The 132,061-nt window shown below is 36.8% G+C and overlaps 12 protein-coding genes and 1 long non-coding RNA gene across 24 annotated transcripts; 10 read left to right on the forward strand and 3 right to left on the reverse strand.

The window, feature by feature from the left end:
• Positions 1 to 3,321: 3,321 nt before the first annotated feature.
• LOC149678575 (uncharacterized) lies at positions 3,322 to 9,327 on the reverse strand. The gene is made up of 6 exons (XM_089835888.1): positions 9,250 to 9,327; positions 8,502 to 8,699; positions 6,943 to 7,403; positions 6,063 to 6,424; positions 4,868 to 5,124; positions 3,322 to 4,787 (listed from the first exon to the last, which is right to left on the reverse strand). The coding sequence occupies exons 1-6, from the start codon at positions 9,325 to 9,327 to the stop codon at positions 3,816 to 3,818; spliced, it is 2,328 nt and encodes a 775-aa protein (XP_089692014.1). The 3' UTR covers positions 3,322 to 3,815.
• LOC149678576 (complement factor B-like) lies at positions 8,577 to 28,251 on the forward strand. 11 transcript variants are annotated; one of them, XM_089836525.1, is made up of 23 exons: positions 8,581 to 8,717; positions 8,787 to 8,812; positions 8,881 to 9,007; positions 9,270 to 10,866; positions 11,839 to 11,918; positions 12,001 to 12,213; positions 12,733 to 12,936; positions 14,346 to 14,522; positions 16,028 to 16,294; positions 20,444 to 20,644; positions 22,349 to 22,528; positions 22,878 to 23,054; positions 23,645 to 23,764; positions 23,825 to 23,994; positions 24,072 to 24,216; positions 24,704 to 24,817; positions 25,062 to 25,268; positions 25,616 to 25,752; positions 26,057 to 26,177; positions 26,246 to 26,425; positions 26,798 to 26,852; positions 26,931 to 27,016; positions 27,801 to 28,251. In XM_089836525.1, the coding sequence occupies exons 4-23, from the start codon at positions 10,715 to 10,717 to the stop codon at positions 27,998 to 28,000; spliced, it is 3,186 nt and encodes a 1,061-aa protein (XP_089692651.1). In that variant the 5' UTR covers positions 8,581 to 8,717; positions 8,787 to 8,812; positions 8,881 to 9,007; positions 9,270 to 10,714; the 3' UTR covers positions 28,001 to 28,251. The 11 variants fall into 11 exon arrangements, with proteins under 11 accessions (XP_089692647.1, XP_089692651.1, XP_089692644.1 ...); XM_089836518.1 differs by having other exon boundaries at positions 9,270 to 9,554; positions 9,637 to 10,866; positions 26,798 to 27,016; XM_089836524.1 differs by having other exon boundaries at positions 26,807 to 27,016.
• A 678-nt stretch (positions 28,252 to 28,929) lies between these two features.
• On the forward strand, positions 28,930 to 30,403 carry LOC149678577 (uncharacterized). The gene is made up of 4 exons (XM_089835889.1): positions 28,930 to 29,002; positions 29,151 to 29,363; positions 29,582 to 29,846; positions 30,334 to 30,403. Exons 1-4 carry the CDS (start codon positions 28,930 to 28,932, stop codon positions 30,401 to 30,403), a joined length of 621 nt encoding a protein of 206 aa, XP_089692015.1.
• Positions 30,404 to 32,836: 2,433 nt separating this feature from the next.
• Positions 32,837 to 50,030, forward strand: LOC149678578 (uncharacterized). The gene is made up of 25 exons (XM_089835890.1): positions 32,837 to 32,975; positions 33,085 to 33,303; positions 33,673 to 33,879; positions 34,447 to 34,659; positions 34,859 to 35,044; positions 35,121 to 35,318; positions 36,147 to 36,431; positions 36,963 to 37,160; positions 37,390 to 37,584; positions 38,136 to 38,321; positions 38,404 to 38,601; positions 39,220 to 39,438; positions 45,622 to 45,819; positions 46,000 to 46,191; positions 46,253 to 46,441; positions 47,159 to 47,313; positions 47,385 to 47,478; positions 47,546 to 47,735; positions 47,814 to 48,028; positions 48,260 to 48,472; positions 48,644 to 48,798; positions 48,870 to 48,963; positions 49,024 to 49,188; positions 49,314 to 49,514; positions 49,714 to 50,030. Exons 1-25 carry the CDS (start codon positions 32,837 to 32,839, stop codon positions 49,932 to 49,934), a joined length of 4,725 nt encoding a protein of 1,574 aa, XP_089692016.1. The 3' UTR covers positions 49,935 to 50,030.
• Positions 50,031 to 51,458: 1,428 nt separating this feature from the next.
• On the forward strand, positions 51,459 to 55,513 carry LOC149678579 (coagulation factor XIII B chain-like). The gene is made up of 6 exons (XM_089837179.1): positions 51,459 to 51,564; positions 52,874 to 53,035; positions 53,106 to 53,336; positions 53,866 to 54,060; positions 54,209 to 54,421; positions 55,086 to 55,513. Exons 1-6 carry the CDS (start codon positions 51,492 to 51,494, stop codon positions 55,346 to 55,348), a joined length of 1,137 nt encoding a protein of 378 aa, XP_089693305.1. The 5' UTR covers positions 51,459 to 51,491; the 3' UTR covers positions 55,349 to 55,513.
• A 2,403-nt stretch (positions 55,514 to 57,916) lies between these two features.
• LOC149678580 (complement C1r subcomponent-like) lies at positions 57,917 to 61,034 on the forward strand. The gene is made up of 4 exons (XM_089835891.1): positions 57,917 to 58,143; positions 58,207 to 58,386; positions 60,165 to 60,383; positions 60,799 to 61,034. Exons 1-4 carry the CDS (start codon positions 58,077 to 58,079, stop codon positions 61,032 to 61,034), a joined length of 702 nt encoding a protein of 233 aa, XP_089692017.1. The 5' UTR covers positions 57,917 to 58,076.
• Positions 61,035 to 61,303: 269 nt separating this feature from the next.
• Positions 61,304 to 64,037, forward strand: LOC149678581 (C4b-binding protein alpha chain-like). Its single transcript, XM_089837181.1, has 5 exons — positions 61,304 to 61,527; positions 62,290 to 62,475; positions 62,544 to 62,741; positions 63,034 to 63,246; positions 63,657 to 64,037. Exons 1-5 carry the CDS (start codon positions 61,416 to 61,418, stop codon positions 63,911 to 63,913), a joined length of 966 nt encoding a protein of 321 aa, XP_089693307.1. The 5' UTR covers positions 61,304 to 61,415; the 3' UTR covers positions 63,914 to 64,037.
• Positions 63,899 to 64,376, reverse strand: LOC149678582 (uncharacterized). The gene is made up of 3 exons (XR_016366275.1): positions 64,250 to 64,376; positions 64,043 to 64,178; positions 63,899 to 63,956 (listed from the first exon to the last, which is right to left on the reverse strand). It is a non-coding gene; the product is annotated as an uncharacterized LOC149678582 (long non-coding RNA).
• LOC149678583 (complement decay-accelerating factor-like) lies at positions 64,097 to 66,355 on the forward strand. Its single transcript, XM_089837180.1, has 6 exons — positions 64,097 to 64,352; positions 64,749 to 64,943; positions 65,312 to 65,506; positions 65,626 to 65,817; positions 65,879 to 66,067; positions 66,124 to 66,355. Exons 1-6 carry the CDS (start codon positions 64,112 to 64,114, stop codon positions 66,318 to 66,320), a joined length of 1,209 nt encoding a protein of 402 aa, XP_089693306.1. The 5' UTR covers positions 64,097 to 64,111; the 3' UTR covers positions 66,321 to 66,355.
• Positions 66,356 to 73,530: 7,175 nt separating this feature from the next.
• On the forward strand, positions 73,531 to 76,875 carry LOC149678584 (coagulation factor XIII B chain-like). The gene is made up of 4 exons (XM_089835892.1): positions 73,531 to 73,707; positions 74,926 to 75,087; positions 75,154 to 75,384; positions 76,661 to 76,875. Exons 1-4 carry the CDS (start codon positions 73,635 to 73,637, stop codon positions 76,873 to 76,875), a joined length of 681 nt encoding a protein of 226 aa, XP_089692018.1. The 5' UTR covers positions 73,531 to 73,634.
• Positions 76,876 to 76,915: 40 nt separating this feature from the next.
• LOC149678585 (protein lev-9-like) lies at positions 76,916 to 77,413 on the forward strand. The gene is made up of 2 exons (XM_089836532.1): positions 76,916 to 77,127; positions 77,181 to 77,413. The coding sequence occupies exons 1-2, from the start codon at positions 76,995 to 76,997 to the stop codon at positions 77,387 to 77,389; spliced, it is 342 nt and encodes a 113-aa protein (XP_089692658.1). The 5' UTR covers positions 76,916 to 76,994; the 3' UTR covers positions 77,390 to 77,413.
• A 142-nt stretch (positions 77,414 to 77,555) lies between these two features.
• LOC149678586 (complement factor B-like) lies at positions 77,556 to 91,473 on the forward strand. Its single transcript, XM_089836530.1, has 22 exons — positions 77,556 to 77,757; positions 78,129 to 78,323; positions 78,441 to 78,632; positions 78,694 to 78,882; positions 78,939 to 79,127; positions 79,276 to 79,470; positions 79,543 to 79,731; positions 81,999 to 82,190; positions 82,679 to 82,849; positions 83,292 to 83,480; positions 85,179 to 85,379; positions 85,774 to 85,959; positions 86,339 to 86,518; positions 87,210 to 87,380; positions 88,344 to 88,621; positions 89,145 to 89,277; positions 89,335 to 89,673; positions 90,119 to 90,273; positions 90,345 to 90,438; positions 90,505 to 90,666; positions 90,774 to 90,974; positions 91,156 to 91,473. Exons 1-22 carry the CDS (start codon positions 77,736 to 77,738, stop codon positions 91,374 to 91,376), a joined length of 4,044 nt encoding a protein of 1,347 aa, XP_089692656.1. The 5' UTR covers positions 77,556 to 77,735; the 3' UTR covers positions 91,377 to 91,473.
• On the reverse strand, positions 90,311 to 100,443 carry LOC149678587 (E2F-associated phosphoprotein-like). 2 transcript variants are annotated; one of them, XR_016366097.1, is made up of 5 exons: positions 100,104 to 100,443; positions 97,757 to 97,929; positions 94,829 to 95,075; positions 90,623 to 92,072; positions 90,311 to 90,561 (listed from the first exon to the last, which is right to left on the reverse strand). XR_016366097.1 is itself a non-coding variant. In XM_089836531.1 (4 exons), the coding sequence occupies exons 1-4, from the start codon at positions 100,142 to 100,144 to the stop codon at positions 91,826 to 91,828; spliced, it is 708 nt and encodes a 235-aa protein (XP_089692657.1). In that variant the 5' UTR covers positions 100,145 to 100,443; the 3' UTR covers positions 90,311 to 91,825. The 2 variants fall into 2 exon arrangements, 1 of the variants encoding a protein (XP_089692657.1); XM_089836531.1 differs by having other exon boundaries at positions 90,311 to 92,072.
• Between the last annotated feature and the right edge of the window lie 31,618 nt (positions 100,444 to 132,061).

Consider the following 132,061-nt stretch of genomic DNA (forward strand, 5'->3'; position numbering starts at 1 on the left):
TTAGAATTATATAAAAACCTTTTAGAATTATATAAAAACCTTTTAGAATTATATAAAAACCTTTTAGAATTATATAAAAACCTTTTAGAATTATATAAAAACCTTTCAGAATTATATGAAAACCTTTAAGAATTATATAAAAACCTTTTACAATTATATGAAAACCTTTTAGAATTATATGAAAGCATTTTAGAATTATATGAAAACATTTTAGAATTATATAAAAACCTTTTAGAATCATATGAAAACCTTTTAGAATTACATAAAAACCTTTATTTACGAATTATGTCTCGAACGCCGCCCCATAGTACAAGCTCTCATAAAACGTGTAATTTAAAAAAAAAAATACCTCAAAACAGAACGGAGCATGACAGCGAGATTTTTTTCAACCGTATAATTCAGCGCTCACATGCAAACCTTATTTTGGTCTGCGTAGCTACACGTACCCTGACTTTTACGAGTTCTCAAGCACCTTATCTAACGCATAATTTTTGCTGTAATATTTGCTACCTATACTTGAGCGCTTAAAAGCAAACCTTGATTTAAGGTTTATTATTGCTTTGTTAAACTAACCTTGCGTTTAGATCAAAGAGTGAATAGTATGATTTTTAATCAGATCACATAATACCATAAGTCCATAAGATATGTTCCATAAGTGTGACACTTCCTATAACTTAATAATGCTAGAGACTTACTGAGAGCTAGTTCGAGAACGACGCAAAATTGATTACACTCGGTTACTACTAAGCCTTTAACAGCGCCTCTCCAGGCGTCGCCTTAAGAGAATCTATCAGAGCTGTGCTAATTCGCTGGCAACTATGAACGAATTAATTAGCCAATTAGCAACTAGATAAATATTTTTGAACTAATTAACTTGCCCTATAGCAATTAGATAAATATTTATGAACTTATTAACTTGCCAATTAGCAATTAGATAAATATTTATGAACTAATTAACTTGCCAATTAGCAATTAGATAAATATTTACGAACTAATTAACTTGCCAATTAGCAATTAGATAAATATTTATGAACTAATTAACTTGCCAATTAGCAATTAGATAAATATTTATGAACTAATTAACTTGCCAATTAGCAATTAGATAAATATTTATGAACTAATTAACTTGCCAATTAGCAATTAGATAAATATTTATGAACTAATTAACTTGCCAATTAGCAATTAGATAAATATTTATGAACTAATTACTTGCCAATTAGCAATTAGATAAATATTTATGAACTAATTAACTTGTCAATTAGCAATCAGATAAATATTTATGAACTAATTATCTTGCCAATTAGCAATTAGATAAATATTTATGAACTAATTAACTTGCCAATTAGCAATTAGATAAATATTTACGAACTAATTAACTTGCCAATTAGCAATTAGATAAATATTTATGAACTAATTAACTTGCCAATTAGCAATTAGATAAATATTTATGAACTAATTAACTTGCCAATTAGCAATTAGATAAATATTTATGAACTAATTAACTTGCCAATTAGCAATTAGATAAATATTTATGAACTAATTAACTTGCCAATTAGCAATTAGATAAATATTTATGAACTAATTAACTTGCCAATTAGCAATTAGATAAATATTTATGAACTAATTAACTTGCCAATTAGCAATTAGATAAATATTTATGAACTAATTAACTTGCCAATTAGCAATTAGATAAATATTTATGAACTAATTAACTTGTCAATTAGCAATCAGATAAATATTTATGAACTAATTATCTTGCCAATTAGCAATTAGATAAATATTTATGAACTAATTAACTTGCCCTTTAGCAATTAGATAAATATTTATGAACTAATTAACTTGCCCTATAGCAATTAGATAAATATTTATGAACTAATTAACTTGCCAATTAGCAATTAGATAAATATTTATGAACTAATTAACTTGCCAATTAGCAATTAGATAAATATTTACGAACTAATTAACTTGCCAATTAGCAATTAGATAAATATTTATGAACTAATTAACTTGCCAATTAGCAATTAGATAAATATTTATGAACTAATTAACTTGTCAATTAGCAATCAGATAAATATTTATGAACTAATTATCTTGCCCTTTAGCAATTAGATAAATATTTATGAACTAATTAACTTGCCCTTTAGCAATTAGATAAATATTTATGAACTAATTAACTTGCCCTTTAGCAATTAGATAAATATTTATGAACAAAATTAACTTGTCCTTTGGCAATTAGATAAATATTTATGAACTAATTAACTTGCCCTATAGCAATTAGATAAATATTTATGAACTAATTAACTTGCCAATTAGCAATTAGATAAATATTTATGAACTAATTAACTTGCCAATTAGCAATTAGATAAATATTTACGAACTAATTAACTTGCCAATTAGCAATTAGATAAATATTTATGAACTAATTAACTTGCCAATTAGCAATTAGATAAATATTTATGAACTAATTAACTTGCCAATTAGCAATTAGATAAATATTTATGAACTAATTAACTTGCCAATTAGCAATTAGATAAATATTTATGAACTAATTAACTTGCCAATTAGCAATTAGATAAATATTTATGAACTAATTAACTTGCCAATTAGCAATTAGATAAATATTTATGAACTAATTAACTTGCCAATTAGCAATTAGATAAATATTTATGAACTAATTAACTTGCCAATTAGCAATTAGATAAATATTTATGAACTAATTAACTTGTCAATTAGCAATCAGATAAATATTTATGAACTAATTATCTTGCCCTTTAGCAATTAGATAAATATTTATGAACTAATTAACTTGCCCTTTAGCAATTAGATAAATATTTATGAACTAATTAACTTGCCCTTTAGCAATTAGATAAATATTTATGAACAAAATTAACTTGTCCTTTGGCAATTAGATAAATATTTATGAACTAATTAACTTGCCCTATAGCAATTAGATAAATATTTATGAACTAATTAACTTGCCAATTAGCAATTAGATAAATATTTATGAACTAATTAACTTGCCAATTAGCAATTAGATAAATATTTACGAACTAATTAACTTGCCAATTAGCAATTAGATAAATATTTATGAACTAATTAACTTGCCAATTAGCAATTAGATAAATATTTATGAACTAATTAACTTGCCAATTAGCAATTAGATAAATATTTATGAACTAATTAACTTGCCAATTAGCAATTAGATAAATATTTATGAACTAATTAACTTGCCAATTAGCAATTAGATAAATATTTATGAACTAATTATCTTGCCAATTAGCAATTAGATAAATATTTATGAACTAATTAACTTGCCCTTTAGCAATTAGATAAATATTTATGAACTAATTAACTTGCCCTTTAGCAATTAGATAAATATTTATGAACAAAATTAACTTGCCCTTTAGCAATTAGATAAATATTTATGAACTAATTAACTTGGCCTTTAGCAATTAGATAAATATTTACGAACTAATTAACTTGCCAATTAGCAATTACATAAATATTTATGATCTAATTATCTTGCCAATTAGCAATTAGACAGAAACTAATTAAGTTCAATTAGAAATTGGTCATTTATTTTTCAAACTAATTACAATTACGAATTTCAACTGCTGAAAGAAAATAAAAGAGCCATAGCGTGTTCGACTTTAGAAAATATCAGTGTAATTGTAGTTTTAACTATAGACCCTCCAACTGTTTCTGATAAGTCTGACATAACATTATAAGTTAATTCGGTGATAAAAATTTTAATTTGGTTAAAATATATAGTCTTCCAGCTGTAAAATTTATTACTATTAAAATCAGTTCAAATGTTACACTTTAGATATTCTGGAATTTTCTGTTTTAGAAATTTTAATTTTTCTCCTTTTGGACCTAACTTCGCAGCTTGAACTATTACTGTCAGAGAAAGATAAATTTAAAACGCGTCTCTTCAAATCCGCTAATTTAGTGAAAGCAAAGAATATAAAGGCGCCTTGTAATCCATTTAAAACTATAAACAGGTACCAAACCAGATTAATATTCGTTAAAGGAGCTATAAATCCGAAGACCCAAGTAAGCCCCATGATCAACGCTAACTTCGCATACAAATAAAACATAACGCGATCTTTAAGTCTCGTATTTTCACGAGCCATCTTGGTGTCCTTCGAAGCACGAAATATCGAGATTACTGTCAAAAGGAAGAACCCGATATTAACCAATAAAATAATGGCAAGGGGCAGGGCAAAAAGAACCATCAAAGCCCTTTTATTGGTTATCCAACACATTGTGTCCCCATAACGTGGGTTCAACACTTTGTACGAACTAAAGTTCAGCGATAGAGAAATAACGATGATTATCACCGGTGCCATCCAAGCGTAGCAAGAATATTTGAAAAATCTAGTGAAAGTCCCGGATGAAGGACTTGCACCTCGTGATCCTGAACGGTTAAAGGTTTGCCAAATGTCATAAGCAAGAACATTACACCAAAAGAAAGAAGCCATAAAGGAGTATTGAATTACAACGGCGATAACCACGCAAAATTCACCCAATTCTGGTCGGTCTATACCAGTCAGAAAGAGTAATTGTCCAACGAATAATGATATGGATAAACAAGCTATAGCTTTTGGTGCCAGTTTCTTGCGTTCAGGTAATACTACGTGTAGAACTATCTTGAATAAAAGGCATACAATAGAGATGGATAAGCAGACTACAGTCAATATGCCTTGAACTTCGTCAAATTTTTTCGTGAATCGTTTATCCATGCTAGGAAGGACACAGATCAATACAGTTTCGTTGTCCGAAATCTCAAAAACCAAAAAATTAAAATCAGTTCAGAATTACTGAGCATTCTTTGATAAAAAATAATTTCGAGGATCGTACTTACAAAATATTCTCCATAATTAATGGACAGATTTAGATTTAGTAATACGAGAGATTCGTTTTCTCCAATTTCGTAGGGTTCATCAATCTCGAACATGGGGCATGAAGGAGTTGGTGGCGATGAATTTTGTGATGCGTTGCTCGAATAATGTTGAGTGTCGTGCGTCAATTGTGGGTTATAACACTTCCCATTAACATATTCGTAATCGTCATTACAAACCACGTTACGACATTTATTAGAGAAGACATCGAAAATATGACCTATGGAAATTTTGAAGAAATAAGTTGTGATGGTTTCTCAACCTCACATAAAAAGTAGTGCATTTTTTCGTGATTAGCGCATTAAAAATCAGTGAGAGCGTAAACAACTTTTAACCAGGATAGTTTAACTCAGGGATGTCAATCAAATGTTTCATATAAGCCAGGCAGCCTAGACCCTCTTGATTTAGGCTGCGTTCAACAACCCTGAATGGGAAAACTAGGTTTTTTTTCTCTGTTGCGTTTATATTGGCAACGCTGCGTCATAAGTTGTTGCGTTGTTCCGTTTCCATTAAAATAGCGTCTGCTTCAGTATGTTTAAAAAAGTCGCGAAGTACCAAGGCTTACCAAATTTCATTAAAATTAAATGATTTCAGAACGTATTGGGCTAAACTATGAAATCAAATTCGATTAGTAATAATAATCCTCTCCAAATTTGGGCCATTTGTAAAATTTCCTTAATTATCTTACAGAAACCTTTTTACAGCTTGCGTACAAATGATAAGTCGCCATTACAAATGACGACAAGAATAATATCTTCTCCATAGCCCTCTGCTTAGTTGACGATTATCAATCAACTTGATGTCAAAACCGGAAGTTCAAAAAATTTGTTCAATGAAAAAAATAGAAAAAAATTACAATAATGTGCGCAGTGCTGTATCAGTCGTGTGTTGTTGAACGCAACCTTAATGTGCGTGTTGCAACCCACAAAGCGTACCATCATTTGCAGCCTTGCAGGTAGGAATAATCTATGCCAAGACAGGCATTTCTAAGTGCTACTATCTATAAATTCCAGTTACAAGTATTTAGGCCCAACATTTCAACGAACGATAAACTACGTTTTCTCAAACTGATTTTAATCCTGTACTGGAAGTCTCGCCATTTTGAACTAAATTTTTCATCCGCGGTTGCTGTTATCCGTACATAATCGGTTGGGTTACCTGGTGGACACTTAAGAGACGATCCAACCATTGTCCCACCGGACGTAAAATCTATATCAAGCACTATGGATAACGGCCCTGTCCTGGGTCTAATTGGATACTTGGAACGTTCAGAGTCAGAATCAAAATCCTCCAATGACGATCCTGTGGCGCATTCCAGACTTGAAGGGTCTTCACCTTGACAAAATGCGCAGAATTTATTTTTGTAATACCCATAGTTCGAGTGCACTGGAGCGAAAAAGCGAGCGCATTTTCTAGAGTAGAGATTCATGGTAGAGTTCGACTTTATGCTATGAGACGAGCATAATTGTTCGTTCCTACTTTGGCACTTGAACACCATCTTTGTAAAATAAGCCGGAATGCTGCAAACAGAAAAATTAACAGAAAAGGTTACGGAGGTGACCAAAAATGTTTTAGGAAAAAAGTATAGGATGATCTCAATGCAAGTAGTAAATCTTAGTTCAAGTTCATAGAATCGGGTCATAGGCCTATGAGGCTATGACCAAATGGTAGACCGTATCAATTGAGAAAAACATTTGAATTCTACTGGTGAACAGCTGCTCCGTGCTGAGACAGCCTTGAGATGTAAATTTTAAAAACCACACACCAATTAACTAATTTCTCTGTGATTAGTATTAATTTAAATACATTAACAGTCGCACTTAAGAGCGTCAAAATGTGTAAAATTTTGGGTCATACTGAGAGAAACGTGTCAAAGATCATGGTTTCTAAAACATTGGAGTAAGACATATCAGAGTGCTAATATTGTTTAAACAATTTCAATATCCTCCAATCTAAGAACATTAATGACCCTTATCTAGCAGAACTAAACCTGGGCTGGTAAATGGTAATGTAAAAGTAGTTCAAAGTGGAACCTTACTTAAATTCTACGGGACAGTATTTTGGAATAGACATTCCGTGGATGGTGGTGTTTCCTTCAACATCGAGTGGAATTCTTCTTGGGCGACAGCTCAGACTCGTTGTCCAAGGAGTCAGTTGTCTCTGGTTGTTGCAAACAGCGCAAAAAATATTTTTATACGTGATATTATTCTCTAACGATGAGACGGGCATAAGTAGTAGATAATCTGGTGTCTTGTCTTTCTTATATGACCGTCTGGCGCTACGTTCGCACTGATCTTTAACATTATCAATTGTCCAGTTCTTTGGACATCTAGACCACACGTAGAATGACTCGCGTATCGTCATCTCTTCGCACGAGTATGTTACCTCATCCGAATCATCCGAAATGGGTGCGTCCCAACAACAGTCCCCGTAAAATGCGCAGTCAGATGAGCAGGAGCAATAATTTAAAGAGTGACTTTCGAAAGGACCTTTCAAATTCTGTTTTCAGAAATATTCATGATTAATATATGACTAAACTTAAAGGGACTGTAAAGAATGCATCGGCCGGTGGGTAAAAGTTATTTGAAATACGTCAGAGTCACGTGACCAAGTAGAGGCGTGGTTCAAAGAAGCTTAGTTCGTTTTATTTCGAAAACAAGCGCTTCAGGGAATTGGCGCTGCAATCTCGCGAAATACAAGGACTAGATGTCCAGTCCCACACTATGTGGAGTCTTTGTATCTTGTTGTCACGTGGTGCCTGTGACGTATTTCAAATAATTTTTACCCGCCCGCCGATAGCTTCTTTGCTGTCTCTTTAAGTTCATATGGGCGAAGTACTTAGAAGGTGTATAGGGAGATAAACAATTTTATGTTTTATGCAGAAAATGTTGTGTGAAAATTAGGCTCTTGTATTTAAGATGTTAATTATGGTAAAATGAATGGAAGGGTGAAATAGAAAATTGAGTGATTTTCTCATTGATTCTTCTACTAATTATAACACGCTGTCTTCTTGTTAACAAAACTTCCGTGGCACACTCTAGGCTATATCTCGCACCACGATTCTTACATCACGAGTAATGTTTACCATATCTCTAGGTAAATATCATTTGACTTTCACGTGAATTTTGTTAACAAGAAGGTAGAACGTTACGCGACTTTTCGTAGGTACAAATTTCAAATTATTCACGAAATCCCAAACTAATTTGAATTCCCTAGGTACTCTCTAGATATTGCATTATGCAGATAAGTCTAAACAATAGAAGAATCGTTTAAATAAGCACTTGATTTTAGTTTTCACCCTCCCTTTAAATGGGCGTTTCAGAAGTGCAATATCATTTGTTTTTTCCAACTTTATTCGTGCTTTTATGAATTTCTGATTGAAGTTCTACAAGAAGCGACAAAGCAAAATGGCGTTTGCCTTGCCAGAAATCAATAATAACCTCCCCAATCACGTGTGTAGAGTAGGCATAACTAACGCCAGGTTTTTGGTGTGATAAATAATAACAAAATACCACATTCATTTGGGTCAAAAATAGTCCCTGGATAACATTGAGCGATATTGTTTTTGTTTGATTTTTATCTTTCTAATTATCTTACCTTATCTTTCAAATAAGAGATGTCTTTTTGAAGTGCTTCCTTGGAACAATATCTGTGTGTACTTAGGCACTCTAGTTTCGTTATATCAGTACTGTTGATTGGTACGTCTTCTTCCAAAATTTCATTTCGAAATGATGCTTCTTTCAGCGGTGGTTTCCATGTTGAAAATGATTTTGATTCTTGCCTAAAACGGTTTTCCTGCCATCAAAAATTAGAGTAAGATATAAAAATTGATTTAAAACGTCATTTCCTTGGTATATTTTAATTTGTTATTAAAACTGATAGAAAAATTTAAATCCAAATATGAAAAGGTATGTTTTTTATATATTTAGAAACGAATAAACAAAATTTTACGTCCCCCAAAAACTCATGTTCATAGATAGGTTCGAGTTATAATGTCAAAATGAAGACTCATTTAAAAAAAATAAATATAAAATTCTGTTGAAGTATAAAGCTAATGGAAAGTTATTGGGCAGTTTATTCAATAACAAAAAGGCTTAATTGTGGTTAGTATCATTTATCTCGTTACTTTAGGCTTAACGACTTAGTAAGTAGCTGGAATATTAAAATGAAAAAAATAATCTCTTTTGTAACATGAAATATTTGTAATTCTTAATTGAATTTTTTTTATAATTAAAATCGATTTTCCAAGCTATTTTTTTAAAATGATCTTCCAATTTAATGTGGATTTTATATAAAAAACCAGTGACGGTTTAAAATTAAAGAAAAAAAAAGTGTAATACATTACTTGATTTTCCTTTGTTTCAGCTACGACAATCAGTCCTCCACAAAATATGAATAGAACAATGGAACAGAACGACTTCATTTCCACGTTAATCTTCCGCCCATTCCCTACTGCTTGTACGCTTTAATACCAAATGCTGTCCGTAACGCGTATTACGTCCTATTAAAAATAATACTTATCTCCTACGAGGAAGCCGATAGTAACTTATTGATTGTTGTCAAATATTTTAATTAACAGTCTTATCGAACGATAGGGTATAAATTCGGAAGGAAACAACAATTAACAATCTTTATCGTTGAGTTGAAAGAGTAATACAGAAATCGTAAATTAAAACCACAGGCATAGGGATATGGTTTTCCGTTCTTAATATTAATTTTGACATAATTGTAGCGGGCAGCGGCGCCTTTCACAATCTAACACTATCACAATATACAAGAGGACATTCTCAATTGACAATGCCACTCTTTGTTTACTGTGACAACTGACAGTGGAATTAGACAGTTTGGCTTTCTCCCTCAAGTTGCTGGTTTTCGATCATTTCTCGGCGGTGCTTGCAGAGAGAATTTATCATAGGGAGTTGAAACTGAGGAACATTATGTAGCTCAAAAATCACGTGATCAACAAAACTGGCCAGGTCTATTTCCGGTATAATGTTTCGTGGCCCCTCCTTCTAGGGTGGGTCTAGAATGTTGCGGGAGGGTCTAGGGGAGATGGACACTACCTTTTTAGGGAAAGGGAAACGTCTGACTTAAAAAAACTCCAAATGGCGCCAGTCGCACTCGAAATCGCGAACCCTTATTGGGTAATTGCACAACCAACAGAGATTGAGGGCAAACTTTAAAATTAAAGGAGAGTCATGTGACCGGAAATGTACCTGACCAGTTTTAGCGTCTCAGCCTACTTGTTTGAGCTACATTGTATTTAGCACTGTCAAGAGCAAGAGCTTCTACTCCCTATTTTAAATTCTCTCTGGTGCTTGTGATTTTTCCGATGTAATTTCTTTACTCTTAACTATTTCTACGTCTCTATGATAAAATTATAATTGTGGGCTTACCACTTAAATTGTATTGGCCGAAATAATTATATGAACCACGTGACAATTTAGATAAAAATATGTTTAACCATAAGTTTATAAGATATGTTCAACGACCTAGCGTCTAACAGTCGCGTGTCTGCCCACGTTAGAGAAGTGATTCTATCTTGCTTATCTGCTATTTTAATCAAGCTAAAGGTTTTTCAAGACCAGAGACGTCACTATATCAAAAACATAATCTATCTTAAGTGAGGTTGCTACATTTCGTATTAAAATACTGGTGCCTTATTTCTGACTACTCTTTCGTAATGATAACCACTTACAAAACAATCATAAACAAGTCGTGCCCGGTTTTATCCTAGTTTCAGTTTAAACTCTAAAAGTAAACGTGTCTTATGGTTTGATGTACTGTACATTGCGGTTTTATTTAAATGCATGTCAGCGCATAGCACGCTCTGTATCTCGCACCAAAATTTGTCCTATTGCGCGCCATTTTTATCAAATCTCGCTCTAAATTTCATTCAACTTGGAGCGTACCACGGAACATTTTCTAACAAAAAGGCAGTGTGTTACTTGATTGGTCGAAGGTTGAAATTTAAAATTATCTATGAAATCTCAAACTAATCTGAATTTAAAATCATTCAGAGGTATTTCCCGGATGTTTCACTATGCATAATCTATCTATATATCTTTATAAATCAAAGTCCTGACTGACTGACAGACCAGTAGCATCGCTAGGGTTTGAAATTTGGGGGGGCTAAATCTGGGCAAACTATTTGAAAGTTATAAATTGCATAATGGGTTCATTGGAAAATGTGTAGACCTTTAAAACTATCCGTAAATTTGTGTCAACGTGAAATTATTCGTATTTTAAAGATATACAACCTTTTATTGATAAAGACTACGGCGCCGATTATGAAGGATTTTCACTCGTCTTAGGTTTATTTTTAGTTTTGGTAAGCTTTCAGTTCACACTATTGGGACTCCCTTCGAAAGAACACGAAACACTTTACTTGTCTCCATCTGTTTTTTCTACAAAATTTTACTGTTTGATATTGAAAATTTTTTAAATATCGCTACAGAATTTTAGGTTGCTAACGGAAATTTTTTGGTAGGGTTTACCGATTATTTTTGGGGGGCTAAGTTTGGAATTTGGGGGGGGATATATAAATATCTATGGGGATACTCCACCCCTCTGTCCTTCAAGACTACAGCTAGGAAACTCTTCACAATTTCTAGTTTCTTGAAACACCTGGGCAACGCGGTTTCGGTTGATGAAGCTCGTAATAGTTAGTTAAAAGAATTTAACCCTTGAAAGGAATCTAATGAACAGTCCTGATTTGAATGTACTCTGTACTGTACGAGTTTGCGCAATCGAATATCTCGACTATATTTATTTGTAGCTATCATTTATGCAATCAGTTCTGTAATATAAGCTTTCTTAGCCATATCGATTTCATACACTTTGATAACGTATCAGAGTGGACCTTCAATGATTTGATATTCAGTATTTTTGGAAGCCTAGGGTTTTTATTGCAATAAAGAAGACCTTTCTTTAGCTGCGTGTCTGTTAAAAACATGTTCAAAATACTCTTCATTTTTGGTATTGCATTCACCTGTCAAGCGCAAGAAAATAATGGTAAATTTTCTTTTCTACAATCTTGCTTACTTGTCAACGCCTATAATTGTGACTTACGTTAATATAATATAATTCCTCGCAGACTGTCTACTCCCTGAACCTCCAAAAAATGGATACTTGATAAGTGACCGATGGGCTAAAATTAATCATAGAGAATATGACCCGGATATTACGAAGTACGTAAGGGAAGATACATCAGTGGAATTTTACTGTGACGATAAATACGAAATCGAGGGCAAAAAATTGCTTTTCTGCGACCAAGGGTTGTTCCGAGATGAAGTACCTGTCTGTGTCAGTGAGTACCCAACATAAGATCGAGGTTTCGAAAGCCGTTGAAACAGTTTTATTTTTTGGGCCAAAAATTTGAGATTGAATTGTTTTAAAATAATAGAACTCAACGGCTATATGAAAAGTATTAAATTAAAAATATTACACAGAACTGATAAGAATTTTAAGCCAGTCTAGACCCACTTTGCAACGAAAATTTCTACTTCACAAAACCAAGAAGAGGTTTGTGGCGAAATGTGTCGAAGCGAAGGAGAGCTATCGATTTCGTGGCGTCAGAATTCTTTTACAAATTATGTTTTAAAAGAAATAATTATAAGATTATTGATCTTTACCAGTTCAAACCGATATCGATATCGGTTTAGCCAAATATCGGTACTCACTGGGCTAATAATTGCACAAAGTTTGAAAAGTGATGATTATTAACAAGTGAATTACGCCGTGAGCTGCGATTTAGTTTAGAAGCTTATATTCTTCAAATAGAATAAACTCTGAAAAGATGTCGTTACTTAAATCTCTAAAATTTCAGAAAAACGTTGTGACGAGCCACCTGCTATTGAAAACAGTTACTATTACCATAGGAGATATGCCAGGCCGGTGTTCAGGAAAGGAACTAGCTTGTACGTCAACTGTGCTGAAGGTTATCGGCGTAAGAGTGGATCACCTAGAATAGTTCAATGCATTAGGGTTGAAAATGAACTTAAATGGACACCGGATCTTCCCATATGCGAAAGTAAGTTGTAATTTTTCAATTAATCTGAATGCAATGAAAGTTAAAAACATTGTTTAGGTTTAAGCTTTGCGTCATAAAAAAAATAAAATTAGTTATCAGGAAGCAGCGTTAATTTCATCTTCAGTGCATTGCTTGTATTCTGTTCATCAGGGCTCTAAATTAGGGTATTTCTAGTAAGACTAATTCAGAAAATGTACGCCTAGGAGGTGAATTATTTATTATCGTGTAATTGACTTTTGCTGCGTCTAGCGGTGCTTCTGGACGCGAACGAAAATTTCTAAGTATGGCGGGATGCGCCTGTAGAGTTCTCTAAATTGTACTGTACAGCTCTTCTGATGAATCTTAGTCTTAAGACCGAAATTCGTACTCAATTTGCAGTCAGTCGACTACTTTAAAAGTTGGAAGAGGGTCACTATTCCCGTCTGCTATTTTAATAGTAACTTGATTAAAGATAAAAACAAAATACGAAATGCGAGCGAAATTTCAGTTTTCCATCAGTGCCACAGTCGGGGATTTTATTTTTCGTTTTCACTCTAAACGCAACATCTATCGTATTTCGTGCAAATTATTACTTTCAGCAGAAATAATATAAGAAACCTCCCTACGGGAGGGAAGTATACAAGGCGCCATAGGCATAACGTTAAAACACGCGAGACATCCTCGAACCGCCAAATACCATATTCAGACACTATTGCTCATGGACAAGGTACGGTAGATCTTAGTCCTTTGATATGGTCTTTGGAAAGGGAAAGAGCAAAAAGCACTTCAAACTAGTGTAGTCTGCTTAGCCGTCTGTCGTAAAGAAATAGAAGATTCCTGATTTTGCTAATAAATATTCACATACGGTAATTTCGGAACGAAAATCTAGGTTGATGTGAAGCCAAGTAGAAGATGAATATTGCGAATACAGGAACAAAATTTCGAGATAGATAATAGCACCATTTTAAAATCTATCTATGTATAGTGTTAGTCATATACCTTGGCAAGGTAAGGGTTTAATTCAAATTTTATGCAAAGACCTATGGAAATCCTATAATCGAGTCACTGCCTGTTTATTAATGATTGATTGTCATCAAAATCTAAAAATGCTGCATGAATTATTTCATTGGAAAAGTTTAAAATTAAAATGAGTCTGTGAAATTGACTTAACTTAAGCAGCCGACGCAATCGCGAGATCAGAGAATGTATTCCTACGCTCTACGCGGCGCGGCCCTATTTTTTAAACTTTGTTTACGGCTGCATAAGTGCGCGGGGACATTCGCGGTACGAGGATGTATCGGGAAAAATTCGCCTTTGTATCCCGAAAGTAGGTTTCTTATAATACTTTTGCTTTCAGTATGCCGTGATGCAATGCGCGTGTATTCGCGGGCGCAAAACCACCTCTTATACCATTCTGTTCTTGATTTCAGAAATTCCTAGCTGCGGAGATCCAGGAACACCCTTAAACGGTGAACGTGTCGGCAATAGTTTCTACGTTGGTGATACAGTAAGCTTTTCATGCGGTGGCGAGGACGTACTTGTTGGAAGTGAAGTATTGACTTGCAGCCATGATGGTGTATGGGATAATCCAAGACCCAGATGCCGGCGTTAGTATGAAATTATACAGAAAGTGCATTGCATCGATAAATTAAAAGTGGCACGCGAACGCTCAGCCTTTCAGCTAACCAAATTTTTCTTTTCAAACGCTATCTAGAGCAAATGTTTGGGGATGGGTGTATGATAAACATTGCTTTTAATGTGATAATCACGGTGGGCAAAAGTTCGTAGTGAAAATCCTATGAGCTGTAGGATCTAAATCTGGGAAAGTGGGGGTTGGAAAATAAACGAATTACCGCTTTGCACAGAAGCCATAATTGCTCTTCTTCTCACTCATTCTCTCGTCGTAGGGAAACGTGACTAGAAGCGTGCGCATAAAAACTGCGCAGAGACGATAAACCCCATTCCTCACGACATGAGGATAGGGGGACAATACTGATCCTTGTTAGCTTGAACACGGGGTTACGCGATTGGTTGAGGCTTGCGGGCGAGGTAGGTTTTCAAGAACTTAAGGCTATTCTGCCGTTCGCACGTATAGGCATAGAGGTCCCCTACAAGTCTCTGGTAGCTCCCTGTAACTTTGATATTTAAAACAAGTGGAGATATTTTTTAAATGTTTAATTACGCAGATATGTCTTATTAATAGTAGAAGAATCAATAAAAAAAGTCTTCGATTTTCACCTTTAACAGGTTTAGTCGTTTTTTTCAAACTTACTCCAGAAAGGTCCATTTTTACCAGTGGCGTGCGAGTACTCGTTAAGTTCGAGTACTCGGTTCGAGTATCGAGCCGAGTACTCAACTCGATACTCGATAGCAACACATTGAGATACTCGAGACAGATTCGAGTAGCTTTTTAACATCTTAAATACTCGACAAATACTCGAATCCCAGGCTTACAACTATAGCAGACGATTAGCTCATGAGCATTTATTTTGAAAATCACCTGTTCAATGTTTAATTGATCACTAACAATCTTTTTGAACTAGTTAGATATTAGATAATTGAACATATTCATTATTTTGAAGAAATTTACAAAATTGCTACTCGACAAGTCAATATTTGAGACTCGATAATTACGCGAAAGAACCAAAATTTGACCTATCTAAATACTCGATACTCGAAAGCATTTTCGAGACTCGGCTCGATACTCGATAAGAATTTAGTTTTGATACTCGGACTCGGCTCGAAACCGAAAAAACGGGACTCGCACACCACTGATTTTTACCCTTTCAGTATCTCCTGAACACATCCATGGCCAATAGGTTTTTAATTTTTTTTCAACAAATTTTTGCTTCATTAACGAGTAGTAGACCATGCTGCGAATAATCTTAAGAATGAAATATGAATGTGATTATCAAATCTTATAATGAAAGCAATAATGGTTTTTTTTTCTCTGAATACCGACTTTGTCACCGTTCAGCTTAACTGTTCGTAATCTTTCAGCTAGTTGAATTTGTGCTTTACCCCACAGACGACTCTACATGAACAAGCACAATTAATGCGTGTGGTTTTTTTTTCTAATTCAAGTCTTGTGTAACATGAGAAATTTTTCTAGCGCCTCTATCGTGTCCCGATCCACCGGTTCAGGATCATGTCCGATATGAAGCCGTTCATCAAACTCGCGACTATTTCATCCCCGGAGACGAAGTAAACGTTTTGTGCGACGAGGGATTCACCATTTACAAGGGAATTGACAGTAATTTGTGTACCAATAAAAAATACGATTACTATGAAGACGAAGAAAATGCTTTCGCATTAAGCGCAGAAGAGGGAAATGAACCTATTCCACCTTTTTGGAGCGAATCATTTCCGAAGTGCGAAGGTACAATCTAGAATTTCAATTAAAAGTTTCCAACTGATTTAATGAAGCATTTACAAGAAGAGGAATTATTTTGGTTCCCCAACTTGTTACAGTAATGAAAACATTTGACCAACACTAATATTTTTGAAAGACAAGTTGGGAAAACCAAAATATTACCTCTCCGAGTCAAGACGACTACTTACAAACTTATTTACCCAGATATGGAAATGTTTCTTAAGTTAAAATGTATGAAATATTAAAGCAGTATACAAAGCATAGCAAATATACTGTAAATCAGACGACATTTTACATCCAATAATGATATACTTGTACACATTAAAATCATCCGATGGGGGAGAAACGGGAAATGAAGAGATAAAACTTTGGAGGGATACTACCTTTACGTGTTTGTAAAGGCCCAATTTTCTACTCCTCAACTGTATGCCCTCTATGTTCAAAGCCATATTCACAACAGGGTTGCCATATAAACACTATCCTCTCGATTTTCTTAGTTTGTCAACATGACTGTTAACGTTACATAACACCAAAGCTTATTTGTGGCTACACACACTGAAAGTAAATGCGTACCATAAAAAGCATGAAAACACGAAGCTATTATCCGATTACGATCAGACCTTTCACTGGTCTGGGCTGCGTTCAGCAGACCTCACCAAAAAAGACAGCGGATTTTGGAAATGTTTACCGGTGAGCTCTGTCGTCATAGCTTCTCTCCGGTCATCGGCGTTTTATAAATGACGCTAGCGCAATAAAGCGTGCAAGGTACCAAGGCTTAACAAAAATTGTATGATAACATATTTATAGAGATAGATAACAACTTTTATAATTAAAATTAGAAACTAGCATATCTCTCAAAATTCTCGCGTGATCAACTGGTTTCACGCCAATTAAATAGCTATAGTCCCAAAGAGCTATTTGTATTAATTCATCCATAGTTTTTTCGCCAAGCTGAGAACTACACGTTTTACGTCACGTTATCCAAAAAGCCGACTATTTTCTTTGAGGACCGCGCTAGCTCAGCGCTAAGCACCGTGACGTCAAAATTCAAAAACAAAATCCCGTTATGTAGGACACTGTTAACAGCGCTGGGCTCTGCTGAACGCGGCCCAGATTTCCACCATGATTATAATATCTAAGCCTAAAGTGTACTTAACTTTCGGCTCACTCTGAACCGTTAACGTCTCTGCATTACAGAAACGAAATCCAAACCCAAGCTTTTACTTTTTGGTTCACTAGGCCTATTGACAAATCAAAGTTCATATGACCAACATAGTAGCATTGTACTTGAATTCACTTTAGAAAGGATTATGCTATAAACAGATGTAGTATAGCTTAGGTAATATATAAACATCCATTTTAAATAATAATATTAAAAAACTATTTTGGAATATCAAACTGAAATAGAGCTTTAAAGCTACAAAAGTACTAAATGCATCATAATTACGAAAAGTATTTCCACATATTCACTTTATATTAAGGATAAAGGGAATATTATGGTTCTGTAGGATTCCTTTACACATCAAAACAAAACGAACTTCTAACGCAGCGCACTACTGTAACAACGGACGGACACACACAGACAAAAACATAGACTGCTTTTTAACTCTTTCCGTATTAATTTTGAATTGAGAAACAAGATTATCTTAAATATTAAAATGAATATAATTAATATTTAATATTTTCTTCGCTAGTTATTCGCCTTATTGAACGTTACATCGTTTTAAAAAAGAACAATTAAACATTCTTGAGAGACTTGACTAATATTGGCGTTTGAAATGAAGCATACGCCGGTTGCTTCGCCTTATTCAAATAGGTAGTATATAAGGGTGTCGAACTACAGTTAAAAGCAAGAACAACCGCAATTGCGAAAACCTATCGTGGACAACCCACCCTAGGGAGGCTAGACGTTTCTCGTAACCCTAGCTGATCGCCGCGAATGTCTTAAACCAAACGATGACGATGGAGTAGAAGCCAGGTGTGCAGACTGGTGTCCATGTGGGATGGACAAAAACAAAGACCAGAAGATGGTGGTGTAGAAGCCAGGTGTACAGACTGGTGTCCATGTGGTATGGACAAAAACAAAGACCAGAAGATGGTGGTGTTAGAAGCCAGTGTGTACAGACTGGTGTCCATGTGGGATGGACAATGACCAGAAGATGGTGGTGTTAGAAGACAGTAAGTACAGACTGGTGTCCATGTGCGATGGACAAAAACGAAGACCAGAAGATGGTGGTGTTAGAATCCAGTGTGTACAGACTGGTGTCCATGTGGGATGGACAATGACCAGAAGATGGTGGTGTTAGAAGCCAGTGTGTACAGACTGGTGTCCATGTGGGATGGACGAAGGCCATAAGATGGTGGTGATCAGATGCCTGTAAGTACAGACTGGTGTCCGTGTGGGATGGACAAAGACCAGAAGATGGTGGTGTGAGAACTCGCCATAGAGTAGCCATTTCCGTGACTGTGAAAGCAGTTCGGAAATGGCGAACACGTTTGCTCCGATTTGGAAACTGCGAACGCGGTCACGTGGGTGTAACAACAGACACACACACACACAAACACACACACAGACAGACACACACGATCGTTACAGAACCTCTCCGTGACATACGTCACTCGGAGAGGTAAAAATTGTAATAATGCTTGCAAGAGAAATTAGTACACAAAACTAAAGAGTTATGAAACAAAATGGGAAATGAGAAATAGGCAAAAAAACCTTGATTTTTGCATATAGTTATCATTTAATTTATCATCTAAATGGAAATGAGAAATTACTGATTTTGAAAAGGAAGTAACATTAAATGAATCAGGTTTAAAAGTTTCAATATTGCCATGGGCCTGAACTTCGAAATTAAACTTTCAAGCGTTATTTCATCAGTGCTAATGTAATTACTGAAGGTGGAATGAAATGAAAGGAGTCTTGCTTATTGCAAATAGTAATTGCTCTTTCATAAGTTTGCAATTTGGTATAACAGTTTCTTCCAACGACAGTGTTACTATCTTCAGTCAAAATAATTGTTGGTCGCTTCCACAATGTATATTGTAAAAAGTCAAAGGAACGATTTTATTAACGGACTTTCTTCGCATTTAAGTCAGTGATTTAGATCATGAATGTAAACGTTTTAAAGAAAAGTGTCCCAGGGAATTTCATATCGGTTCGGTAGTTTTGTTATAGTTTGCATGGCCAATGTAATTTTAAAGCATGCTTTAGAAAAATGGGAAGGTCGGTTCAGGGGGAAACCCGTGATAGTCAGGGTATTTTGCAATGAATAATCTATGGCATCTCTATGAAATTAATCTTGACTTCCTCGCCATATCTGTTTGAAGTCGCCGCGATTCTCCCCCATTTCACCCAAAAACAGTTTCCATAATTCCCATTTCTCCCAAAACATTTTCCGCCAAAACAGAAACATTGGCTATTAATTTCCCTTACAATATCCTCTCGAACCGTACATTCCACTGCTTTAATAAACTCGGCGTGTATTTCACTATACATCTAAAGTAACGCAATAAAAACTGAATGATTACAACACAACCCAACCTATCCCAACCCAACCTAACCCAACCAAAACCAACCTAACCTAACCAAACCTAACCCAACCTAACCCAACCTAACCCAACCAAAACCAACCTAACCTAACCAAACCTAACCCAACCTAACCTAACCCGACCCAACCTAACCTAACCTGACCCAACCTAACCTAACCCGACCCAACCTAACCTAACCTGACCCAACCTAACCTAAAATAACCTGATCTAACCTAGTCTAACCCAACCAAAAATAACCTAACCCAACCCAACCCAAGCTGATCCAACCCAACCCAACCTAACGTAACCAAACCTAACCCAACCCAACCCAACCTAACCTAACCTTACCCAACCTAACCTAAAATTACCTGACCTAACCTAACCTAACCCAACCCAACAAGGCTAATTTTTTCTAGGTCTTTTTAATTTATATAGGCTAAAATTAGATCTCAACTTCCGGGCTTGGGCGAAACGGGAAAAAAAATTCTTTTTGGGCGAAAAATTTCTTTTGGGGATTATGGGATTGGGGAAAATGGGAACATACCGTCGCCGCGTTTGTTAGCAGACATTATTTTAGAAAAGGTTAAATACAAATGTTAATAATTTCCTTAATTAATTTCGTAGAAGTATTTTGCACTATGCCGTCGATTCCTAAACACGGATACATCAAAGAATTCGGTCAATTAAACCTAACTGATGATTCATTACTGTTCAAATATGGATATACCATTAGTTACGTCTGCAAGAAAGGTTACCAGGTTATTGGTGCTCATTTCAGAGAATGCACAGAGACTGGCTGGACATCCAAGAAGCCCTATTGTCGAAGTAAGTTTAAATTTTTATTTTTTTTAACCTATTTAACATGCTTATAAATGAATGAAATAGCGAAAGAATGTTTTATGCGAAGAAACGCGTAACCGGTGGAGCTTAGTCCCCCTCATGTTTGCCGTTCTTTTGCTTTTGTGCCAAACAATCAGGAATTCAAATGACGTGTCCGTCGGAGTTTAATACCCGTTCACAATGCGTTCCGTCATTTGAAGCTAGGAAACTGGCATTCTTATTTATTAATTTATGTTCAACCTGTTTTCGTCAGACAATGGAAACGGGGTTCACCGTTCTAGTCCTAAACCACCGCCTCCTATATGTAATATTATGTATATATTTAATATAGGAGGCGGTGCCTAAACTATAATTGGAGGCCAAAGTCAAGAGGGGAGGAAAGTTTTCGGGGTTATAGAATAGGGGATTGTAAAAAAGATTAGGAGGGGAAACAAATAGGGGGGAAGGCACTAAAAAGTGTTTCGTCACGTGGTGCAGCTGCTTTGAACCTCTGAGCAGACGCTCCTTTAGGTCAACTTTAAGAACCAAGGCTGGATTAAAAATATCGTTATGGATTCTTATAGTTGGACCTTTATTTATAAAAAATGAACATCAATGCAATGCAACGAACTTCATATTGAAAAGAAAAACTCACCTTCAGTTTTAAATTAAAACGTTTAATTATCTGCAGCGCCCAAATCCAAATCCACAAAAGTTAGGCCTTGTCCCACCAAAAAAAAAAAAAAAAAGATTATGGGCGGGGGACGGGGTGTAGTAGGAAGTTTTGAATATGTCCAGCCTTATTTTTAAAGTTATCTGGCAGTACTGAAAACACTTTCACGTGACCTCTTTCTTTTTTACAATCCCCTATTTGGGTTTTCACGTCTTTGTAGTAAAACGTTTCGGGGTTTTAGGAAAGCACTTGCTGCATTTCAACGTTCTATCTCACAGGGAATGGAGGATAAAACCATGCTTATGGTAAAAACCATTGGAGTGACTTATCCTCAGGGATAAGTCAAAAACTGCCTTGCCAGAAATATAAAAAACTAACATTTTGGACTAACCTATTTGGTTAATATTTAATATCCTGGTTCGGTATATCCCACAAAAGGGCTTATTTCTTTTCGGGTTGAACTTACCGTCATTTTTTTAAATGGCGTCCCGAAAAAAAAGAAACTAAATTATCGAGACGAGCTGACGACGGGCAACGCCGGCTCTCTATGCTGCTAGTGTTTACATCAGGCTTGGAAATAAGGTTTATTTCTGAACTAGTCCTCCGGACCAGTGACCCCTGATGTCTTAAATATGAAACTGGTCCCGGGACCCGTGACCCTTCCCCTATTTATTTTTCTACTGGTCCCAGGACTTGTGGTCGATCTCTCTTCTAAAAAAATCTCTCTCAGCTTAGGGTTGTATACACAACTGGACTCATGGAGTCGAAATTTATGTTAAAATGAAAATAATTAAATAGGTCCCCATATCAATTTTTAATAAAAGTAGGAATTAATAAACTAGTCATTTGGACCAGTGACCCTCACGTTTTGAATAAAAAAAGTGGTCCAAGCTATTAATAAACTGGTTATTGACCTGTAAACCTGTCTTATTTCCTAGCCTGGTTTACATAAATAGCAGCAAAATTTTAACGCATAACCTGATGACTGTATTGGAAGGTACTCAACGGTAATTTAAACTTTATTCATTATGGTTTAGAAATTACGTGTTCAATGCCACCTACTCCCGATGATGGTTGGAAAAATGTAAAAATGGGGACAGATATTGGCGATATCGTGCAATTTGGATGTTTCCCCGGTTTCACTCTGTCAGGAGCAGTTGAAAGAGAATGTTTAGAAAATGGACAATGGTCAGGGGATCCTGCAGTTTGTGTTTCTGGTAAGATCACACGTGATGGAAACGTTCGTCATAACTAGTCTTGATACTTGCCCTAACGCGTTGGTGCTATACTGGGAAAATTGCAAGTGATTTACATGCGTCCGTATCCCGTTGTATCATTAAACCTTTGTACTCCAATATTTGATAGAACATAAATTATTTGATAGCATTTGAATTGGAGGTAATGCGACTATTCAATTAATTATTTACAACTGCATGTAAATTCGTTTCACATTCTTCCTGCATCACATATTGCGTTTCGAAAAGTACCTAAGACTGTTCACCGGCGAAAGTTTCCTATCTGTATTTTCGACTTTACATTTATTTACTACTTTTAACCCTATTTTAGAATCTACTCATTGCCCAAATCCTGGAACACCGTTACATGGCTCAAAGTTTGGCAATAAATACAATTTAGGAGCAGAAGTATCCTTCACGTGTGACTTCGATTATACATTAATCGGTTCACCCGTTAGACAATGTATGCCCAATAGAGTTTGGAGCGGAGAAGAAGTGGTTTGTAAAAGTGAGGAAACGTTTTAAACTCAGCTTAATAAATGCATCCATCTTTTATTAAAGCTCTAAAAGCGTCTAGCTCTCAAAACTAACAGTAATTAGTTTTTGAAATACTTTATACCACCACTTCACCCACTAATCGATTATTATTAGAAATTTCCCCAATTTTACCTTTCATGCATACGCTCAATAGAAAAATATCGTTGAGAAATGTCTCTTGTAGACCAATCCAATAAATACTTGCAGAGATACCAACATACAGGCAAGAGGCCGCCCTCTTGGGCTATAGCCAACTCTGCTTCTTGACGTAAGGGAAGTAACGCAGGAACCAATGAGATAGAATATATATATTAAACCTAGAGTCACAACAAGTCCCCAATCCCAGGGGTTGTTGCTTTTCATCTTAAATTAATGAAATAGATCTCAAATCTTAAAAAGTTCAAAATATTATTTTTAAAACTGAAATATTTAAATCAAGGAATGGATTGGATCTAGGGCGTGATACACTGCGAATTCATTTTAAGGCTTAGTGTTAATGTCCATAATAATTCTGATGGCAAAATGACGTCTAGGAAATAATGAATTTTAAACATCATTTAGGAAACACCGATTTTGAACGCACTTCTGCACTACAGTATCGACTTTTGTCTAACATAAACTCGATGGTTCTTCTTCAAGATTCCAAAACTCAACCGTCGGTTGAATCTACTCCCTTTGGAGGTGCGCTTCATTTCATTTAATTTAAAATAGCCTAACCTATTTGTGAATTCTTTTTTGTAGAAGGACGATTACCGGAAGATAAAATCCCGAGACATTTTGGCCGCTCGTTAGATATTAATCCAGTAGAAGGTGAATCGCTTGTCTTATATTTCGTGTTCGATTCGTCAGGGAGTGTCGGAAGAAGGAACTTTTATAGAAGTATTGATTTCGTCAAAGCCTTAGTGAAACGTGTAAGACTAATGTCAAAATGATTAAATTAACAAGGCCTAGTTTCTCTATTTATATCGCTTTAATTTCTTAATATTAGATCGGCGTATCTGTTGGTGGAGTTAGAGTGGGAGCCTTGTCTTTTGGAAATGAAGTCAACATAAGGGAGAGTTTCCATCCAACAGAGAAACCCGATACAGCGGGTGTCTTAGAAAACCTTGAAAATTTGAAGAAAGCTTATAGCGGTTAGCAAGAGAAAATAGTAGAGAGTATAATACTTGGGTCAAAATTTAACTTTAGCCCTGCTTTCTACCGCGTTTGAGGGTTGGTCCTGTTTTTTATCGCCCTGAAACTTCAAGTAGCCAATCAGGAGGCAAGAGGTTTGATATTTTGTTTTAGGAAAGTAGCGCAGCTCTTGGAACTCTGGGAGAGGGAGCCTCTAGGTCTAAGCTTTGGGGGAACTATTTTTCGCTCTTTAAAAGCTGTGAGAAGGCCATCCTGGGAGAGGGGTCGCGATGCTAGAGCGTTAGAAATCTAGCCCCACAAACAAGGAGCAGCACGCCGAGGCAGAAATATTATACTCTCTTTTATTTTCTCTTGCGCTTAGTAATTAAGTTATATTTTCAAACTTTACCCAATTGGGATATTTAAAATCTCAATGCCGGGAATAAAAACCCGGTTTACGGACGATTGCAAATCATCGGTTTGAGACGTTTTACCGCATAATTGCAGGTGGAGGAACGAATATTTACAGGGCATTGAAGTTTATTGAAAGTGATGTACTTCCTACTGTAGCGATGAATATTAAAGACAAAATTAAGTATCATGTCTTTCTACTCAGCGATGGTAAATAATATTTTAGATTATTTTTCAAAAACATATTGCTAACAATTAAATCGCATTCATTTTTCTAATTTTCTTTTGCTATTAAATATTTGTGACCTTAAGATAAGCAAGTTACGGATGTTTTGAATTCGCAAATTTAGCGCGCTTTAACGATTGTGAAACCTATAATGTCACATGATTAGTGCATACGTTCGCTATTGATAAAGAAACTCTTTTATATACTAAAATGTTTTATCGTTCTAAGGTGCTTCCAATGTTGGAGGAGACCCCACGTTTTTGGCATACAAAATGAAGGATGCAGGAGTAAAATTTTCTTGCGTAGCTATTAGTGGTGAAAAGCTGAATCTAAAAGCTTTGTACGCCATTGCTTCTGATAGAAAGGAAGTCTACGAGCTTAAAGACAATGAAGAGTTAGAATGGATAGTTGACGTAGTCCTTAATGGCACTGTTGGTACGTGAAACAACAAGCATTACTTTCATCATAAGTTCGTCAGATATATGTTCCAAATGTTTGTCACTGGTTACTGAGAGCTTGCCATGAAGTAACATAGGTAAAACGTCATAGATTCTCGCAAAGCGACTCCTGGTGAGGCGCTGTCAAAAACGCAGTACACACTAAATAGGAAGATGGAAGTCCTGTAAAACCGAGTCTAGTTAATTCTCTCTTGTAGTTATCGAACTAGTCTCTAGTATTACGAAGCATGTGCCATACCCATCCAGGGAACACATCTTATAAACTTTGCTTTCACCATAAGCATGGCATATTTGAGAATTACGATCGAACTTTTTCCATATTAGATTATTCGAAATGTGGCCTACCAGTCCTCGAAGAAAAAACCCTAGGCGGCCGAGTCTTAGGTGAAGAAACGAAAACCTATTGGCCATGGATGGCTCTGCTAAGGCAGTTCAATAGGGATATAAATGAATTTACTGGAGTAAGTTTGAAACACTCGATTAGACAAAACCCTAGTCTACTAGACTAAAGTGTTGTTCCTAGCTGGTTGAAAAAAGAACGTTACGAGATTGCCTGGGAATGAAATTTTAGTCTTTTTTATTTTCTAAATCATTTGAACATATTTTGTGTGTTTCTGAGTGCATATAAATACATATTCATTTTACTTTTCATTCTCCCTTTAATAAGGATATAGGTCGTCTTTTTTATATTATTCTAAGCTTTTCCATTTAAAAATGAATAGAGGTATTGGCATTTAAAATGTGTTTTTTTTTCTGTCCTGTCAGCTTTGTGGCGGATCAATCATTGACCGAGATTGGATACTGACTTCAGCTCAATGCATGTATCACGGTCAAAAACCTATAGAGGGGAGCTTGAGAGATTCCGAAAACCTATTTGTTCGCTTGGGTATAAGTATTAGTTTTGGTTCTTCAATAAAAGGATGGCTTCTAAAGTTTTAATTAAAATTTTAACAGGCTACACGAAAGCTACAAACGATAACAATATTCAAGACATTAAATCCTCCAAAATATTCATTCACCCTGAATATTACAAGTTAGCAAAGTATGACTATGACGTTGCGCTCATAAAACTGTCTCACTCTGCCGATTATGAGAAACGAGTTAGACCCGTGTGTTTGAGTCCCGCAGCCAGAGGTGTGTACTGGTTGTGTATTTTTACAATCGAAATTTATATTTTAAAAGGCTGATCTGTTATCTAAGAGTATCCCCACTCTCTTTACCGCGTATAAAGTCACTCTTTTCTGCAAATTGAAATTACAGAAAGAGATAAGTACCCTCTCGTCTAACAGAAAAATATTTCCCGCCCATCCCTCGTGCGGTGCGTTCATGAAAACTTCGCTTATGAATACTAGCACATGTAAGCAGGCAAACCGAATTACCAAAGCTAGTCTAGGAACCCAGCTTTTACTCTTAATATTTTTGACAAAAATATTGGGCAGATCGGCCTTAGAATCACGCATAATGTATATCGCAAAGAAAGATTTTTCTGTAACAAGATCATTTTAGATATTCCAGATACGTCAAAATTGTACGCCGAAAAGACTCTAGGTTGGGCCATAGGGTACGGTAAATTCACGAACGAGCGGGTTAAAAAGCACGAAGTATTTAGTACCCTAAGAGAAGTTGCCTTAAAAATTAGAAGTGAAGAAGAATGCAGGAACGACTTGCTTGGTACCCCAGTCCAGAACTACACCGCAAGAATGTTTTGTGCTGGCGGTGAAAAAGGTACAGTTACATAAAAATAAATGACGTCAACTTTTTTTGAGAAAAATCTAACTTATAAAAACCGATTTGTCTTCGCAAGATTTCAGTCCGTCAGGTGTTATTAGTTGTTCAGTAGGGTTTTATAGACATTTGTGTTTGCTGAGAGGCCTAACATGTATCCGGCTTTTAGATCGGTTTATTGCTAGTAACTTTACAATAGAAACGAAAATTTTAGAACATTCATTATTTTAGCGGATATCGCTTTTGCCTCGCAGTAAGAGGGTCCTTAGTACGATCCCAGACTATGGCACCGGGTGAAAAACCTGCGAACAAAACCTTCCGCGTAGAGTTTGCATTGTTATCCGGTTTCTCCTTTCCATCAAAACTTGCTGAGGTTAACTGTAATGGTTAGTATATGGCGCTGTCGGTTAGCTGAGGGGCATAGGGGCTAGATACTACCTCTCTATGCTTTGTAAAGGGACCCACCTGTAAATAAGTTAAGACTTAGTGTGGACGTCCCATCATAGACATAGCTTAAATTATTACTATTATTCTTATGATCTCGAGAGCTCTAACCAACTTTTTTTCATTGCACAATAAACCACCAATTCAATTCAATTATTATTGTTGTTACAATTTTATATGCTATTTCGAATAAAAATATTTTTTGGTTTTTTAAGTGAAACTATTTACACTGTCAATGAGAGATTTCCCTCGAGCATCACATGAAGAAATTTCGATCTGTGTTGCGAAGCGTTAGTTTCTCTGTAACATATTTAAGCATTGAATCATTAAAATATTTCAGGCAAAGACACTTGCAACGGAGACGGTGGAGGTCCATTTATGAAATACCAGTACAACGCTGATGGTAAAGCGTATTGGATACAAACTGGCATTACTAGTTTCAGCCCAAGAAATGCATGCGGACTAGAAGGACATTACGGTTACTACACTAAAGTTGCCACCGTTAGGGACTGGATCGACAAAACCATTCAAAATAACTAGCATCAGCTTCGAAACTCTAATTGAGAATTTTTTTTCTGCTTTATTAATAAAGTTCATATAAAGTCAATTGTCTGATTTTGATCGTTTAATCTCAAGGAGACACCCTGACAACAAAGAGGGCCGCATTCAATACTATTACAATTTATACTATGACGTGTCTAAAATATAAATTTTTGTACTTCTGGTTGTTGTTTGAGAATATTTTATAAAACCACAGTTTCATAAATCAATAAAGAAAATATATCCTATACTGTATAATGATTTAATTATAAGTCTAAATATTCCGCAACGTTATACATTATCTTTCACAGTGTGGATGGGAAATGAACAACACTGCTCACAGGAAAAAGTCCTTATGCTAAAAATAAGCCTTTGATTTCAACAGTAAGTTTCAATTATTATCTTAATTATTGCTACGTATTTTGTAATATCTGTTATTGTGTCTTAATACTGGTACGTTCAGTTTCACAGATCTGCAGTTAAGTTTACCGATATCTTCGATATACCGATGTAGTGTTGCGATTTTCAGACAGTAAACGTGTTGCTCTAATCTTCCCCACACTGTATGTAAATGTTTCACGAAGAGTGATTGAATGACCCTGACTAGCGTCTTATATAGATACCGTTTAAAAGATGAAATTTCTTATCAATTTTATTCCTAATTCTGTAATTTGACTCCTTGCGTTTAAGCTGTTTTGCGCAATTGTAAGAAATCTTTACATCTCAAATATAATTTCAAAATTGTATGGAGCTTTTCGTATAAACGTTTTGTAGGGAAATGTAAGAGCAAATGTTTAAATATTACTTCTAAATTTTAAGTATAATTAGTTTTCCCATGGTTTTGTTTTTAAATATTTAGCACGTTTGAAAAGTACCCTTCCAAACAATGATATTTGATTTCTCCAGTAAAAACTTTAACATTTTAGAAAATGGCAACCAAAAATTTATACTTATTTGTGGTCGCTGCTCTCTACGCTCTTTTTCATCTATCACAACAAAACGGTTAGTATACTTTTATTTGAACAATAAGGACCGAAGTACAGTGCAGGGGCCTCATCAACGATTTTGAGCAGTAATTTTGATTAGTTTGGACAGCACGCATTTCAACTGTGAATAGTGACTAACGAGAATAAATTATAATTCCACGCAGATTGTCTACTCCCTCAACCTCCAAAAAATGGGTATATAATAAGCGAATTATTTGGTAAAATTGCGCATAGTGAATATGATCCAAAGATTATGAAATTCATACCGGAAGATGAATACGTGTCATTTTCCTGCGACAATAAATACAAAATTGAAGGAGAGGAAACGATTTACTGCGACGAAGGTTCACTGGAACACGAAGTACCTGTTTGTGTCAGTGAGTATAGTCAACATAACACACAGGTTTTAGATTAGATACGTATACTAATAATAAGCCATAATTAGGTATATTCACAATTAAGAGTTCCAAAAAAAAATTAAATTATAATATAATATAAAAATATAAAATGCTATTATTATGGTCCGTTTTTCATTTTAGGCATATATAGTTTTACCCTCAGAATAGCACATAATTGAAAACTTTTTGAATTTCAGAAAAATATTGTGACAGCCCACCTGCTGTTGAAAATGGTTACTACGCCAAAAGGAGATCTAAAAAGAGAGTATTCAAGAAATTAATGTACAAGGAAGGAACGAAGTTGTTCGTCAATTGTACAGAAGGGTATCGGCATAAGATTGGATCACCTAAAATAGTTCAATGTCTCAGGGTTAAAAACGATCTTTTATGGACTTCGGATAATCACATATGCGAAAGCAAGTTTTTATTTTTCAATTTACCTAAGTTCAATAAAAATTATAGGTAATTTGTTTCCGTTTGGTTATGTAATATTTAACGTAGCTATTGTGCTACTGGTCTGTGTCATGGATTAACGATCGCTAGGGATTGATCACTAACTGGGTTTCCCATGTATTGCTATCGCCAACTACATGTTCCGAATTATTCCTTGATTCCCCTCTTCACTCCCCCAATTTATTGGACCAAAACGGATGTAGATATGGCGCCATCTCTCGGCAAAATAAATCGTTTTTGCCCAATTTAGGCAGTATTTCAATTTTGACGTCATAGACCACGTGATATTTGGTCCAATTTTCCTATAACTTCCTGTTAGGGACAGTAGCTGCTGCTAGGGGGCGTTTGGAACATGCATGCGTTATCTTTTTGGGGGAACGAACTATCCCTAGCGTTAGTTAATCCATGTCTGTGTGTACGTGTATTTGTGGTGTTTGTGTGAGGAGCATTTCAACAAGATGCTAATCACAATTTTTTGTTGTAACTGTTGTTATAGTGGTCACGCGAGCTTTTCTCGCGGATCGTGGAGGTTAATTCTTTTGTGTTCCTTACTGCTCTTTTTATAAAAGTACACAGTTTGCTTACCAAAGATGAGCGTTAGGCTTAGCATTTTAACTTTTAAAACATCAAAATTTTTATATTTTAGAATGTTCGCAATGTGGCGTAGCCGTCGCCGAAGAAGTTAAAAACCCCGGCCGAGCCTTTGGTAATGAAACGAAAACCTATTGGCCATGGATGGCTATGCTAAGGCAATACAATAAAATTGAGAATACATTTTCTGGGGTAAATTTGACAGACTCCACTAAAATTGTTAAAATGAGATGGAAATGGATAATCAAGTGGTTCTTTATCGTTTTGTCTAATAATTATTCCAATAATCTGCATAGTGAAATATCTTCGAATGATTTGAAAAATTAAAACTATTAAATTAAAAGTTAGACCTCGCGTAACAACGAGTAAAACTCAGTGCAACATCTGAAAATATCGGCTAAAAATTGATAGTTGTAATGCTAACGTGATTGCATGGAAGTCGATGGATTTTGATTCCATTTTGATTATAAAAACCTTCAGATGTTTCGTTACCGAGAAAGGTGTCTCGATACGGGACCATAAAATGTAAAACGTCTGACCAGATAGCTTAAAGAATTATTTGAAAATCACTTAATTTTCCTTTTCACTCTCTCTTTAACGATATAGGTTCAAGTTCCCGATTCTTTAAATAAATCACAATTTAAACCTGTAAAGAAATTTAAAAATTGCATTTTAAAATATTTTCTAATGTCTTGGCAGTTTTGTGGCGGATCAATCATTGACCAAGATTGGATACTGACTGCAGCTCATTGCATGTATTATTATGGTGCAGAGCCAATAAAGTGGAATATGCGAAAACCTGAAAACGTCTATGTTCGCCTGGGTAGGTTTCAGTTTTGGTTCAGAAAAAGGAGTGGTTCTAAATTTTTAAATAAAAAAAAATTTAAACAGGCTACACAAAATCTCTAAACGATACCAATATTCAAGACATTAAATCGTCCAAAATATACATTCACCCTGAATATTACAAGTTGGAGAAATTTGACTATGACGTTGCACTTATAAAACTTGCGCACTCTATCGAATATGAGGAAAGAGTTAGACCTGTGTGTTTATGCCCACATGCCAAAGGTGTGTTCAAGTTTTTTAAAAACAAAAATTCATTTTACTTGGATACTGACAAGAAGGAATTTACTATAAGAAGGCCTAAAAAGACGTCCGGTGTGCGCGTGATAGTCGACATTCCCCCCTCATGGGTGGGGGGAGGCTGGAAACCAGGGCGGGACTAAATATTTTATCTTACTCTATATTTTCCACCCGAGGGGTCGGACATGGAGCGATTTTGTGTACGGGATTTCAAGATTTTGGGATTTTGACTTGGATTTTAGGATTTTGACCTGGATTTTAGGATTTTAGAATTTTGACATGGATTTTAGGATTTTGAGTGGGAATTTGGAACTTTGACCAGGATTTTAGAATTTTGACCTGGATTTTAGGATTTTGAGTGGGAATTTGGAACTTTGACCAGGATTTTAGGATTTTGATTGGGAATTTGGAATTTTGACCAGGATTTTGGGATTTTGAACGGTATTTTGGGAATTTGACCCTTATTTTAGGATTTTTAACGGTATTTTGGGAATCTGACCCTGATTTTAGTTTTCAACTTATTATTATAGTGTTCTGAGCGCTGAATTTTATGCCAGTGTCGGATTTCAATCCCAAGTATATTGTTTTCATTCAATTTACAATACTACCACTTAAGCGTAGTGTAAAAACCGAAATTTAAAGTTAAAAGTAGATCACCTATTCATCATATTTTGACACCATATTTAATGCATATCAGGGGAGTGGCGCTAGTTATGTTAACAAATAAGCCGACCGTCACAACAAATCCGTTTTAGAACCCTTAAAATTAAATTGATTTTTATTACTTTTAACACTCGGCCTATCTACTAGTTTTCATCGTAACATGTTGAAACAATTAAGAAGTAGAAACTTATCCGACAGTTATCTGTAGAGTAATAGAACAAGTTGCGAAACCAAAATAAACCTCTCCGAGGTCAGACGAGGGCTAACTACCAAATTAAGAGGTTTTTCTTAAATAAATATAGTTTATATTAATTATTTTAATCGTCAGAAATGTACCTTGACATTGATACGAGAGAGATAATACGAGGAGCTCCATCCCCCCATACGCAAAGGATTTGCGTCCTGAAATTAAACGTACCAAAAACTGTTTTCACTACTCCCCCCCCCCGCCGTATTTTCCCATTTTTCAGCGGATTTTATAAAGCGCGTTTCTATCTCCATTTTTCTCTCCTTTTCTCTCTCCTCTTTGATGTCGAAATCGCCATACCAAAACGTAGCCTCTGTCTGTATCCTCCGCGTTTTGGAAGTGTCATGCGGTACGGTAACATCGAGGATGGACCCTGTGTCTTAAAAAATAAGCTAGTTCTCATACAAATACAATGGCGCTACGAGGCAGCGAAAACAATCGGCTACCAAAGGGTGGGGGCATGCGCAAGGGACACTGGGAGACTTTCTTTGCGGCTCACGGCCCACGCCCATTCCGACTATATCCAACTCTCTCCTTCAAGCCCGCACTATGTAAATAAAACGCCTCTTTGAGAAAATTTCAATGGGACCCAAGCGCACCTCATATCCAGCTCCTCGTGTATTGCCAAGAAGTTTTTTCAGAAGTCATTAATGTTTTCAGATATTCCAGATGAGTCAAATTTGTACGCCGAAAAGACTAAAGGCTGGGCCATAGGATTCGGGATCTTCAGTCATGATCCAAAAGATAAACGCGAAACGTTTAAAACCCTAAGAGAAGTTGTCTTAGAAATTAGAAGTGACGAAGAATGCAGCAACGGATTCCTCGGAAGCAAATACAAAACATACACAACAAGAATGTTTTGTGCTGGCGGCGAAAAAGGTATAGTTACATTTACATATATCAACAACTCCACAACTTTGCTTTGAGGTGCTTGTATATCCCAATAATGGGGGTAATTGCCTTCGACTTTTTAACGTCTAATGGTCCAATAGCTTTTTTAACCATGTCGCCATCTTGGCAGTTAGGCTTAACGCATGTACGGCTCTTATTTGGTTTCATATGCTATGTGGATAAAATATAAAATATTCATTATTTTGAAAGTTCTGTCGATTAGAAAAATTCCGTGTAAAAATTTGTCTTAAAATATATGATGGAGGGATTTTTCTTGAGCCTCACATGAACACAAAATTACTGAATTACAGCGTCTCCCCCAAATCCTAAACCTATTGAATTTTAAAACGATTTCAGACAAAGACACTTGCAGTGGAGACAGCGGAGGTCCATTTATGAAAAAGCAGCATAATGCTGATGGTACAGTTTCCTGGGTACAAACTGGCATTACTAGTTTCAACCCAAGAAACACATGCGGAGAAAGAGGAGAATACGGGTATTACACTAATGTAGCCACCGTTAGGGATTGGATCGACAAAACCATTCAAGTCCATGGAAATAACAGTACATATTATTTTCATGCAGATCCTTTTTTTTCACTCACAGGAAAGTGTCCGTTATTGCCATCAGGTCACTTTTCTACGCTGTCAGTACGAAAACTGCTTTTTAATTGATTTTTAGCAACGTTTCATAACCAACGTACACGGTGACAAAGCCAGCTTCAGTAGCTATACAGAGGGTTTTTGCAAAATCCATCAAAAATTAAGGGGATGTTCTTTGGGCGATTTTGAGAAGAAAACGTGGTATGACATTTTTCCGTCCGGGTCACTGTATTTCACGGATGACCCCTTAATTTCACTAAGAAACTGAAAGACAATAATTTCTAATTTAACTAAGGGGTCATTCCTAAAAGACTGCAATCATAACTCAAAAACAGTGGCCCAGACGGCAACATGTCACAGAACATTTTCGAAACAAATTCATCCAAAGAAATTTTGATTGATTTTGCATCGCTTGGTAATTTCTATTATCGTCTTCCTGCGTCTCCTTTGCTGCAATTTCACCTAGTTTTTTCAGTTTATTGTCAAGGGGTAATTGTGACTTTCGTTTATATAATTTAATTCCTCGCAGACTGTCTACTCCCTGAACCTCCAGAAAATGGATACTTGATAAGCGACCATTGGGGCACAATTACCCATAGTGAATATGACCCTGAGATTATAAAATACGTAATGGAAAATACATCGGTATCATTTTCCTGCGACGATAAATACAAAATTGTTGGCAAGGACAAGATTTTCTGCCACGATGGTGAACTGGAACATGAAGTACCCCTGTGTGTCAGTAAGTACTCAACATCATATCTAGGCTATAGAAGAATTACTATAATAACTGAGGTCCCTGGCTTTATGAAAATTACAATACTAAACATATTACACAGAACTGATAAGAACTTTAAACTGACCTACAGTTTTAAGTTCAACAGCTCTTCAGCTAAGCCAACTTTGTTTTAAGAGTCTACCGATTAATATCGTTTGAGCAGCGATATCCTGTGAAACGCCACCGAACATTGAAAACGCAGTATACGAGAAATTATCAGACTCTGGTAGCACTTTTGTCTACGGAGATGAAATTCGTTTCGATTGCTTGAAGGATTTCGTTTTGGTTGGTGCAAAGACACTGTATTGTACTGCTAATGGTTGGTCTGACAAATTTCCATCGTGTCAAGGTATTGATAACTTTGTTCTACATTGGTATATACATAAATATTCATTCACACACACTTTTGCAACCTCATCTTGTAGCTTTCTATTGCGACAACGTTGACCTCTCGGAAGGAGTTGAAATTGAAAGTTCTACCAACCCTCTAAACAGCCAAAACAAGTATCCATATCAGACCAAAATTTCCTACAAATGCGTCTCTCTCAACTACGAGCTAAATGGTAGTTCATCTCAAACGTGCACTGAAAATGGATGGAACGGTGAAACACCGTCTTGTAAATGTACGTATGATACTCGTTAAAGCAAAGCTCGCGTCCACTGGATCCAAGTCTAAACTGGAGTAAGGAAAGTTACCTTGTAGGCGATCCACTGGACCCGCGGTTTGCTTTAATCATCGATTCACGCGAAGTCGATGACACAAAGCAATTTATCAGAATAATCCAAGAATATTTTCTTGAGGGATTTTCACAAATTTTTGAATTAAGCCTTTAGCTCTGTAGTTCTTCGAGAGGGAGTAATATTGTGAATATGCGGATTGGTTCGCTTCGTGGCTAAACTCATCTCTCTCCGGCGCTAGCCTAGTCACTCGCCGCGGTGTCCGCGCGCATGCGTCAAATTTAAAAATCGGCTTTGAACTGGAAGTGGGAGCTGGCGGTAGTGTGGGAACAGACAGCCACTCGCGCGTGCGCGTTTGCTAGAATCGAGGGAGAGAGATAAAAATTCCTACCCTCCCTTTTTCCCCCTTCCATTTATATTACTGCTTCTTTAACATTAGACTAACACACTCTCTCAAATCTCTCCTCCCTGGTTCTTCAAAACGTATTACAAAAGTTACAAGTATATTCTGCTTCACGACTGACTGTATTCATTAATCACGTGACAACTCTCTTCGCACAATTGAAGGTTTCGCAATTCAGAATCGAAACGAAAGCTTAAAGAGTATTGAGTTATTCAGAAGGCACGTGTTACGACGTATCCCTCTAAGACAATTGTTAAAGCGCGAAAAATTTCAAAATTATAGAAAAGCCTAACGAATATTAGCTGCAACAGGCTTTTCTATCAGTAATGAAGATTTAACCGTAATATATCGATAATAATTTATGTTTCAGTGACTGGCTGTCTGGATCCTGATATTCCGGAGAATGGTCGAATTTATCAAAGATATAAAAATAATCCCGAATCAAAGTATTACTCATTCGGTGATTTCGCCCTGTTTTCCTGCAATGAGGGATACAAAATCGAGCAAGAGTCCAACCAGACTGAAAATCAAGCGTCGAAGAGCCTCTGCACCTCTAAAGGAACGTGGACTAAAATTCCTCGGTGCAACGGTAGCGATTTTATTAACAATAATAGAACAGTCGGAGTTAAAAAAAAAGATGACCCAAAGGGCTGGGGCATAATAGTAGCCACGTCGTTATCTATTTAATTAACACATAAATAAAAAGAAAATAAATATAAATACCCCTAAGATACAAATACAGAAGTGTCCGACACCAAAAATACAAATTCAAAAGTATCCGACCACAAAAATACAAATTCAAAAGTATACGACCACAAAAATACAAATTCAGAAGTATCCGACGACACAAAAGTAAAGAGGGCTCCCCCCTCCCCATCACTTTAACTAAAGGAAGAAAACTCCAAGATTTTATGGAGTCTTTATGGTAAAGTGTCTTACTGTTGGTGAAGGAGACCGAACTGGGAGGTTTCAGAAAAAATAAAGTTGGATTGGAACGGGTTCCCATAAGTCTTTTTTTTTCTTATATAAAATCAATTTATTTTGATCACCCCAATTAAAAACCACAAAATTGGAGGCTCTTTTTGCTTCAAATTGCGTGGTTGTAAAATCTTTTACGCTCAATTTGATAAGTTTTTGACGCTTCTTTATTTCGATATCAAACAATTTTATATTTTTGTTGCTTAAGAGATCTACTGCTTGCGGCCAGAACATCCTGAAAACGGCAAATATCTAAACCTTCTACCAGAAGAAGGATCTCACTATCCAATGGACTACATTCTACCCTTTGAGTGTGATCCAGGCTACACCCTAGAGAACCCAAACAAAAAAAGCCGTAAATGTCTCTCAAATGGCAAGTGGACCAGTTACCAGCCCAAATGCATCGGTGAGAATTCATATACAGTGTGAATTAGGAGGCAATTTTTCCCTCCATCAAATTTAACTGAGGAGCAGAAATTTCCATTTAAAACAGGGTCGATAGAAACGTTGGTTTAAAGTGAAAATTCTATATACAACCTCAGTTCAGTTCGTGTAGATTGTAGCAGCTATTTTTCTTACACAAATAACGCGCTGAAGTTTGAAAGGTTCATTAATACACACGTGCTTTCCTTTAGAGGTTACATGTGACAGTCCACCCAAAATTCCAAATGCCAATTTACAAACTACTGCACTCGGGAGAATGACAGCTGGATTCAAAGTGGCTTACGACTGTAACGATGGACACCATATGGTGCCGAAGGGAGAAGATCCTCCGGGACTTAAATGCACTGAAACAGGCCAGTGGTCCGAACCGAACTTCGAATGTCAAAGTGAGTTTTTCTTTTCGTTAAAAATGCCAATGAATCACATATATATTGTATGTTTGTTCTTCCTGACACGCTCCAAATTCATAACAAAATTTGACCAAACTACATGCTTTGTTGATATCAGTAACATTTGGGGTAGGTTTTAAAAGTGGTTTTCGTTGAGTTGCACAAGGTTGAGACCGCGAACCTACAGCCATTAAGCCTATTAAGAACGACCTATTCTCAACCCGTATAACATTTGAGTTTTATGATTACCACCTCATAGTTAAATTGAAATTGAAAGTTGTAAAAAGTTCCTAAAAACAAAAAAAAATTGGTTGAGAAAATAATGCTACTATATGTATAATTAAAAATACTATAAGGCCTTCAACCTTGGCAAAACTTTTGAATTCCATAATGGAATCTAGGTGGTATTTTATATAACAACAGACACAATAAAATTAACAAACCTACTAACGAAAATTGTATTTTTTAATGTTATATTTCTGTACGAAAAACTTGGTTAGTGAAACAAATTTTATTAATAACTCTACCCACTAATAATGTTATAATAGCAATAACCTGTGAGAAGCCACCGAACATTGAAAACGCAGTATACGAGAAATTATCAGACTCTGGTAGCACGTTTGAATACGGAGATGAAATTCGTTTCGATTGCTTGAATAATTTGGTTTTGGTTGGTGCAAAAACACTGAATTGTACTGCTAATGGTTGGTCTGACGATTTTCCATCATGTCAAGGTATGGTTAACTTTGTTCTATATATGTATCTATATACATAAATATTCATCCACACACACACTTTTGCATACTTATCTTGAAGCTTTCTTTTGCGACAACGTTGACCTCTCGGAAGGAGTTGAAATTGAACGTTCTACCAACCCTCTAAACAGCCAAAACAAGTATCCATATAAGACGGTGGTTTTCTACAAATGCGTCTCTCTCAACTACGAGCTAATTGGTAGTTCATCTCAAACGTGCACTGAAAATGGATGGAACGGCCGAGAACCGTTTTGTAAATGTACGTATGATACTCGTTAAAGCAAAGCTCGCGTCCAGTGGATCCCCTACAATGTTACTTTCCTCCTGAACTCCTTGTTTAGCTTGGCGAAGGCTAGTGGGCGGCATTTATAAGTGCACTTATAAATCCCGCCCACAATACCTTCTGCCTTCGCCACGCCAAAATCGGAGTACGTCAGGAAAGTCACCTAGTAAGGGATCCACTGGATCCGCACTTTACTCTAATCTTAGATTCACGAGAAGTCGATGAGATACAGCAATTTACCAAAACAACATTGAGGGATTTTCACAAATTTTTGAATTAAGCCTTTAGCTCTGTACCTCTACAAAATGGAATACAGAAGTTTCAAATACGTTTTTCTTTATGATCGACTGATTCATTAATCACGTGACAATTCACTGCAATTGAAGAGCTCGCATTTCAGAATCGAAACGAAAGCTTAAAGAATATTGAGTTATTCAGAAGGCACGCGTTACGACGTAGTATCCCCCTAAGACAATTGATAAAGAATAAAAAATTCAAAATTAAAGAAAAGCCTAAGGAACATTAGCTGCAACAGGCTTTTCTATCAGTAATGAAGATTTAACCTTAATTTATCGTTAATACTTTATGTTTCAGTGACTGGCTGTCTGGATCCTGATATACCGGAGAATGGTCGAATTTATCAAAGACATAAAAATAATTCCTTATCAAGGTATTATTCATTCGGTGATTTCGCCCTGTTTTCCTGCAACTGGGGATACAAAATGGAGCATGATTCCAACCAGACTGAAAAACAAGCGTCGAAGAGTCTCTGCACCTCGGACGGAACGTGGACTAAAATTCCTCGGTGCATCGGTAGCGATTTGATTAATAACAGAAGTCCATTAAATTAGCTTAGGAAGTAAACAATTACAATAGCTGGTATAGCTCTGCTGGGATAAGAACTCATTATGTCGAGCTCCTCTCTAGGAAGTCTTTCTTCACGTGAGCGGGGCGTGACTTCTTCAGCCCATGAACGCTTGATCTCTAAAGGGACCGGAAAACGGGGTAGATATCGCAATATAGCACGTTTGCTTTATAAAAAAATAAAAAATTTAACGGCCACGGTCGTTAAATTGTTTTTTTGTCTTTTTTTTTCAATAGGTTTATGAAGAATCATAAAAAACCGAATGACCTTGGCTGTTCCCAAATTCATTGCCCCCATCTCTTCCCCCTATTCTATGCTAGAGAGGGCTCGGTTTTACAGTGGAAGGGGGCGTTTTCCTGTCCCTTCAGAGATCCAGCGTTCATTTTCAGCCAATAGCTGTTTCTCTCTCAATAAGGCAATTTTTAGCGTACGAGTCGGACCTAAACCGGAGATCTGAGAAAAGTTATCGCGAGGTGGCGAATGTGTTGCCCATCTTCAATATTGCTACACAAGAGAGGGGAGTCCCAAACCCCGCTTTTGGTTACTTCCTAGGCTAATTTAATGGACTTCTGTTAATAATAATAGAACAGTCGGAGATAAAAACAAGATTACCCAAAGGGCTGGGGCATAATAGTAGCCACGTCGTTATCAATTTAAATAACACATAAATCAAAAGAAAAGAAATATAAAGACCCCAAAGATACAAATTCAGAAGTATCCGACCCCAAAAATAAAAAATCAGAAGTATCCGACCCCAAAAATACAAAATCAGAAGTATCCGACCCCAAAACTACAAATTCAGAAGTATCAGACCTCAAAAATACAAATTCAGAAGCATCCGACCTCAAAAATACAAATTCAGAAGTATCCTACCCCAAAAATACAAATTCAGAAGTATCCGACCCCAAAAATACAAATTCAGAAGTATCCGACCCCAAAAATACAAATTCAGAAGTATCCGACCCCAAAAATACAAATTCAGAAGTATCCGACCCCAAAAATACAAATTCAGAAGTATCCGACCCCAAAAATACAAATTCAGAAGTATCCGACCCCAAAAATACAAATTCAGAAGTATCCGACCCCAAAACTACAAATTAAGAAGTATCCTACCACAAAATTAAAAAATCAGAAGTATCCGACCCCAAAAATACAAAATCAGAAGTATCCGACCCCAAAACTACAAATTCAGAAGTATCAGACCTCAAAAATACAAATTCAGAAGCATCCGACCTCAAAAATACAAATTCAGAAGTATCCGACCCCAAAAATACAAATTCAGAAGTATCCGACCCCAAAACTACAAATTAAGAAGTATCCGACCCCAAAAATAAAAAATCAGAAGTATCCGACCCCAAAAATACAAAATCAGAAGTATCCGACCCCAAAAATACAAAATCAGAAGTATCCGACCCCAAAACTACAAATTCAGAAGTATCAGACCTCAAAAATACAAATTCAGAAGTATCCGACCCCAAAAATACAAATTCAGAAGTATCAGACCTCAAAAATACAAAATCAGAAGTATCCGACCCCAAAACTACAAATTCAGAAGTATCAGACCTCAAAAATACAAATTCAGAAGCATCCGACCTCCAGTGGCGGCGCTACATTAAGGCTAAGTAGGCTATAGCCTACCTGACAATTAGACAGGGGCCCCAAAATTGAGGAGAAGGGGCCCAAAAAACCTCAAAAAAATGAAGAATGAAAGGGAAAAGTTCGGTATTAAAATATCTCCAAGGTTAATCTGCTGTGTTAAATAGTAAACATTGGTAAAATTCAGTTTCAAGAGGCGATCCATCGCCTCCCTCCCCACACGGCAAAGGCAGCTCCATCCACAGTCAGTCGATGAGTCGACATTAGAGGGGACGTTTTTATTAGCATTGACCAGCCATAGGGTAAATGTTCAAAGTTGTATATAAGAAAAGAATTTTATAGAATTTCAGTCTGAACAAGCATACTCTCTTACTCCTTGCAATGAAAGTCTCTCATAGTCTAAACGCTATGCCTGTCCAGTGAATAGAAGTATCAGAAAATAGTTATTTGGTGCTCAAACGAGTAAATAACAAGTTGGGAAAGCCAAAATATTACCTCTCCGAGTGGAGATGACTATCACTACCCCTTAAACAACCTAAATATATGCATCTATCGCTTTTTTTAATTCTTTGTAAGTGCAGGAATTGAATTTTAAAATAGTCTATTGTTCAAGCCTTTTCAATATCTCTCAATTGCTGTGGAAACTCTACTCTCTCGCTATACCTCAACCGCATTCTTAGTCTACCAGTATGATTTGTAACATTTGTCCATATCAAAGCTGAATCATACCTTGCCACACAAAAAGCAAATGTGCCCAAATCATGGAAGCCACAACCCAATCACACATAAGCTAGGCTCCCACTTAACCAAAATAATTATTAAACAGTTAAATACTCACAAAGGTTGGCAAAATCAATCTCCTTCAGTAATACGTAAGGCTTAATTATATTATTTGCCGAACAAAATTAATCGAGCAAATCTAACACTTAACTTCTTCCTTCGAAATTCTATCAAAGAATGATTCAACTGTTTAAAAAAAGGTTTTTTTCGCAAATAGGGCGCTATCATATCAACCGCAATTCCGTCATATTTAAAAAATATACATGGCCAACACTTTTTTAGACACAATAGTGGAAGTTTTAGTCTCATTTAAAACATGTAAAACAATTATCTCATCTACAAATAGCTTACACATGTCTTTTTTTACCAATATCTAGCCGTTTGGATTTTTCTAAACCAATCTTACCACCAAAATATTTTTTGATATAGAATAAATGTTCTATGTCCTTCATTTTTGAAAATATATTTTTTAGCGTTTGTAATGATTACTCTCTACACCTACACTAATCTAACAAGGAGTATAAATCCACTAGTGGAAGCGGTGTTTTTATTGAAAATATATTTTTTAAGCATTAAATCTAACTGGGAGTAATATGAAAGGAGTAGAAGCTTATCTGTCTTAGGAAATATGAAATTTTATCTTAACAGTTCGTTAAATCATAAGTTTATAACGAAAAAACGCGGAAGGGGAAAACGAGCAGACAACAACGATTTTTGGGGGTAGAAGTTTAAGAGCGCCATCTGTCGTCCGTGCCAAAGTTGAACTTCCACTCGAAGGCAATGGGAAAGTGGATAAAATAATGCCATCAGCTATTTAACTGCGTCGATATATTTAACGACTTGACCCATGACATGCCCTTAACACTGGCTTCTATGAATCCTATTTATTCTTGGATGCTAGGAAACTTGGTAGACGTAACAGTCTGTACCAAGTACCCAAGCATCCTTCAATAAACGCCTGGCAACATTGTGGTACGCATGGTACAACTAAAAAATAGGATGTGTATTTATCTTTCGACTCACTCCAAGCCTTTAAGCCCTCAATACAGAGGATTTGAAACACTATCGTAATTCCTAGTGTCTCGAATCTCTACGTTCCTGTCCATTATGAACAGTGCTGAGAGAATGATACATCAGAAAGAGCCATTCAAATCGAATTGCCGAAAATATTATCCATATTTTCATTTCATATAACTGAGAAAACAAATTATTATGGTTCTGAGAGGAGCTTCCCATTTTGGTTGTTGTTCTCAAAAATATATCGCAATGCACGGGCCTCGATAGATATTGGAGGCAATGAAGGAAATATATCACAATGCATGGGCCTTGATAGATACAGGAGGCAATGTAGGAAATATAACGCAATGCACGGGCCTTGATAGATATAGGAGGCAATGATTTAACGACTTCGGTACTTGGGTTTATCTTTAATATTTAAATAAATATAATTATTTTTAATTATTTTAATCGCCAGTAAATAACTTTAAAAATAGTTAAATCGTTTAAAATAAAGTTGTTCATAATATCTTTCGAATCTTTGCTAATATTGACGTTTAAAGTGAAGGGTACCCTTCTTGCCCGCTTTCTTCAAATTTTGGGGTATATATACGATCCGTTTCCATTATAATAATAGATAAAAACGCATTCGCGTGAACCTTTGGTGGAAGCCCTGCCATTGGGAGGCTAGACGTTTCTCGTAACCCTAGCTGATCGCCGCGTATATCTTAAAACCAAATAATAGATAAAAACGCATTCGCGTGAACCGATGGTGGAAGCCCTGCCATTGGGAGGCTAGACGTTTCTCGTAACCCTAGCCGCTCGCCGCGTATATCTTGAAACCAAACGATGACGGTGGAAAAGAAGCCAGAATGTACTGACCGGCGTCCATGTGGAATGGACAAAAGACCTGAAGATGGTGATGCATAGAAGCTGGTGTCAATGTGGAATTGACGAAGAACAGAAGATGGTGGTGCATAGAAGCTGGTGTCAATGTGTAATTGACGAAGAACAGAAGATGGTAGTGTTTAGAAGCTGGTGTCAATGTGGAATTGACGAAGAACAGAAGATGGTAGTGTTTAGAAGCTGGTGTCAATGTGGAATTGACGAAGAACAGAAGATGGTGGTGCATAGAAGCTGGAGTCAAAGTGAAATTGACGAAGAACAGAAGTTGGTGGTGCTTGGAAGCAAGCACGTACAGACTAGTGTCCATGTGGGATGGACAAAGACTAGCAGATTGTGGTCCTTAGAAGCCAGTTAGTAAAGACTGGTGTTGGTAGATAAATGACCAAATTTCCGTGAACCGCGAACGCGTTCCGGAAATCGGGTATTTGTTTGCTCCGATTTGTAAACTGCGAACGCGGTCACGTGGGGTCTGACAGACAGACACACAGACACACAGACACACAGACAGACAGACAGACACGGCCGGTGTATTACCTCTCCGTGACATACGTCACTCGGAGAGGTAAAAACGGACAAGACAATCAGACATTGAGAAACAAGAAAAAACAATGAGCAGTTTCTTTAAAAAAAGCAAAATTGATTTAAAACTATTAGGTAAACATTAAAAATTATATATTTTTTTTCAAATAAACTTGTGATAGAAGGGGGTGGAAAACTGAAAAACCCTGTTAGGGGCCCTAAAACTACCTTCAGCCTACACTGGAAAAAATTCAGGCGCCGCCACTGCCGACCTCAAAAATACAAATTCAGAAGTATCCTACCCCAAAAATACAAATTCAGAAGTATCCGACCCCAAAAATACAAATTCAGAAGTATCCGACCCCAAAAATACAAATTCAGAAGTATCCGACCCCAAAAATACAAATTCAGAAGTATCCGACCCCAAAAATACAAATTCAGAAGTATCCGACCCCAAAACTACAAATTCAGAAGTATCCGACCCCAAAAATACAAATTAAGAAGTATCCTACCCCAAAATTACAAATTCAGAAGTATCCGACCCCAAAAATACAAATTCAGAAGTATCCGACCCCAAAAATACAAATTCAGAAGTATCCGACCCCAAAAATACAAATTCAGAAGTATCCGACCCCAAAAATACAAATTCAGAAGTATCCGACCCCAAAAATTCAAATTCAGAAGTATCCGACGACACAAAAATAAAGAGGGTTCCCCCTCCCCCATCGCCGTCACTTTTTTATGCTGTCTTTATGGTAAAGTGGTAGGATATTATATGAAGTATTTGGCCTTGCTGAACTTGTTGAAAAGTAAGAAATCGTCATCACATTTGCTCGTGACGTTAGTCTGGCGATTTATTGTTGAGCCAAGGATAAAGAAGGCTCGTGAGGAAATTTGTTTTCACACTATCTAAAAGCATTAAAAGAAATTTTTTCACGCGCATTCTTTATCCATGATCTTACGAATTTGAGCGCGAGCATTATTTTTCCAGACTAGAAACGTCACTCGTGACGATTTGTTATATTTTTCAATTAGCTCCTCCTACTTTATATATTTACCTATTGTCTCATAGTCAATAACTCGGTTCCGTACTCTTTATCAATAAAAGTTTGTATATCTTTAAATTACGAATAATTTCACGTTGATACAAATTTTCGGATAGCTTTAAAGGTCTACACATGTTCCAATGAGATAATTATGGTAAATTTTGTTATTAATTTCCTATAACGACTTTCAAATAGTTTGCCCAGATTAAGCTCCACCCACTCCAAATTTCAGACCCTAGCAACGCTCCTGTTTTTCAATAGAAAATGTTTTTATTCTTTTGCGTTAAGAGATGTACTGCTTACGGCCAGAACATGCGGAAAACGGCAGATACCAAAACCTTCTACCAGAAGAAGGATCTCACTATCCAGTGGACTACGTTATAACCATTGAGTGTGATCCAGGCTACACCCTAGAGAACCCAAACAATAAAAGCCGTAAATGTCTCTCAAATGGCAAGTGGACCGGTTCCCATCCCAAATGCATCGGTGAGAAGTGTGGATTAGCAAACAATTTTTCCTCCATCCAGTTCAAAAATCTTTTAGGTTCAATTTGATAAGATTTTGACGCTTCTTTATTTCGATATCAAAGACTAGTTTGTCGCTTATTATAAGAGATCTACTGCTTACGACAAATTTCTTAATGATTTAAATGAATTACCTAATTAGGTTTGCAGTGTGAACCTCCGCCACGAATAAATGATGGAACTTTGCGGTATTATCAAAGAGATTATTATCCTGTTGGATCGCGAGCCGGTGTGCAATGCAACCGTGGATTTATCAAAAGAAAAGAAGAAGTTACTTGTCTTGAGAATGGAAAGTGGGATGTCGAGGATACGCTGTGCCAGGGAAGATTTAAAGGTTTTAATGATAGTTAATTTTCGGGAATTGTATTTTTATTACAAAATCAAGCATTTCTCAGCTCGCGGTTGTGGTCCTGTTCCTCGTATTGAAAATGGCGTCTTAGTAATTTACCCAAGTGATGAGTTATATTTTATTGGGGCCATGGCCGTTGTACGTTGTGATCGTGGCTACGATCAAAAGAATTTTTACGTTGTATGTCTGGAAAATGGAAATTGGAATATTACAGGAAGAGAATGTCAAATTAAAGGTTTGAGTTTTCAATTGTTTAAAAAAAATGTAAATGACTGACTTTACTCGGCTGTGGTTTAGTTTAAAAAAATGCCACTAGATACTCCCAAAATCGTGGGGTAGAGTTTAATGGCTAGTTTTACCTCCGCCCTCATAGACTAGTTCTGATTGGCTCCTGCCTTTGGCAAGGTAAAATTTATGTGTTGAAGATCAGCCAGAATATTAGGGGTGCCACAGAAGCCGACATTTTCTTTAAATCATTTATAAACGATTTAACTGCTGACACTAGCTCAATTTACCATTTTGGAACATTTATTAAAATGTTCGCCAGCCACCCTGCTACGGTACCTTTCTCATCGTCTTTGAGCGGATTAGAAACTTCCAACACTCGTATTGACATATCAGATTTTTGGATTAATTCGAGGTTGTTGCTAACACACGAGCTGCATTAAAGGCTAATTTTAAAATTAATGGAGCAATCGGAATCAGTACTTCTTACTCCTTCTCCCAGTTCTTGCACAATAATGCAAACGTTTATTCCGCAATATAACTAGTCTAAAATGTTTAATGGTCAAAAGGACGAAATATTTTCATATTCCATTAATTTTAACAAGACAACTAGTGCACTTTACAGTAATATTTCTAGCACGCTAGAAGAAAATACTGCTTAACCCGAACATTTCTCAGCGTTTCGAAAAAATATCAACCCTTAACTGGACCAATTCTTTTAATTTAGATCATTCAGTTTGTGGTAAAGGATTCGATAGTTCGACGGTGGTGAATGATTCGTCAAGCCGCAATATTTCTGACGCCGATCACTCGACGTTGCAAAGATGGCCTTGGACGGTGCAATTATTTACCAGAGAAAGTGGCAAAAGCTACGTACCAACCGTGGGTCTTTAGTTATCGAAATAATTTACACAGCTATTTCAATGTAGATATAAAATCATTATTTATTGCAGTGTCTAGGTTCTTTGATAGACAAAGAATGGGTCTTAACCTCCGGACTTTGTTTCGCAAAAAACACTGATCCTCGTCGTATTTTAACAAAAACAGGTATGGTGCGCATTAAATTGGTAACGCGAACAACTTCAATAAAATAAAAAATTTGGTATTCTGGTAGGCATCGATAAATATCATCTCTCAGTCGCCAAAAGAATAGTGCAAATTGAAAACAGAGCTGAAGATAAGAATATGTGGACCGCAAATGCTGCCTTAATTAAGCTTAAGAAACCAGTTACATTTTCGCAATTTGTTCATTCCGTCTGTTTACCCGAAGCACTAGAAGGTAAGAAACGTTCCTTTTCAAGAAGGCATTTTATGAGGACAGCGCTGATAAAATACATTCTCTAAATTTAGCAATTGCCCTAGGTCAAAATAAATTTTACTAGTTCTTTTTGGGTAGGTTTTTCAAAATCTCAGGGTCCTGAAAAGACTGTCTACAGTAGCTCGTGGTCGAAAGGTATACAGAACGGGAAACACGATAATATCGAGCGGATGCATATGGCGATTCAGACAAAAGAAGACTGCTCTAATAGCCTTAGTAAAGATTTGGCCAGTGAAAAAAAATTGGACACAAACATATTTTGCGCAGTCGACAACGCCGGTGAGTATTGATACTAAAGCGTTCGCGTCTTAGGGTATAATTTCGCATTTGAAACAAATTCGCTTACCTTATGCCAATGGTGGTTTCGTAACAATTAATAAAAACTAATACCAATAAACTCTCACATTACGAACAAAAACATGCCACATAGGCATTATCACAATCGCTTGTCGTAGGCGTATGGTAGTATTTTGAGGGAAATAATGTACCAAATGAACGTTTTTGTTTCAGGAGTTCTTGACGTGTGTGGACCAGATTTGGGTAGTCCCCTGTATCAGTACGTCGTAACTTCAGGAAATCAAGCGCGGTGGGTGCAAATGGGAATCGCCTCTGCCTTTGAGAATCATGTCAACGGAGAAATTAAGTGCTTAAACCCGAGTCGATTCTATGATCTGTTCCTTGACGTTTCGAGGATTGTATCTTCCATAAGAAACATAGTTAAAAGTAAGGGTTTATATATTTTTACAAGTAATATAAACCGAACAACTAGTACGCTTTAAAACAATATTTCTCATACACTAAATTTAAATAGTGCTTAACCCGATGATCGCCTAGTGTTTCAAAAAAATTAGCGTGTTGATTTCATGTATTGTACACAGTCTCCATTCAATTCAGATTATTCAGTGTGTGGTATAGACTTCGATAGTTCCATGGTGGTGAATGGTTTGTCAAACCAAAACATTTCGGACGCCGATCACTCGTCGTTGCAGAGATGGCCTTGGACAGTGCAATTATTTACCATAAAAAGTGGAAAAAGATACGTACCAACGGTGGGTCTTTAGTTATCGAAATAATTTACACAGATATTTCAATGTAGATATAAAATCATTATTTATTGCAGTGTCTAGGTTCTTTGATAGACAAAGAATGGGTCTTAACCTCCGGACTTTGTTTCGCAAAAAACATTAATCCTCGTCGTATTTTAACGAAAACGGGTATGACGCGCTTTAAATTTGTAACGCGTGCAACTTGAATAAAATTATGTATTTCGGTAGGAATCGATAAATATCATCTATCAGTCGCTGATAGAATAGTGCATATTGAAAACGGAGCTCAAAATGATAAAATGTGGACTGCAAATGCTGCCTTAATTAAGCTCAAGAAGCCAGTAACATTTTCGCAATTTGTTCATCCCGTCTGCTTACCCGATGTACAAGAAGGTAAGAAATGTGTCTTTCCAAGAAGGCATTTTTAGGGGAAAGCGCTGATAATATACGTTGTCTCAATTCAACGTAACGGTATTGACTTAGGTTATAATAAATTTTACGAGTTAATTTTTTCGTAGGTTTTTCTAAATCTCAGGGTCCTGAAAAGACTGTCTACAGTAGCTCGTGGTCGAAAGGTATACAGAACGGGAGACATGGTGATATCGAACAGATGCGCATGGCCATTCAGACAAAAGAAAACTGCTCAAATAGCCTTAGTAAGGATATGGTCAGTGTAGAAAAATTGGGACCAAACATATTTTGTGCAGTCGACAAAGCCGGTGAGTTTCAATACCAAAACGTTTGCGTTAGGGTATAAAACGCATTTGAAACAGGTTCGCTTTGCTTATGGTGGTTTTCGTTAGATAATATAACAACGTCTGCAATATAAACATCAAAAATATGTCACCATATTTAATCAAAATCCAGTTTCTTTCTTTGTTTTGAAATGATGAACCCAAATGAGCATTTTTGTTTCAGGAGTTCTTGACGTGTGTGGACCAGATTTGGGCAGTCCCCTGTATCATTACGTCGTAACTTCAGGAAATCAAGCGCAGTGGGTGCAAATGGGAATCGCCTCGGCCTTTGAGAATCAGGTCGACGGCGAAATGAAGTGCTTAAACCCGAGTCGTTTCTATGATCTGTTCCTTGACGTTTCGAGGATTGTATCTTCCATCAGGAACATAATTAAAAGTTCCTAATATAGTTTTGTCACTCTTGATCCATAGTTATTAACCACACTTTGTAAATTTATCGATTACGTTGAGAAATAAATACAGAAATTTTATCATATTAAAGCTTTCATATTGTACATTATTTTCAAGTGTTAGAGCATTACTTTGAATCGGTAATTGCTTTAAACCCTGACGATGTAATATAGTCACTAATTCACAATTTTTAAAAAGTTTATCTGGTCTATTTTTTTCTACAAAGTTTAATATGGAATATCACTCCGCATGGCTTTGAAAATATGTACAAATGCACCAAAACGCTATCAAGCTTTAAAATTCTCAAAACATGCTTCTTTTTTTTCAGTACCAAACTTAAAATCACCGAATTTATTTCAAAATGTCGCTTGAAATTACTTAACCGCACTAATTGTGACTGCACAGTCTGCTCTCTTTAACAGGTTAATTCCCACATTTGACCGATTTCGGAAATAAATTACCTTTTTCCCACAGAACCTAAAACCATAGCAAAATTTCCCGCACATTGGCAACACTGCGCGGCACCCAACGAAGTGTCGCCCAATGGTGTCGCTTCCCCAAAGGGGAGAGAGAGGAAGATAGCAACGCGCTTTATAAAATCAACTGAAAAATGGGAAAATAGGGGGGGGGAGTAAAAACAATTTTCGGTACGTTTATTTTTAGGACGCACATCCTTTGCGCATAAGGAGATTGACCTCCTCGCCTTAACTCTGTCATCCCCTACGTCAACTGTGCGCGAGAAAGCAGCGCTCAGGCGCCGCGGTGTAGCGTGGATTTACCCCCGTTTTCACCTTGCATGGATCCCTGCTGCCTATACTGATTCTCTCTCCCCGTCCCTCCTTGGAAGAAGGTCCCTCTATTCTTCATCCGCTCCAGCGCCCTTATCGATCAAATCGATGCGCAGCGACATCTGTTTGCTGAAGGTTGAAACGGTCGAGGCGCGAAATTCAAACTAAAGCTTACGGTTCTAAGTTCTAATATAATGTTATGTTACCTTAACTTTTCCTTTCAGCTTTCTCTTACTTGACAAAGTAATCTTATTATTAGTAAAGTATTTTAATTTGAAATACATGTAATAAAATGTTAAATGAATGATAACTAAACTTGAAAACTAAGTTTCACAGGTATGCAGTTTCGTTTACCGATATTTTCGATATACAGACGTATAGTGCTGCGAGTTTCGGACAGAAAACTTCTTGCATTAATCTCCCTCATACTGTATGTAAATGTTTCACGAAGAGTGATTAAAATGACCCTGACTGAAGTCTTGTATAGATACCGATTAAAAGATGAAATTTCTTATCAATTTTATTCCAATTTCTGTAATTTGACTCCGTTTATTTGAATTGCTTTCTCAATTCTAAGAAATCTTTATATCTCAAATATCATTTCAAAATTGTTTGGATCATTTCATACATACGTATCCTAGGCAATCGCGAGCAAAAATGTATAACTATTAATATATTTTAAGTATAAATAGTTTACCCATGGTTTTTACGTCACATTTAAGAAGTATCCATTTAAAGTTAAGAAAGGTTGACATTTTAGGAAATGTCTACCACCAGTTCATACTTAATTGTGGCCGCAAGTCTTTGTGCTCTTTTCCATCTATCGCAACAAAACAGTCAGTATATACTACCATAAGTTTATAAGGTATGTTCCATAAGCTTGTCACTGGTTACTGAGAGCTTGTCATGAAGTGACGTTGGTGGAACGTCATAGATTCTCGAAAAGCGACGCCGAGTGAGGCGCTGTCCAAGGCTTAGTACAGACTAAATAGGATGATGGACTGCAATTTTAACCGAGTGTAGTCAATTTTCGTTTGTCGTTCTCGAACTAGCTCTCAGAAAGTCTCTAGCATTAAGAAGTATATGTAGTGTCATACTTATGGAACTTATCTTATAAACTTATGATACTACAAGGACCCTTTCCAAAATAGAGGCGGGGCAGAGTATCGTTAAGCCGGAACATCCAGTTTGTGGACACAAAGACGTTAGATAAGGCTTCAAATGTACCACTTTACAAAAGTCCTTTTGTTAAAAGCCATATTTTATTTCTTGGTTGTCCATATACTGTTCGAATGTTCCGTCTTTACAAAATAAGTTGGTCAAACATCAGACTATAATTTACCACTAACTTTTGTTAACTATAAAAACAAATGCTTTTAATTTCAACCAGTATCTTACTCGATTATTCCACATAATTTGACACAAGATATTTGGATTTTTGAAACCCTGCAGGCTTGGTTTTTTTTTAGTCTTGAAAAAAAAAAACTCAACACGAGACAGATTATTTTCAGCAATAGCATAAGTTTATCATGCATGATAAACTTATGGCAATAGCCATTGAGGCAAGATCAGGTTGAAGAATACTGCTTGATATAGTCAACGCTGGCCCTCTATACAAGGAAAATGGCTGTAGAAAAGCCTAAAGATCGAAACTTTCGCTATCGCTTACATCCGCATGAATAGGGGCCTTTTAGAAAGCACGGGGCTAAATCATGTGTACTTGGTTCTGATTGTCATATTGTTTTGCATAAAAACCAAAACAAGTCTTCTATTGCAAATATATTTAGTGATATAGTGGAGATTTCAATGCACCGATAAACAATATTTGTTGTATAAAACATGAGCCGTTATAAAAATACAACCACACACAATATTGTACAGCTTCCAATTTGTTGTTTGCGCTAACAAGAATCTCATAAACCTTATAGGAGTTGGGTAAAGTGGACGCTTTGACAATAGCATAACCAAACAACGAGAAATTTGCGATTAGGATTCTAGTATACGAAGGCCACTCTAAACTTCACAGATCAGTTTAAAGCAAGGGGAGGGAACGGATGATCTATTATTCTGTTTTTTTTTTACTTTCCATTTTCATTTTATTCCATATTCATCTGAAAATTAACGAAACCATGGTTTTATGCACAGTTCGGTTATGCGGAGAGCCAAGATTAATCAACGGAGGCTACAAAATTGAAGGGTCGTTTCTCGTTTTTCTCTGTGACGATGGCTACGAACTTGTTGGTCCAGCAAGGACTAAATGCATTGGAAGAAAATGGCATCCTGATCCTAATTCGGCGGAATGTCAAAGTAATTAATACACAGCAAGAGGAAAATTAAAAAAAATTAATTATTGTCTTTTGACTAATATTTTTTCTAGAAAAATCGGAGAATATGATTGAGGCGAAAGAAAATGATGATCAAAATTGTCCGGCTCCACCCATTATCATAAACGGAACGGTGGGTCCGCATAGAGAGAATGGCGAACCCTATCGTGTTGGAGATGAACTTCTCGTGCATTGCGACTTTTACTACAAGGCTGTTCAGGGAGACACTTACCTTCGATGCATAGAGGGCCCACGATGGAACGGAACATTTCCAATATGCATTCGTAAACACTTTTACACATTTCATTTTCATTTCTTATCACATAAGAAAGTTTCTCACCCAATCCAATTGTGATCCATCGTTCTTGATTAAATTCAGTATATATTACAACTGGAGCAAATATAAATTTATTTGTACGAGTTGTGACCAGTGTGATCAAGTTAAGATGCAATTCCCATTTTTGACGCGTAATCAAATTCAGATAATCGCGATCTTATAGATTGAGATTGGCCGATTAAAAAGTATAAATCTTGCCAGTTTGTTATAGTTTTAAGTATTTAACATTACAAATTAAAGTCGGTTTAAAGTAGGCAACTTTAGTTCTGATTTTCAAAGGGATTTCGTTCGATTACAGAACGGTAGCCTCACACGCTGTCTACCTAACTTATCAAGAGCCTTGATTTATCCAAAAGGCGTGCTTTAGATTTTCAGAGACAACCCCTTCCAACACAAAGGGTTGGGTTTAAGGGGCTTGCAGTATCACTCACTACTCGATAAATTTCTTAACGATTTCCTTGCATGACTTATAAAAGGTTCGCATTGTGGACCGCCGCCTTCAATAAATGATGGATATTTATCGTATTACGATCAAAACGATTCTTATCCAGTTGGATCTCAAGCCAGTGTACAGTGCAACTCAGGATTTACGAAAAGAAAACAAGAAGTTACTTGTCAGCCTGATGGCACATGGGATGTCGAGGAGGCTATGTGCCAGGAAGTATTTAAAGGTTTTAATGATAATGCATTATGCCTCACTCTACTGTTTTGTAAAATCAATTTCTCTGCTCGCGGTTGTGGCCTTGTTATCGCTTTAAATTTCCAGACTGATTTCTTAATGATTTCCTTGAATGGCCTAAGCTATATTCGCATTTTCAGATTGTCTACTCCCTCAACCTCCAAAAAATGGGTATTTGATAAGCGAATCATTGGGGAAAATTGCGCATAGTGAATATGATCCAAAGATTATGAAATTCATACCGGAAGATGAATACGTGTCATTTTCCTGCGACGAAAAATACAGAATTGAAGGCGAGGAAAGGATTTACTGCGACGAAGGTTCACTGGAACATGACGTACCTGATTGTGTCAGTGAGTATACACACAAAAAAAAATTTAGTGTTTCTTTGGAGTGAAAATGGTGTTCTTTTTAAATACACCTGTCAACATAACATCCAGGCTTTAGATTAGAAGTACCATGGATATGTATAATAAATAAGTTTTAATTAGGAATATTCACATTCTGTTAGAATCTGGTCTACAAGAGAGTCCCGAAACAGTATATTAAATTAGACAAATTCAAAACAAAAATTTTAAATACTAACTTATTATGGATTCTAATCTTTTACCTGATACAAGGTATTACGTTTAGGCTGCCGTTGAGGAGATTAAAAATATGACTTACAATCGCCCCCCCCCCCCCACTTTGCAAGTGAGAGGGAAACTCGTATTTTTTTTCTCTCTGCGCATGGGCGAAATTTAAAACCTACCACTCAGGATTCTCTGGAGAGATATAGTTCATTTTCCCAACGTGACCTACCTGCAAATTTATTAACCACTTTTTGGCCTAGTTGGGAATCCATAATAAGTTAATATTTATTAACATCCATGATCGGTCATTTCATTCACGTTTTTCTTTAACTTGTGTGTCAAAAAATCTATCACTAAAGTTCGGAAACTGTTAAAAATTGGTTTGCGTTTCATTTTAGGCATACATAGTTGAATAGCACATAATTGAAAACTTTTTGAATTTCAGAAATTTATTGTGACAGCCCACCTGCTATTGAAAATGGTTACTACGTCAAAAGGAGATCTAAAAAGAGAGTATTCAAGAAAGTAATGTACAGGGAAGGAACTAAGTTGTTCGTCAATTGTACAGAAGAGTATCACCATAAGATCGGATCACCTAAAACAGTTCAATGTCTCAGGGTTAAAAACGATCTTTTATGGACTTCGGAAAAACCCATATGCGAAAGCAAGTTTTTATTTTTCAATTTGTCCAAATTAATTAAAAGTTAAAAGTAATTTGGTTCTGAGTGGTTATGTAATATTTAAAGTAGGCCTAGCTATTGCCCTACTGATCGCTGTGTAGTTTGGTGGGGTGTACTGTGTTCGTGGTTATAGTTGGAGGAGAATTCTACTTCACCGAGTGACTATAACGTCACGGAGAGATATTACACTGGACGTACCGGTGTGTGTGTGTCGGTCTGTCTGTCACCACGTTCGCAGTTAGCAAACAGGAGCAAACGTATATGCTACTAGCTTTTACCCGCGGCGTCGCTCGCGTGTAATAAGAACTTTAATGAAAATGATATAAAGAATGGGTAGATTTTACTGATGACTAATATTTTTGTAGCACCCAAGGAGCGAAGGCACTCGGCGTTGCCCGTCAGCCCGTCGGGCCATTTTTTATTACTTTTCATGCGCACATTATTCCATAAAGAAAGGTTTTTAAATTTCTGGCCGCCATTTAAAAAGATGGCAACAAATCGAACCCAAAAGACCATTCAGCCCGTCTATAGGTTAAAGGAAACCAGTGTACCAAATATTTGCGAAATCGGTTGAAAAGCGTGGACTTTGTTGCATAGAGAAGATTTTTTACATTTCTGGGTGCCATTTATTAAAATGGCGGCGGATTGGAAAAATCTTTCTTAGTACGCGCCTACTACTAATGAGTAACGTTCATGCAAATTTACAGCCATTTAGGGCAAGCGGTTTGGGCTGGGCGTTGATTATCAGTCAGTCAATCAGGACTTTGTTTTATATAGATATAGATATCCGGACCGCGTTTGCAGTTCACAGAAAGCAATATATGCTTCTACTCCATTATCGTCTTTAGGATTAAGAAGTACGCGGCGATCGGCTAAGGTTACGAGAAACGTCTAGCCTCCCAATGGCAGGGCTTCCACCAAAAGTTCACGCAATTGCGAGTTTTCTTATAATTTATAGCATAAGCATATCAAACCACCCGTAAGCGTGAATTCACAATAAGACCACGGGTAATCACCATTGTACAAGGGCGCCAGAGAGAAATTTGAGGTTCTACGCCACCTAGTGGGAAAACGAAGCAATTCTCTCCTTCCCGATTCTCCCTACCACCTTATAACCCGGAAATCTAAGCAGTCGTCTGCTTCTGCAATAAATGGCAGCGGTAATTAGTACGGGCTTTTAAGACTTAAGTTGTTTGTTTAAGATTAGGAACAGCAAATTATCTCGAATTTTTAAAGAAAATGGGAAAAACTCTTAGTGATAAGTGTAGACAGTACAACTGGTTTCTTACGAATAGGATAAGTACAAAAGATAAAAGTGTAGGTTGCAGCATGAATTTATTACGCGAAGTCGCGAACTACAAAATCCACGTTTTAGCCCCACTAGCAGACGACAATGTTTGTTATGATTACAAGTATTAATAGAGGTAGAGCTTATAATAGGTAAGAAAAAGATATACAGTCCTTGTATTTATTCCCAAGCTTCCGGTAGCATCCCTTGCGCGATTTGAATAAAGTTTCCCTTTTGTGCCACCAGGAAGACTTGTCACCCGAGTTTTACCTAGACAATGCCTGTGGCTAATTTCCCGCCGATTCACGCTTACGGGTGGTATGATATGCTTATGTTTATAGTGAATCAATCGCCTTATATACCCAAAATTTCCAAAAATTGTTAAAGAGGCATACGGTTGAATTCAAACATCAACAATAGCTATGTTTAAAATGATTTTAGGAATAAAGTTTCTTAAAACGATTTAACTAGAATTAAGCAAAATTAATGACGATTAATTTATTTAGTTATTTAAGAAAAACCTCTTAATTGCGTCTCGATTCGGAGAGGTATATTTTGGGTTCTCAACTTGTTTATAATGGCCTATTTGTGTTGTGACTTTTGTCATAGTGTTCACGTTCGCTTTTCTCGCGGAGTTCAATTCGATTGTGTTCCTTACTGCTTTTTATATGAAACTACACCCTTTGTTTACCAAAGATGAGCGTTAGGCTTAGCATTTTAACTATTAAAACTTTGAAATTTTTTTACATTTTAGAATGTGGCGTGGACGTTAGAAGCCCACACCGAGTCTTTGGTGAAATAACTAAAACCTATTGGCCGTGGATGGCTATGCTAAGGCAATTCAATAAGGATGATAAAACATTTTATGGAGTAAGTTTTAAAGCCTCCGCTAAAATTGTTAAAGTGAGGTGGAAATGGATAATCAAGTGGTTTTTTATCGCTTTGTCTAATAATTATTCCAATAATCTGCATAATGAAATATCTTCGAATGATTTGAAAAATCAAAACTATTAAATTAAAAGTTAGGCCTCGCGTAACAACGAGTAAACTTCAGCGCGACTGCTGAAAATATCGGCTAAAAATTCTTAGTTGGAATGCTAACGTGATTGCATGGAAGTCGATGGATTTTGATTCCATTTTGATTATAAAAACCCTTCAGATGTTTCGTTACCGAGAAAGGTGTCTCGATACGGGAGTATAAAATATCAAATGTTTGTCTCTCCTTTTAAGAATTAGTAATAAATTTGTAACAGCTTTTATTTGGTACAATATCTTGAAAATAGTCACGACGATGAGGCCTCATTGCGGACTGGTCCATCTTGTTTTTTCACATTAGTTTTCCCAATTTCGCACGAGTCATTGGGTTCTTTTCAACCTATTGACGTTCAAGTTATAAATGTTAATGTTTTGACAGTTTTGTGGCGGATCCATCATTGACCGAGATTGGATACTGACTGCGGCTCATTGCATGTATCGTGGTGGACGACCAATAGAGGAGAAAATGCGAAATCCCGAAAACGTCTATGTTCGCCTGGGTAGGTATTCGTTTTGGCTCAAAAATAAGGGTAGTTCTAATTTTTTAATCAAAATTTTAACAGGCTACACGAAATCTCTAAATGATACCAATATTCAAGACATTAAATCGTCCAAAATATACATTCACCCTGACTATTTCAAGTTAGCAAACTTTGACAATGACGTTGCACTTATAAAACTTGCGCACTCTATCGAATATGAGGAAAGAGTTAGACCTGTGTGTTTATGCCCACCAGCCAAAGGTGTGTTCAAGTTTTTAAACCAAAAATTTATTTTATTGGGATACTGACTCATCTGTTACCTAAGATTGAAAGTTGAGCACCCACTCTTTTAAGGTTCGTCACTTTCCGGTTCTCTCTACCAGATGTCGTCATTCAAGGACTCATTTATATTTATGTTAATACTTGTGCTCTTAGTTACTTTTGGTCACGGTGAAAGGTGCTCTTAGGGCATTAGGAATATGGAGTGGAGGAATTTAATTTTGGTGGTTAGTTAAAAATCTCCACTTTATCCCCCCCAATCAATGGTCACGCGACGCCCATATCTGAAACCTTTTCTAATAGAATTTGCAATACAGTAGGAATTTGAGCTCAGCCGCAGCTTTAAGGAGAGAGAGACGGAGCGAAAATCAGTATAGGGAGCCGTATCCATCCGTGGTGAGAGCGATCTACGGTACGCTGCGGCGCCTGAGCGCAGCTTCCTCGCGCAGAGTTGACGTAGGGGATGACAGAGACAATACGAGGAATAGTACCATCCCATACGCAAAGGGAGTTGCGTCCTGAAATTAAACGTACCAAAAACTGTTTTCACTACTCCCCCCCCCCAAGCCCTATTTTCTAGGGCTGTGCGAGCCTTGAATTTTTGGTTTCGAGTCGAGTCTCGAGTATTGAAATTTTCCCTTATCGAGTATCGAGCCGAGTCTCGAGTACTCGAGTCGAGTATCGAGTAGTTGGAAAATTTGTTTCGAGTATTTATCGAGTAATTGGGAATTGATTTTGCAATATTTCAGCACTTTCTGTTAATTTATCGCTCTCATAATAGACATTTAGTGTAATTTTGATCATCGACAACTACTTCAAATAATTCCCGGACGGTATTAGTCTTCTTCCCTTTAAATTTAACAAACGAAATTCCTAATTAATATGTTCTTCGCAATCTCATTCCTCACCGAAGTCACTAGCCATAGTTATACTTCGAGCAAAGTCTCAAACGAAAATTACTAAGCTGAATTTAAAAATAAATAAATAAAATAAAAGAACAATAATAATAGTCAACGCGCCTTTAACTGTATTTCACTACTTTTACTTCCACTGTTGAACCAGCTAGGAGCTACTACCCCATTACATTACACTGGCATTATGATCAAAACTACCCAATCAGCACTGACTTGCGTCTGTTAACCAATAAGTGTGACTTTCTAGTAGATTTTTATAGCTACTACATCCCATTTTCAGAGCTAAAGGCCTTCCAAAAGACTGTTCGAGTATTTATCGAGCCTTGGTTTGATACTCGAAACTTTTTCGAGTCTCTGAAAATCTCTTATCGAGTACTCGAGTCTTATCGAGTACTCGCACAGCACTACTTTCCCATTTTTCAGCGGATTTTATAAAGCGCGTTTTTATCTCCTTCTCTCTCTCCTCTTTGGTGGGATGGAGTCCAAATCTCCATACCAAAAACGTAGCCTCTCTGTATCCTCCGGATTTTGGTAGTGTCATGCGGTACGGTAACATCGAAGATGACCCCTGTGTCATAAAATATAAGCTAGTTCTCATACAAGTACCATGGCGCTACGAGTCAGCGCTAACAATCGGCTACCAAAGGGTGGGGGCATGCGCAAGGGACACTGGGAGACTTTCATTGCGGCTCACGGCCCACGCCCATTTCGACTATATCCTTCAAGCCCACTGCATGTAAATAAAACGCCCCTTTGAGAAAATTTCAATGGGACCCAACCTACTCATAGCATCCAGCTCCTCATGTATTGCTAAGAAAAATTTTCAGAAGTAAATAATGTTTTCAGATATTCCAGATGAGTCAAATTTGTACGCCGAAAAGACTAAAGGCTGGGCCATAGGATTCGGGATCTTCAGTCGTGAGCGAAAAGATGAAAGCGAAACGTTTAAAACCCTAAGAGAAGTTGCCTTAGAAATTAGAAGTGACGAAGAATGCGGCAACGGGTTGCATGGAAGCGCAATCAAAACATACACAGCGGGAATGTTTTGTGCTGGCGGTGAAAAAGGTATAGTTACATATAACCCATCAAGAAATATACATGCTATAATACTCCACAACCTTGCTTTTTATATAAAAACGGCACTTATACAGTATTTTTTCGTCAACGCAAAGTTTCTGGTGGCACTGCATGTGGTTCTGGTTGCCCAATACCCGATTTCGTCGAATCTAAGAGCGGGGCAAAATCCTGCCGTTCATCTCGCTCTTTGGTGAAAGCGCTGTAGGCGTTTTGGATCCAGATAGTGCGTAGGGACGGCAATGGATCATTAACCCCCTTGTTTGTTCCGATACTGGGGGACATACCTACTCCCCTTGAAGTATATGATGGAGGGATTTTTCTTGAGCCTAACATGAACACAAAATTGCTGAATTACAGCGTCTTCTCCGAGTCCTAAATCTCTTGCATTTTAAAACTATTTCAGACAAAGACACTTGCCACGGAGACAGTGGAGGTCCATTTATGAAACAGCAGAATAATGCTGATGGTACAGTTTCTTGGATACAAACAGGCATTACTAGTTTCGGTCCAAAAGGTACATGCGCAAAAGAAGGAGAATACGGGTACTACACTAACGTGGCCAACGTTAGGGACTGGATCGACAAAACCATACAAGTGCATGGAAATAATAGTAAACCTCCTTTTCATGCTCTCTTTTGAGACCCTTGTCAAGAAAGTATCCGCTATTGCCTTGAGGCCACTTTTGCATGATTTCCTTACGAAAAATGCTGTTTAATTTATTTTTAGCTACGTTTCATAACAAACGTACACGGTGACGGAGTCAGTTTTAGTAGTTATATGGTTATATCTAATATAATCGCTTGATTTTTCTTACTATCATCTTCCTTTGATTGCTTTGCTGTAATTTCACCTAGTTTTTCCAGTTAATTGTCAACGAGTATAATTGTGACTTACGTTAATATAATATTATTCCTCGCAGACTGTCTACTTCCTCAACCTCCAGAAAATGGATACTTGATAAGTGACCATTGGGGCATAATTACCCATAGTAAATATGACCCTGAGGTTATAAAATTCGTAATGGAAAATACATCGGTGTCATTTTCCTGCGACGATAAATTCAAAATTGTTGGCAAGGACAAGATTTATTGCCAGGAAGGTGAACTGGAACATGAAGTACCCATGTGTGTCAGTGAGTACTCAACATCATATCTAGGCTTTAGAAAAACTACTTTTATAACAGAGGTCACTGGCTTTATGAAAATTACAATACTAAACATATTACACAGAACAGATAAGAACTTTTAACTGACCCACAGTTTTAAGTTCAGTAGCTCTTCAGATTCGATATTTACGAAGGGTATTTCTGATAAGTCTGCCAAAAATTAAAGGGTGTGTTCTTATGGTCCAGCTGAGTCGAAATTATCAAAGAACATGGGGTCTACTACATTTGGTTAGGCCTACCGAGATATGGGTTAACAAATATTGGCTAATAAAACAAAAAATGCTCACATGTATAGTAAGACATGTTAGGTTCTTTAGGTTTATTGAATCTTTATCTAGAAGAAGTGGACTGTTAAAATAGTAGAAGTGTGAATACGTTTTAAAACTAAATACTCTACAAGCGGGACTGTTTCCTTGTTTTAGGGGCCAATGTTTGGGCGCTGATATCTCCGTAACCAAATGTTGTAGACACTAAGTTCTTCCACACTTTCGACTTTGTAGAATTATCAGAAATACCCTTTGCTAATATTCAAACACACTTTTGTATACATTTTGCCACTTGTATTTATAAATCCAGAGCCAATTAAAATTAATAAACAGGTGATCGAAAAGCGTATTGAAATAAGAAGTCAAGATATACTGATTTTCTTTTGATGGTGTTAGTTTTTTGTTAGTGGTTTGTTAATGTAACTTTGATTCAAGAGTCTACCGACTAATATCGTTTGAACAGCGATGTCCTGCGAAACGCCACCGAGTATTGAAAACGCAGTATACGAGAAATTATGGGAGTCAGGAAGCGCTTTTAACTACGGAGATCAAATTCGTTTCGCTTGTAATAATGATTTGGTTTTGGTTGGTGCAAAAACATTGACATGTTCTGTAAAGGGTTGGTCTGAAGATTTTCCATCATGCCAAGGTATGGCTAACTTTGTTCTATTTATATATATAAATATTTACACACACTTTTGCACACTTATTTTGCAGCTATGAATTGCGATAATCCCGAACTAACGGAAGGAGTTGAAATTGAACGTTCTACCAACCCTCTAAACAGCCAAAACAAGTATCCATATCAGACGGAGATTTTCTACAAATGCGCCGCTCTGAACTACGATCTAATTGGTAGTTCATCTCAAACGTGCACTGAAAATGGATGGAACGGCAGAGAACCGTATTGTAAATGTACGTATGACTCCTTTTAATCATCGATTCATGAGAGGTTCATGAGATGCTGCAACTCTGGAATATTGTTTGGAAAGGCCTAATGATAATGAGTGTTCAGTTTAAAATTCAAACAAAAGACTGGAGGATTTTAAGTTATTCAGAAAGTCACATGTTATGACTATTGTTAAATCGTGCAAATTTTACAAAATTGAAAAAATACAATAAATTCTTAACGAATATTAGCTGCAACAGGCTTTTCTACTAGTAACAATGATTTAACTGTAATTTGTTGACGATACTTTATTCGCAGTGGCTGGTTGTTTAGATCCTGATATTCCGGAGAATGGTCGAATTAATCAGCGATATAGAATGAGGCAAAAGTATTACTTATTCGGTGATTCCGTCACTTTTTCCTGCACTGGAGGATACAGTATTGAAAAGGAGTCTTACCAGACGGAAAGACAAGCGTCAGAGAGTCGTTGCACCTCGGATGGGACGTGGACTAAAATTCCTCGGTGCATCGGTAGCGCCGCTATTAATTATTTCACGAGATTTTGGAATAAGGGTAAAACACAATAATAACAAAATTATTGTCTTAAGTTGTGATATTATTAAGAACTTAGGAGTAATCAAATATAATAAATAAGCTTAAATTGTCAAGGTAGGGTGAAGGAGACCGAACTGGGAGATTTAGGAAATAATAAAGTTAGGTTGGGTTAGGGGTGCCTAGGAATCGATTGTTGATAGTCATATTTCGGTCATCCCAATTGAAAATCACACAACTTGGGGCTCTTCTGTCTCAAATATTGTGTGGTTCTAAAGCCCCTTAGGTTCAATTTGATAAATTTTTGACGTTTCTTTATTTCGATTATTTTTCTATCTAGAACTGTACTTTATTTTAAATCAATTTATTTTTTATTTTTGTCGCTTAAGAGATCTACTGCTTGAGGCCAGAACATCCGGAAAACGGCAGATACCTAAACCTTCTACCAGAAGAAGGAGCTCATTATCCAATCAACTACTTCATGCCTTATGAGTGCGATCCAGGTTTCACACTAGAGAACCCAAACATTAAAAGCCGTAAATGTCACCCAAATGGCAAGTGGACCGGTTACCGGCCCATTTGCATCGGTGAGAATTCATATAAAGTGTGGATTGGTTATTTGAGGTCAATAGCGACTGCAATCTAACGATTTCCCTCATCCAATTTAACTGAGGATGTGCAATTTCCATCTAAAACAAAGTCCATAGAAACGTTGGTTTAACATTGAAATTCAACAACCTCAGTTCTTGTAGATTACAGAAGCTATTGTTCTTACGCAAATAGTTAAGCAAGACAGTATAACGCACTTTAATCCTGTTGAAATTTGAAAGGTTCAATAATACGTATGTGCTTTTCATTAGAGGCTACGTGTGACAGTCCACCCGAAATTCCAAATGCCATTTTACAAACTACTGTACACGAGAGAAAAAGGTTCGGCAAAGTCACATTATTGAGAATGACAACTGGATTCAAAGTGACTTACGGCTGTAGAGATGGACACCATATGGTTCCGAAGGGAGAAGATCCACCGGGACTAACCTGCACTGGAACAGGCCAGTGGTCCGAACCCAACTTCGATTGTCAAAGTAAATAAATACAGTGATTTATTTCGTTTAACATTATGAAAGGATGTCATGTCTTATCTACAAGCGCGTACCGGTCCTGTAGAATTTTTCTAGTTTAAAAAATATTTTTTGTTAAAAATGCGCGTCAATCTTATATACTTTATATATTTGAGAAATTTGTTGGTTTTTCGAATGTTAGTTCCTTAGAAAAAACTATATGGTTGATATCAATAACGCCTTTCGGGTTGTAAAATTATTTGTTGTGTTAATGCCAGATAACTGAAGCACCTAAGATATTTTGAGAGTTAATTTTCTTTTAAAAATCACAAGCACAAAGTGTTGGGGTTGAGACGCTACTAGATCCCTTTAAATTAATGGACAATTTTCTCAACGATATTCTTGAATCTCTTAAATTAGGTTCACAGTGTGGAGCGCCGCCACTAATAAACGATGGATATTTATCGGTGTACGATCACAGCGAGTTTTATCATGTTGGATACAGAGCCGGTGTACAGTGCAATCGAGGTTTTATCAAAAAGAAAGAAGAAGTTACTTGTCTACCGAATGGCAATTGGGATGTCGAGGAACCGATGTGCCAGAGGACATTAGAAGGTTGTATTTTCAATACATTTTGTGTTAAGCTTTATAGACCATTCCATGAAATACTTGCCAAGAAACCAACGTACAGGGGAAGGGCCGCCATATTAGGAGAGTTCCCTTGCTCCAAGGGGCAACGCCAGATGAAGCTCGCGTTCGCTGCACGCGGGAGGCTTGTCGACGCACACTGCCTCTTGCTGTGCTTCTTGGCGTGAGGGAACTATAGCCTTATATGGTAGCCCAGAGCCTGTGCTGTTTACTTTTCTTATGGCATTACAGAATGTTCTATTCTCTAATGTTTCTTAGATCTCGGTTATGGTCTTGTTATCAATTTAAGTTACTCGACAAATTTCCTAACGATTTCTTGCAATCACCTAAAATAGATCCGCTGTGTGGTTTGCCGCCACCAATAAATAATGGACATCTGTGGGTGCGTGATCAAAGCGAGTTTTATCCTGTTGGATACAGAGCCGGTGTTCAGTGTCACGCAGGATTTATCCAAAGAAAAAAGCATGTTATTTGTCAGCTAGATGGCATGTGGGATGTCGAGGAGGTCATGTGCTATCGAAGATCTGAAGGTTGTAATATTAACTCACTTAATTATAAAATCAATGCTTATTTCTCAGATCGCCCTAGCTGTTATGGCTTTAAAATATTCGAGAAATTGCTTAACGATTTCCATGAATTACCTAAATAGCTTTGCAGTGTGGACCTCCGCCACGAATAAATGATGGAACTTTGCGGTATTATCACAGAGATTCTTATCCTGTTGGAACGCTAGCCTTTGTGCAGTGCAACCCTGGATTTAACAAAAGAAAGGAATTAGTTACTTGCCTTGAGAATGGAAAGTGGGATGTCGAGGATACGCTGTGCCAAGGAAGCTTTAAAGGTTTTAATGATAACTCATTTTCGGGAATTGTGATTTTATTATAAAATCAAGCATTTCTCAGCTCGCGGTTGTGGTCCTGTTCCTCGTATTGAAAATGGCGCCTTACAAATTTACCCAAGTGATGAGTTATATTTTATTGGGGCCATGGCCGATGTGCGTTGTGATCGTGGCTACCATCAAATCACTTATCAGGTTGCGTGTTTGGAAAATGGAAATTGGAATATTACAGGAAGAGAATGTCAAATTAAAGGTTTGAATTTTCAATTGTTTAAAAAATGCAAATGTTTATCTTTACTTTTCGAATAGAAACAACTTGTGGAAAAGTTCCGAGAATTTCTAATGGAATTATTCAGACTCCCGCTGGGATGCAAAATTATCCGGTCGGAACGGAAGCGAACGTCATCTGTGACCAAGGATTTTACTCTGAAAAATACGTTGTTATTTGTGAAAATAACGGACACTGGGAATTACAAGATATAAACTGCAATAAAGAAAGTAATTAAGAAGTTTGGTTATTTCTTAAGTTTTTCGCGCTCGCGTTTGAAAGTTTATGATGGTTGGTCCATTTGAACTGATAAACAATGCAATCTAAAATATAGTTGAATGATGAATCATTTAGTTTGTTTTCTTTTACCTTTTAGTGAGACACTGTGAAAAACCTCCATTGATTCCAAATCATGGCTTTATTCACGATTTTGATGAAAGTAGAGAACTCTATCCAATAGGACACGGAATAAGCTACGAATGTGAGCCCAACTTCAAGCCTGTACCAACTGGATTTCAAAATAATGCTTGCACAAATAAGGGATGGTTACACGCTGCTCCGGAATGTGTCGGTAAGAAATAAACACTGACAGCAACATTCATTCTCCATTGTTAATTAATAATTTATCATTGAATTTATTCAGCCGAATGGTGTGATCCAATACCAGAGATTGAATACGGATACTTGAAACCCCCACGAAAAGGAAAATTGGTCCCCAATGAGGACCAATTGAAAGTTTTGTGTAATGCCGGGTTTATACCCACTATGGAGTTTTTGAGTTGCAATTTAGATGGTTCGTGGAATCTGAAAAATCTTCGTTGTCAGAGAGACAGTAAGTTAACTACTACTTCTACAGTAATGTTTTATTTTTTATTTCAACCGTTTTTTGAATTGTTATTTAACAGTTATCGTTAAATAGATAGTTGAGTTCAATTTCAACTACGTTTTCAATGCTCGAAACTTGTAAAATAGGCTCAAAAATTTAATACAGCTTACTAAATTAACTTGGTTGTTTATTAATCAATTCCAAAAGTTGCTTGCTATATTCCAAATCTTCCCACAAAAATCGATGTGCGTCAACTCAAAAAACGTTTTACCGTATTTCCCATTTTTGGTGTTCCCCTCTATGGTAGGCTAAAATTTTGACAAATGAGACCGCAATTAATATTGTGAAGCATGTACATAGTAAAAATGACCGAATTCATTTCGGATATTTTAAGCCTAATTTCGGCATAGTCTTGGAGAGATTTGCAAGTTTTTTATCGTTTTTGAAGCCTATTTTATCAACAAATTCGACGTGTTTGAATATGGTGCCTTTAAGGAAGGTTGAAGAGTAGCATAAAACTTTGCACCACGTTCAATTATATGAGAATCAAAATTGCATATTTCTTCCATCACCATAGGTCTAATGTTTTCGAAAACGAACTATTTTCAGGGTCTACCGATTGCAATATGCCAGAACCAATCGAAAATGGATTCATTGAAAATATATCTAACCTTAAAGAAGCGACATATCCTATGGAGCATCCGATAACTTACAAATGCCGTGAAGGTTACGTACTTGAGGGGGATGATAAAAGATTTTGCAGTGATGGAGGGTGGTCTGGAGAGGCTCCTATTTGCAAAGTTAGGTTTTAGAATTATAATAATAATAATGATTTTATTGCGGGGGAAAAAAGCAAGAGCTGCTTATTGTGACCCGCGTCATGGCACAGCACAAATAAAAATAAGAATAAAAATAATAATAATAAAATAAATAATAAAAAAAAACAAGAAAACAAAACGAAAAAGAATTATACCAAAATACTAAAACAAAATACACTAGGCCAGGAGACTCAAAAAGGTTAGCACCAATCGCGAAATTTGCCCAGTCTAGATTTGAACAAAAGGCTTTCACGAGTATTGCTAGTCAACTGGAATGTATGAAAAATTGAGAAAGCACTTCCTACATGAAGAAATCAAATTATCTCGCACTATATGTACAATAGATTTCTAGATAACCTTGTCGTAATTAAACTTGTAATTGCCAAAATTAATTTGATCAACTCACAGTGATCCTGACAGTAGGAAGTAGTAGTAATATACAAAACGCGCAAAGGGTCACAGTTTACAAGTAACAAGCAGTTGTCAAATAGGAGCCAGTCGTAATTTACTGTGATGAATGATACCATCGTGTACTTTTTTGTAAATAACAGAGTCCAATTTAAGTGTTGTTTCTTCATCATACAAAATTCTGAGATCCCACTGAGGAACGGCTATGGCCATGATAGTGTCACACTCGAGTACTCCTGAAGCCTTTATAATACTCTTCATAGTATTAATAATATATTTTCCAAGAGGTCGTGCTCGCCTTTTTGTTTCTTGTTTTTCGTAAATATTATTTTGAATTTAATAAAGTGTTTTAAAATAAGAAATGTTGACTGACTTTTCTCTAATAACCCGATCTCGGAGTGTCACCCCCGAACGGGCCATTACAATGGCGCCCAACGTGCTTATTCTTGTGCCGTTTTTTGTTTAATTTTGTCCGTTTGTCATGTTTCGGACGCCCGTCACCCGTGTTCCGTCCCCCGCGTCTTCGTCTCGTGGTGTCGCGGTCGCTCTCGGAAGTAACCTGCCAAAACCGTCGATACCGGTACTTGACATTAATACCGCGAAAAAGACTAAACGCGAACGCTCGCGCTCTATGGATAATCTGACTCGTATTTCATCGCCGAGTGTTTCGAACGTTGTGCAAACGCCAAACACAACGCGTAGCAAACTGGCTGCAAACTTCTAAGGGGTAAACCCACAACATTCCAGTATAGACCAAGAGCCAGTGGCCTGGATCTTACCTCATAAAGTACAAAAGGTCTGACCATTGGAATGAGTTCAGTTTCGATGCTCATTAATAGATTTGGCCGTCTTACGCGTCACAGCTGGGGCATTTGAGGAGGGCGGGGTCATGTTTGACCCTAATGAGGTATGATTTCTTACCTCATGAGGTACATGAATAAAAAAGGTGGCAAATGATAGAACTGAAAATGGCGATTCCAAATATTTGAAATCTGACGTCATCAAAGGGGGCCATCGATAAATCAGACGGGGGTTAAAATGGTCGAATGAGGTATGAATTCTTACCTCATGAGGTATGAATTCTTACCTCATGAGGTATGAATTCTTACCTCATGAGGTATGAATTCTTACCTCATGAGGTACATGTATGAATCCGGTGTTGTTTGATAGATCTGGTCGTGCTAAATAACAGAATATAAAATCTGACTGGAAAATACGCGGCTTAGGTTTAATCTGACGGCCTGATTCTTGCGTCAGACTATGACAACTTCGTGCCTCATAAAGCTAGATTCCCACTCGACCGAAAAAAATCACGCAGCATACGGTAGAAATTTTAACTTACGCCGTCGTCCGGCTGTAGACTGTTCACACTACGACTGAATTTTGAGTTTGGCGGTAGATATTTTTGGGTCACGTGACAGATTAGAGTGGTTTCCATAACATTTATTTCGCACTCTGAATTGGTATCTCTGTCCCATTGTCGCTTAGATCGTACAAGAAAGTATATTTTCTAGCCTCCTCAATAAACACTTCCTTATTAACATTTTTCTTTCTTCGTGGCATGTTTCCGACCAAAAAAAAAATACATGGCGACTATCAATCTATCTAGCGTATGCGTGCACTCTTAAAAATTTATGACGTAGTCAGTGGGATAATTTCATTGGCTGAGACACCGGCGTAACGCCGAACACGACCGAAAAATAGAACACCACTTGCGCCCGGCCGAGCGGAAATTCCGTCTGGCTCGGCGTAAAGATTTTTCGGTCGAACCCCTTTCTGCCGGGTCTCCGTCGTAATTTCCGTCGAGTGCGAGTCTAGGTCAAATGTAGCAGGTATTGTAAAACCAGCCCCACTGATGTCAAGTACATTAAACTTAACTTGTTTGAGCGAGTTACCTCTGTTTCTATCGAGTTAATGTGGTGAAATATTTTTGACTGTGATAAATGAGATGAAATTAAATCGGCATCATTTAATAATAGAGCTATTTCAATTCGGGGGTATGGAGAGTTTTTGAGGCGGTGCTTCGCCAGTCCCCGCCTAGGTGCCTCATTGTGCGCGAAATTTAGCTTAGAGTTCTACAGTGGCCCGCACGGAGGGAGGGTGAAAATCGGCTCCGTTTATTGGCAGCCCAACTGTGACGTTTCCCCCTTCAACTGATATAGCTGTATGCAGGCACATTTTATTTCAAACTCATTCAATGAAACCTTCTAACGTTAAATTATTATTTAATGCAAATAAAGATACAAAAACCAAGAAGTTATATCAGTATCTCAGAGAGAAGATATAAATTCGCCAGATTTCCAGCTTTATCTCCAGTCCTAACGTAGGTCCGCAGTCAATCCCCGTCTCTAAATTACAACCAGCATCTCATTGGTTCTTGAAAACTCACGTCAGCGCGACGACGCGAGTGAGGAAAATTTTCGACTGACGAGAGCGAAATAGCCCGGCGCCTCCTTTTACGTCCCCCCTTGTATTTTGAAAGGGGGACTGGGACTATGGCGCGCGAATACAAAGGCATCTTATATCTTCTCTCTGAGATACTGATATAACTTCTTGCAAAAACGTTACATTTTAAACGTCATCTGGTTCATCATCCGAATCAGTCTGATAATCAACACATACGGTTATATCGTCATAGTCACCCTCCCTCCGTGTGGGCCACTGTAAAACTCTATGCTAAATTTCGCACACAATAAGGCACCTCAACGGGAAGTGGCAAAACCCCGCCTCAAAAACTCTCCTTACCCCTGAATTCAAATAGCTCTATTATTAAATGATGGCAATTAAAGTTCATCTCATTTATCACAGTCAAAAATATTTCACCACATTACCTCGATAGAAACAGAGGCAACTCGCTCAAACAAGTTAAGTTTAATGTACTTGACATCAGTGGGGCTTGTTTTACAATATATCACCTGCTACATTTAAGCTAGACTCGCACTCGACGGAAATCACGACGGAGACCCGGCAGAAAGAGGTTCGACCGAAAAATCTTTACGCCGAGCCCGACGGAATTTCCGCTCGGCCGGGCGCAAGTTGAGTTCTATTTTTCGGTCGTGTTTGGCGTTACGCCGGTGTCTCAGACAATGAAATTATCCCACTGACTACGTCATAAATTTCAAGAGTGCACGCATACGCTAGATAGATTGATAGCCGCCATGTATTTCTTTTTTGGTCGGAAACATGCCACGAAGAAAGAAAAATGTATCTAATGGAAGTATATAGAGGTAAGATGTTAATAAGGAAGTCTTTATTGAGGAGGTTAGAAAATATACTTTCTTGTACGATCTAAGCGGCAATGGGACAGAGTTACCAATTCAGAGTGCGATATAAATGTTATGGAAACCACGCTAATCTGTCACGTTACCCAAAAATATCTACCGCCAAACTCAAAATTCAGTCGTAGTGTGAACAGTCTACAGCCGGACGACGGCGTAAGTTGAAATTTCTACCGTATGCTGCGTGATTTTTTTCGGTCGAGTGGAAATCTAGCTTTATGAGGCACGAAGTTGTCATAGTCTGACGCAAGAATCAGGCCGTCAGATTAAACCTAAGCCGCGTATTTTCCATTCAGATTTTATATTCTGTTATTTAGCACGACCAGATCTATCAAACAACACCGGATTCATGCATGTACCTCATGAGGTAAGAATTCATTTCTCATTCGACCATTTTAACCCCCGTCTGATTTATTGATGACCCCCTTTGATGACGACAGATTTCATATATTTGGAATCGCCATTTTCAGTTCTATCATTTGCCACCTTTTTTATTCATGTACCTCATGAGGTAAGAAATCATACCTCATTAGGGTCAAACATGACCCCGCCCCCCTCAAATGCCCCAGCTGTGACGTGTAAGACGGCCAAATCTATTAATGAGCATCAAAACTGAACTCATTCTATGGTCAGACCTTTTGTACTTTATGAGGTAAGATCCAGGCCACTGGCTCTTGGTCTAGTAGGGTTGGTACTGGTAGGCCTACTTCAATGTAGAAATAAAATTATTTATTGCAGTGTCTAGGCTCTTTGATAGACAAAGAATGGGTCTTAACTTCCGGACTCTGTTTCGCAAAAAATACTGATCCTCGTCGTATTTTAACAAAAACGGGTATGGTGCGCTATAAATTGGTAACGCGTATAACTTCGATAAAATGAAAATTTTGTATTCTGGTAGGCATCAATAAATATCATCTCTCAGTGGCCGGACGGATAGTCCATATTGAAAACAGAGCTGCAGATAATAATATGTGGACTGCAAATGCTGCCTTAATTAAGCTCAAGAAACCAGTTACCTTTTCGCAATTTGTTCATCCCGTCTGTTTACCCGATGTACTAGGTAGTAAGAAACGTTCCTCCCGAAGAAGGCATTTTATGCGGATAGCGCTGATAAATCACATTCTGTCAATTCGTGATAACCAATTTTAAAGGTTCATTGTTTCTTAGGCTTTTCTTAACCTCACAATCCTCAAAAAACCGGCTACAGTAGCTCGTGGTCGAAAGGTATAAAGAACGAAAGGCACGGTAATATCGAGCAGATGCATATGGCTATTCAGACAGTAGGAAACTGCCGTAATAGTCTTAATGAAGCTTTGGTCGGTGAAAAAGAATTGGACCCAAACTTATTTTGCGCAGTCGACAACGCCGGTGGGTATTAATAAAAAAAAACGCTTGCACCTTGAAGTATAAAATCGCTTTTATAACCGGTTTTCCGTATGGTGGTTCTTTTCAATTAACACGAATTACTTCTAGCAAAACTGCATTATTAACAACATGCCACCATAAATAATTACAATCCCTTGTCGTAAATAAGCTTTTGGTTTCAGGTTCTCTTGACTGTGTGGACTAGATTTGGGTAGTCCCTTTGTACATTCTTTTCGAGTGTTAGAGCATTACTGTGAATTCAAACTAAGGCTTACGGTTCTTGGTTCTAATATAATGTTATGTTACCTAAACTTTTCCTTTCAGCTTTCACTTACTCGACAAAGTAATCTTATTATAAGTACAGTAACTTAATTTGAAATGCCTGTAATTAAAGGTTAATTGATAACTAAACTTGTAAACTAAGTTTCTCAGGTCTGCAGTTTCGTTTACCGATATTTTCGATATACAGATGTAGTGCTGCGAGTTTCGGACAGAAAACTTCTTGCATTAATCTCCCTCATACTGTATGTAAATGTTTCACGAAGAGTGATTAAAATGACCCTGACTGACGTCTTGTATAGATACCGATTAAAAGAAGAAATTTCTTATCAATTTTATTCCAAGTTCTGTAATTTGACTCCGTTTATTTGAATTGCTTTGCTCAATTCTAAGAAATCTTTATATCTCAAATATCATTTCAAAATTGTTCGGCTCATTTCATAAATACGTATCCTAGGCGATCGCGAGCAAAAATGTATAACTATTAAGATATTTTAAGTAAAAATAGTTTACCCATGGTTTTTTGTCACGTTTAGGAAGTATCCTTTTAAAGTTAAGAAAGGTTGACATTTTAGAAAATGTCTACCACCAGTTCATACTTAATTGTGGCCGCAAGCCTTTGTGCTCTTTTCCATCTATCACAACAAAACAGTCAGTATATACTACCATAAGTTTATAAGATATATTCCATAACCTTGTCACTGGTTACTGAGAGCTTGTCATGAAGTGACGTAGGTGGAACGTTAAAGAATCTCGAAAAGCGACGCCGAGTGAGGCGCTGTCCAAGGCTAAGTACAGACTAAATAGGAAGATGGACTGCAATTTTAACCGAGTGTAGTCAATTTTCATTTGTCGTTCTCGAACTAGCTCTCAGAAAGTCTCTAGCATTAAGAAGTATATGTAGTGTCATACTTATGGAACTTATCTTATAAAATTATGATACTACTATGTAAACAAGGACTTTCCAAAATGGTGGCGGGGCACAGTATCGACTGCTTGATATAGGGTTAAGCCGGAACATCCAGTTTGTGGACACAAAGACGATAGATAAGGCTTCAAATGTACCAGTTTACAAAAGTCCTTTTGTTAAAAGCCATATCTAATTTCTTGGTTGTCCACATACCGTTCGAATGTTGCTTCTTAACAAAATAAGGTGGTCAAATTGAGGCAAGATCAGGTTGAAGAATACTGCTTGATTATAGTCAACGCTGGCCCTCTATAGAGTGTTGTCAGAAGCGCCGGTGTGACGTCATCCATGCTGTTTTCCCATAAAGAAAAAACGGTAACTGTCATGGCCGCCCATTGCTAAAGGCAGACTCGTGACGTTTAACCTTGGATCTGACGTCACAACTGACAGCACTCTATACAAGGAAAATGGCTGTAGAAAAGCCAAGATCGAAACCTTCGCTATCGCTTACATCCGCATGAATAGGGGCCTTTTAGAAAGCACGGGGCTAAATCATGTGTACTTGGTTCTGATTGCTATATTGTTTTGTATAAAAACCAAAACAAGCAGCAAAAACAATATTTGTTGCATAAAATATGAGCCGTTATAAAAATACAACCACACCCAATATTGTATAGCTTCCTATTTGTTGTTTTCGCTAACAAGAATCTCATAAACCTTATAGGAGTTGGGTATAGTGGACGCTTTGACAATAGCATAACCAAACAACGAGAAATTTGCGATTTGAATTCTAGTATACGAAGGTCACTCTAAACTTCACAAATCAGTTTAAAGCTAGTCGCACGAGGGGAGGGAACGGATGATCTGTTATTCTGTTTTTTTATTTTTTTTTTTTTTACTTTCCATTTTCATTTTAACCCATATTCATCTGAAAATTAACGAAACCATGGTTTTACGTACAGTTCGGTTATGCGGAGAGCCAAGATTAATCAACGGAGGCTACAAAATTGAAGGGTCGTTTCTAGTTTTTCTTTGCAACGATGGCTACCAACTTGTTGGTCCAGCAAGGACTAAATGCATGGGACGAAAATGGTATCCTGATCCTAATTCGGTGGAATGTCAAAGTAATTAATACACAGCAAGCGGAAAATTAAAAAAATATTATTGTCTTTTGACTAATTTGTTTTTAGAAAAATCGGAGGATATGATTGAGGCGCAAGAAAATGATGATCAAAATTGTCCGGCACCACCCATTATCAAAAACGGAAAGGTTGGTCCGCATAGAGAGAATGGCGAACCCTATCGTGTTGGAGATGAACTTCTCGTGCATTGCGACTTTTACTACAAGGCTGTTCAAGGAGACACTTACCTTCGATGCATAGAGGGCCCACGATGGAGCGGCACATTTCCAATATGCCTTCGTAAACACTTTAACACATTTCTTATCACATAAGAAAGTTTCCCTTGTTCTCTACCTATTGCTAAAATGATGGATCAGAAATGCGGACTGAGTATATCACTCTTACTATCAAATTTTCAATTCAATTTCAATCTTATTCTCATGAAATTATCATTAATATAATTTTTGGAAGTTTTTGAATCATAGTAACAATTTTCAAGAAATTTGACCGAGTTTAACTTAATTAAAATATTTTGATCACAAAAATTATGAAAGTTTTCTGGACATAAAGGGTTTACCCAATCCAATTGTGATCCATCGTTCTTGATTAAATTCATTACAACTGGAGCAAATATAAATTTGAACGAGTTGTGACCAGTGTGATCAATTTAAGATGCAATTCCCATTTTTGATCAAAATATATTGTTCTTAATAACCATTTAAGTATTGCATAACACATCATGAGGAAACGCGGCTATAATTGTGGCAAGAGTTTAAACGAACGCGAGGGTTCCAACGCTATCGCGGTTTAAATAACAATAGTTAAACAATGATCTATTCTTTCATTTCTTTCTTTTAGAAACCGCATGATTTTAACCGTAAATATAAAGCTTCCAAAAATCTGTATCGATCAAATACAGGACAGTCGAAAACGTATTCTAAAATATTTCATAGTAGCAGAAGTGAGATGAGACTAGAAGTGAAGGGCTCTAGCATTGGTAATAGATCCTGGCACTAGTGAACAGATTTGAGGATTTTATGCCGCTTCAATCGCGCCTACACTTGAAAGAAAAAAAATTGGTCGACTTCCAAAAAGATTTCCAATCCCCTTCCCCTCAACCTAAAGCGGCGGGTGCTTGAATCTAGTTCGGCCGTCTACCACCGCGAGCGTCTCACGTTTTGGAGGGGAAATTCTGAAACCGCCACCAGAGGGCCAACCGTTGGTGCGTTATCAAGAATATTCACTTTCTCCAAGTGAAGAATTTGGTTTGCTCAGTACATCTAGTCTCATCTTACTTCTGATAGTAGTCATCAAAAGTCATAAAATGTGAATTGTATAAATGTACTGTATACTTGGCTACGTGCTATTGAAAGTTACATAATACCAGGAATGAAATACCTATATGGAAATTCAGGGTTATGTAAAACGTCTTACATGGAGCTTAGGCTGTCATAAATAACCAAACCCGTTAATTAATATTTGAATGAACTCTTTCAAAAACCAGTTAGCAAAGGCTTACCGAGCCAATCATTGACACATTAACAACTAAGGCACGCGACTTTTATTTTTATTTAAGCCACTTGCAAACCTCTTTCTGAGTATGACAACGGTGAATGGAAATTCGAAGATAATGAAAAAACGAAAGAACTAGAAGCCTATTTCGTCTGCAAACCCGGTTATCAATTAACTCGAGGATTGCAGGGCCTAAAGTGCATCAGAGGATATAGAGGTTACCAATGGATTGGTGAAAATCCTCAGTGCCAAGGTTTAACACTCAATTATTTTGATTAAAAATGGAAATGAGATTTTTATGATTGAATATAACAGCGTTAGAGTTTACAATCGAGGACAAAAAGAAAACCTGCCCAACGCCCCCAAATATTGAAAATGGTCACGTCTTTCCCAAAAAGATGGGTGAAGGTTACTTCGTGGGTGAAGAAATAAACATCGAATGCAAACCTTTGTTTAATCCTGTTGATGGGGGCTCTGTTCTTTACTGCACGGATGATGGCACCTGGAGCGATGATTTTGCTCAGTGTGTTGGTAGGTTAGCTTCGATTTGCATTGAGATATGCGTTAACAAAGTATGTTTTAAGTCATGACCTGCTTAATCGAGTCTCATCCTCTTAATGGGAATATTGCGGAACTACGTACCGAAAATCAGGTCTTCATATACGGAGACGTTATAACTTACTCGTGCACTCAAGGACACAGGCTAGAAGGAGAAAGAAAAAGAATGTGTCTTGAAGCTGGATGGAGTGATAAGGATCCCAAATGCGTTCGTAAGATCAACTGTAGACCTTAGGTGTTTCTGAATAATCTACCATATCATAAGGTTGTAATGAAAATTCATTATGGGCTCGTTGTACTTTTATTTACTATAAAATCAAGCCTAATTTCTCATCTCACGATTGCGGCTCTGTTATTGCTTTAAACTGCTCTACATTTTAACAAACTATTTCCTTAAATCCCTTAAAATAGGCTTCCAGTGTGGACCGCCACCCCCAATAAATTATGGAATTTTGCTGTATCATCAAAGGGATTCTTATCCTGCTGGATCGCGAGCCGTTGTCCAGTGCAATGGAGGTTTTATCAAAAAGAAAGAAGAAGTTACTTGTCTACCGAATGGCGAGTGGGATGTCGAGGAACCGATGTGCCAGAGGACAATGGAAGGTTGTATTTTCAATGCATTTTGTGTCAAGCCTTATAGACCATTCCATGAAATACTTTCCAAGAAACCAACGTACAGGGGAAGGGCCGCCATATTAGGGAAGTTCCCTTGCTCCAAGGGGCAACGCCAGATGAGGCTCGCGTTCGCTTCACGCGGGAGGCTAGTCGACTCACACTGCCTCTTGATGTGCTTCTTGGCATTAGGGAACTATAGCCTTATATGGTGGCCCGGACCCTGTGCTGTTTACTTTTGTTAATGCATTACAGGAAAGTTCTATTCTCTAATGTTTCTTAGCTCTCTCGGTTATGGTCTTAATATCAATTTAAGTTACTCGACAAATTTCCTAAAGATTTCTTGCAATCACCTAAAATAGATGCGATATGTGGTGTGCCGCCACCAATAAATGATGGATATCTGTGGGTGCGTGATAAAAGCGAGTTTTATCCTGTTGGATACAGAGCCGATGTTCAGTGTAACCCAGGATTTATCCAAAGAAAAAAGCAAGTTACTTGTCAGCTAGATGGCATTTGGGATGCCGAGGAGGTCATGTGCCAGCGAAGATCTGAAGGTTGTAATTTTAACTCATTTAATTATAAAATCAATGCTTATTTCTCAGCTCGCCCTGTTATGGCTATTAAATATTCGAGAAATTTCTTAACGATTTCTATGAATTACCTATAAGTAGGTTTGCAGTGTGGACCTCCGCCACGAATAAGTGATGGAACTTTGCGGTATTATCAAAGAGATTATTATCCTGTTGGAACGCGAGCCAGTGTGCAGTGCAACCCAGGATTTATCAAAAGAAAAGAAGAAGTTACTTGTCTTGAGAATGGAAAGTGGGATGTCGAGGATACGCTGTGCCAGGGAAGCTTTAAAGGTTTTAATTATATTTCATTATCGGGAATTTTAATTTTATTATAAAATCAAGCATTTCTCAGCTAGCGGTTGTGGTCCTGTTCCTCGAATTGAAAATGGCGTCTTAGTAATTTACCCAAGTGATGAGTTATATTTTATTGGGGCCGTGGCCGTTGTACGTTGTGATCGTGGATACGATCAAAAGAATTTTTACGTGGCATGTCTGGAAAATGGAAATTGGAATATTACAGGAAGAGAATGTCAAATTAAAGGTTTGAATTTTCAATTGTTTAAAAAATGCAAATGTTTATCTTTACTTTTCGAATAGAAACAAGTTGTGGTAAAGTTCCGAGAATTTCTAATGGAATTATTCAGACTCCCGCTGGGATGCAAAATTATCCGGTCGGAACGGAAGCGAACGTCATCTGTGACCAAGGATTTCACTCTGAAAAATATGTTGTTATTTGTGAAAATGACGGACACTGGGAATTACAAGATATAAGCTGCAATAAAAAAAGTAAGAAGTTTGCGTAATTCTTTTTAGTTTTTCGTGTTCGCATTTGAAAAGCTCTCACAGTCTCACGCTGGTTGGTTCATTTGAACTGATAAACAATGCAATCTAAAATATAGTTGAAACATTTAGTTTGTTTTCTTTTACATTTTAGTGAAACACTGTGAAAAGCCTCCATTGATTCAAAATCATGGCTTTATTCACGATTTTGATGAAAGTAGAGAACTCTATCCAATAGGACACGGAATAATGTACGAATGTGAGCCCAACTTCAAGCTTGTACCAACTGGATTTCAAAACAATGTTTGCACAAATAAGGGCTGGTTACACGCTGCTCCGGAATGTGTCGGTAAGAACTAAACACTGACAGCAACATTCATTCTCCATTGTTAATTAATAATTTATCATTGAATTTATTCAGCCGAATGGTGTGGTCCAATACCAGAGATTGAATACGGATACTTGAAACCTTCACGAAAAGGAAAATTGGTCCCCAATGAGGACCAATTGAAAGTTTTGTGTAATGCCGGGTTTATATCCACTGTGGAGTTTTTGAGTTGTAATATAGATGGTTCGTGGAACTTGGGAAATCTTCGTTGCGAAAGGGACAGTAAGTGAAGTACAACTTGAAATGTTTACTTTGGCGTTTGGGTCATTATTTCCATTTTCGACAAACGTCGCTGCTCACTAGTGGCCGATTTTAATGAAACTTTTTTTGTGGGTAGATATACCTAAAAAATGAACTTACCCAAAGGTATTCGCTTCAAATCATATAAATTTGAAAGTTATGTTATTTTGAAATTTATCGTATTTTGTCTAAAATTTGCGGTCTTTTCCCACATTTCTTTTGATATTTTGACCGGTAATAGTTTTAAAAATAAAAAAATTGGTATCCCTCTTGAAAATGAGCTCCTGAGTCGGAATTTGAAACTTATTTGGCGCCATCGACTCAAACCTTTGATTTAGGAACCAATTTGAGGGGCAAAAAGTACCATGCATACTTTTGACATTATTTGGTTACATTTTGTCATTTGAAAATATTTCGAAAACGGAAAACAAAATAGGCCATGACCAGTCGAAAATAAATATCTGCAGATGGATCGTGATATTATGAGCGCTAAGCTTAGCACGACAACTTCTGAAATTTCTTCTTTAAATAAGGTACTAGTTTCGGTTAATTTTCATAGTGGTTTGTGGTTCTTTTATTAAACTTATATGATTTGAAACGATTTATTTCCGTTTCTTTCCACATGCTTACTATATTATTGTAAGGGAATAATATGTATAGGCCTTTTCGAAAGAATCGAACAACCTAACACATTACGTATACTGTTTATAAAATAACACTCGTATTCCATGTTGATTTCTTTTTCGTTAAATGAAAAATAGAAGATACGTAATTTTATTAAATAATTGATGTTTAATAATATTGCCTTTAAAACTGAAAATTTTCAGATCTGATACTTTAGTCAGTTAATATTTACCACTTATCTTTTACTTTAATCAATTTTCGAATGACAAAATGTAACCTCTTCAGCTCAATTTTTCTAAAAATGTAACCAAATAATGTCAAACGTATGCATGGTACTTTTGATTATGTTGAAATATATTTTCGTTCAGTGAAATTTTGAAGAAAAAAGGAATTTTTTAATTATTGATGTTTTATATTATAATAATGCATTTCAAACTAAAAAATTTCATATCTGTTACTTTAGTCGGTCAATTTTGACCGCTTAACTTTTACTTTTTAAAGCTTTGTATTCAAAGGTACTTTTTAATAATGAACAATGACGCAATTAGGAAAAACATTTTTAAAAATAATTGAAAAAATGCCAAAAACAAAATTATTTATTTTTGACAGAAAAATTATTTCTCAAACACCATATTTTAGGGGTTCATTTGCATGTGTACAGCGATGATACACCTAATTTTTCATGGAATTTCAAGGTGGTCCTTTTTGCCAATAAAATGTTGAGTGACGCCCCCGAAATTGGTTCTTAAATCACAGGTTTCAGTCGATGGCGCCAAATAGGTTTCAAATTCCGACTCAGGACCTCATTTTGAAGAGGGATACCAATTTTTACATAATTAAAACTTTTACCGGTCAAGATATCAAAAGAAATGTGGGAAAAGACCATAAATTTTAGACAAAATGCGATAAATTTCAAAATAACATAACTTTCAAATTTATATGATTTGAAGCGAATATCTTTGGTAACTTCATTTTTAGGTATATCTACCCACAAAAAAGTTTCATTAAAATCCGCCACTAGTGAGCAGCGACGTTTGTCGAAAATGGAAATAATGACCCATTTATTATTTCAACCGTTTGTTGAGTTATTATTAAACTGTTATCGTTCAAGGACAGTTGAGTTCAATTTACACTACGGTAGTTTTCAATACACAAAACTCGTAAAATAGGCTCAAAAAGATAATATAGCTTGCTAAAATAATTGCCCTGTTTATTAATCAATTCCCAAAGTAACTTGCTATATTCCAATTCTTCCCACAAAAATCGACGGGCGTCAATTCGAAAAACGTTTTAACGTATTTCCCATTTTTGGCGTTCCCTTAATCCTTTGGCAGGCTCAAATTTTGACAAATAAGACCGCAATTAATATTGTGAAGGATATAAATAGTAAAAATGGCCGAATTCATTTCGGATATTTTAGGCCTATATAATATCGGCATCTTTGAGAGATTTGCTAAATTTTTTATCGTTTTGGAGTCCATTTTATCAACAAATTCGACGTGTTTGAATATGGTGCCTTTCAGGAAGGTTGAAGAGAGACTTCGTACCACGTTCAATTATATCATTAGAATCAAAATTTCATATTTCTTCCATCACTATAATGTTTCGAAAACAAACTGTTTTAGGGTCTACCGATTGCAATATGCCTGAAGCAATAGAAAATGGAGTCATTGAAAATATATCCAACCTTAAAGAAGCGACATATCCTATGGAGCATCCGATAACTTTCAAATGCCGCGAAGGTTACGTACTTGAGGGGGATGATAAAAGATTTTGCAGTGATGGAGGATGGTCTGGAGAGGCTCCTATTTGCAAAGGTATGTTTTAAAATTCCAAATCTGTCTAGAGCAAAAGACTTTTACGAGTAATGCAAATCTACTGGAATGTGTGAAAAGCTAGAAAAACACTTCGTAAATGAAGAAATCAAATTATCTCGCACTATGTATAATAGCTGTCTAGATAGAATTGTCATAATTTAACTTGGAATTGCCGAAACGTAATTTCATCACGCGATACTGGCGGTAGGAAGCGGGAATTATAGATAGCAGTAGTTGTAATATTCAAAACGCTCAAAGGGTCACAGTTTACAGGTAACAAGCAGCTGCCAAATATGAGCCAGTCGTACTTTACTGTGATGAATGATGCCATCGTGTACTTTTTTGTAAATAATTGAGTCCAATTTAAGTGTTGCTTCTTCATCATACAAAATTCTGAGATCCCACTGACAAACGGCTATGGCCATGATAACTCGAGTACTCCTGAAGCCTTTATAATACTCTTCATAGTATTAAAAATATATTTTCAGTGAACTACTGCACCTTGCCCAATAGACGAAACGCGGAAAATCAAGGTATTATTGCTGTTGGTAACATCTACAAGATAAAGTGTCCCAAAGGTCAAGCTGTCATGGATGGAAGCGACACAATCGAATGTTTAGAAGGCGGCCACTGGAATAACTCCATGCCCAAATGCAAACGTAAGCACACTGTTAAACTGCCAAAACTGGAGAGGAGGGGGGCCCCTTTGGATAAGCTATACCGGAAAGCCCTTATTGTAATACAAACATTGTAGAACTTATATGGTTATCATCGTTAAAAAGTTTTAAATGATTAAACACGCGACGAGTTGATCCTGGATCATATAGTGTTTGTCCTTCCCTTAGCCTTCAACGTGTCATCTATGGTCTAGTCTTCTTCGTATTTGAAGTTCGGTTTTACTCATTGAGTTCGGTCAATCAGTAGCTTTTTCATTACCACACATTAAATTGAGATATTATATGTTTAATATCCACCCATATTGCTAGAATCTATGGTAAAACGGATATTCGTAAGTGCCTGGTGCTACTACATAAATCCCTGTTAAAATATGTAAAAATAACCCCTAATAATAGTAATATTTTACAATTTGTAACCTTATAGGGTACCTTCGAAAATCTTGCTCGAAAGCTGAGTTTTCGGACGAACGTGGACAATTCGTACCCGTTAACGAAAACGTCGTAGAGCTTAGATGCCCTGACACCTTCACTCCGTTAAACTTCGATGTTACAAATAGTACCTGTGATGAACGTTTAGGAAGATGGATAATTCCACCAGATATGACATGCGTTCGTAAGTTTCATTTGTACCTCTCCGAGTGGTATTACACTGGATGTGTCTGTGTGTGTGTTTGTCTGTCACCGCGTTCGCAGTTGGCAAATCGGGGCAAACGTGTTCGCAGAAACCTATTTTTACCTCTCCGTGTGACGTAGTCCAGGAGAGGTTCTGTAACGCCCGTGTCTGTGTGTGTGTGTCTGTGTGTCTGTCTGTCTGTCCGTTGTTACACCCACGTGACCGCGTTCGCAGTTTGCGTATCGGAGCAAACGTGTTCGCCATTTCCGAACTGCTTTCACAGTCACGGAAATGGCTCCTCTACTTGAGTTCTCACACCACCATCTTCTGGTCTTTGTCCATCCCACACGGACACCAGTCTGTTCTTACTGACTTCTAATCACCACCATCTTCTGTTCTTTGTCAATCCCACATTGACACCAGTCTGCACTTACACTGGCTTCTAACACCACCATCCACTGGTCTTCCGTCTATTCCACATAGACACCAATCTGTATCATTGGCTTCTACTCCATTATCATCGTTTGGTTTTAGGATATACGCGGCGATCAGCTAGGGTTACGAGAAACGTCTAGCCTCCCTAAGGTGGGATCGCCACCAAAGGTTTTCGCAATTGCGCTTTTTCCTCACTATTATAATGGAAACGAATCGTATATATACCCCAAATTTGAAAAAAGCGGGCAATATTAGCAAACGTCAATATTAGCAAAGTTTGAGAAGATAATAGGTATAACTTTATTTTAAACGATTTAACTATTATTAATGTTAATTATTGAAGATTAAAATAATTAAAAATAATTATATTTATTTAAATATTAAAGATAAACCTCTCGTGCAAAGAGAGAGATTATCATTGCCTCCTATATCTACCAAGGCCCGTGCATTGTGATATATTTCATTCATTGCCTCCTATATCTATCAAGGCCCGTGCATTGCGATATATTTTTCAAAACAACAACAAAAATGGGAAACCCCAACTCAGAAACATAATAACGTTTTCATTGGATACTTAAGTTTATATAATCTTCTTGACACGGAGAGGTAATATTTTGGTTTTCCCAACTTGTTGGCTTCTACTCCCATCGTTGGGATTAAGAAGTACGCGACGATCGGCTAGGGTTACGAGAAACGTCTAGTCTCCCAATGGCAGGGCTTCCACCAAAGGTTCACGCAGTTACGGGTTTCCTTAACGTTTATTGTGAATCAATCGCCTTATATACCCTAAATTTCCGAAATTTTGTTAATTCAAACGTCAACAATAGCTATGTATAAAATGATTTTACGATTTAACTAGAGTTAGGGTAAATTAATGACGATTAAAATAATATCAATTATATTTATATAATTATTTAAGAAAAACCTCTTAATTGCGTCTCAACTCAGGGCGGTTTTTTTTTTTTTTTGGTTTGCCAACTTGTTTTTTATATTTTTAATTTTAACAGAAGTAAAATAATTACAATAAGTATGACATTTCTCATTGCCGTTATTTACATTACTTGTTGGTGTTTATAATTTTTTGCCTCCCCAAGAGTCGCTCTACGAAATTTTTGACAAATAACAAGTTGGTTGCTGAAAATCATATTTTACTTGGAAATAAATTAACGTATTTCATTGAATGTCATACTTTTTGATACGAATTTCGTAGTAGCTCCGAACATGTCATTCTCTCTCCGAGTTACGTATAATTTTTTAATATAGCAATGAAACCTAGTCAGAGATGCAGTGAACCAGCCACAGTTCCACACGGAAGCATTAGCGGACTTAAGGAAAGTCCGTTGTACAAGGAAGGGGACGAACTAATTCTTCATTGTGATAGAGGATATTTATTGACTGATGGAACCGAAAGAATAACGTGTCTAGCTAGTGGTTACTGGAACGGTGTACTGGCTACTTGCACTCGTTAGTTAAATGCATTCAATTTAAATCTATTTCAAACTTAATCATATCCCTAAAATACTCTATACAAGTACGGGTCTGCTGTAGGTGTCTGTAGCATCTGCAGTGTCTATGCGAGATAAAATAAAAGAGATTGCTGAGCTATGTCCCTTTAAAGATTTTTCTTCAAAACAGGAACAGAAAAGTGGTATGGCCTGCTGTGTTTCTCCTTCCTTAGTGCATTTGGAATTAGCGTAGGGATGGAGATCAAAGTAGCTGATTCTTTCTGTTTCCAGCTGGAGAGAAATTCACTTCGTACCCTTTATACGTGATCGTAGCAAAACACTACGACCCACACTTATATAGACTATTGAAGGGTTTTGGTTCACAATATACTGTAAACTGTTTTGTCTATTAGCTATCTTGTGCGAACTGGGAGAAAGGATTCCGAATGGAGAGTTTGATCCACCTGTTGAAGGAGACGTAATACCTTACGGAAAAGTGATAAACGTCAAGTGTAATAGTGGTTACCAGATATCGCAGGAAAGCAGCTTACTCCGTTGCGCAGAGACCGGCTGGGATAGCCAAAAACCATCTTGCAAAAGTGATTAAGGCTACTTCTTCCGAAATTTTAATGAATGATTTTAAACCAAATATGAACTATCTGCTTTGTGAAATATCCAAGAAATATCTCACTGATTTTGAAAGTCAAAATAGATTCAGATATCGATGTATTGCAAGTTGCACCTTTAGCTAATAAAAATTCCGAGACATGCTATTCAGATCGAGATGTTAACTTATAATCTGACATGGTGGCGTGGATGCTGATCGAAATTGCAACTTTCAATTTAACGATAAAATCGGCTTCCATTTCATTTCTATTGAGATATTTTCCGAGAGTAGATTAATCAAATAATCAGTAAAAGAAAAATTAAAAACCCAATGGATTATTTTTTCATCCTTGCTTTTTATGTTTTATATAGAAATCAAGTGTCCAGATCCGGGTGTTCCGGAAAATGGTTGGTATCATCTCACTTCATATGACTACGGAGAACGAGTCACTTTCGGTTGCTTCAGTGGGTACAAGTTGTACGGATCCAAGGAAAGAGTGTGTTTAGAAAATGGAAAGTGGAATGGCTCTTTGACCCTTTGTGACTCAGGAAGTGAGTGATTTCATTAACAACTATTGTCACTATTTATCAATATTTTTCAAGAAAGGTCACCTACAGAATGTATTCGAATGAACTTTATAAAATTATTAATATACATGTATCAAAAATGCGTGTCTCTCAGCAATATCAGGGAGGATAGATTTGAGAGGGAGTAATATTGTGAATAGGCGGGTTGATTCGCTTCGTGGTAAACTCGTCTCTCTCCGGCGCTGGCTCAGTCACTCGCCGCGGTGTCCGCGCGCATGCGCCAAATTTTAAAACCGGCTTTGAACTGCAAGTGGGAGCTGGCGCCTGGCGACAGCATAGTACCCGACGCCATTGGCGCGTGCGCGTTAGCTAGAATCGAGGAAGAGAGAGATAAAAATGCCTACCCTCCTTTTTTCCCCTTCCATTTATATTAGTGCTTCTTTAACATTAGACTAACACTCCCTCTCAAGTCTCTTACCCTGGCAATATTAAAGAAAATATGGGAAATTAAGTATCCTTTCACGAAGGGCCTATCTGTGACTCATTTCCAGGACCTAACCAGTTTTTCGCCTGTAGACATCCCAGATAGGCCTATTGTTTATTGGATCCAGTAATTTATTTGCTTACTTTTTCTTGAATATCGTACCTTTGCACGAAGTTCCACTTTAAAAAACAATTTTTTATGCTCTTTCGAATCATTATTTAAAACATTTAGATCAAGATTGTCCCGAGCCCGGAACCCCAGTAAACGGAATCAAATCTGGCACTCAACATAATGATGGAAATACAGTTACTTATGCTTGCTTTAATGGATACACATTAATGGGTTCAAGAAGTAGAACTTGCAATAACCGTACTTGGACAGGACAAGAACCGCAATGCATAGGTATTCTGATTTTTTTTATCTCTTAAGCTTCAGACCCTACATTTTCTCGGTTTCTCCAAAGACCAAATATGGAATTTGTACAACGTGCAATTACGTATTTCGTACAAAGGAGCACCATGATCAATGTTACATGGTTGCAACTTGTTAGTTATAGTAATGTGAACGGTCTCTATGGTACCTTTTGCAATTGGGCTTAGGAGCTGCTACTACTTTCGAAACAAACATTAGGCAAATGACGAGTATTCTATTTAGTCTTTTAAGTTGAGGATGATCCTCTCTGTAGGGCTCTGAAGAGGACCTTCTCTTTCACAGCCTCTGTGATAGCGTAGAGTACTCCGTACAGAGTTTCAAGCATCTTGATATGCACATTCTCGATGCAAATCAAGATCATGCCCTAATTCTTGATGAAGTAGCTTTTGAACTTAATCATAGCTTTTCAGTTAAAGGCTTTGTAAATTGGGTTTACAATATGTAGCAGTATCGACTTTGGTCGCCTCTCGTTTAGAAATAATAATAACACTGTGATAACTCAAAAGGGCATGATCAGGTGGGCTTCATATTCTAAAGAAGCTTTGCCCTAATATTTCCGAACCATATTTCCTTTTTTATGTACACGCTTTTGGATATTAATGTGAAAATATGCTTTTATTGAACTCAGAAATTTGATTAGTTATAAGTGATCTATACAGGGTGTTTCTGATAAGTCCGCCATAAATGTTTTAGACCCCATGTAATTTGACACTTTTCACACAAGCTGAGGCGAAGAACACACCTTTTCATTTATGGAAGACTTTTCGGAAACACCGCGTATAGTTAGTTAGGTTAACAGATTACGGATTTGCAGTGGTTAATTTTTGAAAGAAGGTATTTGAGTTGGATATATTGTAAAGGGGATTATAGTGAAAGTAGTAAGGTTGTCTGTAAGAGAATACGCTTAAAGGAATAATGATTTCATGATTGAAGGAAAACTTGATTTTGATGCTGCCAGCGAGGTCAGTCAACGTTTGCGAATCCTTCTTAAACAAGTAAATCACTTCGAAAAAAACGGAGGTAAACTGTTGGAGATTCCGAAACAGAATGATAAAAATCGCAGACAACCTCAAGTATCAAGATCTGGAAACAGTGCTCCTCTTGTGCAAAGAAGTACGCTTGTAGTATGTTTCATGTTTGACTCTTCTGCCGGCATTGGGGAAGATAACTTTCGAAAATCTATTAAACTGGCTCAAGCTTTAACCCAAAATGTAAGTACACTTTTATCATAAACATTGATTACAAACATTTCTCAGAAGTACTTTGGGAACGTTGCTTAACCATATTCTGGCTCCGAATTGGGAAAGAAAGTATAGGTTATTGAGGCAATTTTTTTCCCCATCAATATTAGAGCTCGGCATAGCTTACGTGCTACTGCGCTGCCAGCTCAAATTGAAAGTGTATTAAAGCAGTAATTCTAATCAACGTTTCGATTTGAAGAATAGATTTATAGGCACAGGAGCCATTTTCTCCGATGGTGGGGAACACTGCATAAGCAGGTTTCTTGGCTCAACAGTCCTCAGCACTCCATAATTATGGACGCCAATCATAACCTAATATAGTTCTGGCTAAACCAAAGTGTTAGCGAATTTCTTTTCAATTTATTCCTAATTTCACTAAAATCTCAACGAGGTTTACACTATGAGGCGGTTTTTAGAGCTACCCTTAACATATGCAGATATTACAATTACATAATAGTTATTTTATGATTTTAGTGAATTTAAATTCTTCCAGATGAATATTTCACCCAATGGAACAAGAACATGTGCTTTAGTCTTCAACTCCGAAGCCAAGGTGGAAATTTCTCCAATGCATTTTAAAAATACTACCGAAGCCATTGACGCCTTGAACGCAATTCCCTATGAAGGTATGATTATTTGACGTTTTCGATATTGCAACGGTTTCACTCATTTCACAGGTGCAGATGGCAAAGAAACTTCATTATTATCCGCAATCAAAACGTTGGAAGAGGAAATTTTAAATCCTACTGTTGAGAGCAATAAAGATAAGCGGATCACCTTCTTAACACTCTTATTCACTGATGGAAAAGTGAAACCCGACTACCAGCTTAAGAAACTAATGAGGAATCTTGGAGTGGAATTTGATTTGAGAGTTTACTGCATAGCTCTGACTGGTTTCCCTAATAAAGATGTACTATTTTCTATGACTTCATCGTACCGTAATGTCAAAAGGATATTTTTATTGGATAGCTACAGCACAATGGATAAAATAACGAAAGATCTAATGACCGCTGACAAACCAGGTAATAATAAAAAGCGTTTGTTGTCTAAAGTCGCAGGTTCTGAGGCATTTGAATGTCCTAAATCTAAATCTAAGCTATATCTATGAAGAAATGTCCACACTAAGTTACTGGATTATTTACTGCTAACACTAGCACAAACTACCATTCTGGAAAGTGTATTAAAAGTTTAGGCAAGCCCTTACTGTATCTTTTCTATTATCTTTGAGCAGTTTTAGAAATTTCCAACACTTCTTTTGACAAAGTCCCATCACCAGCATAGAATTTTCTTCTTGATGAGAAAATGTTGAATGCTAGTATGTTTTCGTAATTAACTACTTTAACCGCACAACTAGGCCTAGTAGACCTATACGCTAGGAGTAAATATTGCTTTACCCATGATCGGCTAGTGTTTCGAAAACAGTGGTGTTTTCATGTATTGTAGACAAATAGTTTTCTTTAATTTTAGATTATTCAGTGTGTGGTATAGGCTTCGATAGTTCGACGGTGGTGAATCATTTGTCAAACCACAATATTTCTGACGCCCATCACTCGACGTTGCAGAGATCGCCTTGGACGGTGCAATTATTTGCCATAGAAGGTGCTAAAAGCTACGCACCAAACGTGGGTCTTTTGTTATCGAAATAATTTACAGATATACTTCAATTTAGAAATAAAATCATTATTTATTGCAGTGTCTAGGTTCTTTGATAGACAAAGAATGGGTCTTAACTTCCGGACTCTGTTTCGCAAAAAATACTGATCCTCGTCGTATTTTAACAAAAACGGGTATGGTGCGCTATAAATTGGTAACGCGTACAACTTCAATAAAATAAAAATTTTGTATTCTGGTAGGCATCGATAAATATCATCTCTCAGTGGCCGGACGGATAGTCCATATTGAAAACAGAGCTGAAGATAATAATACGTGGACTGCGAATGCTGCCTTAATTAAGCTCAAGAAACCAGTTACCTTTTCGCAATTTGTTCATCCCGTCTGTTTACCCGATGTACTAGGTAGTTAGAAACGTTCCTTCCGAAGAAGCCATTTTATGCGGATAGCGCTGATAAATCACATTCTGTCAATTCGTGATAACCAATTTTAAAGGTTCATTTTTTCGTAGGCTTTTCTAAACCTCACAGTCCTCAAAAGACTGGCTACAGTAGCTCGTGGTCGAAAGGTATAAAGAACGAAAGGCACGGTAATATCGAGCAGATGCATATGGCTATTCAGACAGTAGTAAACTGCCGTGATAGTCTTAATAAAGCTTTGGTCGGTGAAAGAGAATTGGACCCAAACTTATTTTGCGCAGTCGACAACGCCGGTGGGTATTAATAAAAAAAAAACGCTTGCGCCTTGAAGTATAAAATCGCTTTTATAACCGGTTTTCCGTATGGTGGTTCTTTTCAATTAACACGAATTACTTCTAGCAAAACTGCACTATTAACAACATGCCACCATAAATAATTACAATCCCTTGTCGTAAATAAGCCTTTTGGTTTCAGGTTCTCTTGACGTGTGTGGACTAGATTTGGGTAGTCCCTTGTATCAATACGTCGTAACTTCAGAAAATCAAGGGCAGTGGGTGCAAATGGGAATCGCCTCGGCCTTTGAGGATCAGGTCAACGGAGAACTAAAGTGCTTAAACCCGAGTCGCTACTATGATCTGTTCCTTGACGTTTCGAGGATTGTATCTTCCATCAGGAACATAATTAAAAGCTCTTAATGAAGTGTTGTAGGCATTGTTCCTGTTATTAATTAGACTTTGTAACTTTATCGATTACGTTAAGAAATAAATACAGAAAATTTATCTTAGTAAAGCTTATATATTGTACATTCTTTTCAAGTGTTAGAACATTACTGTGAATCGATAATTGCTTTAAACCCTGACGATGTAATATAGTCACTGATTCTTAATTTTTATCGGAACTAATGGGGTGAATCTTTTCGTCCATCATGTGATACAATTCACGCAGACTTCATTCGGTATCACGAGACCAACCTCTAGCAGAAGACAGATCTCCCGCAAGAGAACCATCGTAATATATTCATTGTATAATTATTAATTAAATAGAACAAAAAATTGCTTCTCTGTTCGTTAATTCTTAATGGAGTTTGAGCTTTCCATTTTTGTCAAAGCAACATTCACAATTAGGAAACTTTGCTTATAAAAATTTAATAACTGGATAAAACATTATGAAAATGATAAATGTCTTCGTCTTCATCATAAACCGCTACTTCAGTCTCACAAACTTCACATCTAACAATAGCGTATTCTTTGGAAGGGGTGATTTCTGATGATTTCCCATTGTTTAATCGTCGTTTCGCAGCTTTCTTTTCACTGTACTTTCGCTTCTCACTTTCATCAACTTTGCAATTTTGTACGAACATGGCTCTGTACTGCGTGTTGTAAATTTCATGTCTGTAAAATAATTTATTTTCGTGTGAAATAAATTAACATATATTTAAGTCAATAGATTTCATTTAAACCAAAATAAACCTGCAACCTTCTTCCGACTATAACATCCTACTAATATTATAAATGTGAAAGTTTGTGTTTGGATGTTTGTTAGTGCCCATTTAACGGCTGAAAGGATTTGGGTGCAATTTGGGATGTAGGTAGATTACAACCTGCGGAATTTTAACATGCAGGATACTTTTTATCCTGGTTGTATGTTTTTGTGGGTTAATTTCGAAGATTTAGCGCTATACTTCAAAAATAGCTATTCCTACTTCAGGGATAAATCTTTTCTTACTTTTTACATACATAATATGTTTGCACGGGATCATTTTAACGTTTTTAGAACATTCCTAAGTTATTTACTATTTTACTTTATGTCAACGTTTTTTTTTCTAATTTTGAATGCTTTTATCTTATTTTGAAAGTTTTTTCTTATTTTGAATGCTTTTATCTTATTTTGAAAGCTTTTTCTTATTTTGAATGCTTTTATCTTATTTTGAAAGTTTTTTCTTATTTTGAAAGTTTTTTCTTATTTTGAAAGTTTTTTCTTATTTTGATCGAATTTTTTAATTTTGAACGCATTTTCCTTTTATGAATGATTTTATCCTATTTTGAATGCATATTCCATTTATGAATGCTTTTATCCTTTTTTTGAACGCATTCTGCTATTATGAACGCATTTTCCTATTTTGAACGCATTCTCCTATTTTGAACGCATTCTCCTATTTTGAACGCATTCTCCTATTTTGAAAGCATTCTCCTATTTTGAACGCATTCTCCTATTTTGAACGCATTCTCCTATTTTGAAAGCATTCTCCTATTTCGAACGCATTTTCCTATTTTGAACGCATTCGCTTATTTTGAACGCATTCTCCTATTTCGAACGCATTCGCTTATTTTGAACGCATTCTCTTATTTTGAACGCATTCTCTTATTTTGAACGCATTCTCCTATTTTGAACGCATTCTCCTATTTTGAACGCATTCTCTTATTTTGAACGCATTTCTCTTATTCTGAACGCATTTTCTTATTTTGAATGCTTTTCCATATCTTTAATGATTTTTATTTTCATTCCTTATTTTTAATGTTTTAGCGGTATTAATTCGAACAACCATAGCTGATTTTTTTCCATTTAAAAAATTTAACTTTTTATCCGTTTCCATCTGATAATAATAATATTAGTGTTTCTTCGGCTGCCGTCCTATTCTTTCCACTTTTCTACTGGGATTTTGTTATTTGCCTTACAATTAGGTAAATAAATCATTCATATTTCTCATTATTTATTCGGTATGTTTCCGTGAGATAATTTCAACCCTTCATTATTTTATTTCCGCCGCCATCTTAAAAAATGGCGCCCAGAAATGTAAAAAATCTTCTCTATGCAACAAAGTCCGCGCGTTTCAACCGATTTCATAAATACTTAGTACACTGGTTTCCTTTAACCTATAGACGGGCTGAATGGTATTTTGGGTTCGATTTGTTGCCATCTTTTTAAATGGCGGCCAAAAACTTAAAAACCCTTCTTTATAGAATAATGTCCGCGTGAAAAGTAATTAAAACTATCCCGACGGGCTGACGGGCAACGCCGAGTGCCTTCGCTCCTAGGGTGCTACAAAATATTAGTCATCAGTAAAATATACCCATTCTTTATATCCTTTTGATGGAAGTTCTTATTAGACGCGAGCGACGCCGCGGGTAACAGCTAGTATCTATATGCAAGTCAAAGTTCTGACTGACTGATAATCAACGCCCAGCCCAAACCGCTTGCCCTAGAAGGCTCAAAATTTGCAGGAACGTTACTCATAAGTTGTAGGCGCGTACTAAGAAAGATTTTTCCAATCCGCCGCCATCTTAATAAATGGCGCCCAGAAATGTTAAAACTCTTCTCTATGCAACAAAGTCCGCGCGTTTCAACCGATTTCACAAATATTTAGTACACTGGTTCCTTTAACCTATAAATGGGCTGAATGGTCTTTCAGGTTCTATTTGTTGCCATCTTTTTAAATGGCGGCCAAAAACTTAAAAACCCTTCTTTATAGAATAATGTCCGCGTGAAAAGTAATAAAAACTATCCAGACGGGCTGACGGGCAACGCCGAGTGCCTACTCTCCTAGGGTGCTACAAAATATTAGTCGAATCAGTAAAATCTACCCATTCTTCATATCATTTTGATGGAAGTTCTTATTACACGCGAGCGACGCCGCGGGCAACAGCTAGTACTAACATAAAATGATGATTTGAATTCCCCACATTTCAGCCCTAATAATACAACAGGGGTATCTAAGAACCAAAACTTATAGCATATTTCATTTACTGATCAGGGGCGATCTGAAAAAATTGCGTGTTTCATATAGTACAATAAGGAGATCCAGATCAGCCTGCTTTAGCATATAAATTTGCTATTTACTTAGGCCTTGGCCCGAAAAGACAGATCAGTACAGATCGCCTGCTAAATCTGTAGAAAACCTTTGGCACATTAACGTATATGGAAGACGCCGTTAGTCAAACACCCATTTTTAATCCCTAAACAAATCATTCACTCCCCACTATACCACAATCATTCAGCTTGCTACTGTCTGCCACCAGAGGGCAAACTAAACAAGTATTTTTTAAGTTCTATATTACGTCATCATTCTATGAAATTATTAGTCCACCAAAATGCTAATGCTACAACTAAAAGAATATAATTAAATTATTGTAATGTAATTATGTAATACCTTTGGCAATCTAAGCAAAGTAGAGAGAGACAAGCAGGGCAATTCAAAATGGCGTCACTATTTGCACTGGGTTTGGGTTTTGCTTGGTTATTGCTAATACATTTGGTCGATGCGTATTGTCTCATATTTTCATTGACCCATTTCTCATCTTCATCGTCTTCATCAGGATCATAAAGTAACTGGTCATTTTCAAGTTCAGTTTCCAGAGCTTTTCTTTCAGTTTCAGTTAAATTATTCTTATCAGACGCTAAAGATCGAAGTACGTGAAATAAATAGTGACAAATAGTTATTAGTGAAATTTCATAATGAGTTACTCTATAAGTAACATAACAAAATACGTATGAAGCTATGCAAAACCGTACAGCAAAATTTCATAAAAGGGACGTGCTAACTAAGGGCGGGGCCAATATTAAGCTTATCTTCCATCAAATAGAAATCTATTCTTGATGTTTATATCAATTGGCTGTGCCCAACCAGGGATTAATGGCTTCCACGAAAAATAGTTTTCACAGATAAAATGTTGGTAAGTTGGGATGTTATGTTGTCATCAGGGTATACGGACTAAATGGGTGTGACCCAAAATCCCCCCAGACATAATCCCCCCGGACAAAATCCCCCCAAATCATAAGTAACGGACAAAATCCCCCCAAAACTCCTACAAGATGGACAAAATCCCCCCAAAATTCCTACTTGATGGACAAAATCCCCCCAAAATTCCTACTTGATGGACAAAATCCCCCCAAAATCATATTTAATGGACAAAATCCCCCCAAAATCATATTTAATGGACAAAATCCCTCCAAATCATATTTAATCGACAAAATCCCTACAAATTATATTTCACGGTTAGGTTTGGTTAGATTAGGTCAGGTTTGGTTAGGTTAGGTTAGGTTTGGTTAGATTAGGTCAGGTTTGGTTAGGTTAGGTTAGGTTTGGTTTGGTTCCAATAATTCGTTGACACCTTTTCCAGAATATGCTCCTTTTAATTAGCTACCACCTTTTCCAAAATATTCTCTTATTAATTAGCTGCCACCTTTTCCAAAAGATTTTCCTATTAATTAGCTGCCACCTTTTCCAAAATATTCTCCTATTAATTAGCTGCCACCTTTTCCAAAACATTCTCTTAATAATTAGCTGCCACATTTTCCAAAATAATCTCCTTTTAAATAGCTACCACCTTTTCCAAAATATTCTCCTTTTAATTAGCTACCACCTTTTCCAAAACATTCTCCTATTAATTAGCTGCCACCTTTTCCAAAATATTCTCCTATTAATTAGCTGCAACCTTTTCCGAAATATTCTCCTATTAATTAGCTGCAACCTTTTCCAAAATATTCTCCTTTTAAATAGCTACCACCTTTTCCAAAATATTCTCCTTATAATTAGCTACCACCTTTTCCAAAACATTCTCCTATTAATTAGCTGCAACCTTTTCCAAAACATTCTCCTACTAATTAGCTGCAACCTTTTCCATGATATTCTCCTTTTAAATAGCTACCACCTTTTCCAAAATATTCTCCTTATAATTAGCTACCACCTTTTCCAAAACATTCTCCTATTAATTATCTGCCACCTTTTACAAAATATTCTCCTATTAATTAGCTGCAACCTTTTCCAAAATATTCTCCTACTAATTAGCTGCCACATTTTCCGAAATATTCTCCTTTTAATTAGCTACCACCTTTTCCAAAACATTCTCCTATTACTTAGCTGCGACCTTTTCCAAAATATTCTCCTATTAATTAGCTCCAACCTTTTCCAAAACATTCTCCTTTTAATTAGCTGCCACCTTTTCCAAAATATTCTCCTTTTAATTAGCTACCATCTTTTCTAAAATATTCTCCGATTAATTAGCTGCCACCTTTTCCAAAAGATTTTCCTATTAATTAAAAATATATTTAATGCAAAACCACACAGTATGTCTGGTTATATATTTCTCAGAGGATTTTCGTTGGGGGATTTTGTCTTCTTATAATGATTTGGGGGGATTTTGTCTTGTTATAATGATTTAGGGGGATTTTGTCTTGTTATAATGATTTGGGGGGATTTTGTCTTGTTATAATGATTTGGGGGCATTTTGTCTTGTTATAATGATTTGGGGGGATTTTGTCTTGTTATAATGATTTGGGGGGATTTTGTCTTGTTATAATGATTTGGGGGGATTTTGTCTTGTTATAATGATTTGGGGGGATTTTGTCCTACATTGGTGGGATTTTGTCGCATTGGGTTAAATGGGGGGATTTTGGCTGGGGGGATTTTGGTATACAATCGGACTAAATACCCCCAAGACAAAAGACCCCCGGTCATAATCCCCCCATTTTTAAAAACGTACAAAATCCCCCTCTCTCAAGACAAAATCCCCCGGTCATTTTCCCCCCATCCAAGTTAAGAGTACAAAATCCCCCCACTATCAAGACAAAATCCCCCCACTCTGTAGACAAAATCCCCCTACGCTCTAGAAAAAATTCCCCGGTCATAATCCCCGGTTAGGTTATGTTAGGTTAGGTTAGGTTAGGTTTGGTTTGGTTTGGTTGGGTTGGGTTGGGTTAGGTTCGGTTCGGTTCGTAATATTTTGGAAATATTGTAACAATGGTACGCCTTTTCCAAAATATTATTTTTTACATTTATTTTCTTCCGAAGAACACAGTTTGGGGGGAATTTGTCCCGGGGCTGGGGGGAATTTGTCCCAGGGATGGGGGAATTTGTCCTGGGGCTGGGGGTATTTTGCCTTCGGCATCCATTCGGGGGAAATTGTCCGGGGGATTTTGTCTCCTACCTGAGGGGATTATGTCCTTTTCTTCTCAAATGGGGGGATTATGTCCTACATTCTGTAATCAGCCACACACCTTCATTAACATATTTCATTAAGTGCATATCACACATATTGTTGTTATGTTACTTAGTATAACGCTTTAAAAATGTAGGCACCATTGTTTTGTTGCCCATATAAATCATCAATTCTATAATCAAGTTCCGCATTCATTTCTCTCTCAAACTCGTCATCAGAGCTATCTTCATTCTCTTCTTTGTTATGTTTTTGCCATTCCTTTGTAAATATATACGCATCAATTTCGTCATCAGCATCATCAACAGTGCGGGTCCTGCAACATAAACATTGAAGATTTTGAAACAAGTTCGTACACTAATCCATGTTAACAAAAATTCAATTTCATTTAGCTAACTTTGCCATGGGATTATTGAAGCAAAACAGACCCACTCACTTAATGAAACCTAACCTGGGACCCTATTCTGTAAGCGTTTTTGCCCGTAAAGTTTTCGGGAACCGTAAAGATTACGGTCGGCAAAAACCGTTTGGTGAAAAAGTCTATTCTGTAACTTTTTGGACGAAAACTTAACGGTAACGGTAAACGTTAACTTTTCGTGAGCTCGAAGGCATCCGTTAGGGATTTTATGGTTTAAAAAAGCATTGTTAAGCCTATTTCAAAAACACTATTATAGTGGTATAAACTTAATTGTTTACATATGTGTTTGTTTTTGGCAATAATTTCAATTACGTTTCGAGAGTGATATTTAAATGGGCCTACCGATTAATACAAATGGAAATTCTTCGCGTTGCTGTGCAAGAAAGAAGGCAATGCTTTGCGTGTCAACGCGTTTTTCGTGATAAATAAAAGTTAATTTAATTAAGTTGACAATTTATAAATAATTAAATAGTGAAGAAATACCAAGTCAACAATCTGTCAATAGTTCAACTTAAGCCTAACGAAAACGGTATGATGAAATTTCAACGGGAATTTAAAAATTAACGGGAAAAATGTTTTTACTTAACGGAAAAGTTATAGAATAGCATTTTTCTCGAATTTTCATTTGGCCGTTACGCCAAAAACGGAAAACTGTAAACTTAACGGGAACCGTAATGTTTACGGGAAGGATCGATAAAATTACAGAATAGGGTCCCTGACCTGATCTAAGAAGAAGCCTAGGTAATTCATGGTCAATTTACAGTTCTATAGAGTAATGGCAGCCCTGTATGTTCGACTGTATTAATCTCTAAGGGGAAATAACATGGGGTGCCATTAGTCTATACCCGCTGTGACATTTTTAGCTGTTTTGCGAGGCAGTGCTTCAGTGGTTTTTCATTAAAGGGGCTCTAAAGAAGGCATCAGCTGGTAGGTAAAATTGGTTTGAAATCCGTCACAGGTACCACGTGATGCCATGATACAAAGACTCCGTATGGAGTGAGACTGGGCACCTAGTTCTTGTTTTTCGCAAGATTAAAGCGGATTTTCCCCCAAAAGTGGTAGTTTTTGAAATAAAACGAACTGAGCTTTTTTTAACCAAGCCTTTCCTCAGTCCTGTGATTATGACGTACTTCAAATCATTTTTACCCATCCGCCCATGCATTCTTTTCAGACCCTTTAAGGCAACAGGCGACTCTTGGAGGATCTTCTATACAACGATTTTCCTTATCGAAGACAAGAACCAATAAGGAACTAACAGTTCTGACCCTGAAACGTCACACCCTTCTATCTCTTACTGGAGTTCCATCCCCCCTAACGGTTGGAAATAGTATTCTATGTGCAAAAATGCCAACCAGCGAGGGGCTGTGTGACGTCAGACTATCTCTTCCCCCTAGACAGTTGTTAGCTCCCTATTAGATCTCGTACACGAGGGTGGAACTAAAATATTTTTGAAAAATATAGCCATCTTTAAGGGGTACTAAACAGAGTCATGTTTTCCTTTACATATGATCTCCCTATCTTTGCAGTAGAAGGATTATTTGTCATTACAGTTATAACCTCGTAACGTTTCGTGCTGTGATGACGTCAGTAAAGGGATACGATGAAAGCTTCCCCCCCCCCCCACATCACTCAGTATCATCAAAGCACTACAAGAATTCCACGTATCTGGCCAATGTTTCCCAATAAAGTAGATAACACCTTTATATTACACTTTCCAATCCCCTTCCATGTACCACACTTTTAACATGACAACTCCTTTGGACTCTCCTTTGGAGAGTGACGTAATTTATTAATGGTCCCCAGGGCCAGGCAGGAAACAGCAAGGAGTAAGACAATCCCCCAACCAACCATACAATAGGGAGCTAACAGTTCTGACCCTGAAACGTCACACCCTTCTATGTCTTACTGGAGTTTCATCCCCCTAACGGTTGGAAACAGTATTCTACGCGCAAAAATGCCAACCAGAGAGGGGATGTGTGACGTCAGACTATCTCTTCCCCCTAGCCAGTTGTTAACTCCCTATTCTTCAAGAATGTTAGGTTTATGCACATGTTTTATAATATGTTACATACTTAGTGATGTCTTTGGTTTCATGTAGAGATAACTGGTTCATTTTAATGTGACGGTGTTGTTTTCAATATTTATATTACAGCAGGTATAATCAAATATATAATATCACTTGATATTTGACACTATACAACCCCAAGGGTAATTTACCAAGGTTCACAAATAATAGGGTTGACTACAATAACTCCAATTTCCGGCAGAAGATTAAAGTCATGAGAGAAACAAATAAGATTATTGCATTTATTTACTGTCCTATTTTAACTTTCATGGGTTACATAACATTAAATTTAAAGGAAACGACTGTCACGACTGGCATTTTTCTAACCAAATGGCAATGGCAATTTCTTAGGGATCGTCTGCTAAAAATCCTTCGATTTCCATAATGGCTTTATACAAGGAGTAATATTACCGGAGGAACAAGAAAGATGTTTTCAGCAAAACGCCAACATCATGTGATTTTAATAAGATATTTATCCCTTTCAAGAAATTTATAATTGCATTTCAGACTCTTAGGGTTTATTTATTAGACCAATTATTTGATTTCTATATTTCGCTTTCTAAATATATTCTTATGTTGATTCATAGTGCACTCGATCACGCGCTCAACAACGCAAGCTTCTCGCTTCTGAAGCCCGTTCAAAAAATTGGATTACCATGTATAAGCGCGGATGACATATGTATAAGCTTGCATCGTGATGCGCGTGATCGAGTGAGCTGTGATCAAAGGCTCGAGTCCCTTCAGGCTTGGGTTTCGGCTTCGGCATTGGCTTACAAGAATTAATTAGTGATCTCAGATAGGGATAAGGTTGATTGAAGCCTTGAAGGCGATCGAAGGCTTGAAGGCGAAGCCCTTCAGGCTTGGGTTTCGGCTTCGGCATTGGCTTACAAGAATTAAATAGTGGTATCAGATTGCCGAATACCGTGACATTATTGGCGAATTCCACTGGGTCCTCCCGGAGCGCTCCCATGGAGCAATAAAAATAAGAGACCCTAATTACGGAAAAACAGTCTTTATCGATCCGGCAACTACTCCTCCCATGTTTATTGCTCCATGGGAGCGCTCCGGGAGGACCCAGTGGAATTCGCCATATAATTATAATAAGCCGGGAATTTTAAATTTTTCTCTCTAAGCCAAAATAAGCTAGATTGCACCGTTTATATGACTCAATTTTGCTTTGTACTATGAATATATTATTTTCACCTATATCCAAGTGAATACATTATCTTCACGTATAGCCAAGTGAATACATTATCTTCACGTATAGCCAAGTGAATACATTATCTTCACGTATAGCCAAGTGAACGCATTATTTTCACGTATATCCAAGTGAACGCACAATTTTCACGTATATCCAAGTGAACGCATAATTTAATTTGTGGAGTGAACGCTGATAAAGCAGCCATCTAAGCCAAGCACCACTTTTTGTTTGTAGATTAATTATTAACAAACATTAAGATTATAATTTCAAATTTTTTTAAATATAAAGTATAGCCTAAATTACTCAGCGATTGTGAAGCTAGTGAATTAAAAAAAACAATAAAACCTCCCAAAAACCCCAACAAAACCCAGAAAAACCCAATAAAACCCGGGTGTTTCGAATCCTGGTACATATACAGACTAACCAATTTTACCTTGGCTTAATATTGGTGTAGACTTCGAAGCAAAACTAGTTTCATCAAATTACTTCCTATTATCGATCTGTTTTTCTCCCGACGCTTCCAAAATGAGATTTTAGGACTAATTAGCAGTAGAACTGAAAAATCTAGCCCGTAAATGTGAAAGAGAGTACAGGGTGACTTAGCTATTCGTTGTCTCAATGGCATCTATAATGTGGTGTTTTACTAGCGACTCATTTAGGGCCGGACCCAAAAACCTCATTGCTACCCTGACTTAGTGTTTATACTAGAGATGGCCGATACCAGGTTTTATTCGATACCGAACGATACCGGTGCAATCATGAACCGATACCGCTCGATACCGATATTTACTCAAATATGATCCAAAACCCGATACTTCAACCGATACCGATATTATTAGTAATACAGTGCCATTTGCATATGTATTAAAAATACTAAGAAATAATTATGGAGTAATTTCATGAATTATAATACCAATTACAATGTTTAAAGATACTTCCAAAATAATATCAACGGCTTGACATTTATAGAAATGTATTATCACTGAAAGACCTAAAAAATGTCATGTAGCATTTGAAACGAGTATCGCTTTAGTATCATATTAAACCAATCGATCCGATACTATCGGGAAACCCCGAGTATCGGTGCCGATATCGATATGGTATCGGTACCGGTTCATCCTTGGTTTATGCTTATTGTCTGCCTCAACAGGGGTCACCTCATCAAAGAAATGAGGGGTGGAAATACTGGTTCTCTCTTAAATTCATCATCAGTAAAGTATTTCTTTGGGTGTCATGCTTATAGGTATAATGATGTAGAAATCTTAAATGATTTCGATGCATCAGTTCCGTTCAGTTCAGTTACCGAAAATCGATTAGATTATCGGCCTCAAATAGTTAACCCACCCTACTACATAGTCTGAATTTATATTTTAGAGTTCGTGCTAACACAAGATTGGAATATGACATGATAATAGCTTTTCTTAATTGCTCTGTTAAAGGGGTACTTTGAAATTTAGTACTTTTCTCGTAATACAAATTCATATGACATTAATTGTCAATCCCCAGTAGCAAAATTCATCGAAGGAAATAGTATATCTATATATCTATATAAATCGAAGTCCTGACTGACTGACTGACTGATAATCAACGCCCAGCCCAAACCGCTTGCCCTAGAAGGCTGAAAATTTGCAGGAACGTTACTCATAAGTAGTAGGCGCGTACTAAGAAAGATTTTTTCAATCCGCCGCCATCTTAAAAAATGGCGCACAGAAATGTAAAAAATATTCTCTATGCAATTAAGTACGCGCGTTTCAACCGATTTCACAAATATTTAGTACACTGGTTTTCTTTAACCTTAAGACGGGCTGAATGGTCTTTCGGGTTCGATTTTTCGCCATCTTTTAAAATGGCGCCCAGAAATGTAAGAAAATATTCTCTATGCAATAAAGTCCGCGCGTTTCAACCGATTTCACAAATATTTAGTACAATGGTTTCCTTTAACCTATAGACGGGCTGAATGGTATTTTGGGTTCGATTTGTTGCCATCTTTTTAAATGGCGGCCAAAAACTTAAAAACCCTTCTTTCTGGAATAATGTCCGCGTGAAAAGTAATAAAAAATATACCGACGGGCTGACGGACTGTGCCGAGTGCCTTCGCTCCTGGGGTGCTACAAAAATATTAGTCGAATCAGTAAAATCAGAAGTTATTATTACACGCGAGCGACGCCGCGGGTAACGGCTAGTTTTAATATAAATTACCAGAGCGATACGTACTTCGTGTCTACTCTCTTTATTGTTTTTCTGCTGATCAAATCAGTTCAACTCAAGCTATAGTGCTATACAACAATAAAATTTCTGTTTCGATGCCCTGGCAATGGAAAAATTATAATATTTTATTCTCGATGAATATTATTTCCTGGACTTCAATGTGCAGGCCCTTTATGTAGGCTTTAAAAGCTGCCAATTACTATGGAACAGTTAAAGGTGGTCAGTATATTAGCAAAATTCGGCCCCTACTGAACATTGTGAAGACTGCCACATTACTATATTATTGGATAGTGATGGCTTATTTTCATCTCCTTGCAGTTGCTGATTAAAACATTTTCTCTTGAGTGTCAGGTGCTGAATACAAAAAAATTCCATTAGTACAGATGTCCTCTGAATGTTATCTAAAAGCCGCCCTCCCGCTCCATCGGGTGGGTGCGGTTAGGATGGTTCCTTGGGTTCGCCCTTGGTTCGGACCTTTCCCTGCCCCGTTCCGCGAACGTTTTGCTCGGCCGCCTCGTCCCCGTCCAGGTGTTGCTATGGCTCATCCCCAGCTCTTGGCAACCCTCTGGGGGCCCGCGGATACATTCCTGGACTATATGGCACTGCTGTGATCGGAGGGCACTCCCCCGGCCTCACGAGCCTTCTGCTGCCTTAGTCCTTCCCTGTCACCGACCACCTCCTGGCTGGGCTCGACGCTGACGGTGTAGCGCTCTCGTCACCTGTTCAAGGGGCGTTAGTCGCGGCCGCTGGCCGATCCCGTGTGCCTTGATGGCGGATTCGCAGGTTCCATTGGGAACAGTGATTAGAGACGATTGGCGGGGCGCTGATAAGCCCCCCGGCAGGTGCAGCGCCTAGTCAAATGTCCTCTGAATGTTATTGAAAAGGTTCAATTGTGTTTTCAATGTTCAAAAAAATCGTAAATGTTAATTTTCATGTGGTGGTTCAATAGTGGCTCATGACTGAACCATCGGAGGCTCATTTGTTTAAGGTGGTTCAATGAAAATAATATGGTTCAATTACCGTTCAAGAATTCATTTCATTTTTCAAATGTGGTCTGAGAAGGGTATACAGGGTAACGAAATTTATTTAGGATACACGATGGCAGTATACTCAATAATTACAAACTCTAAACCCAGTATTGTCTATAATTATAATGAAATATACGACCAAACAAATACGATTCTTACAAATATATCGGTTCATTTAAGTATCTCCTTAACCACAATCCAATAACGATTTTTACAGTACCCCATGTTAATAATCCAACACTAACAATCCAATGTTACATACATATTTAACGTTTATAATCTTGCAAGACTCCAAAGAGCGAAGACCGAAAATATTTCAACTAGAAATTATTCAACACTGAATTTGAGAAAAAAAATGTAACTATCAATTGGGTTTTCCATTTTTAGTTCAAAAGGGGATATAAAGCAATTTTCCACAATCATTTCTGTGCAAAACGAGGCGTTTGCGATATGACCGTTACAAAACTCAAGCTAAAACCTGCTTTTTTCCAAAACAGCAGACGCTATTTCTAAAAAAAGCAGTTTTGAACAACGCCACTGTTTTCATGGAATCGCGGTTGCTATTTTCTGCTAATCATCGACTTCAAAATTTAATTTAAATAATTTTTTAAAATTCAAAAAAGCACGTAATGCTATGAATATTACAAATCTGTTATATTAAACACGATATGAGTAATTGACTTTCTGAAGTCTAATAGTTTGGACTATTTCTTCATAAGTAAGCTTAATTACAAGTGAGATTATAGACTTAAAGCTTAGGCTTCAGACCAGTAAGTTAACTTTTGCTTATATACCCGTTAATATTGTTTAATTTTAGATAGACTCATAGTGCCATGATAATTGTTATTCTTAACATTCTATTATTCAAGTTTTCGTGTCCATTGCAGTGCAAAAAAGTTATCGTATATTTCGCCTGAAACAAATGAACCTTTGATTTTGTCTTTTTTACATCACCGGGAAAAACCAGAATATTTTAATACAAAATATTTTGACAAGATTACGGAGATGTCTGATTCAAATATCACCCTAAGAATTGGCATATCCAAGGTAAGAATTTTGTTGCATAGGTTATAACTCGTGTGCCTTAAAAATATAAGAGCGTACTCACTTAAAGAAAAAGTTCAGGTAACATTTATTTATTTTATTTAATGCAACTCGAGTTATAGGGTTGTGAAGCCGCCAGGGCTTGGGTGCAACCCCCCTCCATGGTATAAACAAAAACAGCGTAGTAGTACACAAATAAAGAACAATATGAACAAAGAGAAAACAAAAAAACCAACAAAATAAATTAATTACACTGTAAAAACTTACTGTTGAAATTACGGCAATTTTACTGGCAGAAAATTACCAGGAAAGTTACCGTTAAATTACAGGTTTTCCTTACCGTTAACATCAACATTAATTGTATCATGAAACTTGCAATTAAAAACCTGATTAATGTACAAGTATAGTATAGTTAGTTTAACAGAAACGTTACTGTGGTGTCAACAGTAAGCTGTACCTGATTTCTACTATTATTTTAAAATAAAATGACGGTAAAAAACCCCAACGTTATTTTACACGTAAATCTTGCAATTAAGATCTTGCTCCATGCAGAAGTGAAGTAAAGTTACTTTTACTGGTTACTGTTGTTCCAACGTTAAATTCTGCCTTCCTTCCTACTAGTTTTTCAAATAAAATTACAGTTAACCGTAGTAATTACTGGTAACATCCCATTATTTTAAAATTAAATGACGGCAGCCCATCGTAACTACAGCAAATTTTATGTGTTTTTACGGTTTATTTTCAAGGTTTTCAATCATAATTTTCAAGTCTAAATAGATGGTAACAATATCCCTCAAATTAAGTTGGGAAACCAAAATAAACCTCTCCGAGTCGAGAGCTGACATTTCCTAAAAAGAATTATACTTTTCAAACAAAGCACAATCAGCCAATGAGATAACAGGAAATAAAAAGTACAAATTTGCCTAGTTCATTTGTAAAGGTTAAAGTGTCTATTCCTTTACTATATATCCTCCTTAATTCTATTTAAGGACCTAATATATATCATTTAAATGTGTATTTAACTTTCGGCTCACTCTGAACCGTTAAGACCTCCGCAAGGAGAATATGAATCAAGGCTTATTTTGCTTTAGCCCAAGGAATTCTTAATTCATGGATCCACTCAGAGCAACAGTTACTAAAGTCAAGAAGTTATATCAGTATCTCAGAGAGAAGGTATAAGATGCCTTTGTATTTGCGCGCCATAGTCCCAGTCCCCCTTTCAATATACAAGGGGGGACGTAAAAGGAGGCCAGGCTATTTCGCAGCCTCTCCTCAGTCGGAAAATACGTAATTTTCGTCACTCGCGTCGTCGCGCTGACGTGAGTTTTCAAGAACCAATGAGATGCTGGTTGTAATTTAGAGACGGGTATTGACTGCGGACCTACGTTTGGACTGGAGATAAAGCTGGAAATCTGGCGAATTTATACCTTCTCTCTGAGATACTAGATATAACTTCTTGCTAAAGTATTAAGCGTTAACATCCATTGAAACTATGAAAGATAAATTTTACTTTTACGCTATATACAGGGTGGCTTCGGTATTTGTGGCCAATAGCTTCTATGGGATAGTATTATTCCACTGAAAATAGTATGTTTCCTACCATATTGTGTTGCAGGATTTATAACGTGAATAATAGATATGTAATGCAATAGACTGCTGTAATCGAAATAATGTTTAACGTATTGCCTACAGTTTAAAGGGAGGGTGAAGTAGAAAATCAAGTGATTTTTTATCGATTTTTCTACTAATTATAAGACCAGTCTGCATAGTCAAACATTCAGGAAATACTTCAGAATGATTTTAAAATTCAAATTAGGTTCAGATTTTAAGGATAATTTTAAAGAAGGTCCTCCGACCAATCGCGTAATGCCTTGCCTTTTTATTAACAAATTTCATTCAAAACGTAACATGCCACGAGAATTTTGTTAATAAAAAGGCAGGACGTTACGCGATTGGCCGGAGGACCTTCTTTAAAATTATCTTTAAAATCTGAACCTAATTTGAATTTTAAAATCATTCGGAAGTATTTCCTGGATGTTTGACTATGCAGACTGGTCTTATAATTAGTAGAAAAATCGATAAAAAATCACTTGAGTTTCTACTTCACCCTCCCTTTAAGCTGTAGGCAATACGTTAAACATTATTTCGATTACAGCAGTCTATTGCATTACATATCTATTATTCACGTTATCAATCCTGCAACACAATATGGTAGGAAACATACTATTTTCAGTGGAATAATACTATCCCATAGAAGCTATTGGCCACAAATACCGAAGCCACCCTGTATAAATGTAGTAAAGCTGAATTAAATAGTAAACACAAAATTTGAAATATTATTATCAAGAGATGTTCTTGGAATATTGAAATGAATCAGAGCTTTATAGCTACACAACTACTAAAAGAATCGTAATACCGAAATATATTTAATTGATTTTCATTTAATATTCTGCAAAAAGAAAATGTTTATGGTTTTGTAAAAGATCTTTTCATCCTACTCGCTTTATATTAACTTTGATACGCGTATAGTGTTTCGATTCAGATGCAATCTTCATTACTCGTTCTATATAAACTTTCAATCGTGTCGTTCTGAAGAAAGAAGTTTATCTTAAATAATTAAATTTATATATCTTATATTAATTATTTTAGTCGTCTGTATTTTAGATTAATTATAGTTAAGTCGATGCAAGAAACTTCATTATTAAAATTATTTTAAACATAGCTATTGTTAACGTTTGACTTCCAGCGAACACCTTTTTCCGAATTTTCGTGAATTTAGGGTATATAAGGTGATCGATTCACAGTGAGGTATAAGAAAATTAGCATATGCGTGAACCTGCGGTGGAAGCCCTGCCATTGGGAGGCTAGACGTTTCTCGTAACCCTAGCCGCTCGCCGCGTACATCTTAAACCTAAAGATGTAGATGCAGTAGAAGCTTATGTTGCAGATTGGTGTCTATGTTGTATAGACGAAACACTAGTGCATGGTGTAGTTGTTAGAATCCTTTAAATACCGATTGTTATTGGGTGAAAGAGTTCGCGGTTAGCCAGCTGATGAAGTTATAACGGCTAGTTAATGATTGACGTTAAGTAAGATAAATATAGCAATGAAGTATAGTTTTCCGAATTTCTGTATACTGCGAATGCGGTCCGGAAATTGCGAACACGTTTGCTCCTATTTGCCAACTGCTAACGCTTTGACAGACAGACGGACACACAGATGCGTTCAGTATAATACCTCTCCGTGACGTCATCGTCACTCGGAGAGGTAAAAATAAATTTCTAGATAAAATGTTTTAGGAAATTGTAATTGTTGTTGAAAAATCTGAGATAAGTAATTTTTAATTCAATTAATTTATAGGAAATAAATCCAATACCATTAAAATAAATTTCCCTAGATATGGGAAATTTCCCTCAATCTGGCATCCTTGAATTACGTGGAAGATTGCTGGTTAATCCGATTTGTCACGCTTAGTTGTTGTCCAATGTCGTAAATTGTAATAATAAATAAATAATAGTAAATAATATCCTAACAGAGAAAAAAGGTGAAATTATTTGAATTTATTTCATTTGGGGTAGTACGAAACGCAATGCAAAGAATACCATTGTTGATATGTTATTCCTAACCTAACAGCATCCTCACAGTTGATCACCGAGTATTTATTGTTGATGTTACGATATTTCTAAACGACTATGTTTCTACTATTACTTAGTGTTGATTTTACAGTATTTTTCGTCGACAGTATTTTTACCATTACTTTATTGTTGATGGTACGGTATATTAAGATAACAGTAACTTTCTTGTTATTCATTGAACATTTACTGCTAAATGTACAGTTGATAAAATTATTACATTTTTACTGTTGCTTATAGTAAATATCCTGTTAATCCAACGGTAATATCTAGTATTGGATATTACTTGTTGAAATTTTACGGTAATTCAACAGGAAGAAACGGTTATTTTTAACAGTGTAGAATAACACTAAATGGACACACGGGCACACGGGAACTGGCGGTTAGGGGACGGAAGAGAGCCAGGTCGAGACGGCGAGTCGGAACGACTTTCGGCCAGGAGAGTCGAGGAGGGCGGGGGGGGGAGCGCGTTCCAGTCATTCACCGCGCGGGCAGTGAAGTGGTGCTGGCGATGACGAGTGCTGGCGCGAGGTTTGCGGAGTTTGAGGCGATGACCACGGGTACGCGTCTCAAGGGCAAGTGCGAAGTACTTGGCGACCGGAGCGTCGACGGCACCTCGGAACAGGTCGAACAGGTAAACCAGGTGATTAACGCGATGGCGGAGGACCGGCGGCAAGACACGAAGCCGAGAGTCACGCCTTTTTCTAAATTTAAAGGAATTAAATATTTCAAAAAAAGTTTGTTATTACAAAATAATTTTGGTCTCAGACCTGCAAGGGCCAGACCGGGCTCTCTCAGCCTATAAAAGAGGTTCGGACTAGCAGATGCCACTAAACAAATGGTGGTACTGTAGTCCTGTCACTTTATTGTTAATTTTGTATATTATGAAAATTGTAATTAAGAGGGTAACACGAGAAATTACAGTTGTCATTTATCCAATATCGACTTCTCTACCAGAGAGAATTTATCATAGGGAGTGGAAACTGAGGAATATTATGTAGCTCAAAAATCACGTGATCAACAAAACTGGCCAGGTCTATTACCGGTACTATTTTTTGTGGCCCCTCCTTCTAGGGTGGGTCTAGAATGTTACGGGAGGGTCTAGGGGAGATGGACACTACCTTTTTAGGAAAAGGGAAACATCGGACTTAAAATAACTCCAAATGACGCCAGTCGCACTCGAAATCGCGAACCCTTATTGGGTAATTGTACAACCAACAGTGATTGAGGGCAAACTTTAAAATTAAAGGAGAGTCATGTGACTGGAAATTTACCTGGCCAGTTTTAGCGTCGCAGCCTACTTGTTTGGGCTACATTGTATTTAGCACTGTCAAGGGCAAGAGCTTCCACTCCCTATTATAAATTCTTTCTGTCTTTACTTTGTTTTTACTAACCAACGATATCATTACTCGTCCTATATTGACTTTGGAAAGAGTTTCCATGATTTATTATACAGTGGGGTGACGCCCTAATTACAAGCTCTATATTAACTCTGGAATGAATATAGCGTATCGATTTCATACGCAACTATTCTTACGTTGTCTAGAGAAGATTCGGTTAACTGAGGTGTTTCTTAAATATTTAAAAAATATATTTGATATTATATTTATATTATTATAATTATTATATAATTTATATGAATTTTTTCATAGTTATTTCTAGTTGGATCGTTTTAAGAAACGTTTGTCCTATGATTATTAGATACCAGTAGGTGAAGAAATAATGGGTATTTATTGATTGGTGAAATAGAAAGCGGAGGTAAATAAAATTTCGGTGTATTGGGAATGCTGTCCTAAAATAGCGAACCAGTTTTCTCCGATTTTCAAACTTCTAACGCGGTCCACTGGCGTGTAGGAACAGACACACAGAAGCGTCTATCACAGTAGTTCTCCGTGACATACGTCACAGAGAGAGATAATTAATACTAATGTATTAAATTTTTAATCTAAGCTCTTTTTTTAAGACCTTTCTTTGGAAAGTAGTTTTACGTTTTGAAGCAATAGTTCTGAGGCCGTCAAATTGTAATTCAAAGTGGATTATCTGTTTCAATTGAAATTATCTTTAGTATATAAGTGTAGTCCTATCCTGATTATGTTAAATATACTAGACTTTGTCTCATCAAAAAGAGAAAATAACTGAGAATGACGTGTTTTACAGAGATTTTGATCTAATTTAGGATTGAATATAATTTGTATTTTTATTTTACAATATTCAGAAATATATCTTTCCAAAAACTGGCAAAATTAAATATAATTTATTGAAGTACTCATGGAGGCTTGTTTTACAATTTCTTACCATTTTCCCAAGTGGAAGGTATATTATCGCAACGATAGTGTTAATTTTTGATTTTATTTAAACACTGTAATAAAAGTTGAAAGCGATTACAGCAGAAAGTAATATTATACTGGGTCAAAAGACGATCACAAATTAACACTAGCTTAAATAAACATATTTAATTATTTATTGATTTAATTATCGTCTTTTGGATTAATTTCAGAAAAAATGTACTTATTATAAGTGATGCAAATAATCCCGTAAGTATATTTTAGCTGGGTAGAACTGATATAAGTAGTCCCGTATGAGCGGATCCCAAAATAGTGGTCCTCATAACCGCGGTTCCCTAGACAGCGGTTTCCCGAAAACGCAGTTTACCCGTTACGGCAGTTCCCTATGTTGTCGTAAACGCGACGTACCTTTACAGCAGTTCCCATAAATACCAGTACCGAAAAGTGAACAAGCTGCTCCAGCAGAAAGGCACTCGTGCGGGATATGTAAGATAATAAAAAAGTGAAACAATAGGGGCTAAAGAAGCCAGCACGAGGTAAAAATGTCTTTACTACCTCCAGTTCTGAGCGAGGCTAATGAATATTAACTTAACAGTAGGATTCGCAGCAGACAGCTCAAGTCTTTAGAAGGAAAGTTATCCCCTATCACCAACCCTAAACCAACGCACCATCGCGCGCTTCGGAGGAGGCGGAGTCTATTCTATTTCCGCCTTTTTGTGGCTTCAACTAGAGTTCGTTCTGGTGGAGTCACCAAATAAGTTTTTACTTTAAATCGGAGTGATAGGGATGAAAAGTCCCGAACACACGGTATTCCTGCCAAAGCTAGGGAGAGAGACCTTGAAAAGTCGGCGCAATACTCGTGCGACGGGGGATTCTCCCCCGCACGAGTAAAAATGATAGTCGTTAGGTTTGGTTAGGATAGGATAGGTTAGGTTATTTGAATCTCATTAGTATTAGGGTCTGTTACAAAGCGAATAGTATTAGGTCAGGTAAAGTTAGGTTAGGTTGACTCATGATGATCTTGTTGTACTTATTAGGAAAGGTAAACTGTAGAGTTTAGAATTGTTGAAAACTCAGGCTAAAAACTGCAGCCGCTTTTTCTAAAGGGGGGAGGCGTACCTCCGTAACTAAATGTTGTAGACTCCAAGTTATCAAAAACACCCTGTATATGCTTTTGGCTCTATGAGGAAGATTGTCGCTTAAGAACCCCTTTAAAGAAGATACGACCAATTCAGGCTTCTTAAAACGCCAAATAATGAAGTTTTTTATTTTAAAATTTTACATTTGTTGAAGAGTGTATCAAGCAATAGATAAGCGTCATTATTAGGAATTAATGTAATAAATGTCTTATGGATATAGGATTTTTTTCTTCTAGAATGCTGATTTGAGGTTCGATGAGTCAAATCGGTTTTCATATTACTCTAAAAAAGAATACAGGACAGGCTATTCTTTGGCACCACCTACTGATTTCACTTTCTACTCGTTTCTTGTAAAATTCTTTCGCAAGGAAGACGTTAATCTCGCGAAACTGTTTCAAACAATCCCAACTGGAGTGAGATCGTTTTATTTTTAGATTATTTGGTCAAGAATCCATAAGGCTAATAAGAATCATGTGTAGGCAATATTCTCAAATTGTCTGCTTGAATTTCGTTTAACTTACTTCCCTGTGCATTAATCCGTACGCATACACCTAATCTTGCATTGTACGACCATCCATAAGTTTATAAGATATGCAACATAAGTATTGTTGTGATTTTATAGAATACTCTTTATGTTTCTTAAATTAACTTTATTTGCTGCCAACTCTGTTAGCTCAAATCCATACACTTTAACAATTATTGCTATTTCTTTATATACATTGTTATTTAGTGTTTTATAAATTAGGCCTATTCTAACCTAGTTTTTTATGCTATCTAATATTACACCCTTAGGTCTACTTACTACAACAAGTATGACACAACCTATACTTTGTAAAGCTAGAGACTTACTGAGAGCTAGTTCAAGAACGACAAGCGAGAATTCACTACACTCGACAGTCTATCTTCGTATTTAGTCTGTACTAAGCCTTTGACAACGTCTCACTTGGTGTCGCCTTACGAGAACCTATGAAGTTTCACCTACGTCACTTCATGACAAGCTCTCAGTAACCAGTAATAAACCTATGGAACATATCATATGAACGTATGGTACGACACAGTCAATGAAAACCTGATAATTATGATGGGTAATATTACTCAAGGTCGACGCAAAAACTGGAGAAGAAATCGACAATAGGAAGTTGAGGGTAGCATGATTCCTGTTAGCTAACTGGATATTTTGTAAATTATTGTCATACTAATTTCTTTAATCATTTCAAATTCTAACATTAACATTCGTTCAATTTTTAGCTTTGGATAATAGCTTTTCTCTGCCTCATGCTTGTTAATTTTAAATATTCAAATGTACTATGGATGATTTTGAATAGGACGTTTCGTTTTCGAATTTCTCCTAAAAATATTTGTAAGTCCTTTTCAGAAGCAAATACAGTCCTACTAATTTATCACGGATTTCAAACTTGGTCCAAAAGCTGACCTCCTCAAGTATGGTATACATCAGCGGATGTGAGGTGGCTCTAAATTGAGTCTGAAGTAGCTGGTCAAGTTGGGAAAAGAAACTATATAGCTTAGCGAAGAACAACGATTGGCGAGTGTGAAATTTCGCCCATGCGCAAGAGAGAAAACATAAGAATTTTCCTTTTAAGTATCAAGGATGGGGGTTCCTCTTCTTATTGTAGGAAAATCATAAATTTAGTAAAAGTCAAGAAAAACCACATGCTTATAGAAACTACTATTTAAAGAAACAACAGTTAAATATACCCTTAACTTTAAAACTAAATTCTATTAAATTTTTGACCACTAGAAGTCGCTATATATATATAAATTTGTGTGCACCCAAAATATGAGCAGGCGAAGTTTCTCAATGAAGGATGGTACCAGAGGCTAAAGCTATGTTGTTAGAACTGTACACAAATCCGTTTTATATTAGTGTGAGGTCTATGACCTCTTAAAGATTCCAAGTTGAAAAAAAATATGTATTCCTATCAGTATTTATACATACCCATGTTAAAATGTTCGTCAATCACGCTATTTAAGAATTTATTTTTAAAGCTACAAAGTTCCAAGAAGTAGGAATGGAGAACAGAAAAATCTGGGCGCGCGTCAAAGTCCCGGACCCCCTTCCAAGGGACGGAGGGGTATGAAAGAAGAGGCGGGAGGGTCATAGCGACAGAGGTAAAAATGAAACTACATATTTTTCGCCGTCCCCATCAGCAACGTCATCAAAACGAAATTTAAATGAGCCAATAAGATAATTTAAACTTTTCGTTACGTGTTGGAGGGAGGGGCTCTATACTGGGACTGAAGTATGTACTAACCGTTCTCCATTCCTACTTCCAAAAATTAATTCTATACCTGCCTCAACGAAGAGCTTTTCAGGCAGCTAGTATCACGATATTACTATTTTTTCCAAAAAAATCTTATTACTATCGTTTTATGGCAAGGTGGTATTATATTGAAATTCGTGACTTTTCTGGCCATCGCAACCGCATTTGACATGGGAATATTAAAAGCCATCATGGCATCTCAACATGTTTACTTATCTTCTTCTAACCTGCGCACTTTCGACGACTTATTTAATGCGAAAGAACAGCATGGTCTCACTATCATTGTAAAAAATCAGATATTCATCTATCGACATTTGATGGTAAGTAAAACCTATGATATCACAAAATTGCAAATCTGAAATTGCGTTTATTTCGTTTCATTTTGAAAATGGGATAACACGTTCACCATTCAACTAGCTGTTACCCGCGGCGTAGCTCGCGTGTAACAAGAACTTCCATCAAAATGATATAACGAATGGGTAGATTTTACTAATATTTTTGTAGCACCCTAGGAGCGAAGGCACTCGGCGTTGCCCGTCAGCCCGACGGGACATTTTTTATTACTTTTCACGCGGACATTACTCCATAAAAAAAAGTTTTTGGCCGCCATTTAAAAAGATGACAACAAATCGAACCCAAAAGACCATTCATCTCGTCTATAGGTTAAAGAAAACCAGTGCACTAAATATTTGCGAAATCGGTTGAAACGCGCGGACTTTGTTGCATAGAGAAGATTTTTTACATTTCTGGGCGCCATTTTTTAAGATGGCGGTGGATTGGAAAAATCTTTCTTTGTAGACGCCTACTACTTTGAGTACCGTTTCTGCATATATTCAGCTTTCTAGGGCAAGCGGTTTGGGCTGGGCGTTGATTATCAATCAGTCAGTCAGTCAGGACTTTGATTTATATAGATACAGATTTCGTCATAAACAAAATAATATGAACAAACTAGCTCATAACATACAGTTTTTAAAAACGCCTGTTTATTTTATAGGAGGTAGCTTTACAATCGTCTTTGTAATTCATTTTGTTATGAAATGTGCTTTTTCAGAAACATTACTCGGATTTCTACAAAGATTACTTGAAAAGAGGGGTTGACAAGAAAAGAAAAAAATTGAAGTTGGATGAAAGGGACATGTTCAAACCGAGGGAAAATGTGGCTTACATTTCTTTCTTTCCGTCTTTATATAATTTCTGCACTTATTACAAACAGCCTGAACACATATACTTCGGACAAGAATTATTCCACACAGACTTCAAATCGTTCCTCATTAGAAAAAATGCCTCTGCCCAAGTGAAGGAAATAATTTCTCAAAGGTAATGGGAAAAATATTCAACAATTCACAGTGTTGAGTGGTTTACACGTTCGCAAACTTAGAGCCTACTTTCTTTGTACAAGCTGCAAGTTTTATGTCAAAATTTGTGGGTGAAAATGTATTTGATTACGTATGAAATTAAATTGAGGATGATAGCACCGTTCGTTTCTAAACTAATCTCAACACAAAAGCGTTTCCTTTCTAGGCCTGTCCAGACTGACACATTTTGCGAGTTCGCATTTTCGCTTTGCTTGTTAGCAAGATCGCGCTACGGTCCACATTGGGTTATCGCTACATTGCGTCCTCACCTCGCGAAGATACAAATTTCTCGCGACTATGCCAAGAATTTCGCGCCTTCGCGAGAAAAGCACCAATCACAGACGAGAGGAAGGCTGAGGCGATTAGTTTGGTTTTAATCTTTGGACAACGTCGATGGAGAAGGGCAGATGTCGCAATGAGCGCTCAAACTTTATTGACTCTCAGAATGGGAAAAGCAAAACTTTTGCGTGTATCAGAACAGAAGTGCAAATGTTTTTCGTGATCTGTTGCGAAGATGCGAATATACGAAGGCGCGAACACGCTAGCGCGAGTTCAGTGTGGACAAAGCTTTTATCGTGGTTTCATTATGAGGTGGTTGTTTTCACTGCGTTTAGCGTTACGATTTTGGAAGTATCGAGGGAGGGACAATTTCCATCTCCCTAATTTTTAGAATTCTATTCGACTTGGTAACACACCACGGGTTACGTCAGAAGGTTATTAACTTGAAGTACCTATGTCTGAATGTTATCTGTCCCCCTGCGACCTATACTCTGTCTCACTATAACCGCTTTCAGTTTAAAAATTAGAATACTCAATTGAATAAATAACCTATCCTCGATTGCCTGCGAGATTTTCGTTCTAAAGATTGTAAGAAAACTGTTCCTCTTTCGAAACGATAAAACATTAGTACCGAAAGGGGTGGGTTTGTACCACTTGGTCCGTGCAACAAACGCCAGTCGGAACTAGCGGAAGCTCACGATATAAAGACAGGTCCTAAACAAATAATTCCACCCAAGAGAATCAGGCAGGTTTCACCAAGAAAGGAAGACTCGGGGTCAGACAAAATTCACGTAGAACCCCGTTCCTAAAACGGTACTGTGCCGTTCCCGGGTTACCATGATTGCCGCAACCCCTCACGGCAAGGAAGCACGCGCGTTCTAGCATGCGTTCTAGCCTCCTTGCTCTAGCCTCATGAGTTTCCTAATAATTTTGAGTTCTACACTCGAGGCGCCAGGGAGACAGAGGGAAAAACCGCAGTTGGACGTTCTAAGGGCTCTTTCCAGGGGCTCCAAGTATAAGGCAAAGAGGAGCGGCGATAAGGGACAGCCCTGTTTCAAACCAACCGTACTAGGGAGGAACTCCGTAGCTAACCCACCAAACCAAAACCGATATTGTACATCCGTATAAAGGGCAGCTAGCAGAGCAACGAACCGACCAGGAATACCCAACGATCTCAAGGTCTCCCATAATTTTGGACGGCTAACGCTATCATACGCCTTGCGGAGGTCAAGGAAAGCTAGGAACAGAGAACGGGGGCCTTTACCAACGGCTTGCCCGTCGAAGTTGGGCACCAACTGTATGCGGTATCTGCCTCCCACTTTTAAAGAACGAGTCTCCCCTCTTATACATCCTCCTTGGAATCACCTGTCCTTCTCCGCATTCGGAGTTTCAAGTTTAGTTTGATTTGTTTTCGTTCTGGGTGCATGGGTTTCGGATTAGCCATACTTCTTTCTTTTTTTGTCCAAGTGTTTGGTATTATTATTTTGTGGTAATAACATGTCAAGAAAGGTTGACGGTTTGAAGGTTATACGACATGTTTTTTAACTAATTGAAATACCCCTTTCTTGAAACAGACTCGAAATTTACTTGGAAACTGGACACTTTTACCGCGCGAACGTAATAAAGTACAAGAAACACTGCAACCACTACGGGATTAACAAAGATCAAGTTGTGAAGAATATGACGTCTAACATGGAAAGCTTGTCACTCGCTTTCGGAATCCATGTCCTCATTGGGTTAACAGTCATGTTCGTCGAAGTAGTCATGCGCAAAATTGTACCTTTCATGATGCAGAATCTCGTATATCAAAACGACCCGACCCAAAAATCAGATATATACAACAATCAGTTCTTTCTCTGAAATTCTTCGGAAAGCTTCGAGTTTTTCACAAAATAAGGAAAATGCAGAAACGTTTTCATCCTTTTCAACTTTAAGATACTGTTCTGACCACTAGAAATTCTTTAGTATATCCCAAATCATAAGAAAATAATACGGAGCTCCTTATAAGTATGAAACGTAGTAATCATTTTCATACTGCAGCACTTGCTTCCAAATTTGGCGCTCTTACGCTCTTAGAGGTTTTGACACTATACAGATAAAAGGGGTGCGAAAGCCACCTCTATATGTTATTTTCTTATGCTCAAGTACTTTTGAAATTATCGTAATTGGTAAAAACGGGGTAGTTTACCGAGTAAATAACCAGTTATTAGCTACTAACAACTTGTGTTACTAAAAGTTATGTAAAATGTGTTTGTTATAGATATTCGAAAAATATTAACTTGGTTGAACCAGATGACATTTCAATAGGCACAAAATTCCCGATCTTGTTTGGCTGGTCAAAGAGGTTGCAAACGGATGTGCAACACCCTCAGCAACGACACCTAGCGACAATATAGAAAAACACAAGAATAAAGCCGCGTCCTAGCACTCGAATGTGAAAATATCTGAAACAAGAGTTATGGTTAAAAGAAGGATGACACGTTGTATTCTCTTAATACTTTAGTTTTTTAACATGATTCTTCCCGGGCTCATGGCACCTTTTTGTTTGCTTTTCTGCTTATCAAACTTCAGATGGGCATCGCACCGTGCTAGGGTGAATTCTATAACTGTTTGGTACTAAATCACCAGGAATTAACCCACAAACCTTGATTGTCTTGACGTGGCTGGGACAAAAATGCACAAGCGCATGCGCCTTGGAAAATAGTTAAGCGCTAAGAGAGTAATGATGAGGGAAATATTTATCGTGTATGTCATTCGGTTTAGTAAACTTGTGCACTTCAAATGTAAAATGATGTTGGAAAGAATCACGTTACAATTACCACGCTTTGTGGTACACATCTCTTGAAGAGAAGTATTATATTAATCTGTTACATGCAGGTTTTATTCTCTCAGAAATAAACAATACGTTCTTAGTTTGTAATCTACGTAGTTTAAGAAGCGGGAAAACCATTATATTGTAGGTCATTAGATATTTTACTTGTGATAGGCCTACATATTTATGATAATTGTCTTCGCAATTTGGAGCACAGAACACATATTGAAACATTTAATCAAGGTAAATATGCACGATCAGGCTCTATAGCGATTCTTGATTGTTTTGTAATTTTCCGTTGCTAATTATGAACTCATTAGATAAGGCACTTACCAAGAGCAATTTACTCAGCTTTGCTATACCCGTTTCGCCTCTGTTGCCTATGGAATTGTCAATCGGAAAACATTTCATTAGAGTATCCCCCTAAAGAGACAAAGCGTAATTATTGTGCTACTACCGTTCGCCTTCAATGAAATGAAATGTCCAGCGCCAAATTGACCCTGAATACCATATATTGATTTAAGAGATATGACTCAGCTTTGCCGCCTGTTTCGCCACTGTTGCCAAAGTATATTGGTATAAGAACGGAAAGTACACTTCGTTGAAACTTGCTCGCGCCGTGTAATATGAGAAGCCCTCTTTGATCTCAGAATAGCGTTGATTACGTTCCCGACCGTGGCACAGGGAACAAGCCGTGAATTGGCTCATTAAGTAGCAGATGCTAGATCTAGTACCAAATATTAACGTTTGGTCTGAATAGGACTGTTCACGAGCCGAGCTGAGCGAGCTTTTTAAAAGCTCGGCTCGGCTCGAGTCAAAAAAACGGCGGCCCGGCTCTGCTCGAAAATGATCGAGCCGAGCCGAGCTGGCTCAATTAATATATGCATGTTTAAAAAAATTGCTACTATCAACGTCAAACTTGAGAACGACTATAAATGCCATCTCGTGTTTAGGAATGTAGTGGTTCAGTAAAACCCGCTCGGTAAAATATGCTCAAGGTTAGAGACGATAGATTTTTACCACGCTTTATTTCATGTAAAAATACATCGGAAAGCTATTGGTGGAGAGAATAAAGACTAAAAAGAAAGCACTATATCAGTGACTAAGCTCGCGAGTCGTAGTGGCTCGATGCCTGTCGGCTCGCTCGTTAATTAATCAAGCCGCAAAAGTGGCGGCTCGGCTCGGCTCGAACTCGGCTCGCTCGTCACGAGCCCGAGCTGGCTCGTGAACAGTCCTACACGGTTTGGATCACCAGCATCATGTACTACTTTCAATTAGCCAATGACGTCAAGAAGCTCTTCCCTGATTGGTTAATTCGTGTAGGGGGTTGAAAGGAGAGTAGTTTGCTTCTCAGTTAATATGTCGTCTACAGCGAATGGCAGGGAATTGTCAATGATGTGCACTTTTGTTTTTATATCTATATTCTTTTGCTGTTGCCTATGGAATTGTCAAACGGAAAAACCCTTTGTTTAGGTATCCCCCTAAAGAGACAATTTTTAATTATTGCGCTGCTACTGTTTCGCCTTAATTAAAATGAAATGACCTGCGCCTAAACGACGCCGCTGATACTAATTGTATCCTGAATAGAGCTTTAGAGTTTTATCATTTCTCTAAGGTAAACAAAACGGCCTACGTCCCTGTATTATGAAGTTTATTAGATTTGAAAAGGCTCGTATAAGATCAAAATAAACCAGTTTGCTTTCGTTAAGAAGCTTTTTAAAATTAGTTGTAAAATTTTACGGCTTTTTGATATTTAGAAATATATAGTTTGATAAACTCTGCTTTAATGAATAAGTGTTTGAAAGTCGCGTATAACCAATGGTGTGCATATACTCAAAGACATTTTTTAAAAATGCAAGTGAAATTATGTTATCGTTTAACAAAGTCGTACTGTTAAATATTTAGTCATTTCTGTTCGTCAGTTGAACACATAAATAACGGTTAATTATTTTATGTGCAATATATTTTTGGTATAACGTAGTACCATTTAATACCATTGAAAGACAGATAATATATGCATTAATAGAAATAATTGTGTAAAAGAATATATAGAGATGATGGATTCAAATATCACCTTAAGAATAGCCGTGAAAAAGGTAAGTCATCTCTATTTCTAAGAATTAATACTTGTGTACTTTATAAAGATAGCCGTAAAGGCTCAAACTTTGATATATTTAAAGTGTGTTAATATTTCTTAATTTTGTCATGGTAATATTAAAGTGTTAGAGTCACCAAAAATCGCTATTTTTAAAACTAAAAGGTTTCATTCCCATCTGAAAGATCAAATCTTTCTGATTCAGAATATCTATTTATATAATGCATTATAATTTTTCAAATATTATTAAAATCCCGGCTTTCGGAACCTACTCGCACAATTTTTTCAAACTATTTTGACAGTTAAATTTCGCGGTACTCCATATACCCCTGGTGACGTCACGATTCGAGCGCGCGCGAGTACGCGGCACGCGCGACTCCGCAAGTCCTTTTTTTATTGATAGGTGGTGCTTTCAAATTGATCGAATTTGACGCTCGCGAGATTTTTAAAAACTAGGCTAAGCTCTCGTAATGAAATCTGTCTCGCGCTGGTCAACCTCTTATGACGTCACCAGGGGTATATTTATAATTTATTTCGTCTTAATGAGGTATGTGAAATATCAAAATGAATAAATTTCTATAAGACTTTTTACCTTGGATCTACTGTTATTATAACCCAATTGATGTTTGAAAACGAAAATTAGCCCTTTTCAAAAAACGTGGCACTAACACTTTAAAGTTAAATATATTATAATTTAAAATGTCATACGCTTCACAATGAGAATGATGTTTAAAATTAGCTCCTGCAATTTTTACCTTTAAATTTGTTATTACAATATAATTGTGTACAAGAACAACGCGCAAACATTAATATTTCAAAGAGTATTAATATTTTCTTTTTCCTGTTAAGTTTAAAATAATAAGGCAATTTTAATATTATAAAGTTTAAAAAAATTCACGTTGTAAGACTATAATAATATATATATATATATATTTTTTTTTGTGAAATATTCAGAACCATATCATTTCGAAAACTGGACAATTTAATTTCAAGTCGATTCAGCCAGTGTTGGCCCTTGTGGTGGAGTTTCTAACCATTTTCCCAAGTGGAAGGTTGCAAAAATCTTAAGTGTTAATTTATGTTCATGTAAAGGTGGGGTGGTGAAGTGGTTAGCACTTTCGCCTCGCAGCAAGAGTGTTCCGGGTTCGATCCCGGACTGTGGCACCGGGTGAAAAACCTGGGAACAAACCCTTCTGCGTAGAGTTTGCAAGTTTTCTCCCCACTTGTTAAAGGAGTTTTCCTCCGCGGTCTTACCCGGTTTCTCCTTTCCATCAAAACTAGCCGAGGTTAACGGTAATAGTTAGAATAGGGCGCTGTCGGGTAGCTGTGGCATAGGAGCTAGCCACCACCTCCTTATGCATTGAAATCGTGACCCATTGAAATATAGCCCACTGGGTGTTATGGACACGAAATAAAGCTATTCTATTTTTAAGCTTAATCGCTAGTAACACTAACAGTTTAAATGCACAAACTCAAAATAATATTATAGATTAATGAAGTTACTAGTTGAACTATTATAAAATAATTGTATGTTTAAATAAAAGCTTTAATTATTTGTCCATTTAATTAGGGTTTATTATGATTCATTTCAGGAAAAAAGTACTGTTAATAAGTGACAATAAAAACCCTGTATGTACCGGTCTCTTTTTTTTCAAATTTTAAATTTGTCTAACTCTAGAGCAGGGTTTCTTAAACTTTAGCTGTCTTGGAAATTTTGAAAACCCCACGAACCCTTTTCAAGTAGATTTTTACCCATCCACCGATGCCTTCTTTAAAGAGAGAGGCCATAGGGGTGTGATTTAATATTGCTCCTCCCCTTCCACCAACATGGTGGCAAACTTTACAGAGTGGAAGGCTTGTTGGGGAATGCATCTGATTGGCTAAGCCGAGGCATGACGTTTAATGGGGGATATTTTCACCCCTTTTCCCACTTCCTATATAGTCCCATTAATTAGATGTTAGAACCCTGGCACTCATGATACGAACCCCTGTTCTAAAGAGTATAGTGAAAATAACTAAATAATAAGCTAATATAATATTTCATGTTATAGAAAGCGGATTTAAGATTCGATCAGACAAATCGGGTTGGATATTACAAAAATAGAGAATTCAAAAAAGGTTATTCTTTAGCATCTCCAATTGATTTCACTTATTTCTCGTTTCTCGTGAAATTCTTTCGGAAGGAAGACGTCAATCTCTCAAAAATATTTCCTGGGGTGTGATAATTGTTCTAATTTTTTAAAAAAAAATACCCCCACTTTAATTTCATCAGATCAGGGATAGATGCAATTTTAGAAGCAGGAATGGAGAACAGAGTTATCTAGGCGCTTCTAAGTCCCGGGACCCCTTCCCCGGGACAGGGGTGGGGGTATGAAAGAAGAGGCGAGCCATAGCGACAGCGGTAAAAAGAAATCGCACATTTTTCGAGATCCCCGTCAGAAACGTCATCAAAGCGTGGTTTAAGTGAGCCAATATGATAATTTAAAATTTTCGTTGCGTGTCGGAGGGAGGGGCTCTATACTGGACTATGAGTCGGACTGAAGTAAATACTAACCGTTTTCCATTCCTGCTTCTAAAATTGCATCTATACCTAATCAGATATACTATACATCTTTCGGAATTAATACTATAAAATTGGTTTCACTTTTAGATTTGGTTAGCTTTTTTTCTCTGCCTCATACTTGTTAATTTGAAATATATGAAAATACCAAGGATGATTTTAAACACGGAAAGACGTTTTGGAATAACTAATAGAAACATATGTAAGAACTCGTACCCGCCGTGATATAAGTAACTTTTTAAAACTATATCTTTACTTTTAACAATAAGATGAAAATATATTGAAATTCGTGACTTTTCTGGCCATCGCAAATGCATTTGACATGGGAATATTAAAAGCCATCATGGCATCTCAACATGTTTACGTATCTTCTTCTACCTTGCGCACTATCGACGACTTATTTAAAGCGAAAGAGCAGCATGGTCTCACTATCATTCTGAAAAATCACTATTACATTGTTCGACATATGAAAGTAAGTAGAACCAGTAGGGGTTAAGAGAAAATCGATGGCGCCATGTATCCTCTTCATACTTTAGTAATGTAACATGATTCTTCCCGGACTCATGGCACCTTTTTAGTTTGACTTTCCTGCTTATCAAACTTCAGATGGGCATCGCACCGTGAAGCGATTTCTATAACTGTTTGGTACTAAAGCCTCAGGAATCAACCCACAAACCTTGACTGTCTTGACGTGGGACAAAAACACACAAGAGCATGTACCTTGGCAAATAGTTAAGCTCTAATAGAGGGAACTATTTATCGCGTACGTGATTCGGTTTAGTAAGCTTGCTCTAAATGTTCTGATGTTGGGAAGATTCGAGTTACAATTACCCCTCTTTGTCGTATCCTTCTCTATTATATACAACTGTTAAAACCCAAGATATCGCACGATTTCAATCTGAAATACCCTTTAACATCGTTTCAATTTTTAAAAAGGGATAACACATTCACCTTTTATAATTGAATTAGGTCATTAATCTATAATTCTGTATCAATACTAGCAAGAAAGGCACACGGCGAGGAGATTTTTTTTTACATTTATACCCACCATAAGGACTTTCACATATAGATAATCGAAGTCCAGTCAAAACCACCTTACTATGAGGTTTTAAATTTGCAGCGACGTTACTCTTTAGTAGGCAGACAGTTGGAAACATTTTTCAATCGTGGCCATCTTCAAAAATGAAAGATTTTCCTTTGTGGAATAACGTCCTGCTATTTCAACTAATTTCACTTATATTTAGCATACTGTTTCGCTATATCATAAGACTTTTGGGGTTCGATTTGACACCATTCTTTAAACTGACCACCGGAAATTAACCAAATTGTCCCGACGGCCTGACGGTCAACGCTAGGTACCTTGGCTGATTTTAAAATAATCTACTGTTTTTTAAATTGTCTGTTTGTTTTATTGGAGGGAGTTTTTCACTTGAACTTATATTCTGAGAAAATGTGCTTTTTCAGAAATATTATTCGGATTTCTACAAAGATTACGTGAAAAGAGGGGTTGACAAGAAAAGAAAAGAATTGAAGTTGGATGAAAGGGACATGTTCAAACCGAGCGAAAATGTGGCTTTCATTTCTTGGTTTCCGTCTCTATATCATTTCTGCACTTATTACAAACAGCCTGAACACGTGTACTTCGGACAAGAATTATTCGACACCGACTTCAAATCGTACCTCATTAGAAAAAATGCCTCTGTCCAAGCGAAGGAAATATTTTCTCAAAGGTAACAGGCAAATTTAGGGGGAATAAATTAATATAGTAAATTGTCGTATTTCAAATAGCACTACTGAATGTAGTGCAAAAGTCTAAAAGTAGCGATATCTAGTTTACTAGGGAGAAGGTATAAAATTTACCACATTTCTAACTTATCTGAAGTCCAAACGTAGGTCCGGAGTTAATCCTCGCCTCTAAATTACAACCAGCATCTGACTGGTTCTTGAAAACTGACGTCAGCGCGACGCGAATGACGAAAATTACGTATTTACCAACTGAGGAGAGGCAAAATAGCTCGGCCTCCATTTACGTCCCCCCTTGTATTTTGAAAGCGGGACTGGGACTATGGCACGCGAATACTTAGGCATCTTAAACCTTCTCCCTAGTAAACTAGATATGTCTTCTTGGTCTAATTTTGAATTTACTATCAATACAAAAACACTAGCGGTATAATACCACGCCACTTCCACTAACCAAACAAAGATACAGGTGCGATAATTATACAGTTCGTCTTTGATTTGGAGAAAATAAGTGTTTCTAATTTTTAATTATAATTAATATTCATGTGTGTAAAACTGAAACATTTCAATATCTGGTTTCCATTTTGTTCCCTTATTTTATCTTAGTCTGGGTTTAAGGCTTTTAGATAAACGTTGCACAGCATGGTTTTAAGCTTCTAAAATAGATTGTGTTGCAAAAATGTTAATTGGATTGAAGTAAAGTCCGTTCTATGTGCGATATTGAGTCAATTTTCGATGATCTTATGCCCCAAGAGCCACAGTTACGATAAGAGTATTTTACGGATAACCCCTTAAGTGTAGGCAGAAGTCCATTAAATTAGCCTAGGAAGTAACCAAAAGCGGGGTTTGGGACTCCCCTCTCTTGTGTAGCAATACTGAAGAAGGGCGACACCTTCGCCACCTCGCGGTAATTTTTCTCATATCACCGGTTTAAGTGCGACTCTTACGCCAAAATTTGCCCTATCGAGAGAGAAAAAACTATTGGCCGAAAACGCCCCCTTCCACTGTAAAACCGAGCTCTCTTTTGCATAGGAGAAGGGATAGGGGTGTGAATTTTGGAACAGTCAAGGTCATTCAGTTTTTTTTATGACTCTTCATAAACCTATTGAAAAAAAAAACTATTTAAAGGGAGGGTGTAGTAGAAAATCAAGTGATTTTTTATCGATTCTTCTACTAATTACAAGACCAGTCTACATAGCCAAACATTCAAGAAATACTTCCGAATGATTTTAAAATTCAAATAAGGTTCAGATTTAAAGGATAATTTTAAATAAGGACGTCCGACCAATCGCGTAACGCCCTGGCTTTTTATAAATTAGTAGAAGAATTGATAAAAAAACCACTTGATTTTCTACTTCACCCTCCCTTTAACAACCGTGGCCGTTCCTTTTTTAATTTTTTATAAAGCAAACAATCTACCCTTTAAAGATCCAGCTGGCGTTCATGGGTTGAAGAAGTCACGCCCCGCTCACGTCAAAAAAGATTTCCTAGAGAGGAGCTCGGGATTTCTAACTGTGTTAACAAAGGGGGAAAAATTTAACCCCCTATCCATGGAGCTAGAAGGAGTATTTATCCCAGCAGAGACGTACGCTATACCAGCCATTGTAATTGTTCACTTCCTAGGCTAATTTAATGGACTTCTGGTGTAGGTCAGAACCTGAAACGCAATGATAAATTAATTAAGGGATCTTACATAAAACATTGTAGTCATAAATTGTTGAACATTTTCGAGCCAGTAAAACCCTATGCACGTCGGTCCTACCCACCATCTATATCTATATAAATCAAAGTCCTGACTGACTGACAGTTTGACTGATAATCAACGCCCAGCCCAAACCGCTTGCCCTAGAAGGCTGAAAATTTGCAGGAACGTTACTCATGAGTAGTAGGCGCGTACTAAGAAAGATTTTTCCAATCCGCTACCATCTTAAAAATGGCACCCAGAAATGTAAAAAATCTTCTCCGCGCGTTTCAACCGATTTCACAAATATTAGTACACTGGTTTCCTTTAACCCATAGACGGGCTGAATGATCTTTGGGTTCAATTTGTTGCCATCTTTTTAAATGGCGGCCAAAAACTTAAAACCCTTCTTTGTGGAATAATGTCCGCATGAAAATTAACAAAAAATGTCCCGACGGGCAACGCAGAGTGCTTTCGCTCCTAGGGTGCTACAAATATATTAGTCATTAGTAAAATCTACCCATTCTTTATATCATTTTGTTGGAAGTTCTTATACACGCGAGCGACGCCGCGGGTAACAGCTAGTGTATAATAAAAGTACAATATTCATTATTGAAACAGACTCGAAATGTACCTGGAAACTGGACACCATTATCGTGCCAACGTAATCAAGTACAAGAAACACTGCGACAAGTACGAGATTAACAAAGATCAATTTGTGAAGAATTTGACGTCTAACATGTCACTGGCTTTCCGTATTCTCATCCTCATGTACTTTGTTGCGTTAGCAGTCAGGATAGTCGAAAAAGCCATTGAACACCAAACTGCGCCCGTGACGCTGGAGTATCTCAAAACACAAAAAGACCAATCTGAAAATCGAAATACTCACAAGTATAAACCTAAAACCGAAGACTTCTTTTTATGAAAACACAAAACGAAGAATAAAGTTTTACATCTAATTTTGGTTAGTTAAAAGTCAGCTATAAGTACTTTGTTATATAATTTCGGTTTTAAAAATATTTATTGATGTTGCATATTTAAAAATATTTATCGACGTTGCATATTTAAAAATATTTATCGACGTTGCATATTTAAAAATATTTATCGACGTTGCATATTTAAAAATATTTATCGACGTTGCATATTAATAATCTAATAATCTAAGCTTGGTCTAGGAAGTGGATATTTAAAAATATTTATCGACGTTGCAGATTTAAAAATATTTATCGACGTTGCGGATTTAAAAATATTTATCGACGTTGCGGATTTAAAAATATTTATCGACGTTGCGGATTTAAAAATATTTATCGACGTTGCGGATTTAAAAATATTTATCGACGTTGCGGATTTAAAAATATTTATCGACGTTGCGGATTTAAAAATATTTATCGACGTTGCGGATTTAAAAATATTTATCGACGTTGCGGATTTAAAAATATTTATCGACGTTGCAGATTTAAAAATATTTATCGACGTTGCGGATTTAAAAATATTTATCGACGTTGCGGATTTAAAAATATTTATCGACGTTGCGGATTTAAAAATATTTATCGACGTTGCGGATTTAAAAATATTTATCGACGTTGCGGATTTAAAAATATTTATCGACGTTGCGGATTTAAAAATATTTATCGACGTTGCGGATTTAAAAATATTTATCGACGTTGCGGATTTAAAAATATTTAACGACGTTGCGGATTTAAAAATATTTATCGACGTTGCGGATTTAAAAATATTTATCGACGTTGCGGATTTAAAAATATTTATCGACGTTGCGGATTTAAAAATATTTATCGACGTTGCGGATTTAAAAATATTTATCGACGTTGCGGATTTAAAAATATTTATCGACGTTGCGGATTTAAAAATATTTATCGACGTTGCGGATTTAAAAATATTTATCCACGTTGCGGATTTAAAAATATTTATCCATGTTGCAGATTTAAAAATATTTATCCATATTGCAGATTTAAAAATATTTATCCATGTTGCAGATTTAAAAATATTCGTTCATGTTGCAGATTTAAAAATATTCCTTCATGTTGCAGATTTAAAAATATTCGTTCATGTTGCAGATTTAAAAATATTCCTTCATGTTGCAGATTTTAAGAACATTTTAAGTTCATTAATCTAATATAAATAAAAATCTTCATATGTGTTGAAAGGCGTGTTGAAAAAGGTTAAAACTAGGCTCCCACTTGACCGGAAATAACGACCGAAAACTTTAGCGCTGCGTCAAAACATTTACTTTTACGCGGGCCTTCATATACAAGCGTGTTTTGGGTTAACCTCCATTCGATCGACCGTATTCAATAATCTCCTTCAATTGGTGAAGTGTTCAAAATTTTCTAATACAAAAAAGGCTTGTACTAGAGTAAAGTTGATAACAATAAAATCGCAATTGCAAACCGCTAAAATTGTCCATTATTATCATTTAAGCAAAAAACTCTTTAAATCAGAAGCCATATTGAACAACGACGGCTGTAGTAACGTCTCTCTGATTTTATTTTATTTAAGTAATTCAATTTTGAATTAATTAAAATCTACTACTGAAATAAAAAAAAATGAAAAAAAAAAAAATAACATTTTAAAGTAGAATTTACTGAATATCAAGGTTTTATCACTTAGTCATCGCCCATTAACCTCAAGAGGAGGGCTAGTCACAGAAACGTTTTAAGAGTACATCACGGAACGATGGATTAATACCCTTGTACTCTTTAAAAGGTCAAAAGCATTGTAATACCACCACCTTTAGTTAAGTTAACATATCGCATTTTCAGCGTCGCGAAACTATAATAACTTCTTTTTATCAACGAATGTTTTTTATTCAACGCTTCGTTTGAGAGCATTCCTGGGAAAATGGATAATTGTGGGGTAGCAAAAGACCTTACTGTTAAAAAGCGAAGAAGACTTTCACCTTCGAATTCTCGCTTTTTTAAAAGAAACAAGATTCAAGGCCTAACGAGACATTCGTCTTTCAAAAATCCGACTATTCTTAATTGCTGTCGTAACTGCTTATGCAGACGAAGTCTATTAGAAATGGATATCCGCTTTTTTGTACGGATTTGTTTTGTGACGAAAAGGTCTTTCTTTGGGATTCAGAGGGTGGACGTTTAGGTGTTGAAAAAAAAATAACAAGTCTCGAAATAGGTGTGGAAATAATTAAATAAATAGGTATTGCAAAATATAATGGACCTTTTTTTTCAAAAGTGGGATGTAAAATTTAGACTGGAATTTGATCACCGTCGCCACATCCGGTATGGAGATCCAAACACGTTAGATGAAGGACTTTGGTGGACTAGTAACCGTCAAGTACTATCTAACGTCTTTGTTTTTCATATACCGGATAATGCGACACTGCACCCTCCCTTTTGAAGACAGTCTATTCTCTCGACACCCACTCCATCTACATGTAGTGTTAAGAATTAGTTGCATATTGTTTGTTTGCAAAATCATCTGCTATTCGTGGTGATCTTAGTTTTCTTTTCCGGGCGGCAAAGTTTGCGGGAATAAGACATGTCGGCGATCCTACCCTATAGGTGCCGACTGCCCTGTGTCCGCCGGAGGTGCCTTGACCGCCACACCCCTTCCGTCACCTCCCAAGTAAACCTCATTTCCTTCCATGCTTACACACATACTGAAAATTTATTAATCGCATCCTTGCCGCGGACCTGTGGACCCAATTTGCATTGAAACCTCACAAAAGATACCTTAGTTTTCTTTAAAATTCATCGTACTATCTTTAGTGAACTCTTCACTAATCATTTAGATTAATTTTAACGCATTTTATCTTTGTCGATATTTCGACATTCAGCATGTGCAAGCCGATATTTGTGGCTTAAAAGAATATCTCGAAATAATTCTCCTTACCTTGACATGTTTCCAAAAATGAAGGTGAAGACCTTCCACTAATTTTTATCCGCTTACTGACTCGTTCTTCATGACGCTTACATGAAAATATCACATTGTTATGGGATCGAACAACAGTGGAATGAATGACTGTGAGCTAAATACTAGTGAAGTTTAATAAAACATAAAAACGTATTTTTGAAAGGTCAAATTTCCGCCTTAAATGATAAATTTATTGGCTAAATTTTCGGTAAAAAAATCAGCGAGTGCTTATGTGCAGGCTATTTTTTTATTCCCTCGAAAAATTCTGATTCTTATGACAGCAAAACACCATTTTCCTACTTTTATATATTAAAAAAAGAAACATCGCTATGACTCAGAAACCATTAAAAATAATCCAGAAGCTTACGTGATTTCCAAGGTATTCCGATTCCTAATTTATGTGCAAAAATTTACATATTTTTTTACTATTTATAAAAAATGTTCAGGATTCACAAAAACTCCAGATTTTCGCGTGATTTCTTATAAAGCAAGACCTTGACATGATTTCGAAAAACTCCAGTTTTCCGCATGACAAGCTAAAATTCCTGACCTTACCATGGTTACCCGAAACTCTACACTTCCTCATGATTCCCAAAACATTCAGATTTCCCATGATTTCCAAAATGTGCAGATACCCTACGATCTCTTTATAAAATCCTTGATTTCAAGATGATTAAAATAATTTCAAACCCCTTAATTTTTATAAATAACGAATTATTTCTCCATATTTCTG

This window comes from Phalangium opilio, unplaced genomic scaffold (assembly GCF_054372755.1).
Source record: "Phalangium opilio isolate 3A_F unplaced genomic scaffold, DU_Popi_V2 ptg000042l_1, whole genome shotgun sequence".
Taxonomy (NCBI): Eukaryota; Metazoa; Arthropoda; class Arachnida; order Opiliones; family Phalangiidae; genus Phalangium; species Phalangium opilio.

What these genes read in the sequence shown, in the direction of transcription:
- LOC149678575 (XM_089835888.1), bottom strand. Translation starts at nt 9,327, where the DNA reads ATGAAGTCGTTCTGTTCCATTGTTCTATTCATATTTTGTGGAGGACTG. An exon ending in CTGAAACAAAGGAAAATCAA is followed by an intron (nt 8,700 to 9,249) that starts GTAATGTATTAC and finishes TTTTGATGGCAG; the next exon opens with GAAAACCGTTTTAGGCAAGA. An exon ending in GTCTCTTAAGTGTCCACCAG is followed by an intron (nt 5,125 to 6,062) that starts GTAACCCAACCG and finishes AAATTTCCATAG; the next exon opens with GTCATATTTTCGATGTCTTC.
- LOC149678576 (XM_089836521.1), top strand. Translation starts at nt 10,715, where the DNA reads ATGTCAGCGCATAGCACGCTCTGTATCTCGCACCAAAATTTGTCCTAT. An exon ending in ATCATTTCCGAAGTGCGAAG is followed by an intron (nt 16,295 to 20,443) that starts GTACAATCTAGA and finishes TTAATTTCGTAG; the next exon opens with AAGTATTTTGCACTATGCCG. An exon ending in AAACCTATTTGTTCGCTTGG is followed by an intron (nt 26,178 to 26,245) that starts GTATAAGTATTA and finishes AAATTTTAACAG; the next exon opens with GCTACACGAAAGCTACAAAC.
- LOC149678577 (XM_089835889.1), top strand. Translation starts at nt 28,930, where the DNA reads ATGGCAACCAAAAATTTATACTTATTTGTGGTCGCTGCTCTCTACGCT. An exon ending in TCATCTATCACAACAAAACG is followed by an intron (nt 29,003 to 29,150) that starts GTTAGTATACTT and finishes AATTCCACGCAG; the next exon opens with ATTGTCTACTCCCTCAACCT. An exon ending in AAGTTCAATAAAAATTATAG is followed by an intron (nt 29,847 to 30,333) that starts GTAATTTGTTTC and finishes CTGTTGTTATAG; the next exon opens with TGGTCACGCGAGCTTTTCTC.
- LOC149678578 (XM_089835890.1), top strand. Translation starts at nt 32,837, where the DNA reads ATGGCGCTACGAGGCAGCGAAAACAATCGGCTACCAAAGGGTGGGGGC. An exon ending in ACCGAACTTCGAATGTCAAA is followed by an intron (nt 37,585 to 38,135) that starts GTGAGTTTTTCT and finishes ATGTTATAATAG; the next exon opens with CAATAACCTGTGAGAAGCCA. An exon ending in TCGTATTTTAACGAAAACGG is followed by an intron (nt 48,964 to 49,023) that starts GTATGACGCGCT and finishes GTATTTCGGTAG; the next exon opens with GAATCGATAAATATCATCTA.
- LOC149678579 (XM_089837179.1), top strand. Translation starts at nt 51,492, where the DNA reads ATGTCTACCACCAGTTCATACTTAATTGTGGCCGCAAGTCTTTGTGCT. An exon ending in CCATCTATCGCAACAAAACA is followed by an intron (nt 51,565 to 52,873) that starts GTCAGTATATAC and finishes TTTTATGCACAG; the next exon opens with TTCGGTTATGCGGAGAGCCA. An exon ending in GTGCCAGGAAGTATTTAAAG is followed by an intron (nt 54,061 to 54,208) that starts GTTTTAATGATA and finishes TCGCATTTTCAG; the next exon opens with ATTGTCTACTCCCTCAACCT.
- LOC149678580 (XM_089835891.1), top strand. Translation starts at nt 58,077, where the DNA reads ATGTATCGTGGTGGACGACCAATAGAGGAGAAAATGCGAAATCCCGAA. An exon ending in TTTATGCCCACCAGCCAAAG is followed by an intron (nt 58,387 to 60,164) that starts GTGTGTTCAAGT and finishes TAATGTTTTCAG; the next exon opens with ATATTCCAGATGAGTCAAAT. An exon ending in TTGTGCTGGCGGTGAAAAAG is followed by an intron (nt 60,384 to 60,798) that starts GTATAGTTACAT and finishes AAACTATTTCAG; the next exon opens with ACAAAGACACTTGCCACGGA.
- LOC149678581 (XM_089837181.1), top strand. Translation starts at nt 61,416, where the DNA reads ATGGAAAATACATCGGTGTCATTTTCCTGCGACGATAAATTCAAAATT. An exon ending in TGAAGTACCCATGTGTGTCA is followed by an intron (nt 61,528 to 62,289) that starts GTGAGTACTCAA and finishes TCGTTTGAACAG; the next exon opens with CGATGTCCTGCGAAACGCCA. An exon ending in TAAAATTCCTCGGTGCATCG is followed by an intron (nt 63,247 to 63,656) that starts GTAGCGCCGCTA and finishes TTGTCGCTTAAG; the next exon opens with AGATCTACTGCTTGAGGCCA.
- LOC149678583 (XM_089837180.1), top strand. Translation starts at nt 64,112, where the DNA reads ATGTGCTTTTCATTAGAGGCTACGTGTGACAGTCCACCCGAAATTCCA. An exon ending in GTGCCAGAGGACATTAGAAG is followed by an intron (nt 64,944 to 65,311) that starts GTTGTATTTTCA and finishes CACCTAAAATAG; the next exon opens with ATCCGCTGTGTGGTTTGCCG. An exon ending in AAGAGAATGTCAAATTAAAG is followed by an intron (nt 66,068 to 66,123) that starts GTTTGAATTTTC and finishes CTTTTCGAATAG; the next exon opens with AAACAACTTGTGGAAAAGTT.
- LOC149678584 (XM_089835892.1), top strand. Translation starts at nt 73,635, where the DNA reads ATGTCTACCACCAGTTCATACTTAATTGTGGCCGCAAGCCTTTGTGCT. An exon ending in TAATTCGGTGGAATGTCAAA is followed by an intron (nt 75,088 to 75,153) that starts GTAATTAATACA and finishes ATTTGTTTTTAG; the next exon opens with AAAAATCGGAGGATATGATT. An exon ending in CACATTTCCAATATGCCTTC is followed by an intron (nt 75,385 to 76,660) that starts GTAAACACTTTA and finishes TTTTTATTTAAG; the next exon opens with CCACTTGCAAACCTCTTTCT.
- LOC149678585 (XM_089836532.1), top strand. Translation starts at nt 76,995, where the DNA reads ATGGGTGAAGGTTACTTCGTGGGTGAAGAAATAAACATCGAATGCAAA. An exon ending in TGATTTTGCTCAGTGTGTTG is followed by an intron (nt 77,128 to 77,180) that starts GTAGGTTAGCTT and finishes GTATGTTTTAAG; the next exon opens with TCATGACCTGCTTAATCGAG.
- LOC149678586 (XM_089836530.1), top strand. Translation starts at nt 77,736, where the DNA reads ATGTGCCAGAGGACAATGGAAG. An exon ending in TGTACTGGCTACTTGCACTC is followed by an intron (nt 85,380 to 85,773) that starts GTTAGTTAAATG and finishes TTTGTCTATTAG; the next exon opens with CTATCTTGTGCGAACTGGGA. An exon ending in TCGTATTTTAACAAAAACGG is followed by an intron (nt 90,439 to 90,504) that starts GTATGGTGCGCT and finishes GTATTCTGGTAG; the next exon opens with GCATCGATAAATATCATCTC.
- LOC149678587 (XM_089836531.1), bottom strand. Translation starts at nt 100,144, where the DNA reads ATGAACCAGTTATCTCTACATGAAACCAAAGACATCACTAA. An exon ending in GAAACCAAAGACATCACTAA is followed by an intron (nt 97,930 to 100,103) that starts GTATGTAACATA and finishes TTTATGTTGCAG; the next exon opens with GACCCGCACTGTTGATGATG. An exon ending in ATATGGGCAACAAAACAATG is followed by an intron (nt 95,076 to 97,756) that starts GTGCCTACATTT and finishes TTCGATCTTTAG; the next exon opens with CGTCTGATAAGAATAATTTA.